Source organism: Kryptolebias marmoratus, linkage group LG8 (genome assembly GCF_001649575.2).
Source record: "Kryptolebias marmoratus isolate JLee-2015 linkage group LG8, ASM164957v2, whole genome shotgun sequence".
Taxonomy (NCBI): Eukaryota; Metazoa; Chordata; class Actinopteri; order Cyprinodontiformes; family Rivulidae; genus Kryptolebias; species Kryptolebias marmoratus.
Window position 1 is genome coordinate 22,649,248 of NC_051437.1, and position 144,179 is coordinate 22,793,426.

General features: G+C 37.8%; 6 protein-coding genes and 1 long non-coding RNA gene across 13 annotated transcripts; 3 read left to right on the forward strand and 4 right to left on the reverse strand.

The window, feature by feature from the left end:
• Positions 1-26,310: 26,310 nt before the first annotated feature.
• On the reverse strand, positions 26,311-34,055 carry dalrd3 (DALR anticodon binding domain containing 3). Its single transcript, XM_017411293.3, has 13 exons — positions 33,631-34,055; positions 31,953-32,260; positions 31,506-31,828; positions 31,032-31,090; positions 30,840-30,941; positions 30,701-30,765; positions 30,064-30,122; positions 29,835-29,917; positions 29,514-29,640; positions 29,187-29,245; positions 28,915-29,031; positions 28,755-28,823; positions 26,311-28,558 (listed from the first exon to the last, which is right to left on the reverse strand). Exons 1-13 carry the CDS (start codon positions 33,853-33,855, stop codon positions 28,439-28,441), a joined length of 1,716 nt encoding a protein of 571 aa, XP_017266782.1. The 5' UTR covers positions 33,856-34,055; the 3' UTR covers positions 26,311-28,438.
• LOC108233096 lies at positions 33,737-44,442 on the forward strand. 3 transcript variants are annotated; one of them, XR_005233487.1, is made up of 5 exons: positions 33,744-33,875; positions 34,718-35,379; positions 42,972-43,159; positions 43,980-44,029; positions 44,308-44,442. XR_005233487.1 is itself a non-coding variant. In XM_017411297.3 (3 exons), the coding sequence occupies exons 2-3, from the start codon at positions 34,803-34,805 to the stop codon at positions 37,368-37,370; spliced, it is 867 nt and encodes a 288-aa protein (XP_017266786.1). In that variant the 5' UTR covers positions 33,744-33,875; positions 34,718-34,802; the 3' UTR covers positions 37,371-42,393. The 3 variants fall into 3 exon arrangements, 1 of the variants encoding a protein (XP_017266786.1); XM_017411297.3 differs by lacking the exons at positions 42,972-43,159; positions 43,980-44,029; positions 44,308-44,442 and adding an exon at positions 37,081-42,393; XR_005233488.1 differs by lacking the exons at positions 34,718-35,379; positions 43,980-44,029; positions 44,308-44,442 and having other exon boundaries at positions 33,737-33,875; positions 42,972-43,107.
• impdh2 (IMP (inosine 5'-monophosphate) dehydrogenase 2) lies at positions 44,156-54,791 on the reverse strand. 5 transcript variants are annotated; one of them, XM_017411294.2, is made up of 15 exons: positions 54,308-54,791; positions 52,324-52,372; positions 51,569-51,670; positions 51,388-51,462; positions 50,782-50,988; positions 50,229-50,316; positions 49,902-50,101; positions 49,493-49,583; positions 49,276-49,371; positions 48,480-48,551; positions 46,989-47,132; positions 46,099-46,243; positions 45,497-45,640; positions 44,653-44,736; positions 44,156-44,485 (listed from the first exon to the last, which is right to left on the reverse strand). In XM_017411294.2, the coding sequence occupies exons 1-15, from the start codon at positions 54,403-54,405 to the stop codon at positions 44,464-44,466; spliced, it is 1,617 nt and encodes a 538-aa protein (XP_017266783.1). In that variant the 5' UTR covers positions 54,406-54,791; the 3' UTR covers positions 44,156-44,463. The 5 variants fall into 5 exon arrangements, with proteins under 5 accessions (XP_017266783.1, XP_017266784.1, XP_037832847.1 ...); XM_017411295.2 differs by lacking the exon at positions 48,480-48,551; XM_037976919.1 differs by having other exon boundaries at positions 44,156-44,736.
• LOC112450359 lies at positions 44,464-46,225 on the forward strand. The gene is made up of 3 exons (XR_003038936.2): positions 44,464-44,589; positions 44,715-44,800; positions 46,087-46,225. It is a non-coding gene; the product is annotated as an uncharacterized LOC112450359 (long non-coding RNA).
• A 1,309-nt stretch (positions 54,792-56,100) lies between the features above and the next one.
• On the reverse strand, positions 56,101-67,436 carry arih2 (ariadne homolog 2 (Drosophila)). The gene is made up of 15 exons (XM_017411420.3): positions 67,299-67,436; positions 64,357-64,841; positions 63,662-63,729; positions 63,166-63,238; positions 62,772-62,913; positions 61,632-61,753; positions 61,118-61,227; positions 60,687-60,804; positions 60,435-60,485; positions 60,121-60,142; positions 59,750-59,901; positions 58,476-58,619; positions 58,101-58,169; positions 57,810-57,935; positions 56,101-57,720 (listed from the first exon to the last, which is right to left on the reverse strand). Exons 2-15 carry the CDS (start codon positions 64,612-64,614, stop codon positions 57,649-57,651), a joined length of 1,527 nt encoding a protein of 508 aa, XP_017266909.1. The 5' UTR covers positions 64,615-64,841; positions 67,299-67,436; the 3' UTR covers positions 56,101-57,648.
• A 1,060-nt stretch (positions 67,437-68,496) lies between these two features.
• Positions 68,497-80,008, reverse strand: xpc (xeroderma pigmentosum, complementation group C). Its single transcript, XM_017411179.3, has 14 exons — positions 78,006-80,008; positions 76,517-76,804; positions 76,258-76,354; positions 75,675-75,759; positions 75,426-75,583; positions 75,154-75,274; positions 74,936-75,025; positions 73,855-74,733; positions 73,406-73,566; positions 72,814-72,895; positions 71,571-71,702; positions 71,228-71,397; positions 70,819-70,912; positions 68,497-70,599 (listed from the first exon to the last, which is right to left on the reverse strand). The coding sequence occupies exons 1-14, from the start codon at positions 78,124-78,126 to the stop codon at positions 70,270-70,272; spliced, it is 2,808 nt and encodes a 935-aa protein (XP_017266668.1). The 5' UTR covers positions 78,127-80,008; the 3' UTR covers positions 68,497-70,269.
• A 49,157-nt stretch (positions 80,009-129,165) lies between these two features.
• si:dkey-72l14.3 (Glyco_hydro_56 domain-containing protein) lies at positions 129,166-142,981 on the forward strand. The gene is made up of 7 exons (XM_017411238.3): positions 129,166-129,482; positions 138,017-138,635; positions 139,387-139,635; positions 139,796-139,942; positions 140,093-140,179; positions 140,557-140,751; positions 141,135-142,981. Exons 2-7 carry the CDS (start codon positions 138,060-138,062, stop codon positions 141,504-141,506), a joined length of 1,626 nt encoding a protein of 541 aa, XP_017266727.1. The 5' UTR covers positions 129,166-129,482; positions 138,017-138,059; the 3' UTR covers positions 141,507-142,981.
• Positions 142,982-144,179: the final 1,198 nt, after the last annotated feature.

The window sequence follows — 144,179 nt, forward strand, 5'->3', positions numbered from 1 at the left end:
TGGATGGACTTTAAACGTTAAATGAAAATGACTGACAGACAGTTACTGCGGACCCCTGTGGGGCTCTGACATCAGGGGGAGAAAGAGATGGAGGAGGCGGGAAGAGACTGTGAACAGGAGGAACAAAAAGTTATGCTGTTGAAACAAGGAGAAGTACTGTTTTGGGGTTGATTTCTGACTGTTCTCTGTTTTGTCCGCCCACTTTGACTACTTTTTAATAAATTCTCAAGTTTTCATTCAGTGATACGAGTATGCATGTTTAAGGGGTTAGGGCCTTTTGGCTCAGGGCTAGGGTCAGGGTCTCCTCAGGGTTTAAGTGCAAGAAAGTAAAAGAAGTGAGCAGGGTTTCATTTTAGTATCATAAACTCTGCAAAGTCAGAACAAGCAGCTGTCCATGGTCCTGAATAAACTACACCTTGAAGCAAAAATCAACAGTTGCAACAAATGTTTAGTCTTACATTCTGAGATAAGAAACAGTGACTGCAGCCCGAAAGAGTGTGGCATATTAAGGTCTAGCATTCCTTAGAGGAATGCATATCACCCGCCAACTTCATTCCAGGGTTTTAGACTAAGATCATTTTATGATGAGAAATGAATCATAGCTGCTTTGGTCAAATCTTATAAATTGTGTTTTGTTCAATCCTCTGCGTTGAGAATGACTTTCAGCTGCTACCACAACAAATGTAGCTCATTGTCTGTAAGATTAGCTGAGTAATAACCATATTTGTGATGCTAAAGTTGATTAGCTGTGGCTGCCATCTTAACTTGAGGTGCCTCTGTTGTAGATGAACACCCAATAATTGTTTTCCAAAGAATTCCTTAAAATTCATTCAGTGGTGCATGAGACAGGCAGAGTTGACTGTATTAGTTAATGACAACGTTTTAAAAAGAAATCTTGCACAATCAATTTGCTCTCTGTGCTTGTGTTGGGGATGAGATTCAGCTATCAACACACCACATTTTAGTTCAAAGAGAAGAATAAAAACATGTTGAGGGGAAAAAGTGTTGATGCTGAGTGTGGGAGTCCAAGCAGACACTTCAGAAGCAACTTTTGGTTTTAAACTCTCCAGTCCACCGACAGCTACCAGCAGCAAACAATATGCCTCAGTAAGATCTGTGTAATTACATTTGGCTTTTAATCATCTAATTTAAAGCTATGAATGGCCCATTTGTTAAATGAGATTTAAACAAACATTTAGCATACCACAGCATCCAGCATAGACCAGATGACATATCATGAGTTTATAGATGAGCTGACTGAGAATTCACTTCTGCTTCACTGCAGTACTTCCCTTATAAAGTCAGAATAACCAGGACAGAGGAAATCACTCTGAACACCCCCCCCACCCCCACCCCCACCCCTAAAAATGTGGAGAGCAGACAGTTGGAAATAAAGCTAGTGATTTTTCAGAGGAAAGAATACTTTAGCTGCCATTCTTTTTGACCAAATGTAAGTGGTAAAAAGTGGTCTGTCTAGTTTTTATACCACTATCCTGAATGATTTCAATGCAACCTGATGACTTTGAAAATCAATATTAAAATGAATCTTTATATAGTTGCAGAATTTCCGCAATTGCTGCCCATTTTGGCTTTCACTGAAAAGATTCCAGGGAGGTGTCACTTCATTGATCATGACAAATACAGACCACCTGCCTGCTATTTAATGGTGGGAAATAACTTGATGGGTGTTATTTTCCTAAAAGTAGACAGGTTTGGTTCATTGAGTCCCATGGACAACTGCCTTCTGTGTGACACTGGCTGCTACTAAAATAAGAAAAATGAACTGTCTGACTTTGGCCAGTGAATAGCACGACTCAGAGAACAGCTTGTTATAGCACACAGTTTGCCATGAAGTCAAAAATAATTAGACGTATTTTAGTTGAGAAAATATTGTTCTTCAGCTTGCAATGAAACTACCTCTACATACTTTAACATACTGTATAATAAAACTTTGGGCTTGATCAGGAATAGAGTCCCATGGTCTTTAGTTTTTGTAACTTTAATACTTTTTGAATTAATAAACTTTATTTACAAAGCATTCCTTAGGGAATTACACGGAGAGCTTTTAATTCCAGTTTAGCCTTTTTTATTATTGTTATTATTATTTTTAGCTAGAATTTAGCTGATATTAGCTTTTTGCTACTTTTTTAGTGTAACTTTTAACTATGATTGTGCTAATTTTAGCTTTTAGATACAATTTTGCCACATTGAGCTTTTAGCAAATGTTGCAAACTTTAGCTTTTACCTATGGTTTTGTTAATTTCAATTTTTAACTACAGTTTGCTCCTTTAACTATTGCTTCACTCATCTCATTTTAGCTTTTAGCAACAGTCCTGCTAATTCTAGTGTTTAGCTTCTGTTTTGATAAATTTAGTTTATAGATTTGATTTACGCAGATTTAGTATTTAGCTACAGTATTACTAATTTGAGCTTTTAGCTACAGTTTTGTTAATTTATCATTCATCTGCAGTTGTGCTCATTTTAACAGCTTGCTATTTTTTGCTTTTAGCTACTGTTTTGCCTTATGTTTCTTTTCACAATTCATTTAATTAATTCTTGAACAAATTTCAACTCATTGAAGTCATTCAGCACTCAGCATTCAGACTGCATGTTTACAAAAAATACATTTTTCAGTTTATGTAACATGGGTCAGCTGCAAGGGTGAAGCAGACAGCAGTTTCTGTTGCTGTGTTGCTCATTAATGATCATGTTCATGCACACACAGAAAACAAAAAAATATATTGTTTTCTAGTTTAAAAAAAAATGCTGTGGAGCGTGCTTTTGCAGCTATTACATGGTGAATGGGGTTAGAGCGCTCTATGAGACATATTGTAACCCTTCAGTACGGTGGGATCAGACGAGATGGAGGACTAGATTTAATCTGCATTTTCAAAATTGCTCTGCCTGAGGTGTATGACTTACACAATAACCCAGAGGTCGCGTGGAATTCGAATCGGTTATTAGATGCCCTCAGGGAATATTTCATTCATTACTCAACTGTGATATTCTCTATTGTTTCTTAAGAAGAACATAAATATGTTACAGGCAGGTTGGGTTGAATGGACTGATCAAACTATAGAAGACATTGCTGTTTCATTCATGAGTCTGATAACATCTATTCATTACCTTAGAAATAAAGTGGTACATCTGCTGCCACAAAAATGCTAACATTTATGAAAAATGACATCTAAGATTATTTTTGTTAAACCAATTCAAGGTGGCTGCCACAGCCACATGATCTTAAAAGGCACGAAAGTGGCTATAACTCAGTCAATTTTGCAGATATTGACCTAAAGACTGGTGTGGCAGAAGCTGAGACGGGTCCTAAAGACATATTTTGAGCTCTAAACAGATTTTACAAGATCTTTGTTTAAAATTTCGCCATTAGCTGTTTGTCGTCAACTTTGTCTGTTTGTTAGAAAATATCTCAGAAACCACTGACAGATTTTTTTTTTTTAAATTTCAAGAAATATTCACTGGATATAAATCTACAAACGCTTACCTTCTATAGCCAACCCAATTTAAGATGGCTGGCACAGCCAACTGGAACCCCCCACCCCCCCAAAAAAGTGGCTGTAATTCTGTCAGTTTCTAAATGCTGTGGTAAAACTTGCTGTGTTTGTAGCTAAGAGTCATTCACAACACATACTCTAACATATAACATCATTGAATGAGACTGAGCATAATGCTATTTTCAAGTTTTAAAGTTCTCTTAACATCAAATGATCTTAGTCTAAAACTCTGACATGAGAGGCAGTGGGTGATCTGCATTCCCTGAAGAAATGCAAGGCCTTTTAATATACTATTGAGTTTACTTCCAGTCAAGTTGCTTAAGCTAAAACCAAGAGTTATCGGATCTTTTCTTGTGTGCTTGCAATGTGTGTTTATGTATGTGTTTGGTCAGTCAGCTGCCCTCCATGTGGTGATGGATCAATAACCGGTGGACTCCTCACGGGAAGTCTCAGTACTGCTTCAGGCTTCCAGGCAGAGGCCACCGTGCTTTCTGTCGATGTGAGTTTCCATGGGAACAGTCCAGTGGTCTGTTTGTGTGTGTGTGTGTTTGCGGTAGTAGTGGGATTTTAGCTGGTGCACCTTGATTTCTACTGCTATTATGTGTTTCTGTGAATGTATGGTTGAGTGAGACATACAGACAGGAAGGAAGAAGAGGTGACCACACAGGTCAGGGTGAGATTTAAAAAAAGATGAATCTTAAGCGCAGAAGACGTACACACACATGCAAACAGAGTAAGGGTAAGATGGAAAAATATCACAAAGAAGAATGTTGACAACAAAGGACAACCTTTATAGAAAAGGTTACTTTGTGTCCTCATAGCATTTCCACTCTAATATAACACTCCCCTCTAATTGCCTCCTGCCCTCAGCCTTCACTGTTGATCCATCCCATCAGGGGAATATGAAGGGGGGCAGGTTGTGCATGTGTTGGGTACGCCACAGGCCGTCTAACTCGGGTTCCCCCTCCTTCAACACGCCCTCCCCCCTCCCAAATAAACCAGGGAGATCCTGATCAGACCAGCAGGTGGCCAATAGCCTTCTGTTCATTTGTCCAAGCTGGAAGTGATGCAGCAGTGATGCATATTTAACACAGGGCAAAGGTGACAGAGGTGGGACTGATTTTCTGTGTGTGCGTGTGTGTGTGTATGCCATTCACAGTTCAATGACAAAAGAGCCACTTGCTGGAAAAGCCCCCCTCCTTCTCCCCCTCTCTCTCTCTCTCTCTCTCTCTCTCTCTCTCTCTCTTCATGCACATAAACGCACACAGAGGAAGGCATATGGCAGCAGCTGCCCAGCCCGTGCCGGGATCGCGCGCCCATGAATAATGAGCCTCGCCTCTCAGCGGGGACGCGCCTCACTTGATGAAAAGATGAAAGAACTGTGGGAAGGCAATAGGTGAAAAAAAGAACAAAAAAAAAAAAACTCCTGTAGCGCCTCCTCTTCTCCTGTGAACCATAACTGTAAATTTAACAGCTGGTTTCTCATTTCATCATTAAACTGTGTTCTTTGCTCCCCTGCTCTCACCCTGTCTTGTTCACATTAAAATGATCTTTTTCTTTCTTTAGCTCATTTCATTTCAGATTTTTTTAACATGCTTGCAGGTGTTCTCCCTGCCACAGGAAATCAAGTCTCGAGACTCACTGACAGTGTAAAAAGAATGCCTGTTAACCTTTTGAACTACCTTTTCTTTGTCATCGAAACGCCTTTTTTTCTTGTGAGTCTACAAGTGTAGCTACATTTAGTTGTGTCATTATGTTCAGATTGTAATTTTAACAACATTGGCTAAAAGCGCGAGTGAGTTCAACACAAGGCTGTGAGAAGTAGGGGTGCTGGGAGTGCTGGAGCACCCTCTGATGGATGCCAGAAGACATGCAGTTCCAAATACATACTTGAAGAATTGATGAAAAAACATGAATAAAACCTATTCGTAAAACCTAAAACAGCTCTGTTTTAACAGGTTTCTGTACCAACTTAAAATAGGTTTGTAAAAGCAAACTGTGAAACACCATTAACAAGGCAAACAATTAAGGCAAATGTATCCAATGAATTGTTTAAGTAACTTTTAGTGGTCATATTAGCAACTACAAGTGCCAAAATCACATCCATTAGAGTAATGGTGTACCAATAAAAAAATAATGTGTTTTAGTTCTAATCACAATTTTGTCTAACTTTAACCAAGTAATTGTGATTTTAAAGACATAGTTTTCTAGTTTCACTGAGGGCAATATTTTTTATTGCAGGAGGTTCTAGTGTTCAAGTGTCGCCCAGGCAACTAAGAAAAATGATGTCCACTTCTGTGGTAGTGTCCTGTGTATTATTGATTTCTAACTCTAAGTTTTGAGCCATTGCCTAAATAATGGCTAATAATGCCATGATTTGTGTTTTGTTGTGTTTTGGGTTTAGACTTTGTCTCACTAGTTTTTGTTCTAGTCTGCCTTAAATTAAATTTGTTTCCTGGGTTTTGTAGTACTTATGTGTTTGCTTTTAGGTTTATCTTGCTTTGATTCCACGTCAATTTGAATTCTTGTCATAATCTCCAGACTCATTTCACCACCTGTTCCAGGTTTTCAATTATCTCACCTGTGTTCACTTTCCAGTCACAGGTTTAGTTTGTCTTTGACTTCCTGCACCTTTTTTTCTGTGTGTCTGGGTTTGAGTTCTTTCAACCGCTGATCTCATGACCGTTCGTTCTGACTTCTCTGGAAAGATCACCACTCAGAAATTCTTGAAAAGGTGAGCTTTTTTCAGCACTATTTTGCACTGCAGCCACAGTAATGTTTGTAAATGTCTAATATTGTTAAAATACCACAACATACCTGATGTGTGAACTTCAAACTACCTTTTCTGGAAATTGTTGGATCAAACTCAACAGACTCAAGGTGATGGGCTTTTATCCCAACAGGTGAGGAGACGCCATCCAACAGGATGCTAGATATGTAAGTAAGATATGTTTTAACTTGGAAAACAAACAAACAAAACAAATTCCAACATTTTTTTCCAGTCCAGTTTTACTGTCTGTGTTTTGTATCTCACTGTTTCAAACAGATTAATCTTGCTGGGGAATTTTTGTTTTGTTTGTTTGTCCATTAACTTTTGTTGTGTGCATGTGCTTTCTGTTTTTAGTTTATTTTTATTTATTTTTTATTTTTTGCAAGTTTCTTTAACCGTATTTCTCTACAGAGAGAAGTACAATGTGTAATATAATAATACAATATATTTTGACAAACAAATCTCAGAAGGAAGTCTGTAGGTAAGGTTTCAGAATAGTAACTTTTTATATGCTAAGAGACTTATACAACACTTCTAACCTTTCTGTTTTTTTATTTTATTTTTTCAGTATTTCTCTTCCTTTACCATTTTTCTGTGTTCATGCCACTTTTTTAGACAGGGGTTCTTTGTTCCTGTTCATCTATTCTGTCTCTTCTTTATTACCTCTGGCGCCCAATTGGCTAACATTATATTTGCTCCAACAAAAAATGATGTCATTAATTATTTGGATGGAGATTATGTGATGTGTGTGTGTGTGTGGGTGGGAGGATGGGTGTATGTGTGTGTCCTTGCCTGCATCCAAATGTTTCGCTGAGCGTGTGTGTGTGTGTGTGTGTGTGTGTGTGTGTGTGTTGTATCCGGTGGCCACATTATTAGATTAAAATGAGAAGAGAGGCTGCATGCTTGTTTGTTAAATTGTTGACCTGTCTCTATTCTGTTTAGCCAAAGGAAACAAACATGGCCACCACTAACAAGCAAACAATGTTCCATCTGAATCACTCTGGCAACAGAAAGATTAGTACTAAAAACAATTTTAAAAAGTCTAAGTATGCTGTCATCTAAAATCAAAACAATTTTAATTGAGGGAAGAAAATCATAAAAACCTATAGCACAAGTTCTGAATGTCCGCTGATTCTGCCTTTTATTCAAGTCACAAAGTGTATCTTATGAAGAACAGGACATAAATGGGAAAGTTCAAAATAAAAAAAAAGAGAAAATAAAGGCTGAGGCAAAAGTTAAAAGAAGACAAAAAAATGAATAAATAAACATGATGGGAAACAGAGACAAAGTGTGAGGCACAGCACAAATGGACATGATGGATCAGATAAACAAATGTGCGTCAGGACACTGAGTGAGCACCTAAGAAAAGAATGATTTATCATGATGTGTGTGTGTGTGTGTGTGTGTGTGTGTGAGAGAGAGAGAGCGATACGCTGAGAGGACGGTTTATAGGCCAGCTGTGTGTAGTCTTTTAGTCAGCCAGTGACCTAAATCACAGAATAAAAGCAGTGTGTGTGAGGGGGGTGAGAGTGGTGTTCATGGATGTGAAAGGACGATAAAAGTTAAAAAGTGAAGGAGCAAAAAATGGAAGATAAAGGCTGAAGCAAGCCTGGAGAGAAGAATTCAGAGTAATGTTGACGAATGGCACAAGACTTGTGATGACTGAGGGTGAAAACAAAGATGAGGGAAAAAGATGACATTTATGGAGCTGAAATTATGCAGCGCAGATATAAATATCCTGGCTCGTTATTTATTTGTTGCCTGTTTTACATTTGCAGAGCAAAAATCTTTGCCAAAAAGCCACAACGGCTCACTACACAAACACACAACTGCTCCCCGAAGCCACAGCAGAGCACCACAACGTGTGTGAGGGAAGAGAAAGTGGCAAAAGCATGCCAAGCTGTAATTTCAACATGCAGAGGGATCATTAGCCGTGTTAGGAAAGTAAAGTGCCCTTGACACAAAATGTTGTATTAAGAATTTATCATCTGGCTGCAAATTAACAAAGAAAATAATTGTAAATAAATGAATTGCTGCAGTAGTTGGAGCTATATGCAGATATTTACTGAAACACAGCAGATCGAAAAGAGACTGAATCTGTTCTTATGGATAAAGTGTTTTTTTTTTGTCTGAACTGATATCTGCATGAGATCAGTAACAGAATCCATTAGCATCAGTCTGAGGCTTCAAATCTTGTTGCAACATCAGCTCAACACAACAGCTCTAACAAGGCTTTGGCATGAGTGTTTCATGAGGATAATTCAAGACCAGCTGGAGATTTTTCTCATTATACATCTGAAAGGTTGTTTTAACTCTTAGGAAAAAAAAAGACTTGCAGCTCAGATTCATGTTTGTTGCAGTGGAGAGATCTTGTTCTTAGAAACCTCATCAAATCAATGTGGAACATTAAAGGTGGGTTTAATGCTTTTGTTTTGGCACCTTTAAGTCTCAAACCACTCAGATACAGTATGAGATTCTTCATTTTGTTCAAAATTTACTAAGCAGTGACCTTATTCCACATGCAGCATTGATTACATTTTAAAATGAAACCAAAATTACAACTGTCAGAGTATTTATTTTTTAATCCATAGGGATTAATATGCTGATGGCCCACCATTTGTAGCTATAACAGCTTCAACTCTTCTAGAAAGGCTTTTCACAAGGTTTAGGAGTGTGTTTATGGGAATTTTTGACCATTATTCCAGAAGTGCATTTGTGAGGTCAGATACTGATGTTGGATAGAAGGCCTGGCTCAGCTCCGCTCTAATTCATTCCAAAGATGTTCTGTTGAGTTGAGGTCAGGACTCTGTGGAGGCTAGTCAAGTTCTTCCATGCCAACTTCACTCATCCATGTCTTCATGGACTTTCTTTGTGCCCTGGTGCACAGTCATGTTGGAACAGGAAGGAGCCATCTCCAAACTGTTCACACAACGTTGGGACACAACTTTTCAATCTCCCCCTCCCCCAACAAACTTTGTGGATGAATTGCTGTTGTTCCCAATAACTTCCACTTTGTTATAATACCACTAAGAGTTGACTGTGGAATATTTAGTTGCAAGGAAATTTCATGACTGGACTTATTGCACAGGTGGCTTCCTATCACGATACCATGCTGGAATTTAGTGAGCTCCTGAGAGTGGCCCATTCTTTCACAAATGTTTGTAGAAGCAGTCTGCATGCCTAGCTTCTTGATTTTATGTGGCCATAGAAGTGATTGGAACACCTGAAAACAGTGATTTGGATGGGTGGGTGAGTACCTTTGGCAATACAGTGTATTTTGAAATATGACATTTTCAACGAAACCATTTCCAGTCTACTGTGAGTCCGTGGCAGGCATGATGTCACACAGAGCCAACACACAGGAACCCAGATTGGATGTGAATTAGTTCCACATGGTTACAGAAACAGAACTCCATGCATGTTGGACAGAGCAGGAGCAATCCGCAGGAAACTCTTCACAAACATCATGATTCTAAATCAACACATGATGCTCTGGACAGCTCTGAAAACATACAGAACCTCACAAAGGCATGATGTCTTTATTTAATCATATATCTACATAAAGATGCATAATTCAACTGCTTTCTGTTTTAAGAAACATTTTGTACATTCAAATAAAAACACAAGTTGAAAAAAACGCACACAAGCTGGGACATTTCTTTGATCTGTCAAATGTTATTAAAAAGATGGCTTAAAAAATGAAGTGATAGCTGAACCAAAAAAATATGATTTCATGCAACATAAAGCACTTTGAAGGTTTGTTTGTTTGTTCATCCAAAAATACACTTTATTTATTTATTATGGCTCCTCTGACTAAAACTGACCTTATCTTAAAAATCTGAATTATTCCTTTTCTGCACTGGTTTTGTTTTATTAAATTTTTTGGATTATGCTTTAGCGTGTCTGTGGGTTTGTCTTTTTGTTACCAATATATCCTATGAACCACTGGACAAAATTCAATGAAACTTGCTAAATTTCATAAAACTCTTGGCTTTCAGTGATATATATTCTTTCAATGAATACTAGGCTTTTTAATATTATGCAAAGGCATCAAAATAGTTTTAATCACATTGCTTCACATCCCCTTGGTCCACACTATAATTACACAGAGACACTCAGCCGATCAGACGATCAAACTGATCAACAAGCTCTGAATCACAGCTGTAATTTGCGTCTAAGTGCCACTCATCACAGGATCCCTCTCAGCATGGAGCTGATTCAGTCTGGATTTGGGTCCAACAGTATTCACATTCAGATAAGCAGAGCTTTGTGCAGCGCTGTCTCTGGCTCTGGTTCCTGCATCACCACCCGTCTGTCTGTTTGGCATCTAGCGAGTGTGTCTGAAGCCAACGCTCAGATGGAAATCGGACCAAATTGGATCAATATTAAAACTAGGAGGGAGAGCTATGTCTTGTTACATCCTAGTATTGGAAAGTGAGGCTCTAGATTAACCTGTGTGAGGATAACACTAATGCACAGTGAAAAGAGGTTACCGCACTTTAACAATTTAATTACACCCGCTCAGTTAGACAAAGGAAGTCTGTGATAATAAAACTGTAATCAATCAACATTTAACCTGGATAACTCTGTTAACTGGACAGAGTTCGAAATGGATCTCTTTTCTGTAACAGGATTACTGGATTACTGCTAATCTGGTAACAAAGACACTGTTTACCTTTTCTAGTGAAAACCTACAGAGTCATGCTGAGTTAGCAGCTCAATATGGACTCAATGATTCTTAGAAGATATGTATTTTGTGAAGAAGCTTTAGTTTCTCTAATTCAAGATTACCCCAAACATGGTAATTAAAGCACTTGGTCATCTTTGTCATTCCTAATCAATAAAATTATCTCAAATCTTTTAGCTGACTATTAGTCTTTAAAAAAAAGAAAGAAAAAAAGAAATGAAACTACCATTCCTTCAAGAACTGCATATAGCCTGCCGATTTACAGGCCAAGATTTCAAACAATAATCTTGCATGATCTGTTGGCACACAGAGTATGTGTTAGAAATCACACTCAGCTACTACTACACCAGAATTTAGCTCAATAGTTGTAACTATGACTTGGTTATAGCCATTTTGATGTTTTCTAAGGTCAGTTAGCCGTGGCAGCCATTTTTAATGAACTTGATTTCAAAAGTTAAGCAGTTGTAGATGAACATTCAACGATTACTCTGGAAAAGTTTCATTCAGTGGCTCATGAGATATTTTGCCAACATACAGACAGGGTTGACTTCAACAGTTAATGCCAAGTTTAGGCAAAAAAATAAGGCCATGTGTTTGGGCTCAAACTGTGTTGAGAATAATTCTTAGCTACAACCATACCAAATTTCATCACAAAATCTGTACAACTGAAAAAAATATGACAATTTTTGTTTTGTAAGGTCAGTTGGCTGCTGCAGTCATCTTGAATAGGAATGACTCCAAAAAGTAATAAGTTGTAGATGTACATCCAATGATTATTTCCTGGAGGTTTCATTAAAATCCAACCAGTGGTTCATGAGATATTTTGCTAATAGACTGATAAATGAACAAATGTGCACACAGACACAGGCAATAACATGACCGTTCACCTTTCAGAGTGGTGGTTGATAAAGATGGAAATAAAAATCTGAATGCTGAATCCATAGGCACTGCATCTGTCACTTTTCTCCAACCATCTTGTACCTGCCTGAAAACACAATGGGAAGCTCTTCAAATGCAAAATATAAAAAAGTAAGACGTTAAAGTCTTTGTCACAGATCTTTTCAGGCTGACAGCTGTCGAGGGGCCACAGAAGCAAAATGGCAAGTATCTGTCACTCAGCTTCCAAAGATACCGGCTGCAGTAATAACCCTCTTACCCCACTTTATCTGCACCAAGGTTTTTTCTGCCACAATGAAAAAAGATGGCAACATAATTGGCAATCTGCGATACCTTAAAGTAGACAATTTACATATATATTTCATTCATCTGACAATATAATTGAGACCCATACTAGTGTTGGGAGGAATACCAAGAAAAAAAAAACTTTATTTTAGAAATTATTATTATTTTATACATAATTACATGAAAAGCCTTGAGACAAGCACAAAAGAAAATATATTCTGCAGAACAAAATGAACATACTTTGTTGTGTTTAGAAGTATGTTTGGACTTCTAGGCATTGCTGCACTTTTACATTTTCACATTTTTTAAATTTTACCCCCAATGTAGCCATTTGCCATGAGTGCATTTGGCAGAAAATGGTTGGAATCCACAATAATGTTATTGTAATACCCTGTCAGATAAATTATTTGAGTTTTGATAAAGAAACGAGTTTCCTGGAATAATGTGACTCATTCAACATTTACCTCCTTTTATTGCATTCAGTGTGAGAGTAAAAAGTGCCGTTTACCCTTTTTGACCATTTTCATTAAAAAATGTCAGGATTCCCATTTTAATTTGGTATAACTCAGTCTTAGTTGATTTAGCTAATACAGCTTTCTGTGTGGAAATATTTTGGCAATAAAGACATTTGATGAAAGCGAGGACGAGTTTTATTATAAAGTAAAGAAGGGTTATGCATTTAAAACCTTATTCAGGTCCAGCTCAGGTGGAACATGACAGTCAAACAGTGCATTAATTAATTAGATATCGCAGAGCCTGGTCTCCTCCCTGTTGTGAGACAGTTTGGTGTCTAAATGATTTATCCAAGATTTGTTGTTATGTCCCAAATAAATATGCTTCAAACTTGGAGATTCTATCAGTGCTTCGTTTTATTCAGCTTTATGCACATTTTTTTTATTTAGTAGCAATACATAATAATTATGGGTAATTACCTGGTGATGTCCTGGTATGTGCTGCTACCAGGTGACTAAAAATGAGACCTTTGCCATGTGGATTTGGAAACTGTGGCTGGTTAACTGGACCGCAGTTTGAAAAGCATCCACTCGAACCAACTCCACTTTTGTGGTTCTTAAAGCCTTAATGAAATTAAAGAAAATCCCAACTATAGTTTTAGAACTTAGTTTGTGGTTAGGTTTAGGTTAGATCCGAATTTAAGAGCAGGTAGCATTCAGATGCAATTTAGAAACAAAACTTGAACATAAAGTTGAGAAATGCCGCAATAAATAATGTGACTGGTTTTCCCAAGTTCATGAACCGGCAGAGGGGGACTTAAGCCTCTGCTCATCCTATTGAAAACATCTTGAAACGGATGGCAGAGTGAGATGGTGTAATCCTGATGAGAAGCATTCACATAGTATCAGGCCTGATTCAGAACCCTCATCCTATCACACTCGCATGCGTTCTCATAAACCCAAACTAGAGTACTGGCAGCTCAGCAGGGGTTCATTACACAGACACCCCTCGACTCCCTGCTGCTCCTTCTCAGTCACTAATGCTGGATATGCTCTTTGGGAGGGAGGGAGAGGGTGTGTGTGTGTGTGTGACTGTGTGTGTGCATTGAAAAAGAGGCGGAGAAGAAAAGTGCATTAGCATACATGAACACCAGCTTGCATGTTAAAAACGTTCATATGTGCGTTTTTGTCTCTGTTGGCAGGAGGCCTAGTTTTACAGATTTGAAAAAAAAAAAAAAACTGCATTGTAAAATGACCTGAATAGACATGCTGGAGATGGGTAGAAGATTTGCAAAAACAAGACTAAATGCAGTTTTTTTTAGCCTAAAGAGGTAGAACTAAGTGGCATTTCAAAAATACAGGAAGTTATCTTCATGCAGAAACATGAAAAAATGTTACTCCTACTGTTATGTACATCAGTTAAAAATTAAAACTAAGTCTTGTTAGATAAATTACTTCTCCCTATTTTCCTCTAAAAATGTGGGTTAAAGTAAAACTTACCACTCTAAATTGAACTGGTGGGTAAATAAAATCATTCCCCCCCCCCCCCCCCCCNTTTTTTAACATATTTGTGGTCATTTGTGGTCTTTCATTTACTTTAAATGTGATTTTTAGGTACTAGTGGAATATAAGTGGGTTGCTCATGTAAAACTGTCCTGAGACAAAGAAGTCAGTTTTACCTTCAGACATAGAAGTTAAATAACTTACTGCCTGGGCTACACATCCCTGACTTGCAGGGGTAGCTCCTCTTAATCCTCAGAGTTGGCTGATTCTTAAAATCAGAAAAGGGAATGTTAAAAGAAAGCTGCCAAACATCATATAGACAGCTGTTGACCTTAATAAAAATGTTGTCTCCTCCTGCCCTGTTGAGTCTTAGTAAAGGTTAGTGAGGTTTTAACTCCCTCTGAAGCCCTCATAACTGAAGAGAGGAAGAGAAGCCCTTATAACTTCGGGTCCATTTGACCTGAAGGCCACGGGAGGGTTAAAGAGTTTCTGACTTTGTGGTGCGTGTGAGAGTACAGTTACATTAAAGTGTCATCATGTATACTTTCAGAAATAAACTCTCACTCTGACATGGGAGAAGAAGCTCAAATACAGAGGAAGGATATTTGAGATATTGTGGAATTAAGTGGAGATGGAGAGGAGGAGCAGAAGACAGGGAGGAAGAGTCGGCTGTAGGAGATTGGGCCATAAAAGCTGGGTCTGGTCTGACAGCTGCTGCATCAAGAGTTTATCTGATTAAATCTGACCATTTCTGTAGAGGGAGGGAGGGACCCAGATAAATGATGCCTCAAACACACACACATGCACGCACGCACACACACACAACTTACCTTGAGCTGCTTTAACAAAACAGTCCGGTGAATAGCTAAGAATAAAAAGTGTACTTAATATCAGGATTTTATGCAACAAAATGTCAGACACCACTTTCATCACCTCCTCTCAGTATGAAAAGATTAGTGCAACACATAAAGCTCCACAATATCTTTTATCAAACTGAATAAAAAACACATTTAGTCATCATCTTTACAGTCCAGCTCTTCTTTTTTTCAATCTACATATTCACTGAGCATGTCCACATTAGTAGTGGATGCCATTAGTCACCACATTATTGTGCACATTGTAGGTCCAAACTTTCACTGATGTGTTTGCAATCAGTACTGATGGTTGGAACAGGAGCAGAACTTCCCTCTGGAGGATGGCTGCTATGAATGGAGTCAGACAGGTGAAACTCTAACCTACTTAACAGCTGTGGAGGATACAGCAGTCATACAAACACCATCTGCCACAAAAATAACACACAGATCAGCCAGTTTGGATTTTTAAATCAGCTATATGGTGTAAATGTTCTCCTGGTGATCTGTTGAGACACAGGACCTCTCTTGGTGTTTGTTGGCACCATGGTTTTTGAGTTCTTTAGATGCTGTAGTTTGCAGGCTGGATCCTTGGTGCTCCTAGTTCCTGTGCAGGGATGCTCCATCAGCCTGGTTTCTTGGGAGCTTGGAAGTCTTTTTAAACACCTTGGGCTGTTTGTTTTGTTTTCTGACCTGTTTCTGCTGTGTGGAGCTGAGAATTACGCTGCTCAGGAAAGCTGCTTCTGTCAGAGTGTGCTGCTGATATGTGGGGGTGGTCTGCAGCTGTGTTCAGGTGGGTTATTGATGATCTGTTCTATAAACCTTTCTTTTTGTTATTGTTTGTCGCCAAAAGGTGGACAAAAATGTTTTGTGTGTATCTGGCTGTATGTTAGCAAAATATCTAATGGACCACTGGACAATTTTTAATTAAACTTTCAGAAAGTAATCACTGGATGCCCGTCTACAACTGATTAACCAATTCATATACTGACTCTGTCTGTTGGCAAATGGCCTCACAAACCACTGGAGGGATTTAAATCAAACTTTTCAGGGAATAATAATTAAACGTACATCTAAAAGGGATTTATCTAAGAGCCAACCCACTGTAGAAAACAAAATGGCTATGATTCAGTCAATTTTACAGATATTGTGCCAAACTTTTTTGTGGTTGTAGCTGAAAGTCAACACATACTCCAAGTGCTACTTATTGATCTTTGCTTAAAACATGTGTATTAATTGTTGGAGCTAACTTTGTTAGCAAAATATTTCATGAACCACAGGACAGATTTGATTGTATTTCTGAGAAACCAATCAGCAGGTGGACATTTACAACTGAATAACTTTGGAGTCAAATTTAATTCAAGATGGCCGCCACAGATAACTGGCATTAGCCAACACAACAGTGACTCCAATTCAGTCAGTTTTACAAATGTTGAGTTAAAATTTGGTGTTGTAGTAGCTGAGCTCAGCATAAAATCTTGCAGTGCCACACAAGATTACACATAATATGATTTTGTATTTTTAAAGGTTTGACCAAAATGAACGTAACTTTCTCGACATGAAAGGTAGCAGGTGATGCACATTCAAGGAATGCTAGACTTTTAATTTTTATTTGATTTATAATACTGTATAAACCTCAACTGGAAAAAACAATTTGCCACATCTGTAATCCTTACAGCTGGGTGTAAATGAGTTTTATAATGGATTTCTGTCTTTAAGATTGTTAGACAGGAAAAAATAAATGCATCTCCAGAGACCCCTCACCACTTGCTTATTATGTTTAGACCTTTTTTATCTCAAAATTATCGCAGCATTTTTATGTTTATTGAATATACTGTACATGAAAAATGCATTGGAAGCATATTTCTTGTTAATCTTTGTTAGATCTATCAAATCGGAGTTGAATGTTGCTGTCACTGCTTCGACCCAGCCCCCCATCAAGAGCTGTAGCCGTGGGCAAGCAAACAGAGTTCACAGCAATTATGTATACCCAGAATCCTAATTTATATGACTTAATTTAATTCTGTTCACAATTTATTCAATTATTGGTTAACACAGACCCTGCCTCTGCCCCCCCCCCNNCATCTTCACCCCCCACCCCCATCTTCATCTCTGTCATGACCAAACTCGTACTAATCTCCCACCTTTCGCCGCTGCTGCAGCTGACAGGCACATTTGCAACTGTTTGGGGAATTAAATGGACGGGCACGGTTCAGGAAGTAACTCCACGCGTCGGACCCGGCAGAATGCTGAGTTTGTGCTGCTGGGAGATTTTTCCACTCTATCAGCCACTGTGAACGCTGCAGCTTGCCCCCAGTCCCTCACTCATCCCCCGACTGAATCAATTTCACTGCAGCTCTGTTTCCACGGATGCCCTGTGTGCTTGGTCACAAAAATATTATGACTGCCCATCAGAGCATTGAGGAGGTCTGTGTGAGCCATGCAAGCTGTCCCTCATTAAAGTACATCAATACACAGTATTGATGTTTGTAGTACGTCTGTGCAGTGCCTGACAACAAAAAGCTGAAATATTATGTTCATTAAACTGGGCATAACATTTAGAGAATGTTGTTTGTTGTTGTTGTCTTAGTCAGTAGACTTCATGTGTCCAGCATTTGTTTTCTTAGATGAGAAACATTTCTTATGGACATTATGGTTGTTGACAGGCAGAAACTAATCAGCTCTATTTGTCACCCATCACATCTGTCTGTGGTTTTATGGATAACCATCAAATGAAAAATGTTTAAAAGAACTTGTGACTTGTGACAACACATTGCATTTATTTGTTTAAAATTTATTTATTTATTATTTTTTTTTTCCATTTTCTAAAAAGCTGCATTTTCGGAGATCTAAGCAACAAAAAGAAAAGTGAAGGCAATAAATATTTATAACAAATCATTTGCTCCAATTTTATTCATATTGCAGAACTAGACAATTATTGAGAAATCCCATGATCACACCCACACACTAATTTGTTGGCACTAATGCACTTCTTTTGACTTATAGTTGAAAATAATAATCTAAAAACACAAGATAAGGCAAAAAGTCACATTAATCTCGACTGACTTTGTTCCTTAGAACCTTTTACATAATAGAACTGGTTTCTTCTGAAAATAGTGCTCACAAACAGTGGGAAAATTGAGGGAATTATCTCATCTGTATTGTTGTGTATTTTAATGACTCTTACTTAATAAACGCCAAAGGAGAATTACAAGATTGCAAAGAACTATTATTTTCCCATAACGATGGAGTGATAATTAAGCTCATCTTAGATGAAAGTAGTTTCTTTGAAGGAATGCATACTGACTGCCACAATGCATGCCAAAGTTTTAAATAAAGATGTGAAATTTATTAGAGCTTGAAGTAAATGTTGTGGATGGCTCTCAGCCACTGCCACAGCAAATTATAGATCAATATGTGTAAAACTGGTTGAGTTGTGGCCATCTTTGTGTATGCTAAGTTTGGATATCTGTAGTGGCCATCTTGACTTAGACTAACTTGAAAGGTTAATCAGTTGTGGATGTGCATTCAGGGATTGCTTTCTGGGAGTTTCATTGAAATTTGTCCTCAGGTTTATGACACATTTCACCAACAGACAAATTAACACGTGCACAGGCAATTACATGATCACCCGCCTTTTATGGTGGCAGGTGAAAATTAGCCCCAGACTGCTCCAGGTGTAAATCAAAAAAATTACAAGTCATAATTTTTTTCCTTGTTGTATGTGTGTGGGTGTGTGTGCGTGCAAACTGAACCAGCAGCAGTTCACCACCTTCCTGCCTGCTTTAGTCTTCCCATCATCCTCCTCTTTCTTTCCCTGAGCCTTCCTGCTGAGTCAAGAAGGAACTCCTCGCCTTGTGAAAGATGAAAACAGCTCAAAATAGAGACTTGGCTTGTTTTATATCCTCTGTTCTGGCTACCAGCTTGAGAACGTGTATGTTGTTAGACACACACACACACACACACACACACACACACACAGACACACCAAAGAGCAGACATACTCATGAGAACAGAGTTACACTGAGATCTTGTCACACGGTTTTGCAACAGAAAAGAGGCAAACATCCTCCTTCTCTGTTAGCAGATATACCAAAAAAAGATATTTATACACACATCTCTCGTGTACTAGGATCTTTACCAGAGAATGAAAATAAAAAAACAAAATCTCTGTCTCCTACCTCTAACCTATCAGTCTACATATCAGTAAATTAATCTGCCGCACTTTAAGTTTCCTGACATGCCTTCAAGCTTTGCTTCCAAATCTGCCTCCTGAATTCTTATCAACGGTGCCAGATCCATAGGTCCATAATGAGATGAAGCAGAAAGATGTTCAAACACACACCTGACATGTTTTTGTGGAATAAATACAGCACGCTCATACGAAACCTATGCACATGGGCAAAAACTGTAAACATTACTAAAGGATACAGATCATTTTTGTTTATGGAAACCTACTGATTGTAATGTCACCCATCTCATCTGTATCTGAGTCAACTCAGTTTAACTGAAACTTTCAGAAATCAATCACTGGAGACACATCTACAACTGATTATCTTTTAAAGTTCACCCAACTCAAGATGGCCATCACTGCTAATCAGCATTAGCCAACACAAAAATTTCTATAACTTGGACAAATTTACAGAGATTGAACTATAATGTGGTGTGGTAGTAGCTGAGAGTCATTTACAGCTCATACTTTGAGCACTAACAATTTGGATAATCACTTTGTTTAAAACTTTTGGACAGAAGGTGGGCAATGTCAACATATCTTACACTACTGCATGATACTGCATATAATTTCATTTACAAGTGTGATTTGAACAGCTGTAATTCCATCACTCCTCACCAGGAGATGTTAGTTTAACAAAAGTTAAAATGATAAAAATTGTTTCCAACACAAGATAATTTCATGATTTCAGTATAAAAGTTTAATTTAAATGTCTGCTTTCAGATAAAATAGCTAAAGTTCACTGACACAGCAGATTTAATTTATCATCTTGTATAAATGTGTTCCTGAACTTTGATCAGCCAAGACTTTTAATTTGTTCTCTTCTATATCTTGTTATTCCTCTTTTTATACATTCTCACACTTTAACATCTAACCTGCTTTCTTCCCTCACACTTTGCCTTACACAAGTTTTCTGTCCTTTTTCATGTTTCCCCTTTATTTTACACATATTTAATCCTTTACTGCTGTTGCCTTCAACCCATTACCACGTCTCAAATTTCCTCAATCCTACCTTGTATTCCCCATCCTCCATTTCTCTCCTCCTTTTATTTCCTCTCCCTCTTTATTCTCAGGGGCGTCCCTGACCCCATTCATTCATCTCTCTTCAAGACAGTGACTCCGCTTTCAGCGATTACTCTACATGCTTCATTCTCTCCAACATCCATTCCTGAGTTTCTCGTCCACCCTCCCACCCCCCAACCTCTTTTATTTTTTACATTTTTTTTATTTTTTTTATTCCATCTCCCTCCTCCCTCTTTTGTCTCATTCTAACCTATCACCCGAGGGGAGTGATTGACAAGCGGGCTGGGGGGGGGGTTCTTGTAAAGGGGAGTTTCTGATTGGTGGTGAAGGAGATGAAAAGGAGAAAGCCTCCTGGACGTGCACTGCAAAAACAAGTCTTTGTCATTTATCTTGTGATCGTTTGAGCGTGTTTGAAGAGGCTACTTTAAACTTTGTGGATTTTGTTCTCTTTTTTTTTTTTTTTTTTGGCTCAGATGAAAAGTATCCAAAATTTCCAAATCGGTCAAAAATGGGGGAGGGCGACAAAAAAAGTGATCCAATTCAAATGCTTTGCACACTGACAGCAACCTGTGAAATAACGTAATTTCACAGGTTGCTGTGAATATAATAAATGATAATGTAATAATATAAAGTAATGATTAATATAGTTTGCAGTCAAGTTTAACCCTTTTACACCTAACAGCTTTGATCTTTTTCACGATTTAAAGCAAAAAGGTGTGAAATATTTGCATTTTTTTTTATTCAATCAGTAAAATTTTGATTGTTGATACTAAATGTCTGAGTTGTAATGTATCCTATTTTTAACAGAGCTAATTAAAGAACCTTAAAAAAATATGAGCTGCAAAATAAAATAAAAGAACTTCTATAATTACTAAAATAAATTCTGTTACTCTCATGGAGTAAAACCAATCCTAAAACTACAGAATTATGGGTATAAACTATTAACAAGCGACAGTGGGGGAAAAAAGCAAACAAATAAATACATGAGGACAAAACACTTATATCAGTATATTCAGCTACTATTTCATAGACTAATGAAGAAGTGCCACAATGTTGCAAAAACTGGATGTTATTGTTGATTTGAAGAAGCCTCGTCATATTTATTCTTGGTAAATAGCGAAAAAAAAGAAAACTAATTCATGTTACCTTCACATGTGATACACAATGAAAACTATTTTATGTAACAATATTGCCAATATTAAATAATTTAAAAATATATATTTAAAAGCAAAAAAGTTGCTGAAAATTACACGAATTTAATATATTTTTACTTGTGGTCACTTATAGAAAAAACATGTGATCACAACATCTTAAAAATGTTCCAAAACACACATTTCACTTCCTAATTCAACATGTTTTTCCTAATTTAACATGTTCTTATAGATTTTCTATACGCAAACTTCATGCGGTTTTGTTCAAAAATCACACGTGTTTCACATATGTCACATATACATTTTATGTGAAATTCATGTGTTTTTTCTGTAAGGGATTGGACATCATTGTGCTTCTTTTTTCTTCTTTTTTTACAGTGTATCTTACTGGATTCAGATTTTGGGGGACATTTAGTTTAAAAAAATAAAGCTATCTCAATATTACCACCATGTGGTCACATGATGCATGGCATGTTAGATTACATCATGGCTTTAAATGCTTCTCATTCAACCTCAGCAGTGCCTTATACCAATAATTTAAGTTTATAAGAACAGGGTAATGTAAATACATGGTTAAACTCATGTGTGCTTTCAGCACAAGATATGACTGTAATAGGCACAACATGTAAAAAAAATAGAACTTAATTTGAAATAGAACTTAATTTGGTGTGATTGTGAAGACACATGCCGAGCTGTTATATAGTAACAGAATTAGTTCTGTGCAGCCATGCTTAATTATATTTTACAACTGGAGAATCCTCTCTGAGCAACTCGTTAAAAAGAAATGGAGAAAAATGATAGTAAACATGGTTTGGAAACAGAGCTTGTTTAATGACACATGGAAACCTGATGATTAATCTCTAAAACATTTGTCATAATACAGTTTAAATCAAAGTCATTCTGTCCAACTACTAATACAACTAACTGCATGTTTCTGCCTCTGACTGGAGCTTTGAATGATGGTTGTTACCCCTGTTCTGATAATCAATGATTCTTAATTTCAGTCTACATTTCTCTTGTCTTCCTGCTGTCAAACTGTGATGCTTCTTTGTGCAGTGATCTCCCAAACAAAGATGCAAAATAAGCAAACTGTGTTTTATGGCCTAATTTACAATGGCAACAAGATAAATCTCCAAATGGGGAAAATATAACACAATAGAAGAAGAAGAAACTCCCTCTGATACTTAATCCCACCTGTGTTGATGCATCCATACACTGAACTTTAATGAGCTAAGACAGCAGAAAAATCCTGTAAAGGATCTTAAGTAGGTGCTTCTATATTTGGATGCACATTAACTGAATGTTTGTTGCAGTGATATATGATGCTTATAGTTACATAAATGATTAATGTTCAAGTCTTGAGCCCACATCTATATTAACTGCTTACTTTGTGTGATGAATGTATCCATGTTTTGTGCTTTCAAAACATTTTGTAAAGGATTTCTAACAGAAGAAGTCTCTATAAATGTGTGAGCTGTGTTGTACCGAACAGAGACGGGTACGACTGACAGCTCATTACTGGAGCTGATGGGAGAGAGGCAGCTCTGTGAGCCTTTAGCATTTATAAGCTGTTGCTGATCGTTTAGGAGTTGCAGTTTATACCTTCTGAAAGGTTTTTTGTTTTTTTCATTTGTGGATATTTTTTCCTGAGACCTTGTAACTTGCAACTCCTCTCAGTTCCAACATAAATTAAAAGGCAAAATGGTTCGGTTTGGATCTTTGTGAAATAAGTTTTTCCTGTTGAACTGCTTGGAAGAATGATGAAACATTGTGGGCTTGAATCATCTGTAACTGCCCTGAATACCTCAGGATTGTCCCTGAAAATCCCATAAACTAAATAACTTTAACTTTTATCCTCTATGATACAGTTATGCCTTATCAAGGGAGAACCTATTTTTTTTTAAATATAAGTCAAAATGTATAAAAACAGAAAGATTTTTCACTCAAAGTGTGCAGAAATAAAATAAATCAATCAGTCTCAGAAATGTGGGATGGCACAAGAAGGTCTAATAAAAGAAAAACAAGAAATTACAAGCAATATATGATGAATATAACAAGAAAAACAAGTGATTATATTTACCTAAACCCTCTTACACACAACAAGAAATTGGCTGGTCTCACACCCAAGATTAATGACTCAGAATATTTCTTGCAGCAGACTCTTCAATAGTCTGAGTTGCATGTGATGGCCTTTTGCCATATTTGACACTTAAAACTATATTTCATGTGCTGTTGAACTGAGTTAATTGGAAATGTTCTATAGTAAATATTGCCCAACAATGTTCAGTTATCATCCTCTCTTCATTAAAATTTCCATAATTAACTTCATGCTCTCTTATCCAAACATGCTAATCGCTGCCCATGACCTTAATCATGACAAAACTCTCCACTAGTGGCATCTGTCACGATCGGTGGAGATGACGGAGACAAACCCGGTGTGCAGACTCATCTTAAAGAAAACTAATTTATTTAACAAAAGAACAAACCAAAACAAAAGCTGACGGGGCAGCAAACAAATAGAAACATAAACTAAATCAAAACTAAGTAGAAAGTGAACATAACAAGCGCAGGAACAGAACCAGGAACAAGACGGAAACATGTAACAAACAACAGACTAACAGCAAACAAACATCAAACAATGGACCAGTGAGGTATGGGAAGAATGACCGGGCTTTTAAGACTGGGGATAATGAGGTGAGTGGGAACAGGTGGATTGATTACTGAGTCGGGACAGGTGAAGATGGGCGTGGCTGACAGAGAAGTGAATGACTGAGGGAGAGTGAAAATGAACATGAACATGAGACAGAATGAAAAGCAAATACAACCAAATAACACAAAAGAAACAACAAAAACCAAAGAACTAAAATCAAAATAAAACAAAAACAAAACCCAGAAAAAAGCCAAATCACCACAGCATCATTATTAAGGCATTTAACTGATTTATCTGTTTGGAAATTAATTAAAACAAAGCAAATTACAATTGTCATACAACTAATATATGTCTACCAACTCAAGCCCCTGACTCATCATTTATTTGCACAATAATCTCCTCTCATGAATCAGCTACTCTGTCAGTGATAGTTTATTGATCCTACATAAATATAATATTATAAAAGAATGATCACATGTGATGGATATATTTTTTTGTTTTTATTTTAGGATTGTTAGGGTCAGTGGTTCACAATAGGACCAAAGGTCATTTCTGAAGTTTTGGTTAAGGCTTAAGGCTAAGTTGTGAGTTTAAGTTAGGTTAAAGCTAGAGTTTGGGTTTGTTCTGTAGAAAGTCACTGGAACTCAATGCAAAGCCTTCATGAAAATAGCTGTACAAGCTTGTGTGAGTGTTTACAAATGATCTGGCTCAGAATATCAAAAAGAAAATGAAGGGATGGGGAAACCAGCTGGTCAACTTTTCCTTCCAGCTACCTTATTAAATTGGCAAATACTACATGTTGGTTTGTTCCACTGACTTCACAGAAATGAAATGGTGGAAAAATAGAGAACAATTATGAGAACAGAGAGAAATAAACTGAACTATGACAGATGAAGTTGAAAACAAAAGAGAAAAAGAGAAGAGCCAAGAGTTCTGGCTTTGATAGGCATCATGAATACAGTTTACTCTGCATGCAAAAGTCTTGAATTGTCTCTCATTTCTTTATAATTTGCTTCAAAGGAGCCAGACTTTCCTGCAATCTTTTGGCTTATTAATTTCTAGGTTTTCAGCATTTTTTTCTTCAGATTTTCTGAAGGTCTTTCAAATTCTTTTATTTTGGATACTAAATGGTTTTTTTTTGTTCCTTTTTCTTCACTGATGTTCAGTTTATTTAATCCTTTCAGTGTCTGACCTAAAACTGCACACTTCTCCCTTTACTGCTGCTCTCTCCTTAAACAAGCAAACAGAAAGACAAATATATGCAAATTCACCACGTTTTCACCTTAGAATAAAGCATGAGTTTTTCATGAAGAAAGTGAAGCTTCTCTAATCTGAACAAAATATTTTTTTTTGCTTTAATCAAAGGCAGCAGCAAACAGGGTGGTTTTCAACCTCATTTTAGGGGAACTTACAGTGGTCTGGCAGTTTTCTGGGAGTTTGTTCCAAATATTTGGTGCATAAAAGCTGAAAGCAGCTTCTGCACCTTTGGTCCTGCCTCTGGGGCCAGAGAGCAGACACAGAGCCAGATGACCTCAGAGGTCAGTGGTTCATAGAAGATCAGGGATGGATTTTGGACCCAGACTGTTTAGTGCTTTGCAAACCAGCAACAAGATTTTAAAAGCAACAGGAAGCCAGTGTAAAAACCTTTCTATCTTGATTTTTTTCTTTTCCACAGAAAAGAAATAATTTTTTATGTGTAAACACAGAAAATTATTTTGATGAGAGTGGGCAGATGTTTGGCTGTAAATATATAAACATACCTGAACATACAGGTCAGATGGAAGAGCTTTTTTGTTTCAAATGAGCTGTTAGGTGAAACTAACTCAAGAACAAAATCAGCTGTGAAAACTAAACTCTTTTCAACTGAAAACAAAAGACAAATAAAACTGCATTAAAGTTGTATTTTTTTTCTAAAGATTTATCACCCTTTTTCCATTAACGTGTGTATTAATAAAATATTTATGTAGTATTGCTGCTATCCAGCCTCAAGTTGAAAGCCCTTAGCACAAGGATAGTTTTAAAATTTTTGTTAGTAAAAAAGAAAACAACAAATGCTTGCTCTTGAGCATCTATCATAATACTGAAGCGGTTAAAATGATGCATGAAGTCTTGCTGAAGGGAACAGCAGTGAGGATGTAAGAAGAGATAAATGATGGGTGATGAAGGTCAGATGTTAAGGCCTTAGGGGGCAAAAATGTAGCAGCAAGAGACAAACACTGATGATGTAAGGGAACATTATGCATCTGTTATAGGCTGTGTGTCACAGCACGCTGCACGACAGAAAACGGGAAACGTTCCTCTTTGTGCATATCCCCTGCTTTATTACTGTTACAATTACAGCAGCAATAAAACACTTTTCCCTTTTTCAGTAAACAAAAATCAAGTCAATAAAAACAATTTCCATACATTTATATGCCTCAAACAAAAACTTCATGCTGTGAAAAGTGAACTACGACACTACTTTTGTTCTGTAAAGAAATATACTGTATATTTAAACCACTTGCATTAAGAAAAATGTAGCAGACAGATGAAACAAACTATGGCACATTTTTTACCGAGGGTAGGTCTTATTTTAAACATACTTAAGGATCAGTTTAGGCCATTATTCTTTCCTTTCATACATTTATAAATAGTATTTTGGCAATAAACTCTTATGTATAAGTTTTGTTCCATTTCATGCATTTCCTACGATTGTGGCACAATATCCTAAATAATATTTTTGTCAATAACTTAATCAAGAGCTATTATACAAATGATTGATTTGTCAAGCAAGAAGAGCAGGACTAAGTGAAGGGCTCTGGGAAAAAAAAAGAAATTAAGACTCAGATACATAATATACATAATGTATAAATATATCTTCTTTTTTTAACTGGTAATAAATATACTTGTGGTATTGATGAATACAATGAAATGGAATCTTCAAATTATGGGGAAAAAAAAACACTTTTCCCCCCCTGCAGGCAGTGACTAAGAAACTTAAAGACTTTTTAAAAAGGAAAAAATGTTAGATAGTTCAGATGTTATTTGTGGACCAGTTCTGTTTGAGAAATAATACAATCTTGCTTTCACTTAGCTTTACCATGTTCCCTTTTAAACTCCTGCTATATTTACATTTCTGTTGATTCTAAAAAGTTAAATTGCCAACAAACAAAACATGTATTTTCTCCTTTTTAGCAGTTTCATTGTATTCATAAGTTCTTTGTGGATACACCTAGTTCTTTGACTTCCTTGAAATACCTGAAAAGTCCACATCATTGTTAAAACTAAAGTTTACCATATATTTCACTTCTTACTGCACATTATGTAAGTAAAGTTTGCATGAATTGTGTATCGACTTGTCCTTTTACATGAGTTGTAACTCTCTAAATTTTACTTTATTGGCTTAGAAATAGGTTTTTAATCTGTGTTTATGTGAAAATAAACCAAATCCCAGTCTGCAATTTAAAGTAAAACTAGAACCTCTGTTAGAATAAAGTTTGGTTCAAACAGCTATGACACATTTCACACTAAAACACCAGGAACACTTTTTGTAAATATGGTCCAAACCAAATTCCTGTTGGTCAAAAAGCATCTTTAGTGACACGAAGTAAAACAGTAATAAAAAGATCCAAAAAATCTTGCTACAGAATAGTCTGGGGGCATTTATATCATTTTTGGCATCATAATCAAAGTAAAAGTCACTGATGTGGTGTTCAGTTCTGTGAGTTGAAGAGCTACAAATAAATTTTGTTGCTGCATGTATAAAGTTTGACAATAAAAGCTAAAAAATACTGACTTGAAGTGAAATGTCATAGATCTGCTGGGTGCTAAAGTTATAAAACGAGGAACGCGGGGTGGAAGGACATCTTAGAAACAAGAGTGATGAAATATAGGAATAATTTGACATTTTTGCTTACTGGCTTTCTTATCACTCCATTCAAACTGCAGCCAAGCAACAGATGAAAGCATAATTTAAGTTTCTACTCTTAAGTTATTTTGACAGATTTATCAAACAAGAAAAAATGTGCAAATTATTGCACTTTATGGGCCGTGTTACCTCCATACAGAGACTGGTTCATTATTCAATCTTTTCCCTAAGTTACAGTACACATGTTTAAGGGATTTCTACACTCTTATTGTATCCAAAAAATGTCAAACTATTCCATTTAAAAACATTAAACAGACAAGTAATCGACTCAAATGAAAACGATTGGTCAGGGAACACATATGATAAATTACGCTGACATCTTTGAACTATTTACAGTGATTTTTTTTTGTCCACCTACACTGACAAGCACACGGTGGGCAGGTGAAATCTCATAATTAGCTGTAACGTTGCCAGAAAGGTGAGCGTGTCTCAGCTGTTTACGTAACACATTGGCAAGAGCGTCAGTGGCAGGTGGTGGAGGTGAAGCTAACTGTGACGGATGAGGGGATTACGTTGAAGCTATAGCTGCCTGATGGGGGGAAGGTTGAGGGTCTCCAGAGCGCTGTGGTAGAGTTCCCTCAGCGCTCTTAACAGATAGAGACGACAAAACATCTGGTTAAAGAGATGAGGCAATGGTTCCTTGAAAAAAAAGAAGAAATATACGTTAAGGCCAAGGATAGAAATAAAAATGACAACAATAAAAACAAAGTAAAATATTTTTACAGAAATTAACTCTCAAAATCAACCTCTGATTTAAATTTACATTATCTGCTGGGAGTAATGATTCAAGACAACTCTTCCATTTAAACACATAAATACATGAATACGTTCTCACCCCGAGCACATGGACTCTGTTGTAGTACGAACTGAAGTCTTTACTGAGAGATACGAGAAATTTACAGATCTGAAGGACACAGAAACTGAAGTTAGACAAAAATCTTCACTTTGACTTTGTTTGATTAGATTTTTATGGACGCTTCATCTACTGTACGTGCCTGTTCGGTCTTAATGTTCACTCTGGCTCCTCCCCCTTCACAATCTAACGCTTGTCCTGATTGGTTGAGCAGCTCAGCGAACGGAATGAGGTAATTGAACAAGAGAAGCCACTCGCCCTGTCAAAAAACACAACAATATGGTTTAATTAGCACTGCTGAGCTGTGAAGATCTGAAATTATTTTATTAGTTAAATAAATAAATAAATAAAACAGAAAATAAAGACAAATATTTATGAAATCTCTTTAAAATTTAAAAACAGAATTGGTGGCACCTCTTCTTTGAGAGCAGAAAAATCCAGCTTGGAGCCTTCTGGGATTTCTGGATACAAGCCTGCAGATAAATCGGTTAATAAAAAACACAAATGCTTAGATTTTAAACATAAAAAGAACCTAAAACAGTTACCTCTTATATAAAAGCTGATGTTTTCTTTTATTTGTTTGTTTTATTGTTTTACACATGCACATAATAACCTACACATGATGAAGGATTTTTGCCTAAGTTTTTCTATAATGCTAAAGTGATAAACCTAATTCTCTAAACCCTCTTCCTGGGGGTCCTAACCCAGTTTTTATAATTAAAACGAGTCACCAACTCTCACCCTTCTCCACGCCCCTCTCGTAGCTGTCAAACAGAGTGTGCAGTCTGGCGCAGTTATACATCACAAACACTCCTCCTCGCGGCCCTTTGGTTGACACGCTTCCTTCTCTCTGGACGTCCAGCGTCACCTAAACAAACAGCTGTCAATCATTCTGCCTAATCATTGAAGTCAGAGCAACCTTCAAGAAATGTTTCTGATTACAGATAAATTGTTTTTATTAATCTATATGACAGCTAGAGAAATTCAGTCCTTTAACACATGTTAAACCTTCAGTACATTTTATAGGACACTCAGATGAATGCAGAGATCCAGTTGACTCACAGGACTTGTGTGAACAGTTGACAGCAGCTCAAATCTGACCGTGGCAGAGGTCATCACCTTGATGATGTCATCCCACATCTGACCTACAAGAGACAAATCCATCTCATAACAATCGTTCTTATTTCACTTATAGCTGCTTAACAGAACGTACCATTAAAGTTACATGGAGGAGTGAGGAATAATATGCATTAAATACACATATAACAGAAACGTTTAAATGTGCACACACCTTCCACTTTATCTCCATATTTCATCTCTGAGGCTTCCTTCATCTGACCTTTTCTCAGCCTACAAAAGACGAGCAGAGTTTTTAGTTTAGTTTAGAACTCACGTTTTATTTAGTGTCATTTGATAATAAAATCCAGAGCTGTAGAAAGCTTGGTCGGAAGTAAAAAAAAGCTATAAAAATGTAAAGGGTGCAAAAAAAAGATGACCTAATACAAGAGGAGATAGAGCATACAAAAAAGTTAATTCTTTGTATGAAGATTTCTGCACTGTTTAATTTTCAGTGTAAGCTAAAAGGCTCTGACACAAAGGCGGTATAATGTAGGGATTTATGCAACAACTTGTTTCAAGCAAGACAGAATGAGGCGAGGCTTCTCTGGGATGCTTTGACAACCAAGGAGAAAATGGTCCTGTAATGTAACACAATCACAAGTGACAAGGAGACAAAAGTAAGAGGAAATCAAGACCCAGAAGTTCAAATTGTAAATGGAGTTAAGTGTCATGTTGTATCCTGTTCAACCTAAGCACTTAAATCAGCAATTCATTCAGTGAACTTCTGAGTCTCCTGGTGTTTCCTGAAGACGGACCTCCAATAAGAATCATTACACAGAAACATTCATGAAGAAAGGGATGCGTCTTACTGCAGGTACTGTTCACCAGTCAGGTGAGAACCAGGAGTCTTCACAGGCCCACACACAAGCTGTCTCTGCAGCCACAGATAGCAAAACGTGTTTAAAAAAAAATACACACAATCTGCTGCAGGGGTGTGTGTGTGGTTACCTGAGTGTGTGTCGCTCCACTGGCTCTCCACAGCATCGCTATCTGCTGCTGGCGGAACTCATCCTGACAAGAAGTCACATGTATTGTTGTTACCATGGATACCTGAAAAAGAAGCAGAAATTATATTTTTTTTAAATGAAAGAAAAGAAAACCTGTTTGTGAACTTCATATCTGTCCGTTTGTTTGTCTCACTGTGCAGTCAGCCGTGGACAGATCAAGCTGCGCCAGGTGGGAAACACTGTCTCTGTGAACTGAAAAGTAAAAAAACAAAAACAATTTGTTTGATTGAAATGACATTTACAGGGTCCATCTTTTTTTATGTAAAACAAAAGGCTGAAAAATGTATTTCTATACTTTACCACCTAAAAGAAAATGAAAGAATATTTTTGTCAGAGAACCAAATCCCGTTAACAATATTATTTATCAAACAATACTGAAGAAAGGAAGCATGGAATTTTGGTCTAATGAGTTAAGAATAAGTTAATATTATTCAGCTTTTTAATACAAAACCAGCATTTCTGATGGACTGCTTCATTCACAAAAGAAAAGTGGGTTTACAAATGTTTTACTAAAAGGTACCATTTGTGTCATTACAGAGAAAAGGGGAAATGAGCACATGTTTAAAGAATCTTCATAAATAAGCAATGAGTGCCCACATGTCCTTACCTGTGCAAGTGCCGAGGGTGGGGTCGTATCCCAGCAGCCCCTCCTCCTGAAAAACCCGTTTCAAGTTAATTCTGAGCACTTCCTCATTCTCCTCCTCCTCCTCCTCCTCGTCTGCTTTCCTCCCTCCCCCACCGCTGGTCCTCCTGTGTCTCTCCGTTCCTCTTTCTCTGTAAGGTGAGTTCTCCAGCACCTTGTGGAGCTTCTCCTCCCGCTCCTCATTGGTCCAATCACCTGGAGCTGTTGGCCAATCAATTCCCAGAGCTCGGAGGAAAGCGATAATATCGCTGTCTTCAGGAAGCGTGGGGCAAAAGAAAACCTCAAATCTAAGACAGGAAAGAATATTACCATTATCAAACTAATATTTTAATAAATGATAAATAAATTGGTCTAAAAAGATTTAACTAAGTCTAGACCTTTCTTGTTAAAAAGCCCCTTTTGTTGACTCACCCCTGTCTTCTCAGCAGTGCCCCCATGTGGTCAGCCAGCAGAACAGTTCTTAGCTGGCCCAGGCTCAGTGTATCAGGAGTGGGGATGTTGGGTTTAGGATGCAGAGCAGGACAGTTGAGCAGCACACAGCCCTCCCTCTGACCAGAGGGCTTCAGGTACTCTGTAGTTCCACCTGCCAGGACCGCCTGGAAAGCTGCGGCCCGATCCACCCGCAGCCTCAATCCTTCGCCCATCACCTCCCCACCGGCCACAGGGAGCACCCCACTGCCACGAAGGGACAAGACTCTGGACATCACTGCTGGAGGAACCTGGGGGGGATTTAACAATAAAAACACTCAGAGTTCAGCTAAATCACAAGACAAAAAAAAAAAAACTAAACTAAATTTCAGGACAGATTTTTGCTGAAATTAAAGGCCTTGGATTTCTTGATGGAATGCATATTTCCCACTGTTTTTGTGCCAGTGTTTTAGACTAAGATTATTTTATGCTGAAAAATTACAGAGCTGTAGCAACTTTGTTTAAACCATGATAACATTATGTGCAATCTCATGCGATACCAGAGTATGCACTGGGGATGACTCTAATCTACTACCATATGAAATTTTAACTCAATAACTGAAATTGACAGAGCTTTAGCCATTTTTGTGTTGGCTAATGTCGATCGGCCTTAGCGTTCATCTTGAATTGGAGTGACTCCAAAAGTATGTCAGTGGTAGATCTACATCCGGTGATTACTTTATGCAAATTTCATTAAAATTTGTCCAAAGATTCATGAACTATTTAGGTAACAAACTATTTAGGTAACAAACAGACACAACACAAAGACATCTGCCTTCACTTTTCACCAGCAGGAGATAGGTATTCACAGTGTGATACCAAAAACTGACATGCCACAGAATTGTGGACTTTACACAAATATTTAACTTAAAGCAATTCATACATTTTTGCTTATGGTTATGATTCATGCACAATTTTAAACTATCAGATAATGACAATTAACGAAATACTGTTGCATGTCTTGTCTTGGTAACAGGCAGACATGCTCATAAAGCTAAGTTGTTATAAGTGATTTTTGTCCTCATAAACTATAGTATGGTGTGTATATGTGCAAACTCAGTTTCAGCACATCCAGCTGACCCATATTGGCTCTGCCACACACGCACTAATTGCAGCTGCAGGCTTTTAGTGTTTGGTCGATCATAATGGAGCAAAGTCAGCGGCCTCCAATCAATCCAGCGAATATGTCTGATATGTCGAATATGTTATTTATCTACAATCCAAAAAACAAACATTGGGAGGTGTTTTTTATGACCTAACATTATAAAGTAGATAGTCCAGGTTCTCTTTTCTTATTGGCTAATTTTCCAGGTCGTCAAGAAACACCTTTGCGCCGTTGTATCACTACGCTGAATTAAAATTCTAGCAATCATAAACACCTTCCGAGGAACTATACTGCGTGGCGGAGGAGTTTTGGCCTAAGAACTTTCGCGTTAATTAACAGTACAGAGAACGTGATGACACGTCATGGTGTGTAGTTAGCGTCTCTCTAAGACTTTTTCTTAACGCACTCAGCTTCTGACAGTACGACAAGCGTTAATTTGAAAAAAAATAAGACGACCAGAATCATCAACGAGGGATTTAAATGTTAATAAACCTGGCAGGTGTGAACCGAACCAACCTGTCCGTTCGCGAACAGCGTGTTTAGCATCGAGGTCGGCGACAAGAAGTCTCTGTTTCGCAGGTTTTTCGCGCTGCTCTCCTTGAACCAAAGCTTCTCCGGTTCGGGGAATACTCTGTCGCCTTTCCCTTCTCCGGAGTCCTGGACATTTTCACGCTTGCCTCGCAGCGCGGAGCTGAGAGCTCGGACGGTCGGTGTGATCCGCAGGGGCGAGAGCTCCTCCATCACCGCTGCAGCACAGACAGGTGAGTTTTCTGCCACGCGATGAAAACATTCACTCTCTGCCCATATTTCGTGTCAGACTATGACTGCGTTGTTGTAAGCTCAGCTGGGTTCGAGGTTTTCTCACAGTTTAGCTAACTGCTGGTCGATGTCGGATATTAGCTGTAAATGGGGACTGCATTAGTTGTTTACCCTAGCGGAACTAAAACTAGAGACGATGTTTCTCTCAAGATGCATTTTCGAGTCGAACCAGTAGGGAGCCATCTAGTGGGTGGCAGAGGAACTACGACTTTAATTAATCAAGATAGCTGTAGTTATTAAACTACATTCGTGGAATTTATTATAACATTTGCATATTATTAATGCTTATAATTTAAAGGTGGAATGTTGTGCAAACATGGGAGTTTTTGAAATGTTTTGGTTCTTAATCAATCAAATCATCATTGAGCGGGTATTAGTCTTAATGGGTTTAAATAACCAATTAATTATAATTTTACTGGCTTAAAAGATACTAGTTTAAGTATTTCCCAATCAATCAGTCAAACTTTATTTATAAACCACATTTACACAGAAAACATACCGCAAAGTGCTTATCCCATTTCCTTTTTTCTTCCACACAGACACATGAATGTGTATGTAGTTTTTTTCGTATGATTTTTATTTTGAAGGAGAAAAAATGTAAGTGACCCAAAACACAGAATGGCATCGTATACGTGATCACATTTTTTTCCGTTGAGGTTTTAGGAAATTTACAATGTTACGGTTTTATGTATTTATACATTTATATAGGACTTTAGTTTCTGGTTGTTGCTTTACTCCGCCGTATGTTGTTTTTCCCCATTTTTCTCATCGACGCGTTTTTAAGACGTCATCTTCCGGCGCAGGATAAAAACGCAGCCAACAGCCGCGCAAACATACAGGGAGGTGTTTGTTATAAGTTGACAGGCTCCATGGCTCATTTACTCCTAAAAGAGAAGATGCACAACTGGCAGGAGAACGAAATAAAAGAACTTCTGAGTATCCGGGGATCGGAGGGGATCCGTAACTTGATCACGGGCACAGTGAAGGACTCAGTGGTCTACAGCAGGATATCCAAACTGCTGTCGGAGAGGGGGGTACACAGGACTCACATGCAGGTGGTCAGCAAACTGAAGTCTCTTCGGAAGCAGTATTTACAGCACCGCGAACAGAAGAACCGCTGTGGCAACGAGCGGGTCCACTGGCTCTTCTACGAGCTGTGCCACAGGGCTTTTGGTAATTCTCCGCAGCCGGGGAACCCGCTGAAACGGCCCAGGAGCCCGACGCCCCCGCCTATTATGGCGGACGAAACGCCGACACCGTCGCCCCCGTCGTCCCTCCCCCCTCCGCCACCTGCATCGGACAGCAGCCAGGAGCACCAGGAGGTCGTGGTCAGCCTCTGGGATGAAGTTGATGACCAGGAAATCAACAAGCATTTGGGACAAGTGGGGACGGAGGATGTGGAGGAGCACTTTACTCCACCTGAACAGTTACACACCAATAATACCTGTAAGTAAACTGAGTCTGCTTATTCTGTTCTGAATATATTTATGTACTTGTGTCCCAGACGAGGATGTGGGTGGATTGTAGCACTAAACTTGAACTGTCTAATACAATTATGATAGATAGTGGTTTTATAGACAGAATGGCTATCTTATCTTAGAAGATTACAATGAAGCTAGGTAGTTGTTACTAACACTGACATTAAGTAAACAAATATGTAGAATCATTTAAGTACTGAGGTACGCCATAAGTCAATGTGCAGTCATATTTTGCAGTAATGGTGTTGGAGTCACTAAGGTAATTGCTGCAACAGCATTCGTAGATGATTTTCTTCTTAAATGCTAGTTAAAGTTTTCATTTTGTATCAGTCAAAATACCATCTTGAGGTGTTTGCACCGTCTGTGTGGTTGGAACACGTTTGTTAAGCAGAATGTAGTTATTCCTGTTTATGTTTAGATAATCTACAAGTTATGTTAGGCATCACTGATAATGCTAGTTCTGTTACACACCTATACATTCTTTGTATTTTGCTTTCAAAAAGCTAGACTTCTTAAAATTTGGTGGTCAAATGTTTTTCAGGGTTCTCTGAATGTCTTGCAGTTTTGTTTTGTTTTTCTCTTTAAACTTTGGCTGCTTTTTCACTCATTCTCTGCTCAGTGCTCAACATGACAGCATACTCTGCTGCAGTGTGCTTAAAAAAATCAGGAAAGTTGACAAATGGGGGAGAAAAGAAGTATCACTTATATAAAAATGATCTTAAGCAAATGAACAGTATCTGACAGTCTTGTCTTGTCTTGTCTTTAAAAACATTCAACAGAGACTTGATGCAGAAACTTAGAGATGCATCATCCTACAAGTTCTTGGCTTTAGATCCCTTTTAAAACTGTCCCTTGAGTTTTGGGCCCATGATTCAGTCAGAGTTAAATGGCTTAAAAAACAAAAATATTTATAAATTGTCAGGCACTTATTTGAAAATGAATGAATGAAACTTCAGCAAAAAATCTGAAGTAAAAGTTTGACAGACCTTTTTAAAAGCTTGAAGTCATGCTGATCATGACTACAGCTGATCATGGTTACAGAAAGGCCTGGGCTGCTTGGAAACAAAACAAAAAGCAGTGAGGGATTCAGAAGGTTTTGGACAGGTCTGTAATATTTGTTCTGCGTCAGTTCATTCAGGATGACACCAAGCGAAGAGTTAAAACCATTGCAAGCCCACTGAAACAGAATGCATGTCTTCTGTATTTTGTGGCAGCAGTGGACAATTCTCAGATACATTTACTTCTAATGATTTTTCTTTAATTGTTTTGTCACCAATGGATCCTTCAGTTTAATATTTCAATGTGTTGTTGTCTTCATAAGGTGAAATTGAGGATTGTTTTGCCCATTTTTAATACATTCTGTGGTGAAGTTACTTGAAATAGTCTGAACTTAACACTTGCCACTTTGTTTGACCACAGACATGCAAATTTCTGATGCAGCCTAAATTTGCATGGCATTATTGAGCAAACAATAATACCCAGCTCTAACTCAGTGTTTTTATTGCTTGTTGGCTGTACTCCATTAGCAATTACTTGCCAGCTAAATAATATGCCTTCAGGTGGTAGTCATTGTTTGTTTCCAAGTTGCGTATGTTGAGGCAGTGAGTATCAGTTTTACAAAGTATTTTTTTGTTGATTATAGTCTTCTCTCCGTGGTTTTTTTTTTTAGCGTTCTCAGTTCCGTCAAAGAAAAGGAAAACGACAGTGATGCAGCAAGTCTCAACTCTGGTGTCTGCAACCGTCGCCCAGCTCAGAGAGATGGACGCAGCCATGCAGGCGCAGGAAGACGCCCGTCTGCAGAGGTTAATGCACCACGAGAGAGAAATGCAGAACAATCTAATGAGTCAGCTCATAGCCATGAACGAAAGGATCAGTCGAGAAAACCACACAAGGAATCTCGAACTGGTGGACAGAATACTTTCCAGATTCCCTTCACCTTCATCCTCCTCAGGCCGCTGAAGGACTGTGTGTGTGGGCAATGACATTTGGAACGTGGTTATTCTCTGGACTCTCTCCTCTGCCAGCTGACTAGTGCCTGATCCCACAGTACTTTTACGTTGACTATCTGTCACGCGAGGACCGTTGTCTTTGACCTCAAACCTGCTCACTTAAAGCTAGTGCACATTCAGGTCAAAAACCAGGTCATGTTCACACCGCTGATGCACATTTTCTGCTTTTCTCTCCATCTTTAGTCAACCACAGAACTGTAAACTGACAGCAGTGCAGAAAAAGAACAACAATATTGTGAAGGAAACTGTAACTTACAGCATTTTGTCATATCCAAGTAAAAGAAAAATATCTTTTGAGTTAAACATTTCTCATCTGATTTGATTGTAAAAGTAATTTGATTACTTACTGTCAAAGTCTGTAACTTAAGTTAATTACAAGACATTTAAAAAATCATCATTGCAATTTATTATATAGTTAAGACAAGTTGGTCATTACTGTCTGAGGAAACATCCTGATACTCTTCCTTCTCTCTGCCCTGCTGGTCCGTAGTAGTTGGACATCAGTCTGGACGCTCAGCTCTGAAAATAAGAGGATTTGTAAAGAGGAATCTGTGCTAACTGTGCCTAAAGCAGAGCAACTAGAACTGTTAAGTTTTGGCATCTGAAACAATGTAGATCAAAAACATGTTAGTGGTTTAAACACATGCTGTTGTATATTTTACCAATTATTTACAGTATCGCTGTTGCAGCAGTTGGTTACACTGACCTTTTCCTGTTGAAATATGTGTTGTTGTTATTATATTTGTGCTTCACACAGCCCCTATTAGTAACAACAACTTTTATTTATAAAAATAGTTTTAAAGGCCACTGTTTGTAAAACATGACAAATCAGAATTAATTTTGCAAAATTTCCTGCAGTAATTAAATTATTTTGTGAAAAGTAGTTTTTTGTTTGTTTGTTTTTATGTCACTGTTAAAATTTCCTAAGTATTTTGTTGTAGTTTGTGAAATGTGTGGTTTTGTTTTGAGATATTTTGACACCCCGAACAAATTGTACTAATGTTATTTAAATGTTTGATAGTCAGTCCTTTTAAAAAAAAAAAATAAATTACAGCTGTGACTTTCAGAAATGATCTGTATTAAAGTTAAAAGAAACTTTACACCGTAATGTAGATGACCTCCTCAAATCAGAAGTTACTAAGATGGTTGTATTTTAAAAGAACAAGTTGAACTCTAAGGCTTACTAGACTTTAGATGTGTCACAATAATTAGTATTTTTAGGTTTACAATCCTTTTATTTAAAAAAGTATAACTACCATAAATGTTCAAGAAAAATATTTGGTGAGAAATACAAGGTGATAATCAACAATCTTCTTTATATGGTTTCTTAAAACTACCTAACTTTTAGTTTCATGTTAGCTGTATGGTTTGTGGAAAGAAAAAAAAAACCCTCTCACATCCCAGATTTGTGATGTGAGAGTAAAAATCAGAATTAGCAGTGTGAACATGGCCTGCAGCAATGCAGCAACTGGTCAAGGTTGAAACTTCTCAGCAGAAACACTCAGTCAGCTGTTGTCTTTGTTGAATAATTTTATGTTGACTTTCTTTTTCTTATTTGGGACAAATTATAGGACCTCTAATGTGGGAGTCAGTTTAAAAGGTTTACAGATGGTGATGCTCTAATTGAGGAATTTTTGACAGTTTATAACCTTTCAAAGGCAGAGGAAACCACAGTAAGCTAAAGACACAACTGCAACACTTTGTTTTGATGCTAACAAATTTGTTGCACAGCTAGTAAGTGTTGTAAAATAAGTACTGGATAGAAACACACAACTAGTCAATTTAAGAATGTCAGTTTTATTTTTAAAAATCTATGACAAGGCTACTGAATAGCAGCAGCACGTGGTACGCACAGAGAGGACAGAACAAGTTGCCGTTGGCTCTCCAAGCGTCGACGCTGGTGTCCTTCTTGGCTGACACGAAATTCCCGGTTGCATTCACTACTGCCAGCAATCCGGGAGAAAACGTGTCATTGAAGAAAAACACCATGATCAGATGACAACAACACCTGAATCAAGGTGATACAGCCCTGAATTGTCTTGTAGTAGTTTCTTTTCATTGATTTTATTTTTCTTTTATGGAGGTCATAACCCAAAGGGATCAGTGGTGAGCGTCTGGCAGCAATTTTAATAATGAGGGGTTTATTTTCTGTGGGGCTCAGTCAGATATGTGTATTTTTATTGTTCTATACAGTTTCCTGTGTTTTAATGTTTTAGAGCTGCTTTTTCGTTCTCTCTTGACAATAAAGTTTTTCAAGGAAGTGATGAGTTAATTATTACCAACCAGATACAAACTTAAAGGGGGGAAAAAAAGGTGAAGTCTCAGATAAATGTAGACAGGAGGATGTTGAGCTGGGATGTTCTTATTGAAGCGAGGAGTGCTCGTCGCCGACCCGTCCGTTCAGGATGTTTTGTGCGCGTTGGGATGGAAACGGACCCCATAACCAGCTGGGGCTCAGAATCACAGCTGCATTATGGGTTCCGTTACAATCCCACCCACAAAGAATAAAGTCCAGGGCGAAACTCGGGTCAACGCTGCTAAAAAAGAAAAAAAAAGAAGAAAAAATTACTTTATGATATACAAAATCAGACAGCATCTGGTAACTGAGTGTTTTCCTTGTCTGCGTGCTGCCACTCCTGGCCAATGAATTTAAAACTTTTTAAAGTTTGGAAACTATCTTGAAACTGTGACTGTTCTCAGTCACTAAGTGTCAAGTTTTAGTTCCAGTGTTTGATTTTTGTATTTAGTAACTCAGTCTGGAAAAAGAAAAAAAGATTAAAAACCAAAACCTTATCCAGTGTTGAACAGGTAACCTGGATTTTGTTATTGTAGAAACTAATTTGAAAATGGGAAGTGATTCTTGGTTCCACTGTTATAAAAAATGACTTCTGAATATTTTTAATGCGCTCCTTTAGTTACTTGTCTTGTTACAGTATATTAGACTGAAAACTTAAAGCACAAATAAAACATTTTTTACTTTAAGTCATGAACTTTTTTTTTTTTTTTTTTTTCACAGAAGCAGAACTTTATTGTTTGAGGGAGTCGTTTCGCTTTTTATAACCTTTTCTAAAATGAAACTGTTAAAGCCGCACTCATTCAGCTGTAGCCTCAAGTTTTCACCTGGCGGTTCTTGTCAGAGGAGCTGCTGGATGTTTTGGAACAAACCTTTTTTTTCCCCCTGTCCCTTTTACTTAGAAATTACAAGACAGATTAGATTAATCTGAACAAAATGCCAAAACACTGACTCCCCTTCATGTTCTGCAAGAGGAGGAGAGGCAAAGTGCCATTCAGTCACAATCTGTCAACCTCAAAGCTTCCCTCGAATCCTGCAGCCAAGGAATGAAAAACAAACGTTATCTGTAGCTAAAAACCTGCCTGTTTTAAAGCAGTCTCAGGTCGGATTCTGAGACTTCACTATTCAAAGTTTGGTCATATTTGTCACATAGTAGAGAGGAAAATAATAGTCTCTCACTTCCAGTTTGAACTTTATAAAAATGGCTGTATTTTTGTGCTCCAGCTTGAAAAACCTGTTGTGTTATCTTTTCTATCGGAAGAAAAAGAAAGCAAGCAGAAATTATACAAGAGGTCAGTCCAACAAGGAAGAGCTGATAGTGTTTTAAAAAAGGAGGTAGGTTAAAACATTTAAGTCTTTGCAGATTAAAATGTGTTTCGAGCCAAATTTAGAGGCTCAAACTTGTCTTTATCTATCAGCTTCAAATATGGCTGAAAGTTCACTTGCATACAGAATAAACAACAGCAGCACCAAGATACTTTCAGTTTGTCATCTGTGCTCTAACTTGATCAGAAAGCCTAAAACCTTTTCCAGTTTTACAGCAACATAACGTGTGGTGGAACAAATAAAACCCGTTTGAAGGACGTAAAGTAAGATCAAGTTTAAAAACCACAAGGAAATAAAGAGGTGGAACAATGACTGACTCCGAGACAAAGCCGGCTGAATGAAAGGAAAGTGAAAACGCCTAAAGAGCTGCCAGAATGAGTCTAATCAAACTGGAAATGAATGGTGAAGTGTGAGGAAAGTGGGAAATGTTCTCCAGCTCACCTGCAGCTGAGAGCAGCTTGTTGTCCCCAGCGGTCCTGTCTGCCAACAGCTCTGACAGTCCCAACTTCCTCTTTAAATACTCCAGTGATTCATTTCACTTTCACTTCTCCTGAACAGCCAAACTCCTCCTTTCCTTCCTTTGTCCACTGCCCCCCTGCCTCTCTCGGCTGCAGAAACCGTGGCCACTATCTTGTTAGGTTTGTTGCTTTTTTCTGTCATTTGTTTTATTATTTAAAGGACTTTTCTTTTGTCCCTGCATTCATTCAGTTTTATTCAACCAAAACTAACTGTCATTTTGAAAAAAAGTTTTTTCTTGAAATCATCAGTTTGAACCATTTACTGATAATTTAATATCTTATGAGAACATTTATTCTGTTTCATTCAGTTCAACCAGGAAAACCTCAACGGGCTCCTATAACGTTTTGCTTATTTTTACATTCATTTTCATGATTTTCTTGCCAATTTTTTTGAGTGAAGTTGCTCAAAGCTTTTCACACCTTTTTAAATTCTCTATTGTGCAAACAGACTCAGAATTTTACCCTTAAATTAGTTATTTAAATTTAAATTTACATTTTTTATATTGTTGAATTCTGCTGTTTCATAATTATTATCAGTCTTTTTGTTAAATAAGTGAGCATTTAGTTAATGTATGTTTTCGTATATGTATTCTTTCTTTAATCTGATTTATTGCTCATTGTCAGATTAGTTTCTGCAGCACATTGGTCAACTTCTGTTGTTTTTAAAGTTGCTTTTATTATTTAGTCAAACAAAATGTAAAAATACAACAGTAAAAGCAATCAAATACAAGAGAGATAAAAAAAACAAAGAAAAGTAAAATAGAAAACCGAGACACAACATAACATCAGCTTTATTTAGGTCTCATTCTCCTCTGGAGTCAAAAATCATGAAAAAATAAAAAGTCTTAGCAGAGATGTCCGTTTTCTTCTGCTTCTGATCAAATCATGTGAGGGTTTTGTTGTTTTCTCATTCCAGGTTTTAGTTGTTTTACGGTCATATTTTTCAAATATATTTTTATGTTATTTTAAGTTTGAGATATACAACAACAGCATAATCTGCTTTCAGATGAGAATGAATGATTAAATTACTAACAGTTATTTTCTTAACACTCGTTAAGTCCTGACTTACTGGTAGCTTCCAACGGACTCATTCGAAGGCGCAGAGTAAGTACAGGTCAGCATTAAAAGTACTAAATTAATTCATCTGTTTCTGTAGTTGTTTTGACTGATTTTTAGGATGTCATGTTGGCATTAAAACCCTTCTTTTCAGCTTTAATTTTACACTAAACTTTTATTTTTCTTCAGCACTAAAGTGTTTTCTTTGCCACTAATAATAAATACACGAGAAAATGTGGTAGTGACTCTAATCAGTGTAGTACAAGTACCACCTGGCTGTGGTAAACGGTAAGTGTTTGATTTCACATAGAAAACCCTCATCTGTCCGTTTTTGATAACCGAGCCCTCTCTTAATCAGACATGTCTGCGGGCCACATGATGACTGAGGACAGGTGTGACCAACGGAGCGAGACGGGACGACTCCCATCAGGTCCGCTTGGTTTGGGGCCTGGAAAGTCCGGTGGATTCAGAGCAGCATCTGATCCTCCCTGGAGATCTCCAACAGGAAGGGTGAAGATGTGCATCACAGCATGAACACTTTAGCAGGTAATTAAAGTTGGTTTCATTCTTATATTTTAAGATTCAAATGCAAAGGTCAGTCTTTTTCATGTAGAAACATGAAGGCAGAATGTCCTCTAAGTGGACTGCAGTGCTCATCAGAGGCAGGTGGTCATGTAGCTGCCCGTTTGCAAAACCACTGAATGGATTTTAATGATACTTTCAGAAAGATATCAGATGTACGTCTGTAGCTGGTTGAATTTGGGAGTCGACCCATTTTAATATGGTTGCAACAACTAATCTCCATCGGCCAAAACAAAAGTTGCTGCAACTCAGTAAGTTTTTCAGATATTGAGCTAAATTTTGATGTATTAGCTGGGAGTCAGGCAAGAAACTATGCTGCATGAGATTGTATATTTAATGTTATTTCCAAGGTTTTGACATACAACTCCATCAGTTCTCTACATATCTTAGTCTTAAACTCTGTCATGAAAGCAGTGGGTGATATGCATTCCTACAAGGAATACTAGGCCTTTAATTACATATGCACTTGTTCTGTTATTTAAAGTCAAATTTCATGTCATGCAATAAGCTGAGTGGATAAGTGTAAATGTTAATTGGTCAACTTTTCTCTTTACAAATATATTTTAATCCAACCTCAGGTTTTAGCTTTCTGCCAGTCTGATGTTATAACATCTTTTGTTGGTGTTTTAAGATGCAGGTTTGATATTTGATCAGTGCTTAATTAGTGAATGAAGCTTCTTCTCAGAACATGAATGGAAGGCTGTTATATCTGTTTATAAAGTCAAGTTTAACAGCTTTCTGCATTACATGAACTGAAACTTTATTTTTTTCCTCTCTTCTACAGTTTCTCACACTACAAGCTACAGCGTGTCCAGGATGTGAGTCTCCTTCTAGGTAATGAGAACCTAGAAACAAGAACTTGATAAACTGCTGCCTTGTTTAAGAATAAGACATTGTATTCACAAATTTTCTAATGATACTAAGCAAAGTTAGACCACTGACCAAGAACCAAACACAACCTGTGGAAAAACATGTAGGTTTTATTGGTGGACGTTTTCCTCAAATGGACACAGCAAAATATTTGCTACATTAACACAACAGAAAAGCACATTTTTAAAAAGTTGACTCATTCAAGCATGCACTGACTGATATCTCCCCTTTCTCACTTATAGGCACAACTTCAAAAAATGCATAGATGACGCTGGCAGGAAGACTGATGGAAGTGTGCAACTTTAGTCTGATTTGAATTTAGAGGAGACACTACAGGGACTCTGGCTTGTAGTGTTTATCTGCTGGAAAGATTCTCCATCTGGACGCTTGCTTCTGTTTTAAAAGAGCCGTTTCTCGTAGCTGTGGGAGACAGAAGAGAAGACCATGCAACAATCAAAGGAGTTTCTGTTGAGGCAGACGCAGCCAGAATGGAGGAAGTTTAACTCGAGGCTCGTCTGACTGCGGTAAAGACATGAAACCAAGCAAAAGTTAAGTTTAAGTGGATTTGTGCAGAACAAACTGTGTACCTGTGCAAACTGTGGACTCCCCCCTCCATCTGAGCTGATGCTGTTCTCTTCTCAAATTTCAGATCTCCGGAGTACATCAAAGCTCTGAGAAGAGAGACGTTATGACAGCAGAGTTAAAGAGGAAGAAACAGTTCAACATAAACTCAAAGTAAGACTAAAGCTGTAAACTCCTCACTACATGATGAATCAAGGGCTGATGTGCAATACACCCACATTTTCTTCACTTTCTCTCCCATCGTTAAACCATGTGACCGAGTATATCATTAGCCTGCAGAACATGAATGCTACTTGAAATATAATGGCCAACAATGTATCGAAGTCCAAGCAGTCCTTTGAAACTCTGCAGCCCCACTTCCATAAATCCAATATTCACACAACTCTGCTAAAGTCCTAAATTATCCCCTCACTTCTTTGTGTTTTTTACTGAAAGGAGTCAGACATTTCTCAAAAACATTTAATTCAGACAAACGTTCTTAAGCAAAGAACCAGTTTTAAACCAGACTTTGCTCCTGGGAGCATGTCACACAAATAGAATATGTTCTCATTGCTTTAACTAAATCTTTTTTTTTAGTTTTTAGATAAATTTGTGAGAAAATGGGGACAAAAATCCTAATGTGATTGTTTTGAGCATCACCCCACTAACATGTCCTTTATTTTAATATGGTGACACTGAACTAAACAGAGTAAACTTCTTGCCACTGCTATTTTTTTCCTGACATCATTAGTAATAAATGAGATTATTACCAAGACAATTCCAGAATTCTTGTTTAAGATTTATCCTTTTGGTTCAAACCACTTAAGCTATCAAGTATTAGACAAACAGATGATGTTGGTGTGTGTTTACCTGAGCTGAGTGAGGCTTTTGGCACCGATGTCTTGACAGGAGTGCTGAATTCCAGCCAGCAGGTAGGGAACGAACTTGTGGATGGAGCCTTTGTCCTGCACGGCTCCAGAGACGCCCTGAGCTACTTTAATCTTGTCACTCTCACTGTGAGGGGAAACGAAGATATAAAATGTGAGTGGTGGGTTTGGTAGCAGTAGCTTTCATCTCAGGAACGACGTTAAAGCAGCGTGGGAACCGTGCAGCATACACCAAGTGTGTCAGTCAGTTTGGAGAGTGTGAAAAAGCAGAGTTAAGGTGCAAACATTTAAGTTATCCTGTTACTACTACCAAATGAGTTTCCACAGCCCGTTTACTCAAACTTAGTGGATTTAAATTTGTTACTCTGTTAAATCTAAATTTCTCATGAGTGCAGCCTGTTTGACTAAAATGTCTGCCCCTCTTTTCTAGCAGGCTCATCATTTATTACCACAAGACTGTGACATTTAGAAACCACTGAAAATGAAATGAAAAAGAGATGTTGAAAACTGGCAGAGGATTTTACACAGCATAACGTGCCAAAGCGAATAACCTTGTTTTGTTTTTTTACACAGGGGTATTCATACCTAAAATATCTGGTCTGAGAGCCGAGGTTTTTGTCCATGGCATCCAAGGAGCCCATGCCGCGGTATTTCTTCAACCTGATGCCATCAGAGAAGAAATATTCACCTGGAGCTTCGGTGGTTGCAGCCAACAGAGAACCCATCATCACTGGACAAAAAAAATATGCACCACATATAAGGAAATATGTTTTTACACCTTTTAATGTGAAATAAAATTCAGTATTTTTACTTTTGAAAAAGAAAGCGTAGAACAAGTAATAAAAACAAACTAGGTACCTGTCAGGAATTAGTTTTTTACTTCAACATTTTTACATCGAAATTAGTTTCCATGTTGGTATTTTTGAACATCTGTATAACAAGGTGATTAAATTGCTTCAGACAGTTTGCTAAGGGCCCTTATTCATAGATATGAAGTTTCCTGATGGGCAAGTTACTTCAGTCACTACTTCCTAAAATCATTTGAACCGGCTGGCAGACATAAACCACAGTGGGACTGACGGCGAGCAGTCAGCTGTACAAAAGGCTGATTTAACTGAAACTGCACTTTATTAGTTTCACTGTCTTCATGTGAGATTATAATAAAGTTGTCTTTAAAAAAAAGTTAACTTGTATCTAATTTTAGAACTTTTCAAACCAAACATGTGAGTGTGAAGCATTTAGGAACCAATAAAAGCTTTTCAGTAGTTGGTTTTCTGTTGATCAGACAAACAATCAGTGTTTCACCAATGATGTCCACTGAAAAGTTAAAATGGAGTCTTTGTTTATGTTAGTGTTTTAGGCTAAAAAATAGCATAATCTTAACATTAAAACCCAATATTTTAAGTGAATTCTAACACAGATAAAGGCAAATTTTAACTACAGTCTGTTTAAAACAGTAACATTATCACCCTCACCGGTGGATGCTCCCAGTGCGAGTGCTTTGGCGATGTGTCCAACAGTCTGGATGCCTCCGTCGGCAATGACAGGGACACCAAAACGTCGTGCGTACTCTGAAACTTTATAAACAGCTGTGGCCTGGGGTCTGCCACATGCCAGCACTGTTAGTGAAAAGGGACAGAAACAAAGGAAGGTTAACGTCTTCACATACACATCTGTGGATATTTATAATAACCTCTCTAATCTAATGACTACTGAACACACAGGACTGTCATAAATACCAGTCAGTTGATTTTTTATATAGTTGGGGTGTTTTTTGCTTACAGTCCAAGAGCTTTAACATGTTCTACTACTGCTAAAAATAAGGGAATTCTCAGGTAGCAGTTATTTTGATTTAAACATAAATAAACCACAAAGTGTCAAATAAGTGGTGAGTACATGCATAAAAAAACATCCGGGAAGTCATGAGGAAAAAATAATTCACACATTGAATGAACAATGTGTTTCTTAATGTTTGATAAAATGAGGGAATGAGGAAGTTAAACTTGCCACATCAGCAGAGAAATACACCATTTCCAAAACACACATTGTTCTGTATCCATTTAGCGGAACACAGAAAATCACCGAATGTGAAAGCCATTAATATTTCAGCTTATCTTTCACACTGGCAAGACAGAGAAATTAAGTGTCAACACTAAAATCTCCAACTTTCTTTTGCTTCTTACAATTTCGGAGCTGCACAGTAATTAGTGTTTCTGATCATAGTCCAATGTATTTAAGGACCAGAAACAAATAAAAAAGGTTTGTTTTTCCCCTCTCTTCAAGGGTTTGTTTCAGGATATATATTGTTGGTTATGAAACTGTCATCAAATTACAATTCACATTTCTGTCCTGGTCCAGGAAACATATTTAAAGCAGAATAACAACCTTATAAAAGCTGCAATTATCTCAGCGTAACTCCAAACAGCAGGTGAGCACATATTCTTTTTCAGCCAAGCTACAAATCACAAGGTGACAGCATGTTCCTGAATCACATTTTTTCCCCCAGTATTGATATCTGCTAATTAAAAACACCCTCCAGTTCCAAATCAGACTACTGAGTAACCCTTTGCTGATAAATTCAATGTTAGGACAATATTAGATGAGAAGTGTGGCTTTCATCCACTAAGTAGGCATGGTGGTCAGCACAGCAGCTGAAAACAAATAACTTTATCTGACCCTTTGGTATCTAAACACTAAACATTGTCTCAATCTAATGACATCATCAAAACCAGACACCAGAAGGTCAGTAAAGTGGGTGGTGGAAGAACATCATTCATGAGTTTATTAATAGATTAATGTGGACATGAGGATGAGCAAAAACCCCAAAGCCCCAAACCCCAGCTTTAAAACCTATATCTACAGATGCAAAGCTGTTAACCAATCAGTGCAGCAGGCTGTGATGTGGGAGGGAGCACAGTAATAATGGAGCCAATCGAGGCCCAACACAAGCCAGCAGGGGAACTTACTGCAGTATCCTGTAACAGTGGTTGGGGTTTTGGGGCTGTGGAACTTTATTGCTGGTGGTATAATGGGGGGAGCTGGACATGGACATAAACACTCACACCAAACAAGGTGGGAGACAGAGTTTCACGGGGAGACAGCAGACAGGAAGGAGGGAAGACAGTAGGAAGACAATAAATAAAGAAAATAAAGGAAAGTTTAAATACTGCTACTGCTTTTATAGTCAGTCAGACTCAAGAAACACTGAAAAAACAAGGTAAAATATTCTAAATTCAAACCAATGTGTTTGAGAAACAACAACTGCACAACTGCTAGATCTAAAGCCAGGATCAGACAAAAATGTTCATCAGTATTACATTCCTAATTAACTACACACTGAACACGGAATAGATTTAACTCACATTATTTTACAATTTCCACGACAAACAGAAGTGATCAGACAGTAATCTGTTCTTGGACTCCTCAGATCAAAACTAATTCCTGCCCCAAAGCAACAATGCCAGTTAGAACACAAGAGATTTAGAACTGGTTCTCTTCCACTAAAACAGTAAAAAAACTGAACAAAACGATGTTTGTAGTTACAACTCAGTATCTGGATCTTTCTCATAAATGTCAAATCAAACCCACTGAAATAATTTAACCAAATATAAAAAGCCTTCATCTCCTAACATCGTTCATGTCCTATTTGAACTGCAGCAGCAGTTGGTTCCGAGGCTCTAAATTACCAGAGAGGTTTTTTTGTGGATGGGAACAGATTATGTAACAGATGGTGTTTGCAGAGTTTAGTCATCAGTCACTCACCTTCCTGTGTGATACAGATGGAGCCGCTGCCCATCCCCACTCTGAGAGCGTCCACTCCTGCATCGATGAGGTTCTTAGCCTGAGCTGCAGTCACCACTGCCACCACCAGAGGGAGACAGAGCAGCTGTTAGAGGTTGATTAATGATGGCATAACCAACAGATTCACACATTTAAATCAAACGCATTAAGGAAGCTCAGGAAATGTTAGTGCAGTTACCGTTGCCTCCGATGACCTGCAGGTCAGCGTACTTTTCCTTAATATATTTAATCATGTTGATCTGGAAGATTGAGTTGCCCTGAGATGAGTCCTGGTGGTCGAGAAGAAACACACATTCATTATCCACAAAAAGTGAGCTTTCTTTGTCAATTAAATTAGCTCCCACTGTGATCAGAACAAGTCTTTTTTTTTCTAATAATGATCTTCAACAAAAGGGTTATCTCTCATACACAGTAGGTGAAGAACTGAACCTTTGTGAGGAAACCCCCAGCACAACGCTCAGTACATATTTGATAGCAACACGACAAAAACAATAAATTTGCAAAGTTTTTGGGAAACCTAATGACCATCTGTATTAATAACTCTGTAGTTGTTCCTTTTAAGCAGCTGTTCAAGTAAAGCTCCTCACCAGTACGACCACGTCCACCCCGCTCTGTACCAGCAGGTCCAGCCTGTACTTGTCGTCACTGTGGGTGCCGATGGCAGCGCCACACAGCAGCTGTTTCCGAGAGTCTTTGGAGGCCAGAGGAAAGTCTCTGTTCTTCTTTAAGTCCGTGCGGGCGATGATGGACACCAGGGAACCTTCCTCATTCACGATGGGCAGCTTACCTGTGAGAGGAAGCAGACAGGTGAAGGCATGCAGATTAAGTGGCACCTAGATGTGCTTTTAGGTTTCACATTTGTTTATTTAGATCAAATAAAACATGCTTTATAAAAAAAATAGCTTCCTTATCACCTTTCTTGCTCCTCTGAAGGATTTCATTTGCTTCTTTTAGCGTCACTCCAGCAGGGGCAACTACTAGATCCTCTCGCTTTGTCATTACCTGTCAACAGAAAAGAGGTTTGCAAAAATATCCTGATCCCAAATATTTTCGGAAGCATCTAAAGGCAAAGATATCTAATCTATATATTTAAGTATCTAATGCTTAAATCCTGTAAACAAATTCAGGCTTTTCACAAGTCTCTCTCTGTGTAAATTATTAGTCATTCCGGCCATAATCGAACAACAGAAACCATCTGACTTTTGTTCCTAAAGCATCTGTTAGTGCTAAAGAACTCCTGGAAACTTTAAAGTTGTCAAGGTCGCACACACATTAACACATCCAGCTAAAATGTGGGCCATTAAGGTCAGGTAACTCATTTACCTAACCAGTCAAAGTCTCTGTCTATGTCCATACTTTTATATCTTTAGTGTGCAGAAGGCATTAAAGTTTTATCACATCCTGAAATGAGAGCACTTTGAATAAAACAGGAAAAAAAAAATGTTTCATTAAACCTCGTTTACTCACCTCGCTCAGTGACAGGCTGTGATCCTCCTCCTTCAGAAAGTCTATATCTCTGGAGGAGATGATCCCCACCAGCTTGCCCCCCATTTTGCCGTTGTCTGTGATGGGGATCCCACAGAAGCCGTGGCGTGCCTTGGCCTGGAAGACGTCTCGCACTCGCTCGTTGGGGCTCATGACCACGGGGTCTGTAATAAAGCCCTGCTCATATCGCTGGGGGCAGAAGGGAAGGACAGGAGGACAAACAGGGACGGGGATGTGGAAGAGTTAGGGCAGCAGAAGAGGAGCAACAAAGGGAATTTAAAAAAGCAATGACAGCCTACATTCTAGAGCTGGGAATTAAGCCATGCCGAGAAATACGCTGTTCTACTGGATCTTACTACAAGCACACTGCCTGCAGAAATCAGGACATAAAACATGCAGAAAAGACAATGTGAGGAGAAATCTACAAATCATAATAAAAAGGAGTTATGACACTGACAAAAGATAGATGGGAGGCTGAAAGAAGAGATGGAAATGTAACAGTTACATGAAAATTAAAGATCAGAGTATGGTCATATAAAAAAACAACAACTAAAAAGCAAAAATGTGAACGCGGTTTCTTTTTCTTACCTTGACTTTTCGCACTTCGTTGGCCTGGAATTCTGGAGTACAGTTGTGGTGAATGAAGCCGATGCCCCCCGTTAACTGAGAAGGAAATACACAGGAGTGTGAATGTTAGTTCGCCACAAGTAAACCCCACAACCACAGAACGACAAAACAAGGAACACGTGTGTCTCTGCGCCATACTTACTGCCATCGCTATGGCCATGTTCGCCTCTGTCACCGTGTCCATGGGGGACGACACAAAGGGGGTTTTCATGGTGATTTTTTTGGTGAGTGCCGATGTCAAGTCCTGGACAAGAAAAACAATAACTGCTCAAGCTTGACCTGTAAAGCAGGTGTCCCGATACAGTTTAACCACTACTGTTTTAATATTATTAAGGTTTAGTACATCAAAACAAGTGGTAGTTCTGAAAGTGGAACTGTTCAACATGATGTAATAATTTTAAAAAAATGATAGTCTGCTTCCAACAAATTAAACTAAACTTTGAAATAATAATAAAAGAGACAATAACACTACAAACATTACAACACTCTTAGAAATCTGCCAGCAGACTTGTAAGTGACGTGATTTCTATTTGTGTTTGTCTAATAACTTCATACAAACCCATTTCTATAACTTCATCAATATAAGTTCACACATTTCCTAATTGTAAATACTTGGGTGTATTATTTATATTTTTATTTTTTAGATGTTTGTTTTTATCCAGCTGTTTTTGTCCAACAAAATATACATGAGCTGGACCCAACCCCAACCCAAGAAAATCTATGTACTATTTTCTACCTAAACAATTTTACTTTGACCTCATCTAGTCTACAGACTTGTAAACATTTTTGTATTAATATAACTTTTTATGCTCTCATACGAGTATGTCAAAAGTCTTCCTAGCCTGATATGACAACATCAGCTGAAATGTGTCAGTAAATGTGTTCTTCTTCACTCACCACTTGGTCAGCTGTGAAGTCGATGTAGCCCGGCAGAATCAGAAAGTCACTGTGAGAAAGAAGACAAATCGAAACAGTTTAGCAATAAAAACACACATTTTTCAACAAACCTTGCTTTTAAATCAGCATCAAACATCCACCGGCTAATAAAACATGACGATGGAAAAGTTGAGAATTTATTTCTATAAACTCAGAAATAAAACAGAAAAATGTTCTCAGTTGTTTAAACTCTCTGTACAGTTAAGTGATCTGAATTTGTAAAGAAATGTAATGTACAAATGCCTCATAAACATTTATATTATTGTGTTGTTTGTGGCTGTAAATACCAAGCACTTTTATTAAAGATAGCGCACCAAGCAAGTATTCAAGTAGGGAAAAAAAACGAGGCGTGAATAATTTCAAACTGGACATGATGTGGATTTCTTTTTCAGGAACCTTCGGAGGGTGTTGAGTTTCAGAGGAGCGGGAGGCACCCAGACAATGTGAGAGGGACTGTGAGGCTCAGTTGGACCAGAATAAATTAAAATAGAAAAACATCCTTTAAACTGAGTGACAGGCAGTCAGTACTATCACAATATGCATAAGAAGTATTCACAACTACAAAAACTGGTTCTTTGTATCTAATAGTTGTGTTCTTTCCAGTCCCAGAGTCATCCTTTATTATATGACTAATGTATTTGCTCATTTAATCCAAATTAACGGATTAAAAGTTAAATCTAATGGTCATTCCAAATCCTTAAAGACAAGGTGTGCAGAAATAAACCTGAGAAACTAAAATAAACTGCAGTTACTAAAATGATTACTGCGACAGATCTCACTTTGAACAATATTAAAGTTTAGTTTACATTGATTTACTTTTACTTAATTGATTTAGTTTTCATCTGCGGTCCCCAACAAAAAAAATGTGCCTTTGTGTCTTAATTTTCCTTTTTAACGTGTTAATTCCAAACAACAAAAGTTGACCAAGTTCAGTGTGAAGTATTTACATCCACCTGTAGAACAACAAACCACAACAGAGACACCACCCTGTCTTACATTGTTAGTCTGGGAAAGGTTTGTAAAATGTGCTTATCTGTTTTGAGCCATTTTACAAAAAAAAAAAAAAAAAGGTTCTTCAACCCTGTATTGTTATTTCACTTTTCTCAGAATAACTTATCAACTGTTGTCTTTATATAACAAGGCATGTCTCATGAGCAGTAAAAGCAAAATATTTTCTTGGGTGAGACATGTTTGTATTATACTTAAAATAACTTTACTAACTTTAATGAACGTGAATATTTCATGTTTTTTTAACTTCAAATGTTGCCAGATGGAGCCCCCTCATTCAGAATAGGCCTGACTTTACTTAAAACCAGATAAATAAGAGTCCAAGCTAAGGAAAAACTAATCACAAAAACCATCCCTGAAACATTTTGTATAATTATCTGGAAACTGGGTGCTCTGGTAGGCGAACTAATAAACTTTAATGTGGGATAAAATGTTTCTTGTGAAGATAAACAGATGCTCTAAATCTATTCCTGAGTAACACAGAGCTACATGAGACAGGAGCTAAATTTAGGACCAGTGTGGACTAAAAGAATGTGACACCACTTTTACTTCCAATGGGCTCTAATATAAGTTTTAAAAAAGTGAGATTTTTTATTTGCAACTAGAAATGTGTTTTTGAAACCATTTCTGCCTGATAGTGAAATAAAAAAAAATGTCATAAAACTTTAGTGACAGTATAGATACTAACTCAGATGGGATTTAAATGGTTTTTTTAAAACAAACTAGCAGGTGTTTTCTTTCTAATTTTAACTAATGATATGTATTCACCTAGGTCATAGTTTTAAAACTAGGTGAACTCATTGTTGTTAGAATAAATAAACCATACAGGGGGAAACATATGTATTAGTAGTAATAGATGTATCGATAAGTTTTACTGGCATCCAGCTAAGTTGCCACAGTCGTCTTAAATGGGACACATCACCGGGGTTTTAATTACTTGTATGTGAGCCCGTCTCCTCCGTTGAACAGCTGCTGTCCAGACAGCCCGTCGTCGGGAACGTAACCGGTTTGCCCGCTAATGAGGTAGTCCGCCATGATTTCCAGAGCAGCCCTCAAACGATCCCAAAAAAAGAAGGCGCCTCAACAAACTGTTAAGGCAAAAAATAATAATAATAAAAAAAACAAAGTCGGGAGACGCAGCAGTCAGAAACAGAACTTTCTTGCTCCTTCGGTCCTCGCAAACTTGACCTCCCTGTCAAGCTAACGTTCCGACCGCTTCTCTGCCTCGCGGGCCTTCTGACAGCCGAGGTAAATCCCGCACTTTGGCTTTCTGCTCAACGCTACGAACCGAGCAAAAAAAAAACAATCATTTGTTGAAAATATAATACCATACTCTTTCTTCTACCCTCGGCCTGAAACTCATGTTCTCTCTGCTGCACACTCCAACACGTGCAACATTTTCGGCATCGACGACGTCACATCCGGCCAGCCTCTTTTTTTCTCTCCCTTTCTTTAGGAAAACTGACTACTTTGTTTTATTTCTAAGGGAAAAAAAAAGTCTAAAGTTTTTGCTTTACGATACCGACTCACATTTAACTTTCGAATGTCAATTTCAAAATAAAAACCAGAACAGAGTTCCAATATGTATTTATCTATATATTTTAATAAATATAAATAGAACAGAATAATAGAATAAACCATATAGGGGGAAACACATGTAGTAGTAGTAGTAATAGATGTATCGATATGTTTAACTGGCATCCAGCTAAGTTCCCATACTTGTCTTTAATAGGACAAAAATACAAGTATTTCCTTGTACTTTTCAAAAAAGGTCATTTGAATATTTCACTGTTGTACTCTACAGCTAAATATATATTTAGCCATACAGCATTTTATTTAAATATTGCTGGCTTTACAGGTTGAACAAAAATGCATGGTTGTGGATTGCTTCTGAAAGCTGTGCATTAAAATGAACTTCAAATGAACACAAAAGGCTTTACTCTGGCTCAACTGACAGCATGTAAGCATTATTTTTTTTCCGAAATGATAAGTTTGCATGTTTGGTCAAAGCACATTTTCTTGACATATAAAACATTGTGCCTGTAAAACAAACACTTGTTACAATTAATTTAGATTCCAGTTCTTAGTAATTAAATAAAAAAGGTAATCATTTCATCATTTTTTCCCCCTTATTTAAAGCGTTCATTCTTGGTTTGTTGATGCCACCACAACCACTGATCTTACCAACCTGAACAACAAACCAGACTGTAGTCCAAATCTGTAGTGTAGACTGTGTTTTCATTTGCCTCATGACTGAATAATCAAAACAGTTTTTTTTTTTAAATTTATTTAGTGTCTAGGGCTAAAAGAAGACAATCCTAGAGCCACTTTTGCTCATGGACTCTTTTATGCCAGATGAGCCTGACCTGACCTGACCTGCTCTGGAGTAAACACTTGAGGGTGCCATCAGCGACACACTCCGTATTATCTGTGATTATCACACGAGGCCACGCACAGAAGGTTAAGCAGAGTGGTAACGCTGTAAATACTTTCTGGCACACTGTCATGGTCAGCTGTAAAAGGAGGTATGGATTTCTGTAATATGAAACAAAACAGCTGGGAAAATGTATACATGTGAAGTGAAGACTTAAAAAAAATTATTTTTACTTTTTTCTGAAATCCCTGACAGTTTATGATATTGGAAGTGTGAGAAATGATTTCTCCCATAAAAAAAGTGCTGCAGGTTTGAGATTTGAGTGTGAGTGTAAAATAAACACACAAAAAACAGGGTCCAGTTTTAAAAACTTTCAGTAACTCTATTTCTGTATTAATGTACAACCGTTGAAAATTACAGCAATTTTTTTTTATTTTTTAAGTTTTTTTTTTTTTTTTAAATGATCTATCAACAGCCATTTTCCAGAAGAAAAGTGAGCAACATGAGCTGAAAGGGGGAAAAAAAAAAATGAGGGGATGATCATAAAGAAAGAAGAGAGCGCATGAGATGTGGGAAGGGGACAAATTAACGGTGGACGTGGAGTTTGCGTGTGAGTGTGTTGGCGTGTGCATGCCATCTCGATGTCGGTGGGAGGTGCTGCAGCACTTGTGAATTACACTTGTAGAATTAAAACAACTTTATCTGATCAGCGGAGGTGCTGATAATAAACTTTAATAGAGGTGGTCCAGTCTTGCCGCCATTAAAGTTGGAGGCAAGCAAAAAAAAGGAAAAATATCAGTATCAGAGCATCAAAAACAACAATGAGACCAATTAGTTTTATTTTGCCCTTGTTAACTATTGTCCAGCCAGAATGGCAGAAGCACCTTGAGATCAGGTGTAACACCAAATAAAGGGAGAAGTCAATACGAAACATTGATGAAAAAAAATTTAAAACAGCTGCCATTGACCAACCAATTATATTTTTTAGTCTTTTGAATTCCAAATTGTGTTTTAGTTTTGGGTCAAGTATTTTAATAAGTATGCAGAACTATCAGTATTTAACACAGCAATCAAATCAGATTCATTAAAGATTTGTTGATTAAAAGGAGGTATCTGATCTGGCTGAAAACAAGACAAAACCAGCGGCACCATCACTGTCAGCAGCTGGAACAGGCGTTAATGTAAACAAGAACAACGATGCTACTTCTGTGGAAACAATTTGACATATTTCCATTCATCTCTTGCACCAAAGAAGTTAAACTATTTTTATTTTTAAATGGTATGTGTATAGAAAGGAATGAGTGACAGGGCCTGAGTAAGTCATTATGGTTTATTTAAAACCACAAAACACAAATTCACTATCTGCACAACACCTTAAAGAAAAAGATGTTAACTTCTCACACGTCTTCCTCATCCACTTAATAGCACAAGCTTCTTTACCCTGAATTTTACATCCCGGGTGCTTTTCTCTCTGATTCCACCATCACAGGAATAATTTTGGAAAATATCTCCCAGATTAGATGCAGATGTCACAATCAAGCATATCCACTCTGTTTTTAGGCCCCGAGACTTCAAACACTGACCCACATGATCAGATATGTGGCGCTGAAACAAGTGTAACCACTGTGAATGTGACGCTTAAAACGCAGAAATGTGGAAATAAGGTTGAGATGAAATATGAGAGGGGGCAATACGACTGGGACATTCTGTGACCCTGCAGCACTGTGGTAGTGAGAGGAGAACAAAACGGAACAAAGGAAGCAAAACGAGCATATGAAGAAGAGAAGCAAAGGGAGAGGTCAGTATGACTGCAACAACAGATGATCATGGAAGGAAGCGTAGGAAGGAGGCAAGGAAGAAAGTACGGAGGGAGATGCTGGTGCATTGCAGTCGTGTTTGGAGCCTCAGGTGTCGTGGAAATCCTTCAGCAGCGTACGTCGCCTCTGCTCAGCAATGTGCATCTGATTCTCCAGATCCTAAAAAAATAGACAAATAAAGTAATGCAACTCTGCATAAGATGAAAGAAACTGAGAAGAGTTTAGCAGTCACGGTCCTCCACCCTTACCCCTCTGTCACTGGCGCTGAGCTCGCCCTCGCCTCCTACAACCCCTCTCTCGTAGCTGTCGGCCCGCTCCACCTTCCACGACAGGTTTTCTATCTCTGCTTCCAACTGGGCTTGTTGGTATTCAAACTACGGAGAGAAAAAAACAAACTTCCAATTTTAAACTACTCAACCAAACTTAAAAGACAGCAAGCAGGGCATGGCTTGAAGTGAGAGTGATGAACAAACTAAGATCACAGTTGACGTCTGTGTTAGAAAGTAAGAAAACTGCTAAAGACAAAGTTTTTTTCTCACCAGTTTCTTGCGTGGGCCAGACTCCATGTAATAGGCGTAGGGGTAGGTGTACTGCAGCGTGTAGCGACACTGGAAACAGAGAAAACACGTGTTCTTGGTACAAACTGGAAAGAGTTTTGAACATTTTGATTCAGAATAAAACATGACTAACATTAGGTAAATATAATTACAAACTTTACTGATGCAGCATTTTAAAACTGGTCATGTTGTATATAAAGAAAACAAGGTGTAACTAAGTTATGATTTGTGGCCAAATCACCAAAACATAAGTTCTGCTGACCAAATAATCTTCTTTAAGAGCATGCTCTGCTTTATATAATAAATCATTTCTTTAAACACAAAACTCACAGCCTGCGTTTAGAGTTTCCACAGTACCTTAGCCAGTAGCTTTGCAGCGTTATGCAGGTACTGCCAGTCGATCCAAGTGCCCAGATTGTTCATTACTCTCTCCTGGATCTTCTCTTGGATTCTCTGATACGTTTGAGCCTCCAACTGTAGAGACTTGTTATGATTTTCCCACTTGAAGCAAAAGACAAAAAGCAACATTTAAAGTTTTGAACCAAAGACAAAGTAAAGCATTTAGCGGGTAACAGACGGTGAACAGGAACTTTCATCTTAAGAACTTTATCTTTGAAATGTTTCTCAACATTTTAATAAGAGGGCAGAAGCATGGCTGTGGAACCTGGAAACTGCAAACTAATTTTCTGAGCTCATGTGATCTTTTATGATGTCTACCTTTGTTCAACTACATGCCTATGTAAGGCCTATGTACTGTCTGTACCAGCCTGTGGGGGTCACCTTTTACTGTACAAACTGAGCACACTGACAACTACGCACCTGGATGTAAGTCAATTATATTTAAAAAGAACCTTTCAAGATAAAAATCAAAGTGGTTCACATCAAAATAATACACAAACGCTACCTAAATGCCAATCTAAAAAGGGTCTTCAGCTGTTTCTTAAATGAATCCATCGAGTCTATAAAATGTAGATGAAAGGGCAAGGAGATGTCAATTTCCCTTTCAGTTAAATTTAAAAAAAAAACTATAAGGATGCCTGCCATCTCAATCTTTACAATGCTTCATTAAAAGAACAAATAGATGCCAATGTTTCTGTAAAGCAGACACAAAATTAGGTGCGTTCAAAGATTCAAGAGCAACACTAATGTCTCAATCTGTTGGGAATAAAAATCACGTACAAGCTTCCATCTCTAAAAATTTCACTTTTAAGTCCCTTTGAGGTTCAACATTTTAGAGCAAAACAAAACAAACATAACGTAAAAAGATTTTTATACTTTCTCTCCCAACTTAGGGCTGCACAATATATCACAAATTTATTGTCATCACAATGTCAGTGAACGGAATATCAATATTGTAAAGGACAGCTATGAATCATAAACCATTATATTTCAAGTACCATGCTGCATGGTAATAATAGATATTTGGTTAATTCAACAGACTCTCAGTGGCTTTGATGCCCACATCTGGTTTAGATGATAGTGATGATAGAAGAGAAAGTGAGGAAAATGTGGGTTTATCGCAACTGATACAGTCACTGCAAGATTAAACAATAATATCACACACACTGCAAGTTTTTCTAATATTGTGCAGCCATAGTTTTAGTTACCTTATAGATAAAAGAAAAACTCACCCTTTCAAAGTAGAAGAGGTATTTTTTAAGCGCCTCTCTGGCTTGAGCCTGCTGGCTCTGGTTGACTATATCAGGGTTTTCTTTGTAGCGGCTGCACTCATAGTATTCACTGCCATGAGTCTTCCAGTCTCCAAGACACATCCAGCAGAAGTCTTCCAAGAAGCAGAAAACACACGTTCATAAACCGTGAAACCATTTGAATACAAGCTCATAAAGAATTAATGAGTAAACCAATGCAAAATAATCTATTTTTTATGTATTTCTTGGTGATTGGGGGAAGAAAAACACATTTCTAAAATTGCAATTATGACTGTAAATGATTAGTGTGTGACGTATTCTTCCTCAGGGCTCCTTTCAGGTGTGAAACTTACCATGTTTGCACTTGGAGCATTGCTGAAACACACAGGAAGGAGGTGTAATTAATGAACCAGACCTGCTTAAACAACTAGAAAAGTCACTTTAAATTAGAACAGTAACTGCTTAAAATAAGACAATGTTAAAAACAAAAGTCAGTTTGATATTTAAAAAAAAATTAAATAAAATGAGCAACAGTCATAGAACTAGTCTGCTAAGTGGTGCTTTAATAAAGCTCTGAAAGAAGGACATTAGCCAGAATCTGACTACTGGTACATATTTTTAGAATTTCCTGTGTTCTGTCAAAGTGCGATTTGCAGCTCTTACTCACCATGTGATTGCACCCTCCGTTCTTTTCAATGCAGATATTGCACTTTGGACACTGGAAGAAAAATAAACAGTACTTTGCCTCTCATTTAAATTAGCTGTTCACAGCTGGGATGAAAATACTGAGAAAGGTGGCAGTGATTAACTAAAAATATAAAAACTGTGACTGTGTGTGTGTACAGTATGTACGAAGAACAGAATATGAAAATAAACGGCAGGTACAGTATCTGTGTGTGATAATGCGCCACAATCATACATCTTTAGTGTGCGCGCTGATGTAGTTTGCAGTCTCGGAATCATCTGCACATTTGGTCAGCCATTTTCGAATTGTTGCACAGTCTGTGGGTGCGTGGTACATCTGACGACATTTGAAACTGAGGGAGAGAAAACAAACACATTCACTGTTAGATTCCTGCAAACAGTGAAGCTTTCAGTCTTCATACAAAATGTGACATTATATAAACAGTAAACTGAACATTTAAAAAATAAAAAGACCTTCAGATACAGTTTAAAACAAGCTCCAGTAAAAAGATTCACACATTCCAATGTGTTCTGGTTTTATTAATATATTGTACAACCTTGCAGTCTTTTCTGGAACCAGAACAGGGTTTTATGGTGTCAGGATAACACTTGTTTACCTCAGGAGTTAAACAAGTGTTATCCTAGCTGCGTTTGTGTTTCTCCTACCAGAAGACTTCATTGCAGCGGCTACACTGAACTCGGCGTGCCCGGGGCTCCTGCACCTTGATGACCATAGGACAGTCTGCTCCTGGACACAACTGCAGCTGGAAGTGACTCTGCAAAAAAAGGCAACAATTAAGGAATGCAAATAAGGTGTGATAAAACTGCTTAGACCACTTAGACTTTAAAATGTTTTCATTAAACTGATTGTGTTCTTTGGATTATCCAGATTTTAAGGAATCATTTCTGAAAAGGAATATTATATTTTTTTATGTAGTTTTCTTTTGTGTTAGCATCATAATGACAATTTTAAACCACCCAAACAAACCAACAAGTAATATGAAATTCTATAAATAATGAATATTTATATAAAAGTCTTGTTTAGACTGAAGGTTGTTAGACGTAATTTGGATCTACTTCTTTCTCGCTGCCTCCTCTTCATGTTTCAGCTGTTCCACATTCAGACTTTGATGGAGCATCTGAGCAACCAGGCTGAGCTCACAAAGAGCTGGTCACACACCTCAACATAATCTCTGAAGAGGTAGCGTCTGTATTTGTCCTTTAGCTCCTCCCCGGGCAGCAATGGCAGAACAAAGTCTTCTGGCATACACAGGGAACAGTCTTGAGCCATGCACGAGATACCTGAACAATTTTTATAACAGAGGAAACAAGTGGAAGTGATTTCAATAAAACAAGATTCTACTTCAGGTTTAACTGTACAGGAGAGTTAACGGTTGCAATCTTGTCAATATTTACATTAAAAAAATTATAAGCAACAACATTCATTTCAATTACAATGATTCCTAAAGTTGGGTCAGGACCTCACTGTGGCTTGTGAAATACTATGCAAGTGGATTGGCCACTAAAATATTATAAACAGATGAAAATATAACAATTGTTGAAGCTGTTTGTACTCATTATATTTATATCTTTAAAATTCCTGCAGTTGTATTTGGTTTAAGCAGATTGGTTTCTCGTGTTACACTGATTCAGAAAGACCGGGGTCACTTTTCATCACAAATCTGTCCTTGGTGCAGCCGACAGAGACGCTTATCAGACTCAGACTCTGATTATGTGGACCGACTTTATCAGAAAGGCCTTTAAGGAGCAGCACTGCATACAAGCGTGGTCCTACAAATCATTCCAAATTAAGACAGGCAGGGCTGTATACGTTTTCCCACAAACATATAGCTCACTGAAGAACTTCGTGCAGACGCCCACACACCCATCCGCTATCCTGCTGACACAAGCACTCTCTTTCACAGACACACACTGATAACCACGAGGCTGCTGCAACAGCACGCCTTCCTGGAAAACGTCATACCAGATGGAAGTAATCAAATCATACTTTTAAAGTCTTTCTTGGATTTTCATATTGTACACCATATGAAAAACAAACAAATAAATATGTACAAACACTCAGGAGGTTCAGTGTTTCCTGTCAGTAAAACTGCTGCTGGATAGAAATGAAGGGACCGCTAAAAAAAAAAAATCTGCAGGAGAGAAACAGCTAATCTAAAGCTTAAAACTAACGAGTGGAAACATACACAGCAAAGTGCAGACATAAATGAACACAAGATCAAACAGACAGCAACTCAGCCTCTCTAATACCACCTTTAATGACAACACCCAAAACACACACGCTATGTACAGTACTCACCCACTCCAACACCATCCTTGACCAGTACAGTGCAATGCTGCTCCCAGCATGCTTTGCAGAAGGAGTGCTGACAAGGCAGTGCCAGCAGGGAGTCTCTCCGTACAACCTGTAGACACACACCACACTGGAGGGACTGAGGGGCCTGAAACACACACAAAAAACAATAATGACTCGACTAATCACAGCATCACTTTAACAAGATTTATTTTTTATTTTAAAAATATTTTATTACATAACTCAAAATTAAAATCAACTGCAATATATTTATATCATGCAAAGCAGACTCCGTTGTTCGAGTACTAGTGGGTTACCTGCGGCATTTAAATTTGACATCACTTTACAGCAAACAAATGCAAAAATGAAACCGTGTCCGAAAGAAACAAGTTTTACTCACAGTGACTAATCTGCATGTGCTGCTGGGCTGGACCAGAGCTTCTGACAAAAGCAGAGAGGAGTTGGACTTACATCTGTGGGGAAATGGACAGAACCAGAGATTGAAAGAGAAATAAAACAGAATAAGCATGAAAATTAAAGCCTGACTGAGAAATGGTACAACGTTAACTTCATAAAATGAGTCACCACTCTACTGCCGGTCTTTTAGAGAGTGGGACAGTTTTTACTGGCTGCCAATGTCTTTATATTTCTTAAATTACTAATACAGACTAATACAGACAACACTGTCAAATATCAATACAAATGGAGTGTTTAAAAAAAAACTTTAAAGTAGACAAGTAAAGAAAGACAATGATGAGGCAGAAGTAAAGTTGATGTGTACAGGACACTAAAAAAGTGGAAAAGTTGGGTGTAGTACATAAGAAAATATAAATATAATTTAAAAGAAATCTGACGACTGACAAAGACAGAATTTGTGAAGGAGTAAAAAAACCTACCTGTCCAGTATTTGTGAAATCTGCCAGTGAAAATGCACCAGGATCAGTTTTGCTACTGATGGTGAAACCTGCAAGGAAAAGGACGTGGCTGAAATGTGCTAAACGTCAAGGTAATAAGATGATACTTCAGAAGCAGCTCCACAATTTGACTTTAAAAACACAAACGGTCATATAACACTAAAAGTATACAATGTGACAGTGTTCACAAAAATAAGCAAATACAAGGTCCTCACACCTTTTCCAAAGTCAAATTAAAGCTCTTTTCAAGGTGACCAAGTTTTTCCTAGAACCATAAAGTAGTGTCACTTTTCAATATGTTGTGCAGTCCTAATGTACTTTTTTTTTTTAATAACCATTGTGTATCACAGAACTAACGATTTATATCACATTACCTCATTATAGGGTTCAGTCACTACATTAAACATCTAAACAGGCAGATTTCACTGAATGACACACAAACTCAGAATCTGACAGAATCAAGACCAAGTTACACTTAAAAAAAAAGCTATTTACCACCTCAGTATTTGTTGGTTTTGTGTAAAAGACCCCTAACGTGCTGACATTAACCAGTGGGAAGTATGGTGCAGCTTTATATGTAAACAAGTGTATATTTTGTCACACTTTAGTCAATTTTAGTTCAAGTCTTTTATTTTTGGTGCTTCTGAAGAAAATACTTAAAGCTCAGCTGCACTAACCTTCAAAGCAGCGGCGACAGTGTTTACTTCCTCCGTCAGCACACACTGACTCTCTTTGTATGACAGACAGGTGAACTGGTACTCCTCTGGGTCGAAGGAGTCGGCACCCTGTTGCTCCACGTCACTGGCCACTCCTTCGTAATAGTCAGCTTGATCGTCCTCGTCTCCTCCATCGTCTTCATCCTCGTCCTCTTCAGAGTTCACTCCAAAGTCCTCCTCGTTGCTGTCAGACGCCTGGCTATTCATGTCCACAGACATCTAGTCGATTTAAATCAATCACCCGGACAGGTAGACAAAACCGCCTACCTGTCGGATTCAAGTGGTCCAGTTGTAGCTGAAATGGCTTGGCTGGAGTTCCACCTCCCCACTTTCCACCGGGGGTCAGAGACACCCTCCCTTCCTGTCTGACTGAGGCGCAATGGAGCGCACTCAGCAGCAGCGGAAGAAGCAGAAGAAGTCACACTCCCCGTCACTCATTTGGAAATCTGAGGAAAGAACAAGAATATGAAGTATTTTTGCATCGAAATATGCCTTTTTATTAACTTAACCCTTGATTCTGCCTCAACTAGTGTCGAAGTTCATAAAAAATGGCAGCTACGTTGAACATGTCACAGGGCATTCATAAAACAAGCTAGAATGCCCCTTAAATAATAAGAACTAAAAGTTCCTAAATGTGCAATATTCACAGGAGCATATGACCTGATGACACACTTCTCTTTGCATGTCACTTCTCTTTGCTACTGCTGTTACATCTGGTAGCATTTATGAAGTTAAACTTTCTTAAATCTTACTGAAAATTAAACACAAGTCATTTGGTTCAGTAAATCTAAATCACTCAGTAGAACTTCAGACATTCTTGGCTCAGTACAGTTGCTCTGCAGTCAGGAACCAGGATGTGATGACATTAGACAGCTCTTTTAAGTTGGATAAACAGATAAACTAAGTTGGTTTCAATCAGTCATCTCTGCATTGCCTACAAGCTGTCCCAAACACAGCAGCCCATCTGCTGACTGGTACAAAGTAGCAAGAACACTCAGCCCCTAATTTGGTATCTCTTGGCTTCCTGTATGCTTTTAGATCGTTTTATTCCAAGTTTTAATAATAACTTCTTAGGTTTTAAAGGTTCTTGCCCCATCATATCTTACACTTTTCAACATCTACACACCAGGAAGAGCACTTCATTTACCAGTCAGTTTGGGTGGCATCTCACAGGGTTGCAACTAGTTGGTGAACAGTATTCATGAGTTTCTCCCGAACATCTCCAGAGTGTCGTCACATTTTTTTTAGGATTCTGAACCTCTCTGTGTGAATGGTAGAGGAGCGCAGCCCTGTTGCTGAATTTCACAGACATTGAAAATATTTTTGGGACAACCTTTCTCTTAAAACAGTCACAAAGTTATTGTGGGCGTCTCCAACCTGTCTCAGGACCACTAGAGCTGAATTTTGACACCTGCACAAGAGCTGTATCCAGGTCTAAAACCCACACTGATGATAAATGTTAATCATTGAAAAACTGGTTCAAAACTGCCCGTTTTCATTTCAAAACTATACTTCAGCAGAATAAATCATAAATATGGGGAACAGTTTACCTTTTAATACACACAGCTCAACCTAAAGACTTTTAAACCATCGCTTCAGACTCATCTTTTTTAACTTGGCTTTTATTTAGACAGAACAGAAGATTTTAATATACATTATCTCCTTTTGCCATGCTTTTAGATGTATATTTTATTATCATTTTATTCTTGTTTTGTTTCTATCTGGTTTGCCTGTAAAGCACTTTGATCAACCTCAGTTGCTCCATAAATAAAACTGATGTCGGCAAAATCTGCAAACTTTTAATTTAATTTTTCGAAGTCATTCTGGCTTCCTTGTGTTTTACAACCCACAGTTAGGAACTAATACAAAATTTGAGAATCACTGCTCCATTACTTTGAGCCAGTAGTGTGGAGGAAACATGTGTCCTGCCATCATTTTAGAATCAGAGAGGTGATCCCATTATTGTCTTAAATCACCATTCATAGTCTTTAATGTGGTCCGCTTTAAAAAAGGAAAACCTTGAGATTGTGCTCATCAAACCGAGCCTCTTCTTTGTAACATACAGGCTGAGAAATCCTTGAAACACGAAGACGGAAGAAACGACAACGCCACGGAAGATAGGTTTAATTTAACATCTATAGTCACCACCGGGAGGAAACACTAAGAGGTTAGCTGGCACCGGACCTCAAATGTGACTTTGCAGATTTTTTAATCTGAAGAGAGAATAATGTTAGCCGGGGGAAGCCTGCCAGCTGACTCCCGGTGCCAGCGAAGCTAACAGACGGATCTGCTCGCATTCCGTCTGCCGATCCAGGGTTTAAAAATAGGCAGCAAACTGGGTGACACAGATCTCGCTAGGCTAATTTAATACAGCCACTCAATCAAAACAGATTAGATAACAGAACCTGGATAAAGTCAAATAATGTGTACTAAACTGGATCGTGGGGGGTGAAAACTCTTTGACTGACTCTGGTTATTGGCGTCTCGGTTCGACCTCGGAGAAGAAGGCAAAAAATAAAAAATAAGTCAAATCCACAGTGTGACTGTTAGACTTGTCGTTAGCAGGATTAGCCTTCTGGCTAGCGTGCTGGTAGTTCTGCTCAGCAATTTAAGCATGACCATGCTAAACCCCAGCGTGACCGCGACGGGTTAAACGGCGAAATTATTTCCCAATAGGCTTGTTCGAGTTTTCAGGAAAAAGTTGTTTTTGCTCAATAACAAGAAAGTAGCACGCTAAGTAGGCACCCCTTCTTATCATCCCCTTTCGGCTAAGCCTCCGCCTCGCACCTACTCTACTCCGGGGATCGAGATGTAAACAAGGCCCGCTGCAGCTGGGGTGTAAACACAGATATTTAAATTACTTATGCTTTCGTTTCCTGTTTCAAAAAGTTCAAATCACTCACCTGTTAGAGCAGCGTTGGCTCGACTTGCTGCAAAATAAAAAACAGGACCGAGTACCGAGTGTGGAAACCTAAAGAGCAGTTTTGACTCTTTTGCCTGCCTGTTAGACGGAAGATAGACGGGTATGGAGGTGCTTATCAATGACGTCACATCCGCTTCTCTTAAGCAGCCTCCTCTCTCTTCAAGGAAACGTGATTTTATTACCTTTATCAGTAAACATTACATGAAAGTTAACCTTTTTCGTATATCTTGCCTAAAAACACTTGTTTACCAAAGTATGTGTAATGCAGGTGTCCTAACTGACCTTAAACACACACTCAAACACAAAAATGGCTATAACTTTTCATATATTGACCTAAATTTTGGTTTATTTCAGACTGATTCCTAACTAAGCTTTAACAGATTGTTTAAGATCTTTTTTTAAAAAAATTGCCATTAACTGTTTGGAGTCAACTCTGTTTCTTAGCAAAATATCTCATGAACCACAGGACAGCTTTTCATTAAACTCTCAGAAAGTAATAAATGTATGATGAACATCTACACCCGAGTCACTCCAAATCAAGATGACCATATCTAATCAGCATTAGAGAACACATATGCACACACAATTGTTTGCCAATTTTACATAGGCTTAAAGGCTTAACCTTAACTGCACAATTTCACACTTGACAAGATGTTTTTCATATCAATCTGCATGTTCACAAATGTGTGCATCTGAAGAACGTCTTAACCAGCTACTTAACTTTTTCAATAAATTATTTAGTGTCAATAATATCCAACAGTTTCAATTTCACCTTAAAGGTAAGGACATTTCTGTTCTATAAATGATATCATTTTTATTTATTTTTTTAATCTAAACCAGTGTCCCTTCATTGATCTGAACATGTAAATTATTCCAGAGTTTTTCCCTGCTAATAAAAGGTCCAGGCAGGAGTAAAGCAGCAGGTATTGTATCTCCACAGCTACATGAAGTCTTGCACTTAAATGTGGCCCTGAGATTATAGACAGAAGTGATGGCTAATGCTAGAATGCATTACGCTGTAAAGTGATTCCCTGAAGCTACTGAGAGAAGGGTTTAGGTCGAGTATAAATGCAGAGGTAAATGGTCTAGAACAGGAAGAGGATTTGAAGCATTTAATGCAACAAATGTAGTCTGACATTACTATTACAAAATGACAATTTATTTTAAAAATTAGTTTAAACTTCAAGGTATGCTCTACATTTTCCTATATATCTGATTCCAGTTAAAGTTCAGATCCAGGTTTTTATGGCAATATTTTGATATTTTCTTAAACAGTTAAAGAAGCTTGTACAATCAATCAGTTTTAGTAACAAAATAAAACCATCAAAAGAGTGAGATATTAAAAAGCACAACCAGTAATGGAACATTTGTTTTATGCAGATAGGAAGTTTTTGTGCTCTTATGATCTGTGGTTTTCCTTTTCTTATCCTCCAACTTTAAACTTGTAGAGCCCTACTCTTGGGCCTGGATTTTTTTTTTTTTACATTAACTACTATATTCAATTTACAAATTCAATATTTAAATGACAAATTCAATAAAACACAGTCAAATGATACAGTAAAAAAAAAACAAAAGGACTAGAACAACTGTGTATTGAGATATTGCTGTTAGGTTCAGTAGATACAAGTAGTTTGGACAAAAGTGTTTATTTTTTGTTATCAGTGGGAATCCCCGTTTTAGTGATTAGAAAAAAAGAAATACAACATTAAATATGGTTTTTCTGCTTTTTACTCACATTAACCAGTTTTTTTTTTTTGTTGTTGTTTTTTTTTACAAAAATATTTTTCATACAAAAAAGATTATTTTTACTGCATGCACCATTACCTGTGTACAAAACAAAAAGCAACAAAATCAGAACTGTGACAAACATTTTGCAAGTTATTAGTTTTTAAAAAAATGTCCTGGATTGTAGCAGCCAAACACCAAAACAGTTTTTAAGAGAAAATGAAACATTGGTGAGAAGCTAAACGAAGCTACAAACTTATAACAGCTTTTTTTATATTGCATCCTCATGAAAAATGCTACATGATCCACAGAATCCTATCAGATAAAAACAAATCACCCAAAACTATTTACATCATCTCAAATGTTCACAGAGGTCATTCTGAAACTGACAAATGTGATTTGGTCATGTTTGTGTGTCGATTACCATCTACAGGTTTTTGGGCTACTTGCTGATGTAGATGGCAGTAAAATAACAGTAGTGATTATTATTATAGAGGCATCATATTTGAACTTTTACTCATTTAGATTCAGTCAATACGTCACAATATTAATACATTTGACAATCTGTTTTGCTTCCAGCTTAGTTGGCACAAGATAACGTGCTCAATTCTTTAACAAAGTAAAAGGTAAAATAACCAACCATCCATCTTCACCTGCTTTTTCCTTTCCTGGTCCCAGGGCAGCTGGTGCCTGTCTCCAGACGTCACGGTGCGAGAGGCAGGTTACACCCTGGACAGGTCGAAAGTCCATCACAGGGCCATAAAACATCCAGCAGTGCTATTGCATAACACTATCCACCACACAAGAAACTGAGCACTAGTTTTAAACATTCATATTGTGTTTCACAGCATAATTTTTGCAGAAGAGCACAGGTGCTGGCTTACAGGATTCAGTACATGTTCTCCTCTGATCGCCTTGTGGTATGAACAATATTTCTATTAGGCTCTGATAAGAAACATAGGAAAACAATGTATGGAATTACAGAAAAATGAACAGTAATGGTATCAAAAGAGGTGGTTTCTTTTCTTCTCTTTCTGCCTTTTGTTTTGCATGTTGGCCAGTTTTGCTGAAATGATTTCAGGTCTGTTCAATCCTCCCCTGAGAAACTCAGCATCCTGCTATGAGACTTCTGAACATCTGTCTGAGTAAATATCATAAGCAGTCAGTCAAGTGCTTTGTTAACAGCACCTACCAAAAACTTGAGAAGAGTGGGTTTTTCTGCAGTGTCAAACTTTCTCAAAGGGGAACAAATGTTGCTCTTGACTCTTCTTCCCTCGTTTTGTTGTCTTCTTCTTGGACCTGCTGGTACTCCCATCATCCTCTTCAGCCTGTCTGTTTTGGGGCCAGGACATTGCCAGAGTCTCAGTTGCTGTCTTAGCTCCAGAGGTGTCACCTTCAATCACCTCCTCATCAGAAGAAAACCCCCCGGCATCACCTCCTTGAGCGAGGCTCCCCAACCCCTGGGGCTTCTTGTTGTAACGCCTTTTAAGCCTTTCTCTGATCAGAAGTCCCTTCACCAGCAGAGTCCAGTGGGCGACGGCTCGCTTTTCCTTTTTCTGGAAAGAGATTAAGATGTCAAGTGGAGTTTTCACTCTGAGCAGGTTTTAAATAAATGGTTTACTTTAACTTAAAAGTAAGTAATCTGACTCCAAGTAGCTAAAGTTTCCATCTTGGATGCAAAGTAAATCAAATCTGGCCACCAGAAATGTTTATTTAATAACTCTTAATTTACCTTAAAATAGGTCCTACATAAGAAAACCCACACATAAACACACCTCCTTCTCTTTCTGCTTCTGAATCTCCTGTTCTTCCACCCAGGCGGCTCTGAGAATCTCCTCATCTTCTTCACACACGATGTAACCATCAGTTCTAAAAATAAAAATAAATCCAAAAGTACTTGCTTTAAAAAAAAATTCTCTGTAACATATTTTTAAATGAATCTCTTAAAATAACTCCTTCACCCACACAAACTACTGGAATAAAAATTTGTACATTTTGAACAATAAACAAATATTGGAAAACAATTTACAAAAGTTAAAGTAAATTACAAAAAAATGTTTGTTGTGTTAATGTCAAAGTTTTAGACTAAGATTATCATATGATCTTAGAGCAGACAGAGTTATAGCCATTTTGTTGTTAAATCACGCCTCAATCCATATATAAGGTTTCTCAGCTTCGTCTTACACAGCGTGTGAGTATCCTCCATGATAATCGAAGCCTGTGACTGCAGGTGCAGCGTCGAGGTTCAGTTTCCGGGCCACACGGTGCAGGTTGGGCAGCCTGACGTGAACACAGCCCACTGGGATCATGCAGGCTTTAAAAAGGTAGACGTTGCCGTATTCGTTACGAGGAACCTGAAGAGAACAGCCACAAGGTCAACATCAGTAAATGCACCTTTGGTTCACATCTGTTTTTTTTATTTTTTTCCTGAAGATGCTAGTTTCTGATCAAACTTTGCTTGTTGTTCACAAACAGTTTCTGCTTCTGTTGTTATTCTTCCTGACGTTAGTCGATCTCATCAACAAACCTTCCCATCCACGGCTATGGGTGGTTGGTACGCTTCAGTTTGCCATTCTCCAAACAGAGGAAGGTCCTTCTCATCCTTCGTTTCAGACATCATCCTGGCCTTTCTTGATCGGTTGGAGAAGCCCTTCACCATCTAACACCAGAGACACAAAAACATAAAAACAAAAGTCTGCTGAAAGCTTTCCAAGCATCAGTGTTACTACAGGAGATTCAAACTGAGGGTTTTCTGTACATACATATATGTTTCCCTCAAAAACAACAACAAAAAACATGTTTCTACATTACAATCTTTGTTACATTTAATCACCAAAACAGATGAAATAATAAGATTCCAACTTAGTTTTGGTTGGTACTAAGCCACCTTAGCACTGCTTTTAGTTAACTAAACAACTTGATCTAAGACTGTTTTTTATTTTTGCAAATCTTGAAACTGTCAAAAAATAACCTTGAAACTAAAACTAGTAATCCTCTAACTTTGGCAATAAATCCCAGAGAATATCTTTAAATCTATCAGTCATTAAATTATGTATTAGTGTGTCTTGAAAATATTAATATAACGTGAACATCAGGCCTGAAAGGTAAACAGTCTGCATATTTTGCATCAGATCTGAATAGTTAAAAAAATTAAACTCACATGAAGAATTCAATAAACATTCAAAAACATAAAAAATACTAATCTAATAGATACATTTCTATTACTTTAACTTGAAATTATTCTAAACCTGACATCAACACACAAGTTATTTTCTTTTTCAGCCACTGAAAAGAATGAAGCTGTTTACGGATCATTTTTGCTATGATCAAGTCAACTTTTAAAACCAGCAGAAATCCTTCAGTAACAGGTATGTCTTAGTATAACATTTATAGTTTAAAAAAATGCTGCTTTCAACTTTTATTGCAACTGAATGACCTCAGGTCATGTGAGTAAAACCATGTCATTTAGCAGCTAAATGGTTAAATTATATTAGAGGAGTGAATGATTATATTTCAACAAGAAGACAATGACTGTGCTTTAATTTTAAAGTTAAGGAGTCCTCAAATAGCCTCTTTTGTTTGTCAGCTTTCCATCATAAATCATACAAATGTAGATCACTTCTTATGCATCCCTGAGGGTGAATAAATTTTGGGAAACAGAAATAACAACAAACACATGAACACAGACACAGACAACAGGAAGAGAACTGATGACGGGAAAAGAAACAAAAAAACACAAACAAACATAATAAAAAGGTATAGACTGTCACCTTGAATGGTTCCTCTCCGAGTCTGACAGTTCGTGCTTCTTTTAGCCACGTTTCTCTGGAGTGGAGGGTGTGCACACAGTCTCTGAACAGGAGGAATATTAAGACATGATCAGAAAACAAGCTCTTATTTAATGAACTCATTTCTGGTTGTGAAATTCTCAAAATAACAAGAAAAAATCCTTTGTTTTTTTGCAACTAAAGAGAATTACAACCCTAAATGTACTTCATATTACACATACATTAAAATGTTGTTCTTTCAGCTGCTCCCGTCTTCAGGGGTTGCCACAGATTTGGCAATCGTTTGTCCTTCCTGACCACTGAGCTACCGCAGCCATTACATACATTAAAGCAAAATTATTAAAGATTCATAAATAAAATCAAAAGGTTTTCTTTGAAGTCTTGTGAAAATCTTTATCTTAAATTTGATTTTGCTATTTTAAACTGTTTTGATATGATTGCAGTTTTTGTATTTTTTAATAGGTTTTATTTATTGATTTCTCAGTCTCAATTCTGCAGACACCAACACCAACAATAAGAACAGACTTGGTTCATGTGTCAGATTTCTTTCAATGATTTCCCCTGTAGTTCTGACCTGGAGTACACAGGCTCTCCTCTGCAGTATCCGAGGACGGCAGCTGTAGGAGGATAGAGGGCTTCATACTTCAGCAGGTGCCTCTTTAAGGCATACAGAGGATGGTTCTTAAACTCTGCCACAGACACCGGCATGGGTTTGTTCAGAAGCTTATTCTGGAGCTGAGAGTTAAAATTGAAGGAAAACACAGTGAGTTCAAATTTTCTTCTTTAACAGCCAATGATATTCTTAGTTTTTTGCATTTTATATATAATCCTACCCACTTTTACTGATGTGAATACCTTTTACATCACTGTTTATTTAAGTTCTTAACTTAAAAGAAAGAACTGCATCTAAAACAACCAAAGTAGTCAACACAACAAACTAAATAAAAATGTGATCTAGAAATTGCGTAAGAATTAAAGAAGACCTGAAGTGAAGTTTGAATGTTTAGGGCTATTTGGGCGTACCTCCTTCTCCTCCATTTTGTCTCTTTCGTCCTTCGGGCCCAAGAACGGTTCGAGTGTTTCCTCCCACCACTCGTCATCCACCCGTCTCTTCCTGGATAATGTCATCCAGGTGGGGTCATATTTTCTTCCCAGGTCCTTTAAAAACCCGTTTCCATCCACTGCTATCACGTACGTCACTGGTGCTGTTGCATTCTGGGAGCAGAGATGAGACATTCCTACTCCGTGTTGCACATCTACACAAACCCAAGAAGATGTTTTGTCCAGGTACACCTCTAACCACTCGTCTGCTCCAGGCCCATCTCCGCTCCTCCTACTCTGTCCTTTTGTTTTGTTACTTGTTGCCCCTTCATCTTCATCATCTTCTTTCCCTTCCTCCAACTCACTGTCTTCCTCAGATTTTTCCTGTTTTCTCCCACCACTTTTTCCTTTTGAAGCTGTAGTATTTTTGTTGTTTCCTGCATTGGCCTTGCTCTGTACTTTTCCTTTCTTCACTTTTGTAGATTTGACCTCACTTTCTGAATCCTCACTGGAATCTTCACTGGTAGCCTGAAACTCCTCTGCATCACTAAGCTCCTCCTCTTCGTCGCCATCGTTCCCTTCACTGTTGCTCTCCTCCTTGTAGCTGACCTTTGAAGCAACACTGCGGCGTTTTGAATTTTTTGGTCTCTGTCCTCCTGAAAAGACGGGCTTCTCCTCTTTCTCCTCCTGCATTTCTTTCCTCTTTGATTTCTTGCCTCCGCTGCTTCCTCTTCCTTTTCCTCCTCCTGATGGTCTCTTTGTGCCCGGAGAGACTTTTGGCTCGGCAGAGTTGGTCTTGGAAGTTTCTTGACTTTTTCGGCACCGTTTTGGGGCAGCAGTTGATTTTCTGGTTCCTTTGCACTGAAAAAAACAACAAAAAACAAACAAACAAACAAAAAAAGATATTCATTTGATGTCAAATTTTGTTTATTGCGTTTTACTTTTCTTTGGCTTATACAGTCCATCTTGAATCCATTTCACTGCTTTATTGCTTTAAGCAAGTTTGGCTCCTGTTTAGTTATCATTACAATATAAAGGAACAGAAAAGATCCCATGTTTGTACCTTGGCTGAAGGGGGTTTGAAAGGAACTGGCTGTAAAGAAAGAACCAATCGGCAGAAAAGCTGCAGAGACCTCAGAATCAAAAGAAAAATCTGCAGGAAACAAAAAACACAGAAAAACATTATTTTCACAAACTTATTCTTCTTTTGTTTGTAAAATGCTGGTTTACATTATGGAGAATGGTTGAGTCTTGGATTAAAAATAAAAACAAAACACCAACATGAGTCATCTCTTGGTGGTCTCTGGCAGAGATGGAGGCCAGTCGCCTCTCCAGGAGAGCCTGAGGGTCCGGACATTCCTCATAGGGAAGACTTGGGTTGAGGGTGAAGGTTGCTCTAAACCTAAAAGCGGGAAAAATGATTACAGAAACAACAAATCCACAAAATCTTTTGTTACTAATGAGATCATTTTGGTCTGAAACGGTTGGCATTTGAATGATAGCTATGACATCAATGTTTGATTTTCAAATTTAAGAACAAATCACACACAAACCATTTGAGCAACCCAGAGAGGTAGTTTTGGTCGATGCGTTCCTTGGCGACATTGCAGAAGTGGGAAGGCAGCAAGGACAGAGTGATGGCCAGCAGGTCTGGTTTGCTGCACAAACGGTTGCGAAAGATCCCGTTGGCTATAAGGCACATGAGGTGGACCTGAGAGACCAACCAGAGGTGAGTAAAGATCCAAACTGCTGCTGCTGCACTGACAGATCAGACCAAAGTATGAGCTGCAGTGTCTTTTTACCTTGTGTGTGTCAATCAGCTGGTCCTTCTTATACCTCTTCACCATTCGCCTGAGGTACGTCTCAAACTCTGCCTGCCTCTTCTTCCTGACACCGAAACAATAATTATTAGGTCAAATCAGCAACACAAAAAGCTGCACTCCAAATATGCATATATGGAGGTATTGAAGTTTGTATAAAAAAAAGATTTAGAAAACATTCACCATGCTTCTTTGAGGAAAACGTTATAATTTAAGGGAATTTAAATGTAAATGGAAGAAAGAGAGCACCTGTAGATTTGGAATACTTTAAATACTTTTAATGAAATCTGAACCAAGTTTTAGATGACTTTTCTGGTATAAACTGTAAGTCCCAATCAAAATATTTTCTATTTAAACCTCTGGAATTGTAATAATAATAATAAAACAAAATCTGACAAAAATGTTTCTGAAAAATAATTCAGATCTTCAAACTTTATATCCTCCTCATTTCAATATTTTTATTATCTATTTTTTTAAGAATGCAATTGGAACTAAATAGGAATACTTAAAGTATTTTTTTTTGTTTAAATTTAACATTGAAACTTTCCAGCACATATTTACTTACTGCTTTCTGACTTCTGCCGTCTCGATCTCGATCTCTACGGGCTGAGAGGGCAGGACCGGCTCAGGCGGTTCCACTGGACCCAGAGGTTCGGCTAATTCTGATCAACGCACAAAACAAACTGAACATTTTCACTTCTGTTCCCCATTATTCTTCAACCATCACCGGAAACGTATCTTTTTCCACTTTTTTTACTTAAATAAAAAATATTAGAGAAATGATTTCCAACTCAGAAATATTCATGTGTTTGTCAGTTTCTTGCCTTCTACTTCCTCCCAGTCATCTTCATCCTCACTCTCATCCTCCTCTTCCCCATCTTCTTTCTTGGCACTCACATCAACCACAGGTGGTGCAGAGGTCACCATGTCGAAGTCATCTTCACTCTCAACCTCCTCCTTCACCGGAGACGAGAAGTATTTACTGCTTTTGACGCCAGTCCTGGTGTTGGCACTGGAAGCAGAATTACTCTCTGCTGCTCGTTTTGAAGACAAGCGTGATTTAGGTTTGACCTTCCTCTCAAGCTTCTCTTCGTTATCAGTAATGTCATTAACTGGGACAAGAAAAAGAAAGAATTCTTAAAGATACAATTACAATTGCAAAGTTTAAAATTACACAATTTTGAGTCAGTCTTACTTATAATCTGCTGGCTTCCACAGATAGATATATTTTACTAAATGGCATTTCATAATTTTTTTGTATGAGATTATAATATAATAGGAATTATAAAGACTTTAATTGGAATATAACCTGGATTTGAATTGGATTTATGATTTGGACTTGTTTTTTTTTCTTTTGTCCGATGCCCTGATATCACTTTTGTTGTGAAATGGCATTTTACAAATGAACTGGATTGAAGTTACAATGGAAAATGGGATATAAAGTTCTTTCAAACAGGAAGGGAAATAAACTTTTTTATTTTTTTTTTAGAAATTTAAATGCATAACACAACTAACAATAGTTAAATAAAATTGAATTGTAAAAATATTTTGTTTGCTATAAGAGAAATGGAACTGTTTATGTGAAATAAATACTTGTTTGAATGAATGATTCGTCAACAAACATGACAAGAAAGAAAACAGACTACAGCTAATTTCTGCAACTAGATATGGTAAAACTTAAGATAATGCTGCTCTAGAATACATAAACATGCATTTAAAAATAAAATACTTTAAATAAATGGTTAGATAAGAAAAATAAATAGACAAGCAAGACTGCAACACACAATTCTGCCAAGGTATGTCTGTGATGCTTTTTTAAACACTGAATCCAAACACCAGCAGCCATTCACAAAGTGTGCTACATGTTTTGATAAAGTGGAGCACAGATGTGCGTAATCTGGGCCAGTAGATCCACTTCAGTAACCATGCACATCATTCATCCATGCACCTGCACTCTAAATACTCATACTATGTTGTTTTTTTAGGAAAACACTAAGAAAACAGACACATGTGCAGTTTCAACTTAAACCAAACTAACAGGTTATTCATTTTTAACCACCAGGAATGATATGATTAACTGAGGAGTGGTTTTAAATAGGGATCAAATACAAATCAAAACATCTAATAAAACTATACTCAGACACACAAAGCACAAATGATAAAGAAGCTATTTCATCTACTGATTCATATCTGAGAAATTGCTATTATTACTTATTTATGCATGCGAATTCTGGAACATTTAGTTTCACTTTAAGAAGGCAAATTACTTTTTCCTGAATTGACCTTGATTTTTGTTTTTTTTATTTTAAATACCTGTGTCTTTCTTCTTCGCTCTTGTCTTTGCTCCTCTGCTTTCTCTTTTCACGGGCTGCTTCAGTTTCTTTGTATCGGCTTGTTCTTCGTCTGTCTCTGCACACTTTTTCCGCTTCGCCATGATGCTGTTTTTAAATCTTTTCTCACTTAAAACACTTCCTGCAGAGTTGTTAGAAAAAAACTAACACAGGCAGCCGCGGCTAAACGCCCCACATGGTCTTGTATAACGCCACGGAACCTGCAGTTATCCAACACTTCATTCAGGAGTTTTCATAACAGAAGAAAACTGACACCCGGCTGGTTTTGGGGGCCGGACTGTGACGTCACATCCGCTTCTTGTCGCTACTGTTAGTACTTAGCAATTAAGCACCAAACAAGCAGATTTACCCCCTTTTACGTCGACATTTTTACATACACATCTTCGCTAATTTTTACACATATCTATAAAGATACAGTTACCTTAGCTGAAGGCTAGGTTTATAATTACAGTTTTATGTAGGGGTAATACCTCATATAAACTCTGGATGGCGGTGTGGTGCCATGTTTGAATTGTAAGGCGTTTATAAATCAGTCATGAAGTCTTTTAAAGAGTTATATACCAGCTCCTTTTTCTTGTCATCTTCAGTGTTTTCCCCTGGTGACATAATTGAGAGTATTCATAGACCTTTTTTAAAAGAATACTTGTGTTGAGTGGCTGTTTCTATTTATTTTTGCTGTTTGTTATAGCAGAAAAGAGTCTAGGGATACAAATTAAAAGCCAGCAGGAGATCAGTCAATCAGCAATAGGATGCAAATAAACTCTATCTGCATATAAATTCAAATGTATGCTATATGTTCTAATTTCTAGTCTGTCCCTGCACCTGAAATAGATTTTTGCCATTTTTTTTAAACACTGATCTGCTCTGTCAACTACATTGCAACCTGATAATGACATGCCTCTGTCATTGCTCATATAAAACAAGAACTTAATTGAGATGTGATGGAATAATTAGGTACATATTATGCACAGGTTTCCATCATAGTCTATTAAAGGGCACCCAGTTCCTATCTTAAATGTAGAAAGTATGAAAGCTTGATAAAAGTGAAGTACAATATTATGATTTGAAAACTGTGTGAAATGTATGCAATAAAGCAAATTTAATTTAATGCAATATTTAAATATATTTTTAAACAGATAATTGTATCTAGAAATATGTAACAAGATCAAATATTGAGGTCAAATTATAGCTAAAGATTTATCCTGCGTGTGATTCTGGATGGATCTTACACTAACAGCATGAGGCCATTACCAAAACTGGCCAACTGTCTGTCAAAATCACCTGGTTAAAGAGACCAAATGCATGTGGACAAGTCTGAAAATATGAAGCAGTAAAGCTGATGTCAGATCATTTGAAGCAGAAGCAGGTGTGACAGATTTCAGTCTCCATCTAGGTCCCACCTTACATGGGGACTGACCTTTAAAGAATCGCTGTGTTTATTCTCTATCCAAACGTTGTTTTCCATATGATTTTCTGTTGTAATAAAAACACATAGAAAATGCTGGAGTTTTTTCTTTTTTTCACCCATGAATTATGATATTTTTTTTTAAAAAACTTAGTGCAGCATAGAAAAGACCTTTAATTAAATGTATATTCATTTGCACGTGTGCCTTTTTCAGGAAAACTTTATCTTAACTACAGGCATGAAAGTGAAAATCCTCTGTGTACCTCAGCTCTCCTGGAGGTTTCGCTGCCTCCTATTTTGCGCATGTTGTACTGTTTCATCTCTATGGGGTCCCAAGGCTTAGTGTGAAAAAGACCATGACTGAATGAAATTTCTGGCAACGAGTCTGTGTGACTCCCCCCCTGAAATAAATTCTATCTCTCAGTTCTGAATCAGTTCAGTTCATTTCAGTTCAATTTCACTTTAATTCATCGTGGTTGTGATCTGTATCGATCACGTTGGGATTCTGTGGCAGATGTGTGTGTTTCACTTCAGAGAACAGTCTGTCAGCTGATACAGTCGACAGCTTCAGACTGGCTCGCTGCAGCAAGGGTCTGATGGGGGGGGGGGGGATTTCCATTCTGAGTGTTTGTAATGCATGGAGCATACATATGCAAACTTACTGCATGCATACGCATAAATAAATGCATAAATGTTTACTTGTGGAGTGCATGTGCGTCCATATTCTTGTGAGAGTGGTGTGGCAGGTTTTCGATTCACGGTCGTCTGAACGTGTCCTTGCATTTGTTGCCTTCTGTGAGTATATGAAGAGAGGGAGCATGTGTGTGTGTGTGTGGGTGTGTGTGTCAGGTGAAAGAGCTTGAGTTCGTGGTCCAGTGTGCTGTGCTCCCAGCGCAGTGCATGGCTTCCATCCCTATATGAACCATTAGTGCAGTCAGATAGGAATAAAAAGCCATACAGTGAACTGGGAATTTGAAGGATTGCAGTTCAAGAGCAAAGAGACCCACAAACACAACTGCACACAAACACAAACACATACCCCGAGCCAGATGATAGAAGATAGGAGGAAATAAGTTCAAATAAAAACCCTCAGGCAAAAGGAAACTGGAAAACAGGCAGCAGGTGAAGGACACAAATACCTAGAGAAGAAGATGAGCTGATAGAAGATGACATCCTGCCCTCTATATGAGAAAGACAGCATTACACCTCGACTCAACAGATAAGTGAGAAGTGTGGAGGTCAAATGTGGAAAATGGGAAATATCATTAAACCTGGGTGATATTTATGAGTTATGAGGTGTTTACAGGCTCAAAAAAGCACAAAAAATGCTATTATACCCACAGAACTGTCTTAAAAGAAGCTGGATTCCTACCAGTGTGACTCTTTATTACTTTACCTGCGGGCAGGAAGTCTCCTTACCTGTTAACATTCATAGACTGACATATTTGAGGTGGCAGAGTCACAAAAAGTCTACTTTTAGGACTTTTGGTTAGCTGACAAGTCAGTTCTTGTCTCATGATTCATCCTTTCTTTTTACTACTTCATCCTTATTTCTAAAACATTATTAGGTAATCTCAATTACAGCATCCCAAGTGTAGTAATCTACAGTATATGTCACATACCTGCAGCCCAACTGACGTTTAAAACCCAGTTAAAGAAAAAAAACTACTCAGATAAAAAAAGACTCACCCACCTGCTAATAGAAAGGCTCAGAAACCGCAGCAAAATGCCTTCATGCATGTTCTTTTGAAATGCATTTTGATTTAATGGCACATCACCTTCTGTCTTGAAAAAGTCTATTTTCTTAGGCATTGCAAGTACAGCTAAAAATTCACATCATCTTCAAACTGATTGTGATTTTTCTGAAACTTAAACATTTTTCTCATGAAAATAAAAACATTTTGCCTCATTTTGAACGTATCAGCCTTAAATTTAAACCTTTTATCTGTAAGAATATTCTGTTAAAGAAAGGAGCCAAATTTTGAACAATAATGGCACCTGTTGAACTCTTGGATAGTAACTCTGCATTAACAAGTGCCTGAGGAGGAATTTTTAACTCCTGTCAGAAAACAGCATATGTATTTGATAAAACAAGTCTCATCCTCCTTTTTTTGTCTATTTACGGGGGGGAAGACAGTCGTAAGGAATTAACACAGACAGATAAACAAATGCTAAGTTAAACTCAAAAACAAGCATATATCTGCAGGTATAGGTTAGGTTTGGCACTTCTGATGGAGCATGACTGAAATAATCTTTGGTGAGCAGAATTTCTGGGCCTCAGTTGATTTGAAAAAGATTTGAGAATTTGGCTACATTAAATTCAGAACACCCCAAAATCTCTGCAACTCTGGAGCAGTTGCGTTATAGCTGTTTTCTAATGAAATAAAGCTTGAGAAAACTGTTCCTGTCGCGCCTTAAGAGGCTTCACAACTTCAAGGAGCGGATATGAACTAAATCCAATTACCAAGCTGTCAATCAGGCCCCTAATTAGTGCGACTCCAGCAGACTGAGCGGCATCAAAGCTGAAAACTCAAAACAGAGGAGATGAGAGAGAGATATGTTACAATACATGAATAAAAATCAGACGCAACCGAAATATTCGGAACTGAAAACACAACTACCATAAATAAATTTAATCTCAGACGCTTCCTCACACAACCTTCAGACGAGCTGCAGCTATTTCTGGCTCGCCACAAACGAGCAACAGCAGCTGGAGGAAGGGAGGGGAGGGAGGAGGAGAAGAAGAGGCGAGCATCCATGCTTTCCGAGTCGGGACGCGGCTGGTCCTCTCTCTGCGTCCTCTGTCCGGGCCTCTGGGGGACTTTGAGTGATCCGAGCAAACCAACAAACATTGAGTCTTTTTCCTCGAGGTCAGTAGAAATGCCTACCCACAACCCCAAAAATAGTAGATTGTCTCCTGCCCAAGTCATTCTCCTGTCCATACAGAACGGGATCAGTGATGCTGCCGCTGCCACCGGTGGGTAAATGGAGTTTGACCGCCCCTTTACGCATCTGTGCGTATTTCCATTCAGCGGCAGAGGCAAACAGACAGCGAGGGAGAGGGAGAGAAAGTGAGAAAAGGGAGGGAGGTGTGGTGGAAAAGGACAAGGAGAGAGGGGGTGAGCCAACAGAAGCCCACGAGTGAGGAGGAGTCAAATAAAAAAGGGGGATGAGAGAGGGTTTTGTAAAAATAAAAAAATAAAAAAGCGAGAAGAGGACAACATACCTGAACAGTAGAGAACTCCATCTGCTTGTGTGAGTAATGTGTGTTTGTGGGATGAGTGTGTCTGTGGGGGGGACAGACAGAGAGAGGGGGGTGGGTGTTGAGGGAGGAGGGTGGGAGGCTTATGTCGCGCCTCGGTGATGCGCAGTGTTAATAAAAGCTGGGCACAGGGGCTGAATAGGGCTCTTTTCTGTCTCATTCAAATACCGCCAGAAAGCACTTTCATTCTGCTGATAAAGTAGTGTGTGTGTGTGTGTGTGTGTGTGTGTGTGCGTGCGTGAATGTGTGTGTTTCCATGAGCATCTCCATGTGTTTGCCCTCTTTCTTCCACATCTCTGTCTTTTTCTCTGGCATTTACACTGCAAGCAGCCTGACAAACACAAGCGATGTGGTGCAGCTGGTAGGAACTCAAACTCCTAAAGAAGAGGCGAAGAGACAACGAAAGGAAGGAGAGAAAGGAAAGGCAAAGCATTTCTTGAAGGAATGCGTTTCACCTGCTGCCTTTCATGCCAGAGTTTTATACTAAGCTCATTTTAGTCTGAGAAGAGAGCCATTTTGGTCAAACCTTGTAAATGACCTTATACACCATCTCATGCAACATTCTGAGAGCTTACAAGATGTGTTAGTGTTTGGCATATGTGCTATGGACAATTCTCAGTTACCACCACACCAAATCTTGGCTCAATATCTGTAAAATTGGCTGAGTTTTAGCCATTTTGGTTTTTTTTAAGATCAGTTGGCTGTGGCAGTCATCTTGAATTGGGTTGGCTCCAAATGTTAATTCATTGTAGATGTACCTCTAATGACTACTTTCTGAAAGGTTCTTAAAAATTTGTCCATTGGTTCATGAGACTTTTTGCTTACAGACACAGCTGCCTCTAATAGGTAGTAGCAAAGTTTTAAAAACAGATCTCACACAATCAGTAAGTGTTTAAAGTCTGTGTTAAGATTGACTGTCAGCTAATAACATGCCAAATTTAGCTCAATATCTGTAAAGTTTTTGTGTTTGTTGAAGTTGCTAGCTGTGCTGGCCATGTTGAATGGATTTACTCCAAAAGGTAAATCAGTTGTTGATGTACATCCAGTGATTACTTCCTGAGAGTTTCGATAAAATCTCTGCAGTGGTTCATATATTATTTTGTTAAACCTATGGCCAAACACACACAGATATTGGCAAAGACATTATTGCTCTTTCACCTTAGGCAGAGAGCAATAACCAATCTAAAACCAATAAGGTAGAAGACAGGTGAACCAGGAAAGACCAAGCAAGAGAAGAAAGAAACAAAACCAGACTTTAAAAAAACTAAAAGGAACCAAAAGGAGATTAAAATGTCTACAGACCAGATAAAGAAATAAAGAGAAATAGACTAGATAAATAAAAAGAAGTTAGAGGAACACTGCACAGGAATTAAATAGAAGTACTTGCTCTCAAGCTCCCCTTCCTCCACCTCCTCCTCCTCCTCCTCCTCCTCCTCCTGTTGTCAGGGGCTCGGCTGGAGTTGCATTCCAACGCGTCGCTCTCAATCCCTGTTGCTCCCAGCAACACAGGTCCTTGATCTGGTCCAACGTCATGCCAGGCAGGAGAGGAGGGGAAACGGGAGCCTCGGGAGGATGAGTGTGTGTGTGTGTGTGTGTGTGTGTGTGTGTGTGTGGAGGGGGGGCATGAGAAAATGAGAAGTAGTAGTGAGGGGTTGAAGGTAAATCAGAGGAAGGAAATGAGGAAGGTGAGAAAGAAAGCACAGGTAGAAAAGAAAAAAATACATGTGAAAAGTTGGTCTGAGGGAAGCCTTAAAGGGATAGTCTGGTCATTTCTGAAGTGATCTTCTGAAATAGTTATCAGTAGTTAGTCCCTTATCATCCATGACATCAGACAGAGTATTGAAAAGAGGCAGAAGTCTTTGTTCAGGCGAGACTAAAATTTTCCAGACTTACAAAACAACTCCCTCTAAACAACATACAGGTGTGAAAGAACATTACATTAGCTAATATTAAACCTCTAATAAACTTCTTAGTGTTAACTATTTGACAGAATATCACTTCGAAAAGGACCAGACTATCCCTTTCATAAAGAAAGGAAACAAGCTGAATGAGGTGATAGAGAACAGGAGAGGAAAAGAAGCTCAAAGTTCAAAGCAAAAATAAAAATCTGACGTGGTAAAAGGGAGCGATGGATACAGATATGGGGGGGGGGCAGAATGAGTACCTGTGTGAAGAGAAGAAACCGCACTGAGAGGCAAATGAACAATAAGAAACTATTAAAAAAAGAAGCCTTAACAGCCCACTCCCCCTGATCCTCCTCCCCGATTAAAAGAAAATCACTGTTAAGGATCATTTACTTTTCTTAAAGCCATTAGAGTCAGAAGGGTTTGTTCTGAACTGCCTGGTATAATAAAGTTTAATTAAGTGGAGTGAAAGAAAATGAAAGTGGAAGGAGGGATAGTGTGCCATCAAATCGCAGATGGTATAAGTCATTTTCTGGCAGTTTCATAAATGCTCGAGCTGCCAGACAGGTGGGATTCAGGCAGAAAAAATACAAGTTTGAGCTCTTTTTGTAACTGAATAGTTTTTGGATGTAAAGTATTATGTTGCATGGCATTATTCAGACTGACATCAAATGTTTTGGATGACGTCTAAAAGCATTTTTACTACTAATGCATGGTAAGAATTGGATACATTGATTTACATATTTTCTTAAATAACTACAACTCTTTCCACTCAGCAACCAGTTATTTGCTGTATAGCACACAATATGTAATTTATCCAACCTGCAATTGTTGATATATGATGAAAGAAGACGGCTGTTAAAAAATGCTACACGCTTACAAAAAGACTCATCACTCAAATAAAATGGAAAGAAATAGTATTTTCTGGCAAGAGTTTAGCACCGTCTTAGGGTTAAGTCATGAAGTTGACTTCATTCCACCGGCTTCCTGTTTGTTACAGGATTGATTTTAAGATTGTGTTGCTATCTTTCAAGGCTTTAAATGGGTTGACCTCCGTGTTTTTAGAAAAACCTTTATATCACCGCTCCTTGAAATTCCCTCTTGGGATTTATGAAGTACTTCTGATTGTGACTCCAGCAAAAATGCTTAGGTGAAAAAATTTAATGCTCATACATGTTGGAACAAAAAAGAAAAAAAAAAAGCAAACCCAAGAATGCTCCTTCTTTTGCAGTGGCTGGATTAGATTGAAGCAGTTCAACACTTTGATTTAATGCCATTGAGTTTTTCTAGTGTTTTAAATTAAAGTTTGGATCACTTTTAAACCGTTTAAAGGATTTTTGCAAAACAAATAGGTTCCATCTACTATGGTTTCCTCTGTTTGAATGGAATAATAATTTCAGTTATTTTACAGCACTTTGATCTAATTTGCATTGTGTTAAATGTGTTTTATAAATAACATGACATTGAAAATGATTTGAATATAATTCAGCTCTTTTTCAAGGTTTAATACTAATAGTGGAACAAAGCAATATTCGCACCAATTAAAATGCTATGGTACCAAAAGCAGGACACAAGCCTTAGCCTCCTGGATGAAAGTCTACTTGTTGAGCTTCATTCCCACTGATGTGTCCCATCTCTGAATGCAGACTTGGTTGCATTTTCTGGTCATAGAGAAATAAAAAAAAAACCTCACAGTTCTAAGATAAAGATAAAAGCCAATAAAAAAAACATGCCAAGCTTCTATAGTTTTGTTTATTTTTAACTACAAAAGTGAACAAAAACTGGCTTACAGGTAACAACAATACATTTACCTCTGCTATTGATTTTCTGAGTGTGAAATCAGAAATTCTGACAAAGATCAAAATGTACTATCCAGACGTGCAGCAAAGGTCCAACAGAAACTGCAAAGACAACAGAAGTAAAACTGCAAAACCCTTTTATTTATTTATATTAAACAAACAAACAAACTCTGGGGGCCATTTTTTTCCACTTTCAATAATTAAAATGTTGAAGAAGTCTATCTTTGTGAAACGGGACATAAGTTGGCTCCCCATGAGGCACAGACTGAAGAGTTTCATTCCAGCCAGAGACTAAAACTCTCCATCGAGCAGCGGGGAAGAACCAGGCAGAGGTAATCAGTTGGATAAAAAACCTGCAGACTGTAAAATCTTGAATCTTGATGGAACATGATTAGGTGGCCACCTGTGTCCTAACAACGTGGGGAATGACAGACAGCGAGCTCTTAGGAGCCTCATCACATTCAGGTGTTGCCGTTTTAATGAAGGTCAACAAGATGAGACAAAAACAAACTTATCGTGAATGCTTTATTCACTAAACTAAAGCAGATTAAAAGCATTTGATGTGATTTGTGGAAAGAAATGAGCTCTGAAAGTCAGGAGAATCACTGACAGTGTAAAATGGTGAAAGGCTTAGAGGATGAAACCACTAAGGATCATGTTGTTGAGCTGAAATCACCTTCTAGCTCTGAGGCAAAGATAAAACAGGTTTCCCTTTTCCAGATAAGCAAAGGATTATGTCAGACTATCTTAGAAAAGATTAAAAAAAACACATTTCTGGTTAGAGAAACTAAAAAAAGACAAAAATATCATCAAATAGTAAATAACATATCAGGAGGTCTGCAGCCAACAAGATGATTGATAATGACACTTATTGATCAACATATTCACAGTGGAGGTGAGAATGGATCCCACAAGAGACGGATTAAGGTTAAAGGTTAAACTCAGCTAAGACTCAAAGGGCAACATTGACACATGTGCTTTCTTATATTCTGCTACCATCGCAACCTATTGCAGGAGATCAAAAAGATGGGGGCGGCTGCCGAGGTGGGTCCAAAGCGAGCTGAGATGAGTACAACGTGGGCATGATGGGACATGAAATAATGTGCACAGATTAAAATACAGTTTTGCAAGCTGTATTGTATAGCTATGGCTAAAGACAGCTATGACAATAACTTGTGATTTTTAAAAATTGGCTGCTCATGGCTCTGTTTGCAAACACAGGATTCAGTGAGACTGAATTCACCTGTTTTGTCACCATTTTGAGTCACCATCTCGTCTCAAAGCCCAGTGAGACACTACCTTTAATAAATATAAACATAAAGATGGAAAGGCTTTAAAAAGTGAAGAAAGAGGTGAAAACAGAAATCAGGAGTGTTTCCTGATATAATAATCTCCAAATGTCAACGGATACATTTCCTTGTTACTATTTTCTACCTTTAACACTCACACAGCTCTGTTCATCCCAAGGGTTTAAATAAATACCAAGGCAAAAATAAAACAACATGCAATTACTTCTGACATATTCTGACTCAAACTCTGGATCAAGCTTAAACTGAAGCGCTGTGAAACTTCTGCGATGTTGTGCAGGTTCACGGTTGCTATTTCAAGCTGAAATATTTGCGCATGCATTAAAGAAGGTGGAGCTCTTCAAACACTAAAAGACTGGAAGTCAGAAGAGTAATGGTCACACTGAAGGGCCCCCGACCTGGATTCATCACGACACAGCATGGTCACCTTTCACAGATTTAATACAATTAGAGGAAACTTCTCAGAGATAAGATTTTACTTATTATAAGAGTCCATCGTGATTATTTGAGGGGACGTTTTGCTCTGATAACAGCTGCTATTTTGCTACCTGCTGAGCACAGAAACAATCAGATAAATTTAAAAGGTCATGCCAGTCAATAAGAGGTATTGCAGGCATGCAAAGTAAAGGCTGTTTAGTTCGTTTTTTACACATTCTGTTTGAGTGTATAGAACACCCTGATTAAGACTTATTAGCTGCCAGATATGTGTTGGCAACAGTATTAAAAAGGCTGTAACATTCAAAAGGGTTGTGCTGTTTTGCGATTTTGGATGCGAGGGTGATGCATCAGGAAGCACTGAGGCAGAACTGGGGTTTTACAGCCGTAATCAAACATGTCAACGTGGAAAGAATGAGAATTAAATTTCTGTGAGGAAGAACACTCGCACGTCTCTGCAGACTTACAAACTGATGTGTGTATTCCCTGTAGGTTTTTCTCCTCAGTTTTCTCAAAGAAAAAAAACATGAATAGATATTAAAAGGTTCTTTTAAAGCAAACTAAGATTTATACATTTATTTTAATGCTTCAATCCAAGAAGGGCAGTGAAAAACAAAGTGAACATTAAAGGTGTAACATTCTTTGAAGGATATCCCCTGACGCCCTTCATGACAGACTTTTAGACTGAGATCATCTTTTGTTGAAAAACGACAGAATCGAAGCCGTTTTGGTCAAACTATAAAAATGACATTATGTATGTTCTCAGGCAATGTTGTGAAATGTATCAGTGCTTAAAGTATGAGTTGAGAATTACTCTCAGCTACTACCACACCAAATTTCAGCTCAATAGCTGTAAAACTTACTGAGTTATAGACATTTTTGGACACACACACATACACACCCACCGTAATGAGCAAAGACATTATTGCCTTTGCCTATTATTGTCAGTGTGGCACATGAATGTATGCGCATGACCAGAATAACACAAAGAAAAACACACACAGAGCGTGAAACGATGCATCTTCTGATCATAGTTTTGCTATTTGATCCTTCGAGAAAAGAGAATACGGAGAATGGGGGGTTTTATGCTCCCTTATAAACGGGCTGCTTCTGCTTGACTACCGACGATTAGACACTAAAACATTAGCTGGGTAAAAGACAGTGAGCGAGGAGAGAAGGGAGAAGTCAGGGAAGACCGAAATAAACGAGCAAAAATATACATCAGAAAAACGAAGCGTTTGAGGCAGAATTGAACAGAACAGAGAAGTACAGGCTCCAATAGAAAAACATGAAATATGAATAGGCCCTTGATGATATTCCCACTCTATCTGCCTGTCAGTGGGACTTCATTAATATTCAGGGGAGAGCTCCTCTTCCAGCAGCACATATCAAAAGGCAGTGTTATGATCAATAAACATGCCATGGGAATCAAAGCTTTTTTTTCTTTGATGGCATTGGTCATTTGCCCAGAAACTGTTTAGAAGTGGGAGCCAGCTTTGAAGGCAGTCTGCTATGAGTCACTGGTTACATTTACAAGAGAGCAGAAAATCAGATTTTTAACCTTTTGTGGGTCAGCTGAGCCACTGATCCTCTTGTTGCTGTCTCAACAGCAGAGAATGAGATGCTGGAGCGTCTCGTCTCTGCTGAGACAACCTTGAAAAGAGCAGCTATAAAAAAAAAAAAAAGAGAGCTGGGATTGACTATAAAAAATAAATCTGTATAAACAGATTGCATCCTTCAAAATTTCTGATTGATAATGCTGCAGTAATAACAAATAGTGTGACATTTCTAAGTAAACTTGTGGGTTTAGCTCTGATTGAACGGCTGAAAGTGAATAAAAATGATGTGAATAAAACTCTCAGTGAATTTTTCTCCTGGATATGTGCAGTGTCATTTTAAGTAAAAATTCTACATGAAAAGTAAGGAGATATGTAAAATGATGAACTTTTTATCTAAGAAAATAAAATACAGCATGGTCAAAAAAATTAAAAAAAAACTAAATCTGAGATTTCACATTCATACCAACTCAATTTAAGATGGTTGCCACAGCTAATTGACCGTAAGAAACACAAAAATGGCTATAGATCAGTCAATTTTAAATATATTAAACTAAATTTTGGTGTGGTAGTAGTTAAAAGTCATCCCCAACACATAGTTTGAGCATTAACATTTTGGATAAGATCTTTTTTAAAACTTTGGTCTTAACTGTTGGAGTCAAATCTGTTTGTTAGAAAAATATCTCATGAACCACTGAACAGATTTTAATACAACTTTCAAAAGAAATCATTGGGTGTCAGTTAACAACTATTGTTCAAGATGGCCACTATAGCTGATTGAATTTAGAAAACAAAAAATGTCTATAACACAGTCAGTTTGAGTGATATTAAGCTAAAGTTTGGTGTTGTAGTAGCTGAGAACAGATTTTAATTTAAATTAACTGATTATTACACAGGGGCACCAAACGTCCAATTCTTTCCAGGGAGATTCTCGGATAAATATGATCAATACTGTCAGCAGTTTTTTTTATTTTTTCTCTGAGCTCATCATCCTGTCAGCCGAACATTCTGAAAATGATGCTTCTTCTCGAGCTCATTTTGAGCAGCACGAACTGATCGCTCAAAGCCAAAAATAAATGGCTGTCAAAATGAATTTTTTATAACGCTGGAGAAAATTAATTCTGAGATACTCTACCTACAGAAGAAACATGATTGGAGCTTAGAAAAATCAAATGTACAAATGTTTGCTTTGATCTGTAGCGCTTTTTTTTATCCATTTATATTGTTTTCTGAGTTTACAAATGTCAAATAAAAAGACGCCGTCCTCAGCCATACAGTGGAGCATTTTTAATCAAATTTAAAAAGTCCCAACATAAAATTAGTGATAACAACCTTTGTGAATTTTCTTGAGTAACAATAATTTTTGCGATAAACATTTCTGTCGGAGATTATCATGAATCTATGTTTAGGTTTTCATTTATTTATTTCATTTATTTATGGCGTTTTGAGCACAAAGTCAGTCTCCTACAGTTCTGTTCTATAAGAGAAAAAGCAAACAATCCTAAAGCTATTAAAAACCAATATGGGACAAATATATTTATATTTCATCGGGAGGAGAATGTCAAAATTTGTAATTATAAAAAAGTGCAAACAGGAGGCTAAAAATTTTATGGAGGTTCAACCAAACACTAATGTATTGATTTTTACTCCACCAGACTCAATAACAAGAATTCAGAACCTGGAAATCTCATGCCTCCCTTAATCTCTTCCACACATCATTGCAAACAGATAATAATTGATCAAACTCACAGTTCCTCTTCTTCCTCACCCCCACCCACTGTAAAAACAACAACAACAACAACAAAAAACAAAACAAAACCGTTGAATTTTACTGAAGACCTTTTGATGTTTCGGAAGCATCACTGAGCGTTGGAGGCTGCCTGGCTGCTCATCCCACTTCCTATTAGCAATGAAGCTAAATTTTGCACCAATTACTATCACTGCCATGGCAAACACAAATAGCCCAATTTGGGTTATAATGGTCAGCACACACGCACACACAGAGCTGTAACTTGGCTTAACAGGTTCTCCATTGCTGTGCCTCAGTCAGCCAGCTGCTGCCACCACCCTGCCTCAGTTTCCGGCAGGAACATAACAGCACCTGAGGCATCAGACATTAGTCATTAATTGAGCTTAATCATCTCATTGTTTAATTATCTGGGACCAACCTAATGATTGTGCCAAACTCAAGATCACTAAACACCTGGATGCAGTCAACCTGAAACCAAAGGCTCTGCGGTTTAGGAGAGGAGTCCAGAAACGGATCAGTGATTCTCCTCTGCTGGGTCCATCCGTGAGGAGAGCTGGCAACTTTTAATGAGATCAGAAATCTACCGTTTAAAACTTTACCAACACTTATTCACAGCTAATGGACAGTCAGGAAGAGTGTGAATCAAACGCCTGGACAGAAACACATTTTATAATGTTAACATTTCTAAAATGTTCAATTATTTGAGCTTAATTTAGAGTTAGTGAGGGTATAAGGTTCATGAATGAAAACAGAAGCTGTAATTGTGGCCATGCTTGCAGGAATAGAAAGATTCATGTGTGTGCCTGGAGCAAAACTCCAATTACCTCAACTATGACATCCGAGTTTGGCAGGGCAGTGACAGTCTAAAATCTCCAGGATTTATTATGTGAGTGTTTGCACACACACACACATTATTACATGTATTCACTGTGGCAGCTGGCCAGTAAATCAACTCAGGAGGCTGAAGCGGTCGTTTACCACTCTGATTGGCTGGAAGCCCATGTGGACGTGCAGTGGGGTGATGAGAAGAGGGATGCATGCGACCAGGTGGAGAGGGGGTGTTACGAGGGTTATTGGGTGGACGACTGCCCACCCTTTGTGTTACAAATCCGAGGGAATCTGTTTGCCATTGTGGCTCCCTGCTTGTTCACCAGCCAGAGAGCTGAGAGAGGGGATTTCAGATCCACAGAGCCTGTGACAAGCAGGGCTTTTTTTTTATTTTAATCGTCCTCTCTGGGTTTCTCTCTTGCTCTTTTATCTGCTCTGTCTTTTCTCGCTGTCTCCCCAGCTTTGTTCGGGATGCAGTGCACAGTCAGCCACAGCCAGCTATAGTATAATCTGTGAGTGACTGAGAGTAGTGATCCAGTTCTGCGTTGTGATTTTAGGTTTTAGGGGGTATCAAATGTCTGCTGTGGGGCACAAGCTGCTTGTGACAGTTTACGCAGACAGTTTTGTGCCACATTGTCACATTTTGTCCTGATTAACAAGAAGAACAGAAATAGCTTGTATGCATTGAAACCAGGCTTTTTTTTATTTGTTGAGACAAAATTCTGGCTTATGCTGTTACTACCTGAGCAGAAGTGTCTCTTCCCAAACTGTCAGCAGGGAGAAGCCTCTGAAGCAGCATGTGGACTGCCAGACATCAGACAGGGCTTAGCTGTAAGCAGCACTAATGAGGTTCTGTCAGATAAGTTGTGGGTGTTTCAAGGCGGAGTGATGGATCCAAGTCTGATGCTACAGAAAAGTACTGTAAAGATATAATAAATGTTGCATAACTGTTGGAGTCAACCGATTTCAAGATGGCCACCACAGACAACTGACCTTAGCCAACCCAAAAATGGCTATACCTTGAATTTTACAAGTGTTTAAGCTACATTTCTGTGTGGTGCATAATGTTATTTAGATTAAGATGGAGCAGCTAACTCTGTCCCTTCTTAGCATAAAATGATCTCTGGCATGAAAGTCATCTGGGCGATATGCAGGCCTTCAAATTTAAATATAATTTTCATTGACTTATTAGTTAGCTTTTCATACCAAAGACGAAATAGGTCACAGTTAGACCCATAAAACCTGACCAGAGAAATGATAGCAGTTTCAACAGTTTACAACAATAATGTGTGATTCAGCTAAATAAAAAACAAAATGAAATGACTAAACACTAAAAAACATTTCAAAATAAAATGTGTAATGTTGGAATGTGATTGAAATCAGTGTAATTCTACTTAGTCTTCCACAAACCCAATTTAACTCACAAAGGTGGAGTTTCATGTATATTAGATGTGATGCAACATTTAAGTCATAATTAATGCATTTATTTCAATGTTTTCAATTTTAACTAGAAATAAATCAGTAGATTGAGTTTTGTGAGTTTGAGTGTTTTGCTTCTGCTGGGTTAGCTTCTTATACAAAACAATCCTATATGTCATCTCTTACTGAGATATTTTGTCACAATATGATATAAGGAGGAAAGTAACGGATGATTTTAGTATCACGACTAGAAACGTTCAGAGATGCACAAGGACGGCCTGAAAAAGGTTGTATGTTGTTGCCAGTGGCAGAGTGAGTGGGAGATATTATCTTTATTGATCACAAGCATCATTTTAAAAAGTCTAAACCAGGCAATAACCTTACCCACAACACAACTTGCTGTGAACCAAAAGCAGAGATAAAGAGTGGGCTGCAGAACTCTGATAATCACACTTTATACTAATACTAAATGTATACTGTAGTTTCCTTATTTATCACATATATCAGGTTTCATACTAATTCTAACTTGGTAAGACCAGTTCTCCCTAATTATACAAAACATATTCCTTTACAGTCACTTTTGTGCTGCACATCAAAACCTGGAAGCCTAAATGCCCGCTGACTTCCTCCTATTGCTTTACTGATGTGTTGAGACACGAGTGAAATTAAAAACTAAAATTTAAACCTTAGCAGACTTTACTACAACGACATTGTAGATGTTGGAGACACACACTAAGGAACATTAGAAGTTTATTATGAGCAAAATCTCAGCAGTTAATCAGGGGTGAGCTGTTAGAGGTCAAAATGTGTCCTTAATTGGGGTTTTAAAGCAGCTGTAGCTTTTAAAACTACAGAATATCTCAGCATGTTAAAGACAGGAGGAATACTCAGGGGTGAGTAATGCTGAAAAGCATCTCTGGGGACAAGAAGTTATAAAACAAACGGGGCTTCCTGGTGTTTTTGTTGTATTACTGCAGATGTGTGTGGTGTGTAGGTGTGTGTGTGTGTGTGTTTGATACCAGCCTCATGCTGGGCTGACGCGTATCTTAGCTCCATTTCCTGCCGCTTTGCTCTGCGGTTTGTCGCAGGGTCTGAAAGATGGGAATGTGGATGTAAAAGGAGGTGGGGGCGCCTGGTCGTTCTGAAAGCTGAGTGAGCAGAGATGTAACACGAGCCACTGGTTTGTGTGAGCACAGAAACAGGGTTAAATCACTCCGGTTTTCACAGGGATGACAGTTAGGTACTGTTTAATTTTTGACTTGGGTTTTGACTTCCTCACAAAGTAAAATTCTACCTTTCAGTAGAATAAAATTATTATGATTGCAGTATTTTAGTTGTGAAAGTGATAGTAATGCGTCCTTTGAAAAATATCTTAAAACTGGATTTTATGCACACAATTTAATAAACTTACTAATATCCAACTTAAAGCAAAGAGAACAAAAAAAAAAGGCAAAAAAGAAATAAATAAAGGCCTTGTATTTCTTGAAGGAATGCATATCACCCACTGCCTTTCATGCTAGAGTTTTAGACTGAGCTCATCTTGTGTTGAGAATTGATGGAGTTGTAGCTGTTTTGTCTGAACCTTTATAATAATTGTTATGCTCAGTCTCGTGCACCATGCGAGATGTCACGCTCAGAGTATGGGTTGTGAATGCCTCTCAGTTACTACCACGAGAAATTTCAGATCACTATCTGTAAAAATGGCTCAGTTGTGTGCAATTTTTGTGTTGGATAATGTTGATTAGCTGTGATGGCCATCTGGGATTGGATTGACCTCCAGGGTTAATCAGTTGAAGACGCACATCCAGTGATTACTTTCCACAAGTTTCATTAAAATTCATCCAGTGGGTCATGGGATATTTTGGTAACAGACAGACACATGTTCACACGCATGCAAAAACACTGTCCACCTTTGCCTTTCAGAGGTGGACGATAAGTGTGAATGTGACATATGATGGGGGGGAAAAACAATATAAAAATTAAAGTAAAAATTTTAAAAATGCATTCAAGTATCTTTAACAATCCAACACTGCAAATTCATATTTGTGCTATATTTTAAAATATATACTGTAAAGCAAAAATATATATAATCAGATGTTGTATCTACTTGCTAAATAACAATTTTTTTTCATATTTCAACAATTGGAAAATGTGGAACAAACCCAAAAAAATCTAGTAAAAAAAAAAAAAAGTTTTGCTACAGAAAAAAAGTAGAACTATGAATAATCTATGAGGCTTAAAAGTGAAAACGTTGAAGTTAATACAAATAAGGTGTGACAGGAAAATGAGCATTAAAGAGAATCAGCTCCAGCAGGTAAAGTTTGAGAGAACGAAACAATGAAAGTTGGCAAACAGGAAAGCAAACAGAACAAAAAGTCCCAAACAGTTACTCTAACAACAAACTGAGCCAAGAAGGAATAAGTTTAAAGGAAAAACACTATGAACCAGCACAAAAGACACGCACACACAAAAAAAAAGGGCAGTTACAGAAAAAAAGCACAACAATGAGTCAACTGGGAAGCAGAGGGAGACGAGTGCTGCTATATTAAACAGAGAACTGGAAAGTGAAGGCACTAAAACAGTAGACAAATAAACAGAGAGATGTAAACAATAAACAAATAAGTAAAAAGCAACTGAGAGCTGTGGGGATGCATGACACAAAGTGCAATAATAAGGTGTGTATGCATACATACATGTGTGTGTGAGGGTTTCTGTATGAGCCGTGTGGAGCGTGGGCTGCATGGATGAGCAATTTCTGTCCAGTTGACTGGTTGTACGATAGGGGGTCCCTGGGAGAGCTTTGATCATTACCGAGTGTGACAGAAGAGTTCTGACAGAGAGGTAACCCCCGCCCCATCACACACACACACACACCTCTATGACCACTAATGTTGCTCGTATAAATGAGCAGAAGCATGGATGTTGCAGAAGGTGAACCAAAAGACATTTATTCGCCTTTTTGGTTGACTGGAAAGCTTGTTGTCTGAACTATTTATGTTTGCTTCATCTGATTCGTGTTTCAGTCTAATGACTGGAACTAATTAGTGCTGTCGTTGTCAGTTCGGTCCTGATGTACTATGAATGTGTGTCATTTACCTGATTTGTCATTGAATGTTTTTACATTTGTCTTATAACTGCACACTGTCCTGATTAAATAAACTTAATTCGAAAAAAAAGAAAATCCCACAGCAGAAGTTTCTGCTGCTGAGGTAAAAGAGATTCAGGGCTCAACAGGTCATTTTTAATTTCAGCTGTACTTACTTATGTAACTTCATGTAGTTTAAAAAACAGTTGTATATAAAATAATAAGTATGAGGCAATATGAAACAAAAACATCTGCATTTAGAGGTGGGTGTCAAGATGCAGTCAATTAAACATTTAATTTTTACTCATCGAGACATTATTTTCTTGCTTTGTTGCTCAGCTGCAACAAATACTCATCCACAGTAATCATTAAAACTGTTAGTTTTACCCAGACTGTAAGTTTTTGCTTTAATAAATAGCCGTGGGCTCTGCTGTGGTGTGTTTCCTGCATTTTACTGTCAAAACAGAAAATCTTTTCACAATTAAACCCATCCTAATTCCTAAATTTGTAAAATGTTTTGTTGTGTGCAAAATACTTGTTTAAGTTAAAAAGGCAGGTTATCATAGTAAAAATAATCATTCGACTAGCACCAGCATTGCACCAACCCTGAAAACTTATTTCCACAAATAGTTTCAGCTGCAGCTCTAAGTGGTATTTCTGTGTAAATAAACACAGCTATCAAGTTAGAAGATGAACAAACTAAAATCACAAAGCCCGTAAAACAGAATAAAATCCTAAACAAATTTAAAACTGTCCTACAAATTCTGAAAGGGCAGAAATTTGATTTTATCATTACAAATGAACGTTTTAAGAATCAGTTATTTTAACGTCTGATTGGCAATCTGCTGTGCAACTTTTATTATTTTTCATAGTTTAACAAAACTGCCCCCCAAAAGTGACCCTAAAGGTGATCAAACCATCCAGCTCCAAGAGAATACCAACCTACGAGCATTCTCACTTCAATAATAGAACATTAATTTCCCAATTTATTTTGTCTCTAGTTGCCGGCCTGCCAGTCCTTCAGGTGTTTTCACCGAGGTTCAGCCTGCTCAGACACTCAGTGAACTGGTAATTAGTTTCTCCTGGCTTTCTGTTTCATTGCTCCTGTGTGTGTGTGTGAGCGTGAGAGTCACATCCAGACAGAAATCAATTTCAGGCGGAGATCTATCAGCTTTTGTAGCCAGCGATCCAATCATCAAATAATGCATCTGATATCACGCTGCTGAGGTGGTCTGTTCAGGGAATGATTCACTCTCTCCTTCTTTCTTTCTCTCTCTCTCCCCCACACACTTGCAATATCTCTCACAATCTGTCTCTCACACACACACAGAGCCAGGTGATGGATAGTTTCAGGAAACATGACTTCACCTGAGGATTATCAGGGGGAAAAAACCTTCCTTCAGATTCTTTTATTCTGTTAGATATCATCAGCTTAAGATGTTTACAGCACACCGGGAGATATTTCCTGATGAGCTGCTGTGATTTATTCACTTTGTCTGGCTCTGATTCAGTGAGTGATGTCCTACATTTCCCTGTGAGTAGTAGCAATATATCCAGCATGCTTTACCAACAGGTAGAAAGAGCAACACTAATAGTAACAAAATAGTAGTGCAGTTTTTAAAACGAAAAATAAGGACTGTGTAGCTTCTCCTTTGAAACCTTTGTATTTGCTTTCTGTTTTATGAAAGTGAATGTACAGGAGTGGAACATATAACTGAAAAGTTTATGAAATTTACCGGAACATCAGGTTTGCATGTTTAACACTTTCTGTGTCTTTTGTAGGGGGAGCAAAACTATATCATGTAGTTATTACACACCACAGTATGTCTTGATTCATCATAACTAAATTCTTTTTAATCCCCAGAGGCAGTCGCTCACTGTGCTGCAACTTTTGGAGACTAGTTGGCGACTCTAACTTGATTTCCTGTTGTTGCATTCTCACTGAGTGACCAGCGAGCCACATAGCCAGTTTTTGTAAACCATGGGTTATTTTTGTGTGCAGGTCTTGCAAAACTGTTTTCTACACTGAGACACAACTACAAGATAAAAATCGCCGCTGATGAGAATTTTAATTTTTTTTTGTACGTCAGACGGAAACGTCCCACCATTCAGGTTAACGTCTCCAGTACAGAATTTTAAACACGAAGCAGTGTGTAACCACTCAACGGCGTGTTCACTGAGTACTTCAGCGTCTAGCACGTTTCCCTCTGAGAGTGTTAACAGGTTTTCTTTTCGCTCCACTTGAGTGCGTTTGCGTCTAACAGTGTGTGTAAGTGTGTGTGGCGCTGTGAGAACATTGTGTGTTTCTTTGCCTCAGCTCAGAGTGCAATGCACCTGCAGCTTGCAATCATGTGTGTGTTTTTATGTAAATGCATTGTTTGTGTGTATCCAAGCAGCAACTGTGTGTGTGTGTTTACCAGCTTACTAGAATATTTGAGTGTTTGGTGCCATACACACATATTTGTGTGTGTGTGTGTTTTAGGGTTAAACATTGATGTCATAATGCATTGAGACAGACAGCCTCTCCCACTGTGACGTCGTCATGGTTACCACATGAAGACAAATGCTCTAAATATCTCTATTTACCATCAGTTCATCACACACACACAAACATGCTACCGTGGACATATGGTAGACACACACACACAATCACTCTCCCCTTTTCCTTCAGAATTTACCAAGTGTGTAACTCGACACACAAATCATTTCATGCTTTCAAACACACACATTTAATATTCACTTCAGCAGCCATCTACACATCACCATTCCTCTCCTACAACACGCGATTACCTTTCGATCCCGGTGAATTATCATTCACTCATTTAGCCACATCAGTCGTCCTCTTGCTTCATTTGCCGCCTCTCACTCTGTCTCTCCTTCGGGAGAAAGGTCAGCTCTCACCAGGAGACGCGCTGGCCTGTCAGAGAGACAGAGGAGGAGGAGGAGGACGACGAGGACGAATGATGGAACACGGTCCGCACTCAGACGGCTAAATTTATACACAAATGACGTGCAATTTCGGGTGACATTCATGCAGAACTCCTGCCACACTAGAACAACCAAACAATAGGAAAATGGTTGAATGTTCCCTTTTGAATGAGCAAACAACTGTGCATCGCAGCCAAAGTGTGGGAAAAGTAGCAGCCTGGATGCACTACTAAACTTTAGATAAACACCTGCTCTGGGATTGTATTCATGGTATTCAGACATGACTGAATTCACAATGACGTCCCCATTTATACAGGCTCCTTTTTGTGTTTTATTATTTATTTCTTCAAAATACCAGTATAAAAAAAATACATTTAAAAAGAAGAAGAGGCAGTATGTCTGTTGCAAGAGTTAATTGGAACTCTTTTGATAGAAAACGAAAAGCATGTAAAACTGCATATATAAAGGCAAATCATTAAAGTTAAATATGGTCGTTAAATGTTGGGGTTCTGTTCATTAATGGAGACGGTAAAAATGATAAACAAACTAACTTTATCTTTTCTTCTTCAGTTTTTGTTTTCTCAGTCAGTGCATTGATTAAAACATTTGTACAAAAATATTAGCTAAGTTGGTGAAATTTGGTCGGCTTAAGCACACATAATAGTTTTGTTGATGTCTGTGTGTAAATTTGTTTGTCTGTTAGCAAAATATCTCATGAACCACTGGGTATATTTTAATAAAACTCAAAGAAAGCAATCATTAGATGGGCATCTACTGATTAACTTTTAGTTTTAATCCAATGCAAGATGGTCACTACAACTAATTGACTTTAGCCGACACAAAAATGGCTCCAGCTCAGTCAGTTTTACAGATATTGACCTAAAATTTGATGTGGTAGTAGCTGAGAGTCATTTTGTGCGTGCCAGCTTGCAATTAGAGAGTATATAACTTTTTTTTGAAGCTTTGACCAAACGGCTCTGGTATAAAACATTAAGGCCTGTATTTATCGGTGTGCTGTTTTTAAACTGACTAAAATGAAAATAAAATAAAACATTTTTTATGATAGTTTGAGTTTCTAGCCCTCAGAAGGCACAGGTCAGTACATATTAGTCAGTATTGACTAAGTAGCACTGGTATTATTATTGTTTTTTGTTTTTTTAATACCCTCCGACATTAACTGGAGGAAAACAAAGTTTTATTTTTTTACCACATTTTGACACACGCCGGCAGTTGACCTCTACATTAACAGAAATTAAGCACAGGCTGGAGAACCCTCAGGCAGTAAAGTTGGCACCTATAAATGCTCGCCAGGCAGCCGGGGGTCTGGCCACCTTCCTCAAGAGCACTTTAACACTGGAGTGGGATATTCACTTCTCCACATGGAAACAAATGAGTCAAAATAACAAATCGGCAACCTTCTGGTCTAAAACCACATCTCTGGTGTCTAAGCCATGGCTGCCCCCAGGCTTTAATGACTTCATGAAAGTCTTAATATTGATTTTGGACTACACACAGGAGGTGCGAGGACTATAAAAGTCCCCTACTGTCAAGCTGTAGCTAAGATTTCTTTTATAAGTTGGGGTAGTGAAGAATGCTAGCGGAGAATTACAATTAGCACAAATGGCAGTGATTGTTTCAGTCAAATCCCCAGGTGTTAGAAAAACATCAAACAACATCTGGAGAAAAACCTTTTATTTAAAAGCTGTATAACATATAAAGTAATGGTTTTTGATTTTTTTCTCCTGGCAATTGATCTTGGTATGAGGAGGAAAATGACCTTCAAGCCATCCGCAGTCTGTCGTTCCAGCATTCATGTGTTTTGTTAATTTTATGGAAACAGAGACCTGAGCAGGCTTTTTCCTTTACCGAATAGAACAAACAGCACTGCAGTTTATGTAACCACCACAATACCCTGTGATCACAATTTACAAGACATAATAAAGAATAAAACATTATAAATTGAGACAATCATACAGCATAATCATGGAGGAGGCAAAAATAAAAAAAATTCTCCTTAGCTTCACTGACACATGGTGTCATACAGGGTAAGAGATTGTTTACTGATATAAGTGAAGCTGATAATTTAGATAGCATACCTCAATATTTTTATATATTTTATCAAAATAAAAAATAGAAATGTTCAAAACTTAAACAAACTTTAAAGTTTTCAGTGAATTTCTTCCCCCAGGACAGGTAGTTATCTATAGCAGGGCAGCCTTTCTTTCTTAAATTCACATCGCATCAAGTTTATCTTCACATGTACAAAACCATAACCAACAGAACCCAAACACGGATCAGAAACACGTCTCTCTCCTCTGATGCCCACTTAAGGTTAGTTTAGAATTATAAGATAATCTAACATTCAGACATTAAACTGCAGGAGGAGAACAACACCTGCTGAAGACCGAGAGAAAACTCAGGTCTGAAGGCTGAAACGGGAACTTTCTTACTGTGAGGTGATATTTCCAATCTCAACACCAACTCTTTGGTGAGATATACAGCATATTCAATGAAATCTTTTCTATAACTTTGAACAAACCTTTAATTGCACTAAAATAATCACCTTGTTGATGAAGTGTCTTTGGGGCCCAACTCAGTCAGCTGAAACTCAAGTTGACTGTCCAGTTTTAGCAATTTTAAGGTAGAAATGTAACATATTATCCCATTAAACCTCTAATCCTAACTTCTTTAGAAGATGAAGTCCTAGAATTTCATGAAAGAATGTTTACTCCTCGCTGCCTTTCATGCCAGTCTTAGACTAAGACCGTGTTGTGATGAAAAATGATGTAACTGTAGCCGTTTTGGACAAACCTTGAAAACAATGTTATACAGTCTCATGCAATAGTATATGTGTGAATGACTTTCAGCTAATACCACATCAAATTTTAGCACAATATCTGTAAAAAAGGCTGAATTATTGCAATTTTTGTGATTAGCTGTAGTTGCCATTTTGAATGAACTCCTGCTGTAGACGTCCATCAAATTCATATTTTTTTCTAAGTTTCATTAAAATTTGTCCTATGGTTCATGAGCTGTTTTTGTTATTTTGCACATGCACATGCACATGGACATGGTCAAAAACATTATTGTCTGCCTTTGCCTTTCAGTGGCAGGCGGTGGAAATGTAAAAATGTGTTGTGAGCAGTTTTTTAAAAGAAGCTTCTGAGTTATTTTTTGGACTCGGGGAAAAAATAAAATCTACTTTCTAGTCTAGCTTTTTGAGGACAGAACTGTCCTGTTTACTCAGTAAAAAAGCTGAATAACAACCAAAAATAGCTCCATTCTTGGGCTGTCACCTGGGTTACACTTCACCATCACCTGGTATTGTGGGACTGTGTGCAGCTGAAAGCTGGTAAGTGGGCCCAGGCTTTTTCTGAGTCATATTCCCATGGCTTTCTTTTTTTTAACAGTATTTCACTGGAGAACAAGACCATTCAAGGTAGAAGTTACATGTTACTACCACTTCACTTTTTTTTCTTTACTTTGTTGCTGAGTAACACCTGCTCATAACAAAACAAAACTGGATATTAATTCTTGACTATTTCCTAGAAAGCATTGTTTTAACTTTTTCCTTATTAATATTATTTTTATTTGGGCTGTCATTCTGTTTTGTCCTCTTCTTTTTACCATAGTTAGAAGTCTGTGAGGCCAAAAAAAAAATCACCTCAATTTTAAATCATTGTGTTGATACTGAATGCATGTCTAGTTTCTGCTTTATAAACAATATTTACGCTGTGTTTGTGCATCTATGTCAACAAAATCTTGGTAAATCTTTTCAGTGACTGATATTTTTACTCACGGCGCACAACAGAAAGAAAAAAGAAGAAGAATGGAGGAGAGAATAAGACCTTGAGTCAGAGAGGGAATAAGAGGAATAAAAAGATGATTTTGCAGGTGGATTTGATTCCCTCAGACAACTCCAAGGAGACTGACACAGGTGGAATATTAATGAGAAAAGTCTCTGTGTAAAGATGTGTGTGTGTGTGTAAGTGTGTGTGTGGTGATAGAGCGAGGAGCAAGGAGAGTGAAAGAGAAATGGAGAAATGTCAATGAGTAGAACAGGGACACAGTGAAGAAGAAAAAAAAGGATGAAGGAGAGCCGAAGAGCCAGAAAGAAAAACAGATGGAAGGCGGGAGAGACCGGTGAGCTAATGGCAGAAGACAATAAGAAAGAGACAAAAGGAAATGATAGATAAGAGGCAAAGAAATGGTGCCGACATTAAAGAGAAAGGGGAGTGAGGGAGAGAATAACAAGCCGAGAGACAAAAATGTTGGGAAGGTCGTAGAAGAAAAGTCAGACACAATAACACAAATGAAAAGAACACTTTTCAACAACTTTTTAAACTAAACTGAATAAAATAAACCCAAAGTGTCTTTACATGCAACAATGAATGTTATTTTAAATGTACCTTTTTATCTTCACAGTAACATATGAGTAATGTGAATTAAATTGATGTTCAAGAAACAGCACAAGAAGAGGATTTTTATTTCTTAACAGGAGGGGTTTACTTTAGTTTAGAGTCACAGAATCATTTGGTCTTTCTCCTCTACTTTTATCTTTAAAAAAGGATTTCTCCTCCCATTGCAAGATGCAAACAGAAGTACATCTCAGCATTTACCCTAATCTGAAGAAAATACTACAAAAATGTTACTGGAATGTCACTGAAAAAGAATTAGGCAGTACAATGGTTTATCAGGGTCACTCAGAAGAAAACAGAAATTAGTATGATTTTTTTTTTTTGAGTTTCAAGATTAAAGTCAAAATGTTCAAATGGCATTTTCAGAATAGAATCCAAATGGCAGAAATAATTTTGTGAGTTAAAATGGGGTGTAAAAACCTGAACCATCAATGGGACAAAGAGCTACAACTTTAGATTTCAGAACTGGTTTATTCATGGTCTAATTCATGGTCTAAAGATTTCTTTTTTCAGCACATAGTCTTATAATGTGACATGCATCTGAAGCCGTGCACGACCTGTAAATAACTTCTCAAAATTTCTTGTTGTTTAGGCTGCAGCATGGGTTTCACCAGAGAACAATAATAACTAGAAAACGTCTGAACTGTGATTGTGTAAAAACCAAAGGTGCCAGTTCAGACGTGTAGTCCAACTTTTTGTGACCCGTTTAAACTTTCAATAATGTCTCTACTTCCTCGGATACTCCGGTTTTCTCCCACAGACCAAAAACATACATGCTAAGTTAACTGTTATTGTTTGTTTCTTTGTGGCCCTGTGATGGACTGGTGATTTGTCCAGGGTGTACCACGCCTCTCGCACAATGACTGCTGGAGATGGGCATCAGCTTCCCTGCGACCCAAGAAGAAAAAAGTGAGTAAAGAAAATGGATGGATGAATGATAATCTCTACTATAAAGTATGTCTGAGCTATAAAGTTTGAAAAAAGGCTGAGATAACTCATGTATTTTGCCAGAATCCTATGGATAGTCTTTTTTTCCTGGGGTTCTTTTACTAATTTTGTTAACATTGTATGACGTATCGCTACCAAAAGTCACAGCACACTTTCCCCAGACGAGCAAAGCTTTGTGATGAGATACAGGACAAACAGTTTGAACAGGGCAGTAATAATGGTATTTCATTGCTTATGCATTTGCACCCTCAATAAATAAAAGGCTATGTTTATATAAGCTTCAGATGATCTGTGAGTATTTTGAGGTTAGACATGGCAACGAAAAGAACTGGAAAAACCAAGACAGCTAACATGTGATATTATATAAAAACTACAATATTCAGTCTATAATTGGGTTGATGAAATACATTGCAAAGCACCCAGATGAGATTAATAATGAGAATATTAATGGCAATATTTAGAGTAGGAGAGAACAGAAAGAGAATAGGAAATGAATTGGAGAAAAATAATACACTGGTCAGATGGAAAGAAAGAGACTGTAAGTCGACAAGAAACAGGAAGAGAGGACAAAAACTGAAAAGAGAATAAGCAGACAGAAGAAAACAGGGTTGATAGTAAGAGTCAAAAAAGATGGAGGAAAATCAGGAGCAGGGAGAAACTGACAGATCGACAGGAGGGAGGAAGCTGATCTGGGTATCAGACCGGTCTCAGAGATCATTTGACAGGAGATGAAACAAGAAGGTGATGAGCAGCGAAACTGCGCAGATGATCAGTCAGGAAAGATGAATGCAGATGAGAAGTGGAGGTGAGGCGATAAAAAGAAGACAGGGAATGAAAAAAAACAGCGGTGGAAGACTTAAATACCTGTGGTGTCACCTTTGCTGGCGCATGACGCCATCGCTCTGCAATAATATGAACACAGACAGCGGGGGTTGCTTCAAATCACATATTTTCACTCACACTATAAATATCGAGATGGGGCTTTGTTTTTCATGGCGTCTCAGCTGTGCTGAAGGGTAAATTCTACTGTGGAGATGAAGACAAAATGAAGCAGAAAAAGGGAGGAGAGAAAACACTTTTCGCAATTCATGTTACACATCTGTTTGATTTTATACTTATAAAGAGATTTAGAAAAACAGCTCAGGTGATAAAACTTTGATTTAAAGTTTCAGTTGGCTTCGTGTGGGACTTTGATTTGCAGCAAATCAACATGCTCCATTTCATCGTCAATACTACATTATCACATTCATTCTGTGGAATTACAATAATTACCAGATGAAATCCAGTGACAGGAACATCATTTATAATTATAAGCCTGCAAGCGTCGCACTCGCCACTGCTTTATGAATTCTGTGATGAAGGAATGGATTTGTTGGAAGATGAGATTGTTCTATAGAACAAAAGATAATGAGGACTCAAACAGCCAAAGCTTTTAATTTCCTGCTGTGTGTGGTGGTGGAAAGTTCCCTCATGGATCCTGGAGGAAAAAAATGATTGTGGCAGCTGGGTGAGTGTGAAGATCATCTTTGAGAAGACTCTCAGAGAAATAGCTTTCATCAAATATCTCATCTGGAATATATATTTTAACACCATGGAGTTTGACTTTACTTTGTCAAATGGTTGTTACATTTGTATTTTGGTGACCTAATCGGAAGTGAGTGAGCAGCGGCTACCAAGCTTAGCGTGGTAGCAAAAATAACCCATATTTCTTTGAAAAATAATAAAATGGAGATACACTTGATTAGAGTTGTTGCCTCTCAACTAGAGGACTCTGGCTGAATTCTTTCTGTGTGGAGTTTGCATGTTTTTCTCATGGGTTTCTCTGCATACTCCACTTTCCTCCTACCGCTTAAAATCACGCATGTTGGGTTAATCAGTAACTCTAAACTGCCTTTAGGTGGGTGTGAGTGTGAATGGTTGTTTGTCTATGTGGCCCTGATGGACTGCCTACCTATCCAGGGTGTACCCCACCTCTCAGCTACAGACTGATAGAAATAAGCCAGTGTCTAACTGGGCTGTGACTGAAGACTGATGTCTTCAAACGTCTGCAGGAGTTCTCAATTTCCTTGCTTGAACTGCAGAGGCTCGTAATCTTGTCACTTAAAACTTGAACATTTTCAAAAGATTTGTGCGGCATGTTTTCTCTCAAAACCTCAAACCTGCCTCGAACACGTCAATGTTATCGCAAGCACTGCAACACCTGTACCAAAGATCTCCTCTGAAAATTAATAAAACAAAAAACGTGTCCAGGTCTAAAGACCAAACAGATGATAAATAATTATTAAAAACTGGCGCAAATCATATTATTTTCATTTCAAAAGTGTGCTCCAGTAGCTGCCAAGGCAGGTATGATACGGGCAGAAGTGAGCAAAAAAATAATGTGCACAGTCTAGAATACAGTTTTGCAAGCCATGCACACAAAAATAGGCTGTCATTTGCAAAAACTGGCCTCTCAAAATGAGGTTGTATGTCTTGCTGCTTGCAAACACTCAGAACTCAGTAAGCCTGCAAAGCAACGTTAGTCTGCTTTTTTTGTTTGTTTTTTGTTTTTTTAATTTTGAGTCACTAACAACTCTCCAAAAGTTTAAAAAAATACAGATAGACTGGCATGGACATGGAAGAACTGTGTAAATGTTTTGTCTCCTGATTTACATGTTGGTTTCCCTGCTAAGTATCCAGGATCACTGGAAACAAAATCACATTTTGTCTCTGCCCCAAAATAATAACAAAAGACAGATTCATATTTCCATATTTTGGAACATTTACCTGAGTGATCCTGAGCAGGACATAAAAAATGACCAAAACAAAGAATGTGATGTGCCCCTCTGCCTTGGTTGGGACAGAAACTATTTATATGAGTGGCACAAAGAATTTATGGCATTTTACTGCTCAGCGTTTTGTCCAAAAACTATTAATATTTCTGCATTCTAATGCAAATAGTGTTTATAACCTTTTTGTTTGCTAAATTTGTTCATGTGTTGATGAATATTTCTGTTTTTAATTGCATTTTAAGTTGTAAAAACGGTTTGTTCTGAATGTTTGTGGGTTTCAGTCAAAACAAAACATTTTCTTTTCTGATTTTACGTTTTTGTGTGATTTTAGCTCCATTGTGTTAATACAGTAGGTCAAAGGTAAAAAATAACTTGAAATTCACACTATGGAGGTTGTGCTGAAATGGCAGGTTAAATCATTTTTAGGGTGAAATAAGACTGAAAATAAAAAATAGTTCAAAAAATGTCCAATTACATTCTGGACCCCAGAGGGTTAAATAAACATTAAAGATGTGACAAAAAAGTGGGGTGTTATTAAACTCAGGGTGTTATTACATGGTGCTGGCCTTGAACTGCTGACTTGCCCTTAAATACTTAAAGTTTATTTTTTTTTTTTACACTTGTTCATCACACCATCATAAAGGTGTGAATGATGTGTCTGTCAACAGAATGTGTGTCTGTAAAGCTGATACGCTGATTTTCAGCCCTAATATTAATTTAGGCACAAGCACTTTTTAAATCAGGCTTGATGAATCCTTTGTGAATTAATATTAAAAATTGTTGTTGGGACAATGACTGAAGTTTTACAAACAGTTTCATAAAATGATTATTCTACAATAATTTATTGTGAGTAAAAAGTTGTGGCGAAAAAAAAAAAGATTTTCAAAGTTTTTTTATTTACTAAAGATTATTTTTTTCTTTTCTTTTCTTTCTTCTTTATGTGAAGTGTTTTATAAGTGGTGAGTCCTGTGACCCAAAGGTCGGTGAAATCCATTCAGCAGCCTTAATAAGATTTCAGAGATCCGTGGTCATCAGTCTTAAGATGAGTCTGCCTTTCTTAATTTCAGAAAAATTGACTTTTTGAAAGTGCAGCGAACAGCAGGTGAAGAGAGACGGTGCTCACCTCTGCTGACACACAAAAGGAGTAGTTCATCACTCTTCTTACCAATTCAATTTAGGAGACAGCTGAGGAAAGACTTCTCTTACTTCCCTTTTATTTAACATTTGCTGAGGATAACTGTACGAGTGTCTGCGCTGTAACAGACCTCCAGGAATCCTGTCTGTCTTAAGCTGCTGAATGAAGGTCAGACATTACCTCCCACAAAACTCAGATCAGTCACATTAATGTGGAGAAGGCAGGAAGTAGTGATTCAAGAGGTAGTGACAGCTGTGTGGGAGGACTGGCTGTGCACGAGCAAAATAGTAACATAAGAAATCCTCACAGTGCCCTTTAGCAGTGTGCCTGATATTTGCCGCAATAATGGTGGTAATTTCTCGAGTGCTGTTTGTCTGTCACATCTTAGAACATCTAAAGAAACGACTTTATTGATTCTTGCTGTAAACAATAGGTAGATGTCATGGAATGTTATTCAGACTCATGCACTGTTCAAAGGTTTTTGTAATATATTTTGATTTTTTGATTATAAAATACAGATAGATAAGGAAACAAATTATTGCAAGATTCTAGGCAATTCTTTAGTGGTTAAAAGTTTCGCATTCTGTACTGGCATCTCAATTCAGCTTTTGCATCCCATACAATCAAAGCTCCACGAACTGAGGCTGAGAACAAGCGGGTTCAGCTCTGACCTAAAGCTGTAAGCGATACGTCACTTCCCTTTTGTCATTCTAGTTTCTTCTCACCTAAAAAAAAAGCTCTGTTTTCAGAAAACAAATCAAACAAGCTTCAAAAATTGCCTCTGGGTAAATTTTGCTGCAGTGAGAAAAATGTCTTTTCTGATCTCCTAATAAGTATTGAGATGGTTTTCACTGGGTTTCCCCACCAAACAGTTGCCAGCGCCAGTTCATAATCTGAACAGCCAAAGAAACTTTTACATGGCATCAACTTTTTGCTGATAAAAATGCTTTTATCAGAAGCTGGGAACAGATTTAAAGAGACCAACAACCTATTAAACCCATGCTGTGCAATATTTAAAAATGATAAATTACTGGAGCAAGTAGTCTTCTTAATTGAATTTAATTTATGATGAAAACACTGAGCTTCTTCCTGCTGTTGGTTTTAATATCGTTAGCAGTGTTGTAATGAGGAGCATTCACAGTTGTAGTTTGCAGCAGACTTTATAAATATCTTTTTGCAACTATTTTTTTTTTATTTTATCTAGATCCTGTAATATTCACAGCAGAAGATATTTCTGCTCCAAGTGCCCAAGACGGCACCTGTTGTTGCCAATACGGCGCTTACAATTAACTTTGGAATTTTACTCATATGTGAAGCAAAACTGACACCAATGTAAAAACCTTTGCATGAGCAGCTGTAAATATTTTTGAGACCGGAGTTATTTTAAGACCACAGCAATCCACTTTGGTTTTTGGCTCCACTCGACAAGCTGTTAGCTCGTCAGCCCAGTCAGAGTTTTCTCCAAACTGAGGGGGTTTAAAGAGACAGTGGGTAAGATATTAAGTATTCACAATGTTTCCACAGCACCACACTTAAAAAAATAAAAACTATTACCTTAAATCAACTTGTAACTTATTTTTAAAACCTTCAAATCAGCAGTGCAGTGTGTATACTCTAATAGAAATTAAAAAAAAACTTGGTGGATACACAGAAAGCTCTGACTGTATCTACAGAAACTTTATTTGCTAATAAACAAATTAATTATTCTTCTACAAATTAAATTGTATTAAAAAAATAAACTATTAATATTTTTTAATCAAATAGGGTGCAACAGTGATCCGTGGGACCAAAACACAAATTGTATTCAGAGAAACGAAAGGAGCAGAATGAAGCAGATTCAAAACGACGGGTGGTGCAAAGAAAGGAAGACTCTTCAGAATGATGAAGAGCCCACCTGGCTCTCATTCCGGCAACCGACTGGTGCCGTTGGTGCACGGAAGAAACACAGAGGAAGACGAGCAGGGTGGGGTAGGGGAGTAGGGAGCATGGGAGGAGGAGAAGGAGGAGGGCGAGCAAAGGAGGGGGTAACGGTCGTCTCCATGGTGAAGCAGTGGTCGCCATGGTTACCCACAGAGCCCGGGTCAGCGGCTCCAGAAATGTGCATGCTGTTTGCACACACACACGCACACGGGTCATTATTTGTGTTTTTCTGTGTGTGTGTGTGTGTGTGTGTAAGGAAAGCTGTGCTGTGTTGTCAGAGTCACCAAGGGGTGTGAATGTCTACACTTCAGCGGGGAAGAAAAGAGGTGTGTGTTTTTAGTGTGAGTCAGAATGAGAAGGTGCATTGTTTCATCTTCTTGCCTCCTGTTGGGAATACACGTTTGCATCTGGTGTGTGTTGCTGTTTGTGTGTTTAGCTCGCGTAGGTTTGTGTGTGGCCGGGTCAAACAGGTTCACAGCAACAGAGGAGGGCGACGAGATAACTGTGACTCAAGTGATGCTGCCACATCACACAAACACGGCTGTTTCTCTATATTCTCAGGCATTTTAAACTCACAAGGAAACAAAAGAAAGTTCCTCTGCTGCCATTTTTTATCTTAAAACATCCAAATCTCTCTTTTTTTTTTTTTTTTTTACCAGTGGTGGTTGAACACACACACATTTCCACCTCTAGCCATGCTTACTCGAGCACAAAATCAGAAGTTCATGCAAGACATTCAGTCACAATTTTCCCAGCGTCTTTCCACTACATTTAGACATTTCACATGGTTACCACAAAATGCAGGCATGCCACAAAACACACCACACTACACTGCTTTAACGCGCTCTAATGTGGTTGGATGCCTCTGACTGTGTCTTATTGAAGCACCTCCCGGTGAAACCTTTGGAACCTTTGTTGATCTGAACATCCATCTTGAAGCTGAAACAATGGCTTTCAGGAAACACTTCTGCGCATAAAAAGTGTAAAATGTACCAACTTCACTTCGCAGTAATGGTAAGGTGGGCTCTTATCGTTCCCCACCAAAAGGCGAAAAGCAGGAGATGATGCTTTTGCTTCTGTCTGTATGCTTGTGTCTGTCAGTTTCTAAAATATCTCATGAACCTCTGGATGAATTTTAATGAAACTTGCAGGAAGTAATAATTGGAAGCACATCTACCACTGATTCACCTTTGGAGTCAACCCGATTAGAGATGGCTGTTACAGTCAACTGACCTTAAAAAACGCAAAAATGACTTTACACAGTCAATTTTACAGGTATTGAGTTGAAATATGATGTGGTAGCCATTCACAACATTCTGAGCGTGACATTTAGCAATATTGCGTGACATTGTGAATAACGTCGCTTTCAAGGTTTGCACAAAGCAGCTTCAGCTCCATCATTTCTCATCACGAGATGATCTTAATTTAAACTCTGGCACGAAAGGCAGCAGGTGATGTGCATTCCTTCAAGCAATGTTAGGTCTTAATATCACATTGTATGTGTTTGTGACTTTTCAGCCACAACAGGCTCATTCTATTAAAATAACCAAATCATGTTACACCAAAAGTATTTTTTTTTACATAGAAACATGATAAAACTTTGACAATTGGCTTGTTTTCTACCCTATTTCAGAGCTTTCCCGCAGATTGCTGCTCTCTACACTGTCCTGTGGCATCATCAGTGTTTGCCATGTTTGAATGTTGTCCTGAGTGGCCACCATGTCAACACAGTCACATCCCGATGAATCCAAACTAACTCATATTTCAAGCTGTTCCCATTACTGGACACAGTCTGCTTCCCACTGAATACATTTGGCCTTGTAGTCTGAATATACAGTAGAGCAGTACTCAGTAAACTGATTAACCCATTCACTCTTGTCTACCTGGATGCTTATATGTTACCTCTCTTTCCACTAATGAGCAGGGTCCTAACAAAACCACTGACATTTTGTGCTACTCATATGTTAAGAGGCCAGATAATTATAGCAAACAGTATAATAATATTTGAGTACCGTTGTTAAAATGTTCCATGTGCACTAAAGAGAACAGAGTATTGTTCTCTAGATAATGGAATAACTTGTGATTAAGTTGTTACAAAATATCTATACGGCCGTGGAGTGGCTGATAAAGACCTTGATGTCTGACCTCTATCTGGATGGAGAGCTGAAACAAAGAGGGAGAATGTCCCCTTAATAAGTGATCTCGCTATGTTCTGTCTGTACACCGAAAACTATAAAGGTTTCATGACCTGGGGCCAAAACAGACCTATTGAAAAGGCACTGTGAAAGGTCATAAATTTACAGATATCAGCAGATGGAGAGCTGCAGCTTCCACCAGTTCCTGGATAGTCTCATGTAGGTCCGAGGTGTTTTGAAGGTCACTGCAAAATGCTCAGCAGAGCTGGCTGAGACAGCTGGAGTCCCACCAGTTCTCAAACTGCTGCCCTTTACCGCTCTGACAGAAGACCCTGGTAGGTTTTCCACTTCAGCAAGTGTTGCATTGTTTGCTCACTTTCAGCTTGTTTTCAAACATCAAACCTTTAATAAGCAATAAAATACCTTCTGAGGCCAGCCTATGCAGAGGACTGAAATGTATACCAGGAGAATTTTTAAAACTCTATTTTATATTTTAAAAGGAATTTACCGTTTTTGCATCTACTGGACTGTGAGGTCTGTGTGACGTAAAGGACCAGTTTGTCCCATTGTTACCTCTGCCAGCCATCTAAAGCAGCCTAATTTTTTGCAACTGAGCACTCCAATTACCTGCACCCCTTTTAACACCTGGACAAAGGGGACAACATGAGTACTCATCAATTTACACACTTTGACAATGTTTCACTGAAAATATTGAAAGACCATAGACCAGTAGTTCATTAAAATCAAGCTTTCACACGATTAATCCAAAATGCTTAAAGAATAAAGCCTTGCGCTGCTGATTTGGAACCTATATTCATACAGTTTTAGACTGACAATGCCAAAGTTTTGCTTGAATAAGCAGTTCACAGTCCACATGAGTCAAAGAATACAGAAAATATGTAACCAGCTTTACAAGAAGAATGTTTTTCTCCTCACCTTTTGATCAAAAGATCATTTCTTTCTTCTGGTTTTACTTATACATCTTTGTTCACTCACTGAATGCTACATTTAGCAAGTGACAAAGTTGCCAAAAAACAATAAACACAAATATAAAAAATTCAGTTTGCATGAAAACAACAAAATGCTTGAATACACAAGAAAATATATGGAGTCAACATTACTAATACATACTTTTTTCAAAGAATTTTTCAATTAAGATGATTCACATTTTGTTTAATTATTATACTCTCTTAAACATGCAGAGCAATTTCTAATTAACAACTCATTCCTGCTGATGTTGACCCAACCAGGGCTAAAACATCTGTATCATCAACTGCATGTAATTAGAAAGTGGAGGTAATTTAACTTGTTAAATAATTCATTTTAAGGAACATATTACCTTAGAAGAATTCTGCATATTGCTTTTGAGCAGGAGTAACAAACACAAGAAAAACTGATGGTGCAGCTCAAGGGGCAACATTTCAAATAGAATATTTGGTCAACAGTGACTCAGATTTGTTCCTCTATTTGTGGGTCTTTTTAAACAAAGAAATACTCAAAGGAAATATGTTTGGAACAAGAAAAAGAATATGACCAGGAAGTCTAAAGCACAAAAATCTGAGAGGATATTTATTTTAATACCCATCTATACTTCAAAATAAATAACAATTTGTTGTCATACTAAGGTTTAGGAACTTTAACATTGTTTACATTTGTACATATTTAAAACTAGACAGTGAGGGAAGGAATATATATCTATATTTTACTTCATTTATGATGCTATTGCTGCCTTAGACCATATTCAGATCAGATTATATTATGCATTCATTAGACATATTATCTAATCTTGTGATTCTACAAAGTAATTGACAATTTTCCTATTGGTGTTTAATTTTTTAGCAAACTATGACAACAACAAATCACTCTTGAACTTGGACTCGTGGTCCTAAATATGACCCAGCTCTGACGTGTGACTTTTGACCTTTTTGAAATCATTTATCATCAAACTAAAACCCTCATGAATGTTGTGAAAGGCCTCTGAAAGGTCATGAAAGGACCTCCTACTTTACCTCTTTTGTCACCGTATTAAAGCTTGGTCTGGGCCCTCGGTGGTGCATTTGGGCCCCATTTGTGAATACAGTAGTTCACTCTACATGACAGACACTGAAAGGCATTATATACATCAAGGGACACGTTAGCAGTCTTTCTGAAAACGCCTCTGTTGGTGATGCCACTTGAGCGCTCCTACAATTACATTTTGCAAAAGAAACTCCAATCATGTCTCTTGTGGCGCCACAATGGGCCCGCTGCCAGCTTTCTTGTGTTTGTCTTAAGTGACATAAACTCAGCATATCAATAGACAAATGTTTACATTGTTTAAAACAAAAAAATGTTTGGATGTTTAGTTAAATGGTGCCACAAAGGTTAAATCTGGCCATCTTCTTAAAATTATTATATGTGATTGGTACAACAAAACAAAAGAATTCTTGGTAATCTAAATTTTAATGTTTATGTATTTGAGATACTAACCATATGCAAGTTTTGTGTTTAACTAAATGCCTCAAAAACAGTTATATTGGCTTGATTTATTGTTATTATTAATGGTTTTAATGCATTAATAGTGAAACATCCTTCCTACCATGTAGTTTGGTTTCTGTCACAATTTTTTTCATGCCAAGCAACTTTTAAAAAGTCACACAATTATACATCAAAATCTTCTTCTTGATTGGGAATAGTGTGCTGTGACTTTTGGTAGCAGTTTGTCATAAGATCAAGACTAAATTAACAGAAAACTGTGGGAAATTTCCCTCAAGACAACAACTGAATTTTGACAAAACCGGTGAGAAAACCATGAAACAATCAAAGCTTAAACGGGTCACAAAGTTAAACTTTACATGATTAAACTGGGATTTTAATACCTTTAACAGGCTTTACACAATCACTGTTTAAGTTTTATGATTCTGGAAACAATGGGATGTTCAACTAACATCTGATGTCATACATTAACTTTTGAACTGACTAAAATCTTCCAATCTTTTCCAAGCAAACTCTTCTTTATTACAGTTTTCTTTTAGCACATATACAAATTTTACATCAAAACACAGACATTCTTTTCTTCTTTCACCCAGAGTCTGTCTGTCTCACTTCTGTAGGATTTATAGTTTTCTTACAAATCCCCTTGGGGTGTAGAGAGTGCATATCTAAGCCTCTACAGATTTCAGTTATATTTTAGACCAAAAAATTGTCTTTGAAACTGGACTTAAAGAGTCTTTTTAATTTGTCACATCTCCTACATAAAACAGTGTAGAAACATAAAAACTCTCGTGTGACCATCAGTCTTTGAACACTCGTAGTTTACGATTTTTTAAGCTATATCTTGTAGTTTTCACATAGTGATTGTTTGTTTGAGGCTTATTTTTCAGTCTGTTTCTGTCTGTTTTTCTTGAGTTTGCTGTCAGGGAGTGAGGGACGCAGGTGTGTGGTTACCATAGTGACTACAGTGAGCCAATAGCAGAAGCTTTAACATTTCTTTTTATCTTTATTTTCTTTACACTTTTCATACAGATAAAAAAGTTTATTTATATATTAAAATGTAGATTTTTTTCTTCTCTTAAATTATTACATTGCATTTTTTGAATTTTAGGCAGTAGCTGTATAGCCACCTCTTTAAAATGTCTTCAGAAATTTTCTAGTCTAGCAATGCTGTTTTTTTATCTCATGCCACACAGCTATGTCGTCGACGACACAATGCCTAGAGATAAATTTTTTACTTTTGATTTTGTATGAAAATCTTAAAAAGTGTCACACCAGTGATGTTAGTTGTGAAGGTATCAGTGATACTCTTTTGAATGTCTTTATTCAAGAAAATTACCTGCAGCAGACTTGACATGCCTCAGATTCAGTGTTTTGATCTTTTTTTTTATCCCCTTCTTCTCAGTGGTGGCCCGCTGTGTTTGGGGTAAACAACATTCCTCTCCATTTTCATCCCGGGGAAGAGGGCAGGTACCACGAGGCTCCAGAAGCCAACCTGTTCCCCGCGGTCTGTCTAAGAGGGGAGAGCTGGCAGACGAGCAAGGAAGCAGGATAACAGACTTCCTCGTTCATTGGCTGGGTGTTTCACTCTGGCGCATGAAGAGGCCAAAAAGGTGGGCATAGAAAAGCCTCCAGGGGCCAGAAAATAACAGATAATACAAAAAGGAACCTAACAATAATATAAATCTTTTATACCTAAACCATCTGCTGCATACACAAACAGCATAAAGAGAGGCTAGTCTTCAGAAGGTGATGACTCATATCACACATTTGAGCTCAAGGATTCAAAGAAGGGCTGACAGCTCTGCTTTATGCTTTGAAAACAACATTATGGTTTGTATCGACACTAGGTAAAAAAAACAAGATTACATTATTCTGCAAGGACATTTTGTTTGTTTCATTTTTGTCACACACTGCTTGTCCTTGGCTGCATTAATACGGCGTCTCATAAACTGCGCTTTTCAGACATTTGATGGAGAACTAGTAAGATTTCAAGGTAACATTTTGGGAGAGCAGCGGAGACGAGCAGAATTTAGACAAGCAAAGACCATGCAAGCTTGAACTCCCAATTCTAAATCAAACATAAAATATCTTAATATATATTTAAGCTATTTTACATTTAGTTTTTATACACTGATTCCAGCAGAAGAAATCCACTCAAACTAACTTAGAACTGTGAAAAAAAGTACAAGCTTTGCTCTGTGCACATGTATACAGGATGTGGTATCCTGTAAGACTTATAGTCATTCGTGATTATTGTAAAAGATGTCAAAGTATAACATTTGCAAAACCCTCAACCACAAAGAGGAGAAACTTTTGGATTCAGCCACAACTGGAGTATGGTCCTTGCCGAACCCAACAAGTGCAACAAGGACTTGGCTGCAGAGAAGATGTTTTGCTCCAGAACATCTCCGTGGTGGTGTTCCAGCCAGCAGGCCAGCTGGCGTGGAGACACACTGGGCATCACACAGAGCAGAACTTTAGAGCTAAATGACTGCAGAGTAACACCGCAAGGGCCAAAGTGAGGATGAACGAGTGCCACTCCGCACGCTGGCAATAAACCTGACTGTTTGTATTTATAGAACTGCAGGACTCTGTGCTCCCTGAGCCAAAATGAGGAAATGCAACAAAACATTTAAATGTTGCCACAAGCTTAAGTGGCATTTGCTTTTTCCTGTATCATGTTTATTAATGTAGAAGTAGTTCACAGTATTTAGTTATTGCCTGCTACCGAAAGGTGGGTAATAATGTAACTGCTTGTATCTTTCTCTCTCTCTGTTTGTCAGTCATGCTAGCAAAATATCTCACGAACCACAACACAAATTTTAATGAAACTCTAAGAAAGTAATCACTGGATGTACAGCCACAACTTATTAACTTTTGGAGTAAACCTGATTCAAGATGAACACTACAACAAATCAACTTAGCAAACACAAAAATAAACCAACTGAATAGACACTGAGATAAAATTTGGTGTGGTAGTAGCTTAGACTTATCCCCAACACATACTGATCACATGAGATCTTTGTCTAAACTTTGGCAATAACTGTTCGAGTCAACCGTCAGCAAAATACATCATAAACCACTGACTGAATTTATATTCAAAGTCACAGAGAGTATTCACTGAATGTAAATCTTTAACTGATTACCTAATAAGGTCAATTCAATTCCACAGTTCACTAATTTAAAAACAAAACGGCTATAATGCCGACAACTTTACAGATATTGAGCATTATTTGGTGTGACTGTAGCTGAGAATCATTCCCAACAGATACTTGCTATCAGGTCGTCCAAGATCTTGTGATATGATATGTGATTGCATGCATTATTTTCAAGATTTGACCATAAACCCTTATAAACCTTATTTATTTTTCAAAATAAGATGATTACAGTTCAAATCTCTGGCATGAAGGGCAACAGGCAATATGCATTCCTTTAAGGATTGGTAGGTTTACTATTCATGCTCTTAAAAATGTTTTACAGAATTTTTAAAGATGCCTCGGATATTGGAATATATTCTTGTCTTTAGATTTCAGTGATTGTTATGCCCTAGAGCTCATTCCACACCATCCACGGTTTAATATTTACTTGTTTCCTCTTCACATCACAGAATGTCAGCACATAGTGAAGTATTGATTGATGCTACATGGACACTGTGGGAAGAAACATATGGCCAACATATGACAAGTGACAGCATATCCAGCATGAGTGAGGAGGCTCTCTGAAAATAACTACATTTCTGCTGCAGACGGGAGTGTAACAGATGCAGGAATGACTTATGGAACCTCAACCAAGGTTTCCCCGGGTGACCTTTAGAGGGCTTTAAACCAAATAAAAGACTGCTGTGTTGTTTGCTGATAAGTGTTTTTTGTCTGAACAACAGAGAAGGGCAATGTGGCCAAAACTCTAAACAGCAGCAGGGGAAAGGAAACTGGCCAAACACACACTGTGGAGCCAAACACTGCACAGACTTCATGCTACTTACTGGGAGACGAGCTTAAGATTGCTTTTTCCCCTTTAGAAGAAAACGCTTCTGCCTAATATTACCAGAAATAACACATTCGCCAGGACTACCTTTAATGAAACGTCCCAAAATCTGTCTTTGTAATCACTATTTTAAACAAGCTATATAGACACAGACAGTCTCCTGGCAGGCTTCTTAAAATTTTCATGCAATCAGCATACATAAGTACAAGAGCACTTCAACAAATTACACTGACTGCTGCTAGCGAGCAGCATCTGTCAGAAAGTTTTTGCGTGTGCGATTTTGATGTGCTGCTGCTGAGCCACTTCATCAAACACACAGATGGGGGATCATTCGCCTACGTCTTCATACCATTGTCTTAAAATCTGCACAGCCTCTTGAAATTCACACTGGCTTTCATCTAAACTGCTGTTTCTCTTCACCTCATCTCAGCCATTGTCTTCATTATGCTCAGCACAAATAAATCCGACTAAATACATCCTACCTTGTGCCAAAGTATGGCTCACACAACACAGGCCATGCAGCAGGCGGTAAGCAATAGTTCAGAGTTTTTATGAGTCTCAGAATAATCCAGGAACACCTCACTAATCACTTCTCAAAGTGCAATCACAAAATTCAGTTTCTTGGGTTCAGCCTCGGTAGATCTTGTTATGCTCATTTAAACAGTCTATTCAACGATAAAATATTGTTCCAGCGGAGCAGTGTTCTCCCAGTGGCACACATCTTTTTGCAACAGCGTGTTTTCTCCCCATCAGCAGGAGAGAAAAACCAATATATCCTCTGTGATAACCCAGCTGAGCAGAGAAACACCCAGAGGTTCCCAGCTGAAGCCCAGCATCACTGAGGCAAATATTAGATGTTTTCAGAAAATTTGCTCTAACAATATCAACCCGCAGGGTATGATTTTATTGAGATTCAAGCAAATGCTGTTTATTGACTCTTCCATCAAATAGTTACTCTGCCCGGTTCAGCTTAAAGCAACAGACTGGTCATTATTAAAGTAACACAGGCGTTGTTTGTTAGACAAAACTGACAAACATCATGCAAAAGTGTAGAGGTTTAATCTTAGCTAGTGTTGTTTTCTTTCACATCAGTATGACATTTTTGAGAAAGAGTTGTTTTATAAACCTGAAAAACACTATAAAATAAACCCTTGTAAGGCCAGTTGTTATCCTAGGCTGGACAAAGACTTCTGCCCTTTTCTTTATACTTTGTGTTCTATGATTTATGTCACGGCTGGTAAGATACTAACTATTGATGACTTTTCATCAGAACACCTCTTCAAAAGTGACCCAGCTATCCCTCTAAGGGCAGAAACACAGTTGTTCATGCTTTTTTGCGTGCGTGTGGGCGACTGTTTGCGTGCACCTGCGATCTTGTTCACAGTTCAGCTGCACCACAGTGTTCCTCTGAGGGGTCTACAGTTTTCACTACAGCCAAAGGTGGCGATAATGTGCCGCTTTGTTAACCCTCTACCCAAAAGACAAGAGGAAAAAACAAAGTTTGAGCGATTTCTCACCAGGAATTAGATGCAGTTTTTGTGTCGTTCTTCTTCTTTTTGTCTGTTGTATCTTTGGAGCTACCACTTTAGATAGAAGATGTGTGTACTGCAGCGTGCACAGAGGATTCGTGCCAGCGGACCTTTGCAGACAGGTAAAGATGACTAAACTTACATCACAGGCAGAGCGAACACAAAAAGCACGAACAGCTACGTTTCTGCTTTAATATGTTTTATTTTGCAACAAAAGTTTCTCATGAACCATGAAGGGTAAATAACCACTTAGTGCAAAAGTAACAGAGGTTAAAGGTTTATAAAATAGTGTTCAGGTAAATCTCTATGAACTATTTTAGACCAGAGTTGTTTTAAAATGGCAGAAATCTGGTTTGATCTTGGCCTTGCCTGGACTAGTCCTCAGCTTGAATACCTGTAGGGAACTTCTGCCTGGTACTCCAAACCGATAATGTTCTGAGAAATCTCTACCATTGATTCCTGGGAACAACTCCACAGATCGTCACTCAAAAACAATCCAAACTATTCCTTTAATAAGTAATGTATAGGATCAAAAGCTGGGAAAAAAAACCCAGTGAGATTACCTTCTAATATAGTTTGTCAATTCAGTGTAAGCACTTTTTTCTCTCTGTCTTTCTGTCATTTTCTTAATTTAAATTTTCAGCTTGAATTGTTGCATCAGCTCAACTGTTAACCAGACAAACTCCTGCCAAAGTAGCTTTTGTGCCAGCGTTTCCCCTTCTCTCTACATTTCTCTCTCCGATTTACTCCCTGTGACCCCCCCCCCTCCCCACTTACTCATCCAACACCCCCTGCCATCCCATCTCGAAGACAGCAGCATTGCGTTGCAGCCCTGTGCTCCTAAAGAGCTGAAACTGTCGGCTGGGGAAGCGGTGAAATGGAAAAATTTAATCGCATTAAGAGAAAAACCTTCTCTTTTCATTTGTAAATTCCTGGGACACATTTTTTTTTTCCCCCTCCACCCTCCTTTTCTTCCTCTCTTTACACTTGCCTCTCCCTCTCTCCGTGTCCTTACCCCGACACGGCTGCTGAGCTCAGAAAACATCCGTCAAGACTTCAACACACACATACAGTACATGGAAGAAGAACACACACACACACCTTCTAGTCTCCCTCTCTTTACTTCAGCCAAGGATTTGGCATACCAGGATGGAGTCCTATTGGATCAGTTCATGCACACACAAACACACACACTTTGTAATTCCTTTTCATTTCCTCCTTAAATGAGTCAGAGATCAAAGACCGTTTCACTGACTCCTCCTCTATTCCTTCCCTCAATCTTCCTTTTGCTATATCACTCAATGCGCTTTAGCAGTTTTTTACCTTTTCCTACTTCTTCTCTTTTTCATTCTATGTTTGCACTGTTTCCTCAAACTTTTATGCTACTTTTTGATTCCTCCCACTTTCCTCCATTCTTTCAGTTCCCTCGCTGTGTTCCGGTTGCATGTCCTTGTTCACATCCGCCTTCATTGTGATTCAGCTCCACAGCAACCCCCTACTTTTGTAACAGGACACACACACACAACCTTCATTCCAGCATCGTTCCTCTATACGCTCTCGCAGATTATTGACCTCCATCCCCTAAACACACACTTGAAGTGCACACTCTGCTTCCATGGGGACGAGCCACCTGAGGAGCGCCGAGGATTAACGGACCAGTTCAAACACCGCTGAGAGCTTTTTCTCCCAAACTCCTTGGAAGAAACTCCCTCTATCACACACACACACACATAGAAAATGTCCAGATTGAATCCTGTGAGTTATAATAGGGCTTGACAAAACTGAGATTTACTGTTACAGAACGCTCTCTGGCAGAAAGTTAAATTCATCAGGGATTTAGTGTTTAAAGTATATTTGCTTTTCAACTATCACCTGCAGTCAGACGGGCTTTATCCCCCTTCTTTTTAATCCCGATTTAAAACAAGTTAAATAGAACGGAAAGCTTTCTTTTCTCCTTCAAACAAACCTTGAATTAATGAAGTCTGTGTTTAAAAGCAGGCACTTGCACTTTTAAAGCAGAATGAATTCAACGCTGTGTTGCTGTTTAACTCCAGCCAGTGCATGTTGTTACTTTGACTAAAGGACAAAAGCTGAAGTGTATCCCCCTGCAGTTTCTTTTTCTGTTGTTGTTATTTGTTTCGTTTTTCCATCAGGTGTCATTTTTTTATTGCTGGTGTCCTCACTGAACTTGATGCTATCTATTGTGTGTAAAAACGACCAGTTAGCTTCACATTCCTGCTGGATACTGTCACTCCAGGAAGTACAATAGATGTGCTTTCACACTGCAAATCTCTTAGTTCAGAGCTGCGATGTCAGCCAAACTGTAATACCACTTACTCTGCTGGGTGTGTGTGTGTCCCTGTTCCTCCATTTGGCTCTTTCAGCATGTCTCTGGCCATCAGAGGGAGCTCCTGTGCAATGAGCTCATCACCTTCAACTGGACTGTGGCAGGAGGAATCAGTCGAAACTGATCCTTCCTGCCACAATCCAGCAAATAGCATTTTTTAAACTCTAAAATCCAACATAACAGAGAGTGTTCACTGGATTCCAGCTGTCTTTATGAATTGCAGAGATGATTTGGGTTCTTTCTCTTAACTTTTCAAAAGTTTGTAAAAAAATAGCTTTGAACTGTTGATGTATCTCCATTTTAGTTTGTTTTTTTTGTGTTTTCAAGCCTCTCATACAGTCAGTGATCAGTGTCAGGGGCATTTCACCTCTTAGTGGGCATAACCCAGTGTGAACATGTGCATAATTTGTATTTTTCGTGAGTGCTCAGTTTTAAATTTTAATAGTTTAATAAAATTGAGATTCTTCTGTCCCTGTCAAGTCAAACTGTATTTTTTCTATGCCAATGACAAATGGGCAGAGGAGTGTTTATTTTCATTCAAAGAAAAAAAATTGTTTGTGAAGAGCATGAAATCTAAATATTACCAAAAGTTCTAAAAGATAATACAAAATAAAAAATAATTTTGAATAAAAAACTGTGCATGGATATATATTCCTACCTTTGTATCTGCCCAAGGTTTTTTTTTTTATGCTACAAGACAAAGTTTTCTGTATCTGGTCCTGGGTGCTAACAGGCCTGAGAGCTCTCCTGTTGCCATCTTGTTGCATCACTGCTTCCTTTAACAACACTTTGTAAGTGTTTGAGAAATGAACTTTGAAGTGATTACTTTTTGGTGTCAATCCAGGTCCGGGGTTATTTTATTCAGCCTCTTCTGACTGCTCGTTTTGATGTGAAAACCGTTTCCATTTTTGCATTATACTGGACTTTTAATGGTCAGTGATGTTTCAATGGATTCTTTATAACTTTCTACAAACCGCTTTACAACGTCTTTCTCCTTCACATAAATAGTCCTTTTTATATTTGCAATTTTTGCCTATGCAGCATTTTCCCTTATGTTAATTAATGTCTAGCTCATGGACAGTTTGAAATGTTGCTGAAGGGTCAAACACTGATCTCCCCCATCACTGAGCCACGGCTGCCCCACATATTCAGCTATTTAGGGTCTATTTTTTGCAATTTAGTTTCCTTCAGTGATGTAATGTGACTGTTAAAGTTTGTTTGGCTGTAAAATAAGTTAAACCCCTTCAACCTGCCAATTAGGTAGTTATATCACATACAAATAATAAGTTATTTAAATTAACTTTCTAAACATTACACATCTCGGAGGACCTGATTCAACATTCAATTAGGAAGCAGATTAACAAATGTGTTTGCATATTGAATTGCGTTTTATTCCTCAATCCATATATTATTGACAGTCTAACACGCGAACACCTTTTTGTTGTATAATTAGACTCTTCGTGAAATTAAACTGATTCTTTATCAATAACATTAAAACTGAGGCCAGAAATTCAGGGAGAACTGAGCGAGCAGCTTCTACAGATTATTTGCTGAAGAATGTAGCAACTATTAGAATAAATGAACCAGAATAAAATCCATCATTCTAAAAAAAACCTCATGCTTTTCCTTTCCTCTTATCTGCTCCCTGTGAGACCTGTTCACCGTCCGCATCTTGATCCTCTTACTGATCTGTCACCAAGGAAACATGGCGTCAAAGCAGGTCATCTGAGACTATCGGATACATGTAATCTGACAGATGTATTTGTTGTGTATGGGTGTGACCACGATGGGGACAGTGAATTGTTGGTGACCTTTTTTATAATCACTGCTCTCTGAATCCTGGATCCACTTCTTCTTAAAGATCAGGAAAATCAAAAGAGCTCAGGCCAATGTATCAGAGTTTGACACTGGTAAAAAAATAAAATAAAAACAGAATCACATCATGCCTTCAGCTTGCGCATAGCATTTTGCAGTGAAGATGTGACTAACAGTGATGCAACAAAAAAGCAACTAAACAACACTTTTTGAAATTAAAGGCCTAGCATTTGTTGAAGGAATGCATATCACCCACTGCCTTTCACATCAGAGCTTTAGTCTACTTCATTTTATGTTGAGAGATGATTAAATTAAAGATCTTTTGGTAAACCACTGAGAATAACATCATCCACAAGTTCACGCTTAGAGTATGTGTTGTGAATGACTCTCAGATACAATCCCACCAATTTCTAGCTCAATATCTATAAAAATGATTTATAGCAATGTTTGTGTTTCCTAAGGTCAGAGGATGTGGCTACAGTGGGCATCTCAACATAGGTTGGTTTCATAAGTTGTAGATTTATTTCTTGAAAGTTTCAATGAAATTTATCCAGCAGTTCATGAAATATTTCAGTAGAAAACAGACACATGTCCACACAAACACACACACACACACAGACCTGAGCAGAAATGTCCCTGTCTGCCTTTGCCCTTCGGTGGCAAGTGGTTTAACCCTCCTGTGGCTTTCAGGTCAAATTGACCAGAAGTTACAAGGGCTTCTCTACCTCTCTCTGTCTTTTGAGGGCTTCAGGGGGGTTAAAAAAAGACACAAGTTATATTAAAGTACATGTTAATTCATATATGAAGTAAATGTACTGTTCTACATAAAGACAGAAAGCCTTCTTCTCTTCACACACACACACACACACCAACTCACAAAAGATATATGGAAATTGTAGAAAGTCAAACATGAAAACATTAACTATATTTCACACTTTAAATTCACACATGTGGTTCACAATCCACATGTAAAAATTCCAACAAATGATATACTGCAAAGACTAGGCGGAATAAACACCTAACCTAATAAAAACAGGGCTTTCCGCACATCTTCCAGTAAACAACTGTGTCAGATTCCTCACAGATGAAGAACAACAAGCTCTAACAAATAAAAAAGCCCAGATATTGATTTTTAGAGCTTTTGCTGTGCAAACAGAATTCTGTGACCACCTTGGCTCTGATGAAGACACAGTGGTGCTGAAACATTAAGCTGTCTGCACAATAAAAACTGGAAAATTGATCAGTGAGCTTCAGCCCTCCTTCGTTTTATTTTATTTTTTAGAAAAAAAAATGCATGTTTGAATGTGTGGGCGAAAACATATCAACTAAAGGAGACTGTTTAATAGTTGTAGCCAAACAGCATGATACTTTACAGATGCAACGACGACTACAACCTGACAAGTTTCATCACGAGTTTATCCAAAAGGTTTATAGGTACTAAAAATAAAAGAACTTTTTCAACTGTTCCGACTAATTATTTGAGGGCTTAGACCTTTTGTTTCTTTTTTTTTTTTGTAAAATTATGCCAAATTACTGATAAACTTAGATCATGTCCAATAAATATGGAATTTGAAATAATAATTTGATTTATTTAATAATAATGGAAAAGACTAAAGTATTACATATAAATAAGAAAAGTTGACAAAGAAATCAACTAATTTTAAAACAAAATTGGATAATAATTGGATTGTTTTTTACTGACATTGGTCAAATTCCTGTTGCATTTTCAATTCGTTCTTACATAAAAAGAGTTAAACAGCATCAAGCAACAAATAAACCAGGAAAAATGCACTCATGTAATACAGACTTATGGGAGATATTCTGTAAGATGCATACAAAGAGTGTCTAAAAACACAGATGCATGCAGAGGAAACAGCATTAACAAAAACAAAAACTGAAAGTTGGAAAAATCAGCGCCTCAGGGCAGAATAAAGACACTGATCCAGACACACATTATGGTGTTGAGCTCTTTTATACTGCAGTCCCTGCTGGTGTGGATCATTTTATTCTGGTGGGCTTCAGTTGGAATAAAACACAGCTTAGTAAACGTAACAGGAGCTACTGAATTTGATGCCACGAGTAAAAAAAATAAGCATAGACGTACACAATCACAGTTATAATGCAGATGGTCTACACCGACTTTACTGTGAAACTAAAGACAGAGCCATTTGAAATGATTTTGTTAAAAAATTAAAAAAGATTGCCTAACATTAACAACAACTTGTAGCCTAAACTAAGAGTGAATGAAAGCAATCATTTAGGAGAATGATATGAATCCACTGACCATTATGCTGAAGGATTCAGTAACTATTAAAATAACGATGGTCATTAAGTCTAACAAACCTGCATCAACAGGAGAACCAGAAATTTAGACAGTTTCAGGGAGAAAAAAAAGAAATAAAACACACGCAGCAAGGACACAGAGGGGTAAAGGGATTTAAAGCCATGAGAGCACAGCTGCTGTTTTACGACCAGGTTATTAGCTATTGTGTGTATAGCGACAGCGCTAATGGAAAAAAATGACAGGTAACTTAACGGAGAAAAATGGAACGTGAAAAAGAATGGTGCCTAAATAAAAGGGTGGGATGAAAATCTAAAAGACACAAACAAAGAAGCAAACAACAGCATGGTAAAGAAGGGAATAGACGAAGAAAAATGTAGGGAAAAATCTGAGAATATAAGAGTGATTTGTTGAACAGAAAGCAGACATAGAAATGTATTTTTCTCCCAATATTCTGTGAGTACCAGTCTAAAACATAAAAGAAACCACTGAATATTCTGTCTAACCATTAACGCTGGGTTTTTACTGAATGACAGACTCAAAAATTAGTCTTGCCCTGACTTAGAATTGTCTCAAGTTTAAAATAAACCTGAAAAAAATAATTAGTAGTTTTAAAACACAATTCAGCACACTAACACAATATACCATATATGTAAAACCAGATTTAAGGTTCAGATAATAAAGACAAATCAGATAAAACAGAAACAAAAATAAACTGAAGAGGGTGATTATGGTTTTACTCACTGGCTTGTCTGTTAGCAGAATATCTCAAGAAACTCTCAGAAGGTAATCACTGCATGTACAGCTACAACTGATTAACTTTTGGAGTTACCCCAATTCAAGATGGCCGCCACAGCCGAGAGCCTGCACCAAAATGGCTCTAACTCAGTTTCAATCAGTTTCACAGATTTGGAGCTAAAATGTGGCGTGGTAGAAGCTGACATGTGGTAGTAGTGATAAAGTTCAAGGACTGCAGAGTGAGTACTTGCCTATGCACCAAAGGCTCTTCAGCAGAGGCTTTAGCAGAGTAACATTACTTTAGAACATTTATATTTTAATATATTTATAGTGTTTTGTAACATAGTCATTTTCCGTTCTGTCAGGTTTGTATTAAAAACAACATGAATGGTTCTGTTTGTCCAGAATTTTTACTCCAAATGAGCAAACAGCACTTAATTTAATTATTTTACAGGTTCTTAATGCTTATAAAAAGTGTTATTTTATGATTATGGCATTGTAATATGAAGCATAAACACACCTTCGGATAGAATGTGACCAAAGGATCAACACAGAGCAACAAAGTTAGTCATGGAGTAAACTCGATTAGGGTGATCGGGGATTTGTGAGAAAGGAACAGAGACGGGGGGGGGAGAGTTTAGGAAACTTAAAAAATTACAGTTAATTAACAAAGGAGATGGTCTTTGTTTAGCCAGGAGCATGAGTGGGAGAGCAGCGGATTACTGGATTACGGCGAGCATCGCTGGTCATGTGAGCCAGCATGGTCTACGCTGACCCTGCTTACCATCTCTCAGAAAGGAAGCTTAGCCTGGCTGTGAACGTGAAGTCTCAAACACACACATGCTCCCAGCCGAGCATCCAATCCCCGGGACAGACCTTAAATGACTTCTCTATCTCTCTTTGGCTTCCTTTCATTCCTCTGTTATATCTTTCCATCTTAGTTTTTCACCCTCTCTTCCTCTCCTAACACCTTTTAATTATCTTGTCTATTTCTGGCCTTTCATCTCCTTCTCTCCCTCCCTCTTTTCTTTTTTTTTTTTTTTTCTTGCTGTCTGCCTGTTCCGGATGTCAGGAGCTTTTTTGTTGCACGTTACACATGAACAACTCATCCATGCCCTCACGAATCCTGCAGGATTCTTTGGTTTTTCTATCTGGGACAGTAAAAAATAAAACTGAAGACAGAAGAATAAAACATTTCACAACCAGGAGCAAAAACTCAGATGTTGGCCTGACAAAAAGGACTAAATACAGGAACATAAAACAGGGTAAGTGTAACTTGTCTGAGCTCTATAAAAGTACAGAATTTTCTTGTATTTTAGTAAAGTGTTTAAGCAACATGTATACATGTATCTGCAAGCAAAGCAATTAAACAAATACTAATTCCTGTGACTTTTGCATAACAAATGAAATATTTATACCACAGTAAACAAATTTAGTGTGCTGCTGGATTGTGTTGGGAAAATATCATTTCCCCTAATATAAACAATAATCACTGATATTGATCGATACTAGTTAAATATGAACTGTGGTAACTTTTGGTCAGTCTACTGGCAGCATCTTTAAACTCCTTTAAAACCATTTGCATCCCTCCACAGGCAGCTACAAGAAAGGTTATTGCTGCAAATGTTTGAATGAAAAAAAACAAAAACAAATTAAGAACTGTTCAAAATCCAACCATGGACTTCAGGAAAATACCGTACAAATAGTTACATTTCGACAACAACAAAACAATACAAACAGCGTGACACATGAGGTCTACATACAGATAAAGACAAGGACCACAGCCAGATCTGACATCGACAAAGAGAATAAAAAACAAGCAGGAACATCTGAAAGCAGAAAATAAAAAAATAATATAATACTAATCACAGAGGTGGGAGAAAAGTATAGTGGAAGGAAAAGTTGACCTGGGAAAAGTTTTATTTTACAATAAAACTTTACTAAACCAAACACAAGGTATTATTTTATGACTTAACATCTATATAAGTGATTTAGCAAAAAATAAAGAAAATAATTTTAAAACTGTATATTTTCTGCATATATTAGTTACTGAAATTGGTCAAACATGTATTGTGCTGTAAAACTGACATAAATATTTTACTGTTTATTTTAGTTTCTACATAATTCTGCAATGGTTTTATTAAAACAATATTGATGATCAATAAATAATGAGCTAAAACCAACATATATGGACATATTTTCATTCTAATAATGAGTTTTTACCACATTCTGTAACGAGGGTGAAGTGAAGGTCATTTTCTCCGCTCACTGACAACTGTTTGTTTTTAAGATCGCACTGATTCTCTCATCCTGGATGGAGCTACTGATAACAAAACAGCCTTTTAATTTTTACTATTTTCTCAAAGTATATAAATGTTAGTCTCTCTATTCTTTCAGGACTTATTTCTGTCAAAATATAAAATGCCCCCCTCCTACAACAAAAAATCTCCATTTTTTTTGTCTTTTATTTCTCCAAATATAGTATTATTTTGAAATGCTACATATGTTAATTAAAAGAAATGATCAAATATTTCAGATTTCACATATTTTGGTGCATGTGGCTTGGCATCTCCTTCAAAATCTCAAAACTTTAGTCCCTACATTATAGTTTCACCCACATGCTGTGGTTTAGTGCAGGTATTTCTCAGCCAGTATGAAGTAAATCCATATTTATATTCCATCTGATTTCCACCACTTTCCGTATCCTGCTGCAAGTCAAATTTATTTTAAAGAAGGCTGAGGGTATGACCCAGCTTTCCACTCTGACTGGATAATATTTGATGCTTTTTATTCAAAGGGCTGGTTAGGGGTGGACATGATGATCTCTTGGAATAAAGGTTAGCGAAACACAGTGAGGCGGGTCGTGCTCTGCTCGGGTCATACCAGCCATGTGGAGAATCTGGGAGGTTCTCCATTAGTCTGCTGGACAGTTGAGCCGACGTGTGCAGGATGGCAGAGTGGTGGGGTAGAGCGATTTAACAAAAAAAAAAAAACTAGCTATAGTCTAACATAAGTTTGTGAATTTTTGCCTTCTACTACCTGTAACTTTCAGGCCGGTTTGAGCTCTTTGTGTGCTGCTGACAGAAACTTTAAAACCAAGTTTAAAATGACTAAAACATGGATTTTAATGTGCGCACTTATAAAACAGAAAAAAAATTGAAAAAAATGAAAGGTGTGCAGAGAATTTGAAGAATTATTAGAAGAAAAAGAATATTTAAAAAGGTGCTGGGTGGGAAAAAAAAGGCATCAGGACTAGATTTGTTCAGCTCTGTTAACAAATCACCTCAGACCCTTCGTCCTGCTGCTTTCCAATAAAGCAGAACTTATTTCAACTATGGTTTAAATGTTTTAGGAATACAAAACTGGATTTAAGAGTATTATCCGAACAACAACATTCTTATACCTGCTAATGCACTGGATCCATCAGTTAACAGTAAAACAATAAAAAGGTTTAAAATGTTCCACAATCAGCTTCTACCAAACATGTTATCCACAGTAAGGTTTAATTTCTTACTATATTGTAAAGTTTCTTGTTTTATCACTGTGCACCAATGACACAGAAGGTTTTGTTTCCACATTCAAAAAAGAATTAGTTTGAAATCAAATTAATTTATTTGACATCTGCTTAGAATCTTGATAATAATCTAGACCAAAGCACATCTGCTGTATCTGTCAGCCTAATCTGAAAAAAAAAAACATTATATATTTAGGTGCAGCTGATCAGTAACTGTTTGGTATTCTTTGATTTCAAACACAATTCTACAGCTCAGACTTAAAAATGTTGAAATTACAGTATTAGCTTCACTGTCTACATTCAGCACAATATACCTTCATATCAAATGATGTGATAAGAGCTCAGACAGGAGAAGCATGAAAGCTCAAACAGCTTCAGTCAGTTCACTGAAAAAATTAAATAAATGAGGAAAAATACAGGACTTCATAAACAAAACACTGATGGGCCAAAGTGTACAAAAAAATCTATTCAAAGTCAACCCCAAAGAGGCATAAAAGGATCTGGACTCCTGTCCGACAAATCAAACGATAAATAAGAAAAGACAGTCAGTCCGTCACTAAAAACTAAAGAGGAAAGGTTAATGAAATGTCCCCAACTACATCCTGTAACAGAGTGTGAAAAAAAAGCGCCCTGAGTCTCCTCCATCCTCTTTACTGGTTAACTAATCAGGCCTGACCAGGTTCACCTGAGGAGACGACACCAAACAGGCATCAGCTTAAAGGAACGTGTAACAGAGACAAAATGCTCTTTCACCTCAAATTGTTTTAAATTCAAGAGTTTAGCTCGGATTTCTTTTTGGTTTGAATCTACTTGAGGGTTACCTTTCAGGACGGGAGTTTGAGGGAACAACAATTTACATCTTAGTTTATTGTTGCATTTTTACTGCATTAATAATTCAGCAAAATGAGGACCTAAGGTGGGGCTTTAATTAGGTATTTACAGTGAAATTTATTTTGTTGAACAGATCCAGAGCCACCCAGGAACCAATTTTATTACAAAAGAAACAATAGCCGCTCCAGCTGCAATTGCTGCAGTGTAGTTATATATCTCTATCACGAGTCAGATTGGTCAACTGGGATCTTCAGGAGGAGTTTTAAGTGGGCTAATTAACAGTTGCACCAGGAAAAAATGTCTACCTGACAGTCATTGTGCAAATTTATCTCCTCCATATAAAAATGCTTTCCTCTCCACACTGGTGGTTGTCAAAAAAATGCCTCCCAAATTGTCACAGGTGATTAAGACCAAACAGTCCTGCTCTAAGCATCACAACTTGTTTAATTTATCTCTTGGAGCCGTCATTAAAAACATCTTCTGAAAAAGAAGGAAACTGATGCAAAACAGAACTAAAAGGCTCAACGGGGGAAACGGATAACAGGCAAATGTGTGAAAACACAACTATTTCTCAAAATGATAAAGCAGCACATAGCTCAAGGAGATAATGAAAACTCTAATAATTACCATAGAATTTCCTGCTGTCACTGTTACTAAACAGAGAATCTTCTTTAAATTTGATTTAGAGGAACAAGGAAGCAAGATCGATGAACAAGATATGAGGAAATAAATTACTGCAGTTTAGGAGCGAAGACACACAGACGAGATGCGCATAACGACTTTTTCAGAAGATTCTGATATTCAGCGACATTTATAGATATATTTAGAGTAAAATAGCCCAGCGCATGAGTTTCATTTGTATAGTTCACATGTAAAAACCTGATGGGCTTGCAGCGTTTTACCGAATCAATAAACATTTGCCGAATAATTGAAAAATCATTGGTTTAATCATAGGTAAATAACTGAAGTTTACTTAAAAGGAAATTCCTTTTTCTAATGACAATAAGAGTGTAATAAACAAAGCTGAACAGTTTATTTTTGAAACATGTCAGTAATAAAATTACAGCAGAGTATAACATACGCAGACATTTTTAATCCAGTTTTCGACCCATAGGAAACAGAGTATATAATCTATCTGAATGCAGGTAACAGGTCCTTCTGTATTCCTGTCCACATGTAAGAATGATGAAGATACAGACTGAGAAAGTGGCTCCTCTGTTATCAAACAGGCTATGATTTCCACCTAATCCATTTAACTGGAGTCACAACACTGGCTTGCAGGAGCCGAACTGGGTTTTCGTTGGCTTCAGGTTGGAATGACGGATTAATCGTCCTAATTTTAGCTGCTTTCACATCCTCATCAGCTCTTAGAGAGCTGCATGAACCGTGCAGCAAAAGAACCTTTAGGAAAGCAACGTAACACACTTGAGACTGCTTTTCCGAGGCTAAACATCGAAAAGCATCACAGAAATCCTCTCATTTCGGCCCTGCAAAGGTAAGAAAAATGTGTATTTTTTTTCTTAAAGCAGACTTTAATCCACTGCATTGTGTAAAATATTAGTCAGCTTAAAAGATTTTTTAGCAGCGTACGGCTAATTGCGGCGTTCAAACTTCATTTGCAAGGTTCGGCATTTAGAAGTTTAATTATGACCCTATTAGGTGGGTGTTTTGTTGCAAAAGTAAAAACATGATTAGATAGCAAAAGGATCAAATCAAATGTGCAGCAGGTCAGAACACTATTTTCTTGTGTAATTGGCACAGCATAAAGGCTTTTATGGTAGAGGAGGACCCATAACTGGGAGGTGAAAATGACACAAATATGAGATGGTGTTTCTCTATTAAAAATTAATTTATTCCCTCTTGGCTCAAGGGCATAACATTGAAATAAATTATTCATGAGCCTTAATCAAACGAATGTAAAATAATCCGCTAATAAACCTAAACTAAAAATCTATGGTTGACCTGTTTCATTAATTTAAAAAAGATAATGTCTTAAAAAATAAAAAATGTGCAAAATAAAAGGCTGATTTATCGGAGACTCGATAAAATGTAATCTAAGGTGTTCTTTTTTATTGGAAGGCAGCAGAAACAAGATAAGAACCTGGGCAAAGAGAAAAGTAAACACAGAGAAGAGGCTTATCCGGAACAGATTAGCTACTTCTCACGTTTACCACTCACTACCAGCAGTAAGAGAGGGATTACATACAGCATGATGGGATTACACCTATTGGAATAAAAAAGGTAACACTTACAGACCAGATTAATGGCACTTTTGATTAAAAATATAAAAAAAAACGTACTGCTAATGCTATATGTAAGCAATACCTTCTGACAGTCTGAATTTTAGGACCATCAGCCTAAAAGAAGTTAACTTCTGCAGGGAAATCTTTTTAAAAGCACCACTGTTTCCTTTCAGGCTGCAGTCTGTAAATTACAAAGTAAACACGCTGCAGATGGGAGTCAGAGGGAAAACTTCACTCTAAAGTGGAGAAGTTCAGATACAGAGAAGGAACCGAGTGTGTTTCTTTAGTTAGCTTGGAAATTTTGAGTAGACTGTAGTACAAACAGGATCTCAAGGTATTTATCACGAGACGAAGAAAATTATTTTAAAAATCGAGAACAAAACATCAGTGTAACAACGAGTAACAGCTCTGCAAAACACAGTTGTGATATTAATGTAAAATGCTGCTATCAGCTGTGAAAAACGCCCTTTCCCCTCACTTCTTTCTTTCTGTTGTCCCCATCCATTTGCTTTTATCATCTCGGTCACGCAGAGAATGAATGCATGTCACTTATACGTATAATAGTTATAAACATTACACAATTTTACAGCCATGAATTTGGGAACATTTCTAGCATCAGAGCAAACTAACAGGTCATTTGTAAACGTATTTGATTTCCTTTCCAAAATATTACTTCTCTATTAAATAATTGCATTTAATTAAAAGATGTTTCTGACCAAGGATACACCTCCGTTCTTTAATTAGTGAAAAACAAAACTGCATATTAGAGTTTATCCATAAAAACAATGTCAAAAATAAAAACAAGTGAAACAAGTCAATAATTAAATAAAAAAGTTCTCAGTTTTGAATCATTTAAACAAGCCTTTTCCTCTGTTCCCTTTATTTTACACGTTTTCCTGCATGAATGGTTAAAAAACAAAGGCGTATTTGCAGGACACTGTGCACTCTGTGACCGCGGATCTTTGTGGAATTAGGGCCAACATTTTAGTTGGTTATCTGGAGGCTTATTTGACACCTGCGTGTGTTCAATTCTTCCCATGCACTGATGTCGACTGCTAAAAACTTTCATCAAGGTGTTTCGCAAGATTTCAAGAACAATTCACAGGAAAAGAGCAAATTAAACTAATTATACGCTGAAGCTGTTTTATTCGCGAATGCGCTTTAATTCACTTTAAATGACTGCAGATGTGAACACAGAAAAAAGCTCATCGCTCATTTGTTATTGTGATTTAGCTGTATGTTTAATTCCAAGAGCTTCAAAATCATCACTGTGGTACTGAAGACGTGTGTTTGCTCCCAACGTTTGACTGACAGCTAAATCTCACGCTCCCGTCGTGTTTTATGTTTACATGCTGTTTTCCATTAAACCAGCTATCAAATGATATTTTGTGGTGAAATATCCAAACAAAAATAAAAGACCTGCAACAGACACAAAAGTGTACGAGAGGCAGAAGACACCGATGTTCCTTCTCGTCTGTTTGTTAACAAGTAGAGTAGCATATCGTACAGCATGTTAGACGAATCCGTGGCATTTAAAACTGTAGATACTATGTCTCCACCAGTCATTTCTAACACAGTGGGACATTTCCCTTTTTAATGGCTTGTTAGAGAGCAGGTTCCCGAGGAGAACTGCAACTGCTAACAAGCAACTGTTAAACTTTTGTCTGAAAAATGTGTGACAATATCCCGGTGAAAGAAAAGAAGCTGGAAAGCCTAAAACTTTGACTTTTTCTCACCAATTAGCAAAACTGCAAACAATTACAGGATGAAAAACAAGGGCTCAAGTTGTATTTCGCCGGGTGCCTTTCACTGACAGAACTGGCATTAAGATTCCCTAAAGTTCCCGAGGTAGAGATGGGTTTCAAAATGTGAAACACGTTACCCGTCAAAGAGGATAAAACTACAAAGCTGTACCATAAACAGTTTCTATGCCTTTCCACTAACACTTTTCAAGCATTTTCAAAATGAAAACATTTTCCAGCACCGTACAGAGTTGATACATTAAATGATCCTAACAACGTTTTAGAAGATGATTTTGCCTTCTCATTTTATAAAATCAAATGTTACTGTACTATAGAAAAATATAAAATGATGTTTTGCTACCAGAAAACGCAGAATGGTTAATGAGCAACATGTTGGAGTGTAGAGACAATATTCAGCAGGCTGCTGGATGACAATGTGCATAACTTGTTTTCAGAAGTGAGCAAAAACAACAACAAATGAAGCACTATCATAATCCCCATTTTTGTTCCTTATTAGGCTAGATCCACTTTAGATGCTCCAACTCACAAGGTGTCAGCAAGATTTTGCATATTTTACACCAACCTGTAAACTCTAAAGTCCAAATCTGTGTACCCGCTACACATGTATGCAGCTCGGCGGGTCTGAATGCCCTACAAAACAAATTCTATTATCACATGCTGCCATGAAAGGTGGGCAATCTTGTAACTGTGTGTAAATGTGTGTGTGAGTGTGTGCATGTGTCTATTTGTCTGTCTGTTAGAAAAACATCTCACGAAATACTGGAGTAGATTTTTAAAAAAAAACTCTCAGAAAACCTTCACTGATTGTAGTTTACAACTGATGAACTTTTGGAGTCAATTTCATTCAAGATGGCTGCCACAGCTAACTGATCTTAGCAATCAAAAAATGGCTACAACTCAATCAGTTTTACAGATATTTAGCTACAAATTGGCATAGCAGTAGCTGAAAGTCATCCCTAACATATACTCTGAGCGCTAACAGATCATGCAAGAGCTTTGTTTAAAATTTTGATATGCGAGGAGGTGGTCGATAAGTATTGTGTCAAAAAACTGCCAGTTTTCTGTAATGGAATCTTACTGCAAATAAAAACTCTGCAATTCGCCACAAAGTAATGTAACAAATCCTAAAGTCAGCTTGGAAAAGAATGTGAGATCTCTTTTTTTCTACAAAAATTGTTTTACATCAAAAAGACGGCATTTATGATTTAGTTCACTCTACAAAATAAGTCAGCAGGAAAGTTGCATCAAACACTGTTTCTTTTTGCTATTTTGTTGATGTCCTCGTCTTTTAGCGTAGTGGGTATTCAACATTTTCTCTCAACAACCTCATTACCACTTCATTACCACAATAATGCAACTTGATTACTAATGAGTTGTGACTTTGCTGATTATTTAATCTAAATCATTTCATACAGACTTGAATGTTTGACTTCTGCTGTGTTTTTCAGCAAGATGATTGGCGATGACAGCCTGAACAGCTGAGCTACTTCAATGGAGTGGACTGGACCGCCGTTCTGTCCAGATCCACAACCTGATCCAAAGGTGACACATGGCAATCTTCTGATCCGCACCACATTTTCATCACCGGTCCTCCTCCTCTTGATTTGTGGCTTGGCTGGGCTTTGCAATGCTGGTCCACCTCAGCCTGCACGTCCACCTCTCCTGTCCGGACAACCTTTTATTATCTTCTGGGGCATCAGCGACTCTTCCTGCTCAGGCCGGATAGATCCCACTTCTTTCAGTATGGAACAGGAGGGGCGTGTAGCTGTCTTTTACAAAAATACACTGGGCAACTATCCATACTTCCTAGACAAAAACACACCAGTTAATGGGGGGCTTCCACAGCACACACGCTTGGACAGCCATGTCCAGAAGACACAGCAAGATTTGGAGGCAGCGTTGCCAGCCCCCAGGTATCTTGGACTGGGGGTGCTGCGCTGGGCAGAGTGGGTACCCCAGTGGGCTAGGAACCGAGAGAAACAAGCAATGTACCAGGAAGCATCAAGGAAACTGATGAAGACTTTCTTTCAGAACTGGACCCCAGAAGAAGTGGAGAAGTGGTCACGGGTAAGAAAAGTTCAAATAAAGAAGCGATTCAAAATATAAGCATCCTAAAAAGAAAGTAAAAACGGGAACAGAAGAAAGGGAAAAACAAGAACAGAGCAAGTTAGGGGTTTAAGGAAAAGGTATACAAAAGTGAAGGAAAGCTCAGGAGTGTGGAAATAAAAGCCTTCACAAGAAGCCTAAACTGTTACTTTAATGTCATTTGCTAAAAAAAACAAGAAAAGAAATCCTGAGAACAACGAGGGACATGAAAGATTGATCATTCTAGGAAGACTAGTAGCTCTGTGGAAATCACCTTGTTGGTGCTAAATTACTATTTTATTTGGTATTCTTCACAGATCCAATGAAATCCAAACATATTGTCTTTGTTACAGGCTGCTGGCAATAAAATGCCTAAAGATCTAACTTTAGATGAGTTCTTTGCTCAGTTGTCTGTTATGAGTCAGCACAGTACTGGTTCATCCCTTGAGTTAAGGAGCTTTTTATGTCTGAATGATTCATAGGTTAAGTGGCTTAACCAACACAGAAACCAAAACTTAAAAAATAACTCTAAAGACCTTCAGAAAGCATGAAAAATGGAAGCAAAGTATAAATGTTATAAATTTTGTAATATCCTTAATGTTAAATATGATTTTAAAGTGTTCAAAGACAAATCTGAGACATCATTTAAAGTGGACTAAAAGCTGCAAGTCCTTTGAATAAAAACCTAGCACATGTTTGGAGGGGACTGAAAGATCAACTCTTCTCTGCGCAGGTGGACTTTGAGGCTGCAGCCCAGTCGGTAATGGTGGAGACTCTACGGGAAGTCAAAAGGTTGAGGCCCAAAGCATTGTGGGGATTCTCTTCTTACCCCAGCTGCTACAACAATGACCCCACTCAAACACAGTTAACCAATTACACCAGCCAGTGCCCTCTGGCAGAGATGGCCCTTAATGACGAGCTTATGTGGCTCTGGAAAAGATGCTCGGCTCTCTACCCCCTCCTGACCCTGGAGAAGTTGCAGGTGTGTTTATCATTTCACATATTTGTTGTGGCATTTATACGGTCTTCATTAGCTAACACTAAGCTATCAATGAACAAAAACACAACACAATCATTTAAAGTACTCCAAAGTAGTTTCATTTGTAAGTTAGAGTATGTGACCTATGTTCCTCTTCGTATAGGGTGGGACTCCTGAAACAAAGCTCTATTTATCAAGTCAAATAAAAGAAGCACTAAGAGTAGGATCTCTGGCGGGAGCAGACTTTGATGTACCTGTATTTCCTTTAGTAAAGAGTGTGTATGCCTCAACAAAGACTCTCTTATCACAGGTAAGAAATTGCATTTAAATCATCTGGTTGATCCTGTAAACAACAAAAATAATTGTAGATATATGTTCTGTGTATAACTGGAGAATTTTGAAAGCGTGCTGAGCTGGTTCTCTTTTCTCCATTTGCTTTCTTTCTTTTGTTTTTAAAAAGGGTGACCTGGTCAACACTATAGGAGAAAGTGCTGCCATGGGAACAGCAGGAGTTGTGATCTGGGACAAAAGCGAGACAAAGACAGAGGTACCTTGCATTACTATTATACATCCATATAATTCAAAAATACCTCTGTGTAGTCATATATATATCAGGAGTACTACATAAGCTGTCCATGTGAGTTTGATGCAGGACTGCAGTGGGTTTTATGCACACCCTTTAATTTATTAAACTCATTTGTTTTTTTATTGAGTCCAAAGTAATCAAACTAGACCCATGTCCGCGTTCACTCTTCTGGGTCATCCTTGCTTCCTCCATACGAGCTCCAAATAAGAAGCCTATTTTGTGCCCATTCACATTCATTATAAATGTATCTGAGTGCAATGTTGGCTTTACGGAAAGAAAGAAAGAAAAAAAAATCAATCTTAATAAATGAAACACAGCTGATGTCAAACTGCTTCCAGAGAGAATGCCAAGACCTGGCAGAGTTTGTCCGTAAAGTCCTGGGACCCTACTCCATCAACGTTACCAGGGCAACTCAGCTCTGCTCAGCCTCCCTTTGCCAAGGAAAGGGTCGATGTGTTCGTCAAAATCCAGACAGCTCTGCTTATCTCCATCTCCCACCACAACCCACGGCAGCACAGAAGGTGACAGAAAAGGTGAGGAAGTGGAAATTTAAGTGGATTTAGATAAACAATGCTGGATCTATAAGGGTGGCTATCAATAAATGCCTGAACAAGCACGAGCATGATCTGTACTCCTAGAGTAGGCTGCAACCTGAGGTTAGCAGCTTTTATAATGTTTAATAATTGATTTATAGAGTTTGTGTTTACAAAATGAAAGCAGAACATAGGAGCATAATAATATAAGTAATATAAGAAAAACTCAAACATAAAATATAATCTCTTTAAGTGCAAAACACTTAAATGTCTGTTGGTATTCTTTTTTAATCTTAACACCGGACTGCACTGACACTGTAAAATGTAGCATAAATGCATTGGTGTTTGCTGATATAAGCTTTATTTTCTGTTTTCCCTGTCAGGTCAAGACAACAGCTCAGCCAGACACAGCCAGTAAAACAGCTGAACCAGACCCAGCTGAGAGCTGGAAAAAAGACTTCCAGTGCCAGTGGTACAAGACAGCAGACAGGGAAATCTCTGATCAGCAGTCGCTCAAAGATGGAGCTCCTTTTGGAGGAAAAGCTGAGGGAAACGTTGAAGGTATGGTGGCGACTACAACAATTTCTACAGCAAAAAGTGCCACTGAGACTGTCCTTACTGGAAGTGATTTACTTGCAACTGGAAGTGAAACGGCTTCTCTGGAATTAGCAACAGACAGTGGTGCCATTCCACTGAATGCCCCAAACCTGTACTTTCTGCTGCTAGGAGCTGTAAGCTTCTGCCTGGGACCTTAAACTAAAAACTAACACAGATTTCACCTGGGAGGTTTGTACTACAACTAGAGTATAAACTTCACTAAAGTGCCCTTTAAAAAAGACCAAATCCCTAATTGTTGTTTTGTGCAGCTTTGTAGCTGAATGTCTTCTTTCTTTTTTTTAAAAGAAGAATAAAACACATGACTGAACGTATCAAGACACGTTGGTACAACCCCTAACTCCAGCATATTGTAATTAATAAAAACAGAATAAAATAAATGCTTGTGCTTACAAACTAAAACTATCAGCTTTCACAAATACACAAAAGATGAGTCCTTGTTTTGTTTTTGTAATTTGGGTAAAATGAAGCTTCATTCTGTTTTATTGAGGTACTGACCCTAAAATATATATTAAAAAAATATTCACCTGGTTCAAGTTAAAAGTTTGATTTGAAAGATCATTTCTCAGGTTTTGGTTTGCAAAAGGTCTGTCGCTCATTTCTGCCATTTTCAGGTGAGAGGTAGAGCAAACCCTGGACATCATCACGAGTCTATCATAGACAGTCACACACGTCTCTCACTCCCGAGGATCAATTTTAAACCAATAATTTTTTAAACATTGGAAAGAAGTCTGAGTATCAAAAAAACAAACAACAACAAAAACAGAAACCCTACACAGACACAGTGAGAACACACAAGAGTCCATACAGCCAACAAACACACTGCCCAGGATAAAAATAAATAAATAAATCTTATACTATACGAACATCAAACATTTAAGAACAAATTAGAGGCACATTGTCAATATCATAAAGGCGTAACAGCTTACAAAAGCTCTCTTAAAATGCAGAACCCTTCTTTTTTTTTTTTGAGATCTCTGGCACCCCCTGTCAACCTTCTGTAAAACTGCGTGACTCCACCAAATATCAAAGTGGTCACACTTTAATGAGAACCAGGTTTAATAAAAGATGCCTGAGATCTATGAAGCTATTCTGTTTGCAGGGTCGTGGTTCTGTGCATGCTGGTTCCTGTGACACTTAAGAAATACTCTGTAGATTAATAACAACCAACACTCCTTTATGTAAAAATGGTCATGCCAAAGAGCTAACTGGAGCTGTATGTTATTGGGAAAAATGTTGTTCTTTGCAGCTGATGTAAATATATTTTTCATTAAAATATACACTCCAAATGATGAAGATATCTAAATCATCTTCAGCATACAGATATGAATGTACACCATTAAATTAATGAATAATACATTCATATCAATGGAGGAGAGAAATACATTTGTTTTGTTGTCTCTTCTCTAACAGAATCATTCCTCAGTCAAGAAACAAAACCAAAACCTGTACAGGCTGTCAAACTTCCATTTAGGTCATGTAAGGTTTATCAGTCCTGATTTCAGGATCCTACATCATTCTTCAGACAAGTCATATCATGTTTTGATGGTGTATAAAAAAAGACTCAGCCAAACTCCTTCTTCAGTAAAGTGAATCAGCGGACAAGTTACCTGCTTGAGAGAATGTATGTCACAAATGACATGATTTCAGACTTCAGCTTGCAGTGATGAGAAATGCACCGAGAAGCAGCCATGTGTGTGCAAAACTCTGAAGAAATTCCAGAAACCAGTTCATTGATAAAAACTGGAGCAAAGCAAATAAAAAAAAAACACGAACCATTTATTGTGAGTAATTTATGAAGGAGTTTAACTGTTGAGGAACTTTACTTTGCCAAGTATAAATTATTTCTTTAAACTGGTTGAATCGAAGCTGAATAAATACTGTAAACTGTAGTTATGAGAAGGAAAAGTCTGAAAAAAAAAACATCAGACAAACACAAATTTATTAACAGTTTTTTTTATTCTTAGATCAACCTTTTTTATTTAGTTTTGTGTTTAAGAAGTTATCAGTAGTGGTGATTGAATTAGAACAGTATGGTGTGTAAAACGTGTAGGCACAGAAAATTAAATTATCACAACATGAGCAAAAATGTTTCAAGATAATCAAATAAACTTTTAGGTGACTTGATGAATGTTTTAATAAGTAACAGGGCCAGCTCTTCAGTATGGAGTTATTTCTGCGACACGTAAGCTGACTGATGGGTGGACTCGACTTTATGCACTCAGCTGAAGGGAGCTATTGCCAGCCAGCTATCTTCAGCTATCAGGCTGATCTCAACACAAACAGTGATCAAATTTTCATTCCTGTCAGGCCTCGGATTGCAGAAAAGATGTGCATACTGATCAAGTCTTTGCAGTGCTTCAAAACCAGAAAACAATCTTCACTGATGTGGTCTGTGACGTGCAGTTTGCACAAACCTATAGGAGGAGTGTTCATGACAAATTCTGACGCAAACAAATCCTTTAAAATAAAATGAAGTGAAAAGAGAATCAGCCTTACTGACAACATCTGAAAGTTAAACCCATTCAAGTATCTGAAGCTTATAGATATTTTATTATTTCAACAATATTCAAAGACACTTAAGATACTTTTCCAGTTACGTTCGCCACATAATCTTGGATTACACAGCCACAGAGGAGGAGACAGAGATTTCAGCTGAAAGTACATGGCAGACCGTGGCTTTATTTTAAAGAAGCAGACCTGTAATTTAAAGGTTGACAGCTCCATTTAAATTGACGTGAGAGAATCTGAGTGGATAAGGTGAAACACTCTCAGTACTGACTGAGCTCATTAGACAGCAGACGTTACTGTGA

Bases quoted from the DNA above. Each gene is read 5' to 3' on its own strand.
- si:dkey-72l14.3 (XM_017411238.3), top strand. From the start codon at position 138,060: ATGGAGTGGACTGGACCGCCGTTCTGTCCAGATCCACAACCTGATCCA. The intron at 139,636-139,795 runs GTGTGTTTATCA...CTCTTCGTATAG, and splicing joins TGACCCTGGAGAAGTTGCAG to GGTGGGACTCCTGAAACAAA. The intron at 139,943-140,092 runs GTAAGAAATTGC...GTTTTTAAAAAG, and splicing joins CAAAGACTCTCTTATCACAG to GGTGACCTGGTCAACACTAT.
- dalrd3 (XM_017411293.3), bottom strand. From the start codon at position 33,855: ATGGAGGAGCTCTCGCCCCTGCGGATCACACCGACCGTCCGAGCTCTC. The intron at 30,942-31,031 runs GTGAGACAAACA...CTTCTTTTTCAG, and splicing joins TGTCCACGGCTGACTGCACA to GTATCCATGGTAACAACAAT. The intron at 29,032-29,186 runs GTGCCACCAATT...GTTTTTTGACAG, and splicing joins TTTCTGCTCTCAAAGAAGAG to GGCGAGTGGCTTCTCTTGTT.
- xpc (XM_017411179.3), bottom strand. From the start codon at position 78,126: ATGGCGAAGCGGAAAAAGTGTGCAGAGACAGACGAAGAACAAGCCGAT. The intron at 74,734-74,935 runs GTACAAACATGG...TGTTTTTTTCAG, and splicing joins TCAAACCCCCTTCAGCCAAG to TGCAAAGGAACCAGAAAATC. The intron at 71,703-72,813 runs GTGACAGTCTAT...CTCTGGTGTTAG, and splicing joins TCGGAGAGGAACCATTCAAG to ATGGTGAAGGGCTTCTCCAA.
- arih2 (XM_017411420.3), bottom strand. From the start codon at position 64,614: ATGTCTGTGGACATGAATAGCCAGGCGTCTGACAGCAACGAGGAGGAC. The intron at 60,805-61,117 runs GTAGGAGAAACA...TCTCTCCCTCAG, and splicing joins CGCTGCAATGAAGTCTTCTG to TTTCAAATGTCGTCAGATGT. The intron at 60,486-60,686 runs GTATGATTGTGG...TTTTTCTTCCAG, and splicing joins TCAGCGCGCACACTAAAGAT to TGTCCAAAGTGCAATATCTG.
- impdh2 (XM_037976919.1), bottom strand. From the start codon at position 54,405: ATGGCGGACTACCTCATTAGCGGGCAAACCGGTTACGTTCCCGACGAC. The intron at 52,373-54,307 runs GTAATTAAAACC...TCTTTCTCACAG, and splicing joins GGAGACGGGCTCACATACAA to TGACTTTCTGATTCTGCCGG. The intron at 44,737-45,496 runs GTAAACACACAC...CTCTCTTCTCAG, and splicing joins AAAAGCCTCACTCAGCTCAG to AGCTTTGATGTACTCCGGAG.
- LOC108233096 (XM_017411297.3), top strand. From the start codon at position 34,803: ATGGCTCATTTACTCCTAAAAGAGAAGATGCACAACTGGCAGGAGAAC. The intron at 35,380-37,080 runs GTAAGTAAACTG...TTTTTTTTTTAG, and splicing joins GTTACACACCAATAATACCT to CGTTCTCAGTTCCGTCAAAG.